Consider the following 121,070-nt stretch of genomic DNA (forward strand, 5'->3'; position numbering starts at 1 on the left):
GATTGAGTTAATTGATTTCAGATATTATCACGCTGCCTTTCCAACCTGTTGAGCTCCAGATAGTAGCATTTTAGTGAGATAGATGGGACTTGTATTTTTTTTCTACTTATTGTTACAGATCACAAAAAGGGTCAAAGCAAATTGGTCCCTTGGTGTCATAAAAGGTGGCTTTGGGAATAAAACACGCAGCCGCCCACTGATTGTATCAAACGACGAAAAGGATTGGTCCCAAAACCAAAGGTGAAGTAGGAGTCATGATGTACGGAAACTGGCCAAAAGAAGAATCTCAAACACACTTGACTCAGATTTTCACTCAAACAAAAAACACATAGAGCCAACTGATGATGTTGACTCCCTGGAGACACACAACTAACTGAGCAGGGCAACAGCAACCCCCTAATATAACCTCACCGTGCACCCAATAATTCCTGATGACCTGTGACCTAGATCTTGGGAAACCTCTGTTCATTACTCTTATTACAAACAAGAAACACTTCATATTCATTGTTTTTTTGTTTTTTTCACTTATTTTTTGAAGTTGTGAAGGTGATCCTGCCTAAAAACGAGACCTGAACCTGGCCCCTGCCGAACCTCACCTGAGACAAAGTGCTATACTTTTGCCATATTCTCTTCAAAGACAATTTTATATGCTTGCTTTGGAAAGGCTTAACAAATAATTAGTCTGACAATCTAAATAAACGATATCGCATGGCGGCCCACTGGTTTCAACATGTAACTTCCTAGCCGATAAGTGGTAGGGTTACAGCGGTATACCACTGTGAAAGTATACCAGGGTATGAAAACATTTTTTTGACTTCAACTCTACCCAATTAGTTTTAGTCCCAATTTGAAAAAACAAAACAAAACAGATTTCAGGTTTCATTAAGTTTCATGTCTGTCAGGACAATACAAGCAACCACTTGTACATTACACATTCGAGCTATTGTGTATATAAAAATATCTGTGAATGCAGCTTTGAATTTGTCATTTAAAAAAAACAAATGGAGTTGAATAGAAATGTGACATCGGCAGCAGTTATTACTGAGTTGCCCCTGGTGTGTAACTGCTCCTGTCTCCTCCTGCCTCCCACACACTTCCTCTCTAAACAGGCGTCTTAAAGACTGACTCCTCCCTGAGGCTAATGGTGATGATGCAGTATTTTTACCCTGCCAATTAAAGACGCCGCGGTCGAGACGAGATGCTTAATATCTGTGTTCGTGTATGTTGTTAATGTTAATTCAGGGTGGAAGAGCGACAGTGGTTGAGAAGGACTGGAGGCCTGAAAACTGCTGGATACGGGATATTAAGTGGGAGGCGGTCATTAACGAGACTTGGTGTTAGTCTGAGGGTGACAGAGAGTGTTAAATCACTTTGGTAAAATCAAGTAATTAGAAAGAAAGAAAAGGCAGAGCAGAGCCAGATATGAGGGGAGCAGGGAGTACGAGGTGGTGGTGTTCTCCTGATGGGAAATGTGACCCTTAGTTATGACATCACTCTCACCTCACCGGGTAATTCATCACATCATCCAAAATAAGTGCAGTGATGTATTGTAAAGTAATAATGACATAAGCAGGGATGTTTTGGAACTTCTCCTTTAATTAAAGTATTTCACACCCATTAACACAGTAATTAACAGATAACAGATGTTAGTGGTTGTAGCATTACAGTAAGAAAGTACCTTCATAGGCCAGACACACAGCAAGAACAGCAACAGCACGTGGACACCAGCTTCCATTTATTTTTTTATCTAAGTGTAGAAACAAATTGTTCAGTGTCAAGTAATGGATGGGCAATTTTCAGTTTCCATTTTCAGAAAGAACCTGTCAAGACAGGAAGACTTGAGAGACACAGAGTACGCTCTATTAAAACGCCTAAGGAAGGAATTAAAAGTGACCACTGATGAAATACAACATCCAAACGACCACCACCACTCTAAGTCTCTCTCACACACACAGGCACTGACGCTGCCCTCAATTCTAATTTTAAATGCTATCAGTCAAGCCTCTCCACCGGCTACCTAATTAAACAGCTATTGAGAGCAGAGATATAAAGACCGATTTCCTCCACAATAACAGGCTGGATAATGGGAACGTTAATTCTGGTAATTCCTCAGTGGGTCAGCTATTCATTTAAAATAGCCAACTTTGTTTTTAACCACACAGTTAATGTGACTCTGGGGATAGCAACATCTGTTTTAGTCTTTATTATGTCGGTGGTCAAAATGTCCACCTGTCTACAATTCTGTCCGGATGTCTGATCACCTGAGTCATTGTCACCAATAGTCTCCATAAAACGACAACATGTCACTTTTACCTTTCGGAAACAAACACAATGCGAAATGTTAGGTGCCGTTGGGCATAGTTTCCTATTTTCATAAACTTTTAAGCGAACCAGGCGAGCTTTCATCTTCACGCTAAGCTAAGCTAATCGCACCTAATAGATGTGAAAGTGGCATCAATTCTCTTGTCCTACTCTTGACAAGAAAGCCAAAAAGTGGATTTCTCAAAATGTCAAACCATTTCATGAAAGCAAATGATTAAATAACCCAGGCTAGCTGTTTCCCTCCTGTTTCATATCCTTACACTAAGCTAAGCTAATCACCTCCTGTCATTAGCTCACATTTAAGCTAATAGATGTGAAAGCAGCAGCAATTTTCTCCTCTTACTCTTGACAAGAAAGCCAAAAGGCAGATTTCCCAAAATGTCAAACCATTTCACGAAAACGAATCGCCAAATTGAGCCAGGCTAGTTTCCCTCCTTTTACTCATATTTACAATAAGCTAGGCCAACCACCTCTTGGCGCGAGCTCGAATTTAAGCTTATAGATTTGAAAGTGGCGTCAATTCTCTCCTCTAACTCTCAGCCAGAACGCCAAAGAGCAGATTTCTCAAAATATGGAACCATTTCATGAAAACGAAATAACTTCGGTAGGCCTACACGTTGAGATTGTGCTAGCAAAACATGCTGACATGCTAATTGCAGCAGGAGTCTGAACCTGAAGTTGTTAAGTCTGATGAAAGTAGAGCTGACGCTGAGAAGAGGATGAACCTTTTTGTTGCATTAATTATTAACAAATACCGGGAACTCCTATTTTAAGCTACACCTAACTCATCTCTCTGTCTTAAATCCATCCATCAATTTTGAGACCATTTGCTAGCAAGGCTAATGACTAGTTAAACAGAGAAGAGCGTCTAATTTAACAAATACTATCACATTTTTGCAAAAATCAGTTTGTATAGAGATTTATTAGAATTGTCTTTTTAGAAAATTAAACAGACCGCAGTGGGCTGCATTTATTTTCAAGTGGGCTTATCAGGATTTAACTCACTCTTCCCTTTGACCAATTTATTTCTGTCAGAGACGTGTGGAAAGCCTCCAGCTCAACTCAGAATCCACTGCACGAGCTTGATGCACAAACCTGATGCAACCTTGTGCTGCTGTGTTGTTGAATGTGAAATGCAAAGCGCTACATTTCTGTCTTTGGCTTTTCTGAAACCGTTTGGAGACAGGGAGTGAAACATGGCTGTCGTGAAAAAATATTTTCTTGGGATTTCGGTAAGCTTGAACCTCGAAGAAAGCAAAAAGTATAACAGGGCTTTTCCCTTCCATCAAATTAAGAGTTAAAACCTCTTACAGCTTCGATAGACATTTCCTCAGATATGTTTGCTGATTAGGTTGTACTTTTCAGACATGTGGCAAAACTTTTCACCGTTTGCAGAATATGAACCGGTGGACAGCACAGCCTGGCCAGGCAGAAGTAGTCAGATAACTCTTTATTGTTTTTCTCCCTGCATTTCAACTGTATTAAATCATAAGCCACATTACAACAGTCAAAGCAATTAGTTATAAAAATAGGACTCAATTGAACAATCTGCACCCATATCAGTGCCCAATTATAAACATTGATGTCGGCAGCAAATCCTCATCTAGAATCAAAGCACACGGCGACTCACCACGAGACAATAAGATCCCACTGAAATTTAGTACTGACGATACTGAAGTGTGTTAGTCATGCTAGAAGAAACCTCAGAGAAGTTCTGGTAACAACATGGTTGACTACAATTTAGGAAGATTGAGTAGAAATTACAATAACTCCACGAGCAGGCACTGTATGTTTGCACACAAGTATGCAACAGGGATTACAACAGATCACCGACTTTCACACCAGAACAACCAGCAGTGTCACTGTATATAAAGAATATAGAGCATATCAATAACAGTGCTACAAGTGAGCTACAAACACCGAGTGAGAGTAATCCTCACAGAATTAAACCGAAGCTTTGGGGCGGTGTGGGAGGAACTTCAGTAATTTGCATCACTCTGATGTCTTTGACTTCTTTTTCTGTCTGCGGCTGCTCTCCTCCGCCGAGCACTCGAGGCTGCGATCACATGCAATTTCTTCTCATTCTCGGACGGCGGAGAAGAAGAAAAAGAGGCTGCTGTTCATGTCAAACACTTGACATATTTTTCTTTTTTTCCTTCTTCTTCCCCTGGGCTTCATTAACAAACATAATTAAAATGCCTCTCATCAACACTTCTCACTCGTTGGTGCATAATTGGCATTTCACCGACATTCGTAGAAACTAGTACATATGTAGTTATATAGAATACAAATTCAACGCACGTTTAGAGTCCAAACCATCCAAAAAGCGTTTTACAAAATATTAAATGTGTACATAGAAATTAACAACTCGTCATGCTAACAAAACACACTCTCTTTCCCTCACACACATGTACATAGTAAGGCTTTAGGGTTTTTCATTAAACTTTGAGCGCGTCATGCAAACACCAGTCTGTCAGTGACAAATTGATGCCATGCAGCTGTGACGCTCTGTTCTTCACAGACATTTAATACATTTACATGCACACAAGTTACTGTATTTGTCAACAGCCCACAGCGTGACTGAGGCAACAGCCTGGTTGCATAAACGGTTAAATTCTGTTTTTTTACATGACTGACGTGTTTAAATTGATTTTTAATAACCTTGTTTGTGGTCCCGCTGCGATCAAAATTCATCACAGTCAATCAAAAAGCAGTTAAATCAGAAGTTAGAGTCACTGCCACTCTGTGAAATGATCTGTAAAATGCCATCCGTCAGGTGCTACTTCAGAAAAAGATGTCGGAGGGACGAATTTGACATGTTTGACTGAAGCATCTTGGTGATCTGACATTTTGTAAAGTGGAAAATGGACTGAAAACAAATGTTAAATGTCCTTTCACGTGACCGCCACCAACTAAAAAACTCCAAGCTTATTTCTCTCTCTCTCGCTGCTCCTGCGTTCTTGGTGTTGAGAATCTGTGCAGAATAACACACCGGTATCGCCAACCAGCATGAATACAGAGTGACGATGTTGGTGAGCCTATTTGGCAAGACCCCGTTGCCTAGTTGCACAAGATTTAATCAAGGTGTCCACACTGGAAGAGGCATGCGTGACAGGCTGCAGGCTGAAGAGTCCCCACCAACCAGACAGAAATAAAGTACATATCAAATATACGAAGGTTTTTTTTCATATATCCTGCAAACATTTCTTCCTTGTAGCTTCACATTCATTAACTCAGTGAGTTGGGTTTCATGCAGTTGAAGACATTAACATCCAGGTACCCTGCACTGCATAAATTAATGTATCTAAATTTATACAGGGAAAAATGTCTAAGAACTGAGTTTTAACACATTTTTTATAATAGTGTCGTAAGAATATTTCAACAGCAGTGAACTTGATTAACAAATTCATTTGCATTGGAAATATTCTTACTGCACAGCTGATTTAAAGGCACCCTGTGGAGTTGTTGACCACTAGGAGCACTATAGAGCGACGCTTATAAGAGTGGATCTCCATTTTGTTTGCGTCATGCCACTGGGGCTGTCACGATTTCAGACGATTATCACGGCCTAAAGAATTCACGATAACAAACATTATCGCAATATCTTTAGAAAATTTGAAAAGTAAAAATATTATCCGTCAAATTCATCTTCAGCTATCACCTTTATTGCGTGTTTTGTCTCTTTTTTGGCAAATGAATAGAGAGTCTCGAAACAAAAAGAGCAATCGCAATTGATGGATTTTTCCATTTTATAGCGGGTGGCACCGAGGGTTAAGGCGCATTAACGCCACCTATAGTGACAAAGTAACAATGAAAAAGAAACAAAAATGATTTATAGATGCAATGTGTAAGAATTGGCCACATGACGAATTTATACTCAAAACAAACAGGGGCAGCATATCGCCAGGGCTGCCATTAGCTAGTTAGCTCAGTTAGCTGTGCATCTGGTGGTGCAGATTGGGAGCTCGGCGCACCAGGGATGGGTTGGTGTTTACACAAGACAGGTTAGCATGCTAACTTCAGTAGATATCTCTGCAACACACCTTATAGACATCCTTATGTCAGAACTGTTATTTTCTCACATTCTGTTGATAAATTTAGTTAATTTTGGGATATTTTCAACTAAAGTTCTTACATATTGCACCTTCAAGAGGCATGCATTCAACACACTTGTTACACAATGCATTTTAGTAAGAAACACTAAAAGTCAACAACTCCTTTTCATTTAAATCTCCACAGGGCACCTTTAACTTTAACTTTACTAAATTACAAACAAAACAAAGATTTTTGCAGCACATATACATTACTGGGGTTTTACTTCCTCCTAGTAAGAACATAATGACACCAACAGAATCTGAATACGCAATCATAGGACTTAATCTCGCTTGCATCACTAATCGCATTATGATTCGATTTTTGATGTGCATGTAAATGTGTCTATTGTGGCTGCTCTGTTTGTCCCTCGCTGTGCCCCGTAGGAGGCAGGCCATGGCAACTGGGATCAAAGGGTCATTTGCACATCAGGATGTAGTGCCACTTCAAAGCTCGCACTGATTTACAAAAGCATCTTTGTGCTGAACGCACGGTGTGGCTAATGTAGGATCACATCCTGCTGTGGATTTATGTCACATTACAATAATAAAACCACACAGGACCGACTCGGTGCAGACGAGGACGCCAGGACAGATTGATGCGCAGGTGTCGTCCAACTGGCTGGGAGTTACGTCCACAAACAAACCCTTTCATCAGCCGTATTCATGTGTTGCTGTTGGTTTAATGAGAAGTCATTATTGGGAGAAGGAACCAGGCAGGTTTCAACCATCATAAATCCTTCATCTGTCCACCTACAACAAGACACTCATATTCTGAGCTTGGTGGTTTTCTTTCCTTCATCATAATGTTCACTGTTTTCATCTATTGGATTAAAAAGAGCGTTCTGTAGAGAGTGCAAACATCAAACTTAAGTTTCAATCAGGCCCTTTTCTTTAAATTCCTGAGAGCAGCTTGGTCAGAAGCACCTCTCGCTCTCCCAGCAGTGTATCCCTCTTGAGGCTGGTGCCTTTGTTTACCACCTTGAACTTGACCGACAGGTTTTTCACCTGGACTGAGCTGATCGAGTCAAAGAAGAAGTCCTCGTTGAAGACCGGGTTGCGGCTGTTCTTGATGATGTTGCTCCTTTGCTTCTGTACCTTGCCTGGGTTCAGGTAGACGGACACGCAGCAGTTGATGCTCTTGATGTCAATGTGCTTGTCGTAAAGACCCTCCGCCGTCAGGACTCGGATGAGCAGGCGGGAGGTGCTGGAGTCGTAGTTGGCGCTGATCCTCACTGACCCGCCCTTGTGCAGGGTGACGGTGTGTTCCCTGTGGTGCCCGTGGTCTGACGCTCCAGCACCACCGTGTAAGGAGGGAACGTGCAGCCGTCGCTGGACATTGGGGCTGGGCTCGGCCGAGCTGCACTCGTCGGTGGAGAGGGAGCTGTGGCGGGCGAACGTCCGCTTGGCTTTCACGACTTTGGCCTGTGTCTCGTGGGTGAAGATCTTGAGCAGGGAGGCAGAGCGGGAGAGCAGAGGAGAGCTGAAGGGAGAGGACTCAGCAGAGGAGCAGGTGTCACTCTCCCCGCCGCTGAAGTATCGATAAGGATTAATGTGAGAGGTGTTGTAGTCACCTGGATTCAGATGGTTTCCCCCATCACTGCTTTTGCCTCTCCGTTGAGTGTTTGGGGAGGTGATGGGGCTGGTATGCTCGCAGTGGAAAAGGGACTCTTTGCGACGAGTGTGGGGGCTTTCCTTCAAGGTTGCAAAGCCATAAGGCGTCTGAGTCTTGGGGACGTAAGGCAGAGACATGGCTGTCTGCGACTGGGGGTCTGCATTGGTGTCTCCAGCCACCACATCATCAGCACTCTCTATCTGTATGATGTGACGGTTGGCTGCTCTCAGAAGGTTCTTGGTGTCTCCGGCGATCTTGGCCACCAGACCCGGACTTCTCGGGCTGCTGATCTTCCTTCCACTGCTGATGGTTTGCTCTGAAGTCGAAGGCTGCAGTGACTCTTTGGGCTTCACGTTAGGAGCCTCAGGCTCTGGAGGGACCAGCTTCGGAGGGATGAAAAAGTCTGGGATCTTGTCCGGGGTGAGGACGTTGCTGTAGGACGGGGTGACGCCTTTCTTGTCCCCATTCTCGCCTTGACGCAGCACACCGGTCTCCACCGACCCACGGATCTTATCCAGAACCCACATGGTCCCACCGGACAGCGGGATGTGTGGGCTTGTGGAGTGGATGCAGTCAGGTGTGTCTGCAATTAATAACACAGGGGGGGTAAACGATCAGAGGATGGTTACACTCCAGAGAGCAGGGCGATAAATACAACAGCAAGGTGTTGAAGCTCAGGAACCACAAGTGTCTAAAGAATTAAGGCTGAATAAAGCAGCATACTGAACTCTGGGTCTGTTGACTACAGTCTCAAAGAGTCTCAGCTTCTTTTTTTTTTGAAGAGCTGCAGCTAATTTTTCCAACATGTCTCAACAGGACAGCAGCAGAGTGAAAGTCTTTGTACAGGCAAATGACACAAAATCAAGTTAAATTCAACTATATTACAATATTATAACAAAGGAAACCGAGACAATGTAGGAAGAGACTTACAACAACAAAAGGGCGACGTCACTATTTCCTTTAAAGGACTCAATTTAAAGTCGCATCCTTTATTTTACGCGTAATGTATAAAAGTGAAATGTGCGCACCTTCTCCTATTATACCATCTCTTGTTTTATTGTCTTTGAAAACTGACGCAGAACAGTTTATATGAATCATGAAGTAAGCTTCAGCTTTACTGAAAAATCAAACGTCAGCTGGTGAAAGAAAAACTATTTCACAGCTCATATTTGCCAAATGAAATGTCCCCAGATGAATTATCCAACGACAGATTATCTTTCTGCTCCTTTAAATCACGTGGATTTATGAGTTTTGGCCATAAAAGTTAAATAAATCTTTGTTTGTTTTTTTGTCAAAGTTACTAACGAGGATTCTGTTCAACAGGTGCTTCCTCCAATTGCGCACTCATTTCCCCAAACCTCCGACATCCAACGTGTTCACTCCGCTGCTCCTGTAGCAGCAAACATACTCATATATAAAATACTCACAGCTCTGTATAAAAGCACACGCTCCTCTTCCTCTTCGTCCACTCGCTCCGTCAGTAACAGGTGTCTCCTCCTCGGTGTGAAGCCTGCGCGCTCCTCGGCACTGCTCTGCGCCCTCACACGGTCTCCGCTCCGGAGCTGCTCTCATGCGTTTTATATAGACGGCACAGGGCTGCAGCTGACCAATAAGATCAAACTGTGTGTTTCCCAGCAGGACCTACTGGGAAACACACTGGCTTCATATCACAGGCAGAGGAATCTTACAGGTGGGGGGTTTTTTTGTTTGTTTTTTATCCAACACAGCTCCACACTGAACAAATCAACATGTTTTTTATGGGAATGTTTGTTGTTTGTTGTTCTTAAGTGTGCTGCAAATATCTTAAAGGCCAGCCCAGGGAGGAGAATAAGGATAAGACAGTCTTGTTTTTTCTCCTCAGGAATAGAAACACTTACTTACACTTATATTGATGCATTTTGATCGTTCAGCCTGACAGTCTCGAAGAGCCTCATCAGAAGAGCCAAACCCCACCAGGACACACAGCATAAAGCCAGTGTGTGTTCTCCTTCACCTCTTTGCCTGTCCTTCTTTGGGTCTAAACCGCCCGATCGGTTTCCCTGGAAACTTTGCTATGGCAACTAATACATTTGTCTGTCTAAAATAAGAACTGCCCCACTGACTTCATTGATTTGCAGAACAAAAAAAGCCCTTTATTTATCCAGATTGCTTGGTTTTTGAGTCAAGTGCCATGTAAAGCTGCAGCCTCTGGGTTATCAGAGACCAGTCGCATTGAGCCAATAACAACGCTGTATTGACCTGACAGAAGGGAAATGTACAGATTTCAGCTGCTGCCAGAGTCAATATCTGGAGATAGCGAGGACTGTGGCCTCCACAGCTTTACAAACAGCTGATTAGCAGACGTTTAATGAGAATAGCCCTGGAAAAGGTGTCCAAAGCCTTGCCCCTCTCTGCCACACTGAGATGGAAAATGAGACGAGCTTGATTTGGAGGTTGCAGAGTAAAACAAACAGAGCTTTACAGTACAATGATCTGTTGGGTTTCACTTCCATTTGAATTTCAACCCCTTTTAAAGCCTTTTAAAGTATTTCTTAGTGTATTATACATTAAATCTTCTTGGCTGTACATGCAACAATAAAAGCCCAAATACAGAAATCTGTCATTGCAATGTAGGACCACATCTCACTTGTATGTGCTCTCTGACACATAAAGCATACAGGATAAACATGCACTGTAACATTCCTCACCAGGCCGTGAAAGTAAACCCGTCCATCACGGTTCAACCTATAGCCACGAGGACAGACATCAGGACAACCTCGCTACTATGGTATGTAAAGCATGGGTGCTATTCAGGGTCTGAGTGGAGATAATTACACATCTGGCCTCCTGAGGTCCTCTCAGAGGTCATTGTCTGATGTAATCAACCTGTGAAAAGAGCCACTTACCATATAGATTGAAGAGGCACATTTGAACAGTCGCCCACTGCTGTCTGTCTTCTGGAGCTGGCAGCACAGAGGCAGACAACGGTCACCCAGAGGCTCGATTCAGACACTCGACCAGTCATGCTTGTCAAGCAAAACACATTTCAAAAGGTGTAAAAGGCAGAAAAAATCTGAATCAGTTGTCGTTATGCAACTCAAGACTGGTCAAGACGGGTCAGTTTACTGGGGACGCAAATGATGATAACTTGGTTATTCTGTGTTTGTAACTGTTGAGTCAGAAAACAGAGCCCAGAGTGACACCTTCATATTCTTTGAATCAGAAATGTGTTAAAAGTAAAGTGGAACAATATTATTATTATTATTATTATTATAAATAGTGTAATTCACTAACCCTTATTACACTATTTTATTGTTTTAGTGTACATTCCCTGCATTACTGCTTTACAATATCCAGTACCACTTTGTAATAACAATCACTGATACATTTGTAGTTAATTAAACTGTAGTTCATAGTTTTCACTTTTCAAAAACAATGAAATGCTTTATGAACCATTTGCAAAGCAATTGTAAAGGGTTGTAAACATCAGTTGCAACTTAATAATAGCCATCCAAATAATGTTTATAGATGAGCTACACAGTATTTATTAACCATTTACAAAGTATTACAAACATCAGTTGCAACTTTACAATAAACAATCGGTTAATAAAAGGTTTATTAAGCATTTTATTGTTTGTTAACAGTTAAATAACTATTAACTAACATTTAATTAACTATAAATTTACAATTTATTAATGATGGTTGTCATAAAGTGTTACTATATATCGTATATGTTATGTCCCTGTGTAAAAAACAAACTTCATGTTAATATTTAGCAAGATGCAATCACCAAAAACATATTGTGCTTATTTTCAGGTTCATAGTTTTCATTTGGGTTACTGCTAGAATAGGTTTACATGCTTTAATGCTCAAAAAACTGTTTTCTCATACTGTCAGGGGCTGCATCACTGTATCCCCCCTCTGTCTGAAACACTCTGTTTTAGCTCCTGTCTCTTAAAGCCCCGCCTATGCAAATGTGTGACATTATGACGTAGTGTGATGTCACAAAGTCACAGAATTAAAGGCGGGACTACTGACAAGGCGTTTAAGGAGCAGTGTTTTCTGTGGGAGAGAGAAGCTTCTGTTGGTGTGGACTTTGACATGCAAAAGAACATATAACACCCTGAAGGGAAGGGAAAAATGAAAAAGCACAATATGTAAGAGAGAAAATGTATAAAACTGGAAAAAAACATCTGCTTAGTAACATTTGAAAGTCATGACGCTCCATGCTCTCACTGTTAACAGCTCCCTTTACAAAATAATGAGATCAGTACACAAGCATCTAAGGATCTTCAGCCCTGAGACGAGGACAGACTACAGCCTGAGAAAAGGTTAATGTGTCTGTTCTGCTCTCATTAAAGGGCTGGACCCTACATCTCTGTCTGTCCAACACTGAAGCTATTACAAAAGTACAGAAGTGCACGCCCTCTGTGAACAATAGAGCTGCTTCAGTGTGTTGCTGTTCCTCTCCAGTGATAGATAGATGTACCAACACATGGGCAGTGACGAGGGCGATTATATGTGTGTGTGTGTGTGTGTGTGTGTGTGTGTGTGTGTGAGCAGCAGAAGGAGTCGATCCATGGAGTGTTTCAGACATCTTCCCTGCTGACATCTAATTGACTTCCTGGAAAGAGGAGTTGCGGAGGAATACGCAGAAATAAGGCTGAGCAGGAGCTGCACAAAAGCTCTGAAGGAGGTGTAGTGCACCTCCAGGTTTGTTCACTTGTTTCATGTGTCGGTCTGCATCGACACATATGGGCACTCATTATGGCCGACACGTCATAGGGTCCATTTTTACCCCTGTCTCTCATCGTTGCCATCCATTTTTCTCCTTCTTGCCAACCAGCTTCCACATAACTTCTGTTGCCTTGGAGACATCTGATATCCTGACATATGAATCAACCCCCAACTCCCTCACTAACCAACTCTCTATTCTCCTCATCTCATCTCACATGTCTTCACCTCTCCGGTCTGTTTCAGCTCATTCCCTGGGACGTCCAGCCATCTGCGGGTCACAGAGGACTCTGACTCAGTCCAGTCATCGGGAGCCTGCAGATGCCCAGCTGCCACACACTCGGTGTGAGTTGTAACACTTGGCTTTGATCCAGGAGTCAGGTTAATACCCTGGAGTTTAAGCAGAGTGTTATCCTTTCAAGACAAAAAACAATGTGTGAAGTATGAAAGAAACCACAGGGAGAGGAGCAATGCTGCAAATGCCAGGACCATTTCAGAGTCTTTGCTTGTTCTGGTCCACTGAACTGGCATTTGGATTGGACACACGCAGGGCAAAAGGTCATACCTGTCGCTGCAGGAAACAAATTTGATGGACTCTGCAGCAAACAGACCGATGGGATGACCTAGGAGCTGCAGAAAGGAAACACACAGATCTGGTCCGAAACTCCCGCAAACAGAATATTGATCTACATTTTTATGAGGTTTCACAGATTTATGATTTTCATTTTCAAGCACCAGACTGCAATGGACCAATTTTATCAAGAAGAAATAAGAAAGTCGAGGCAATAAACCTTATAACTCATGTGCAGGAGCAGCACACAGGGGTACAGTATGTGAGTTATACTGGCAGTCTGCTCATGTGTGATGAGAAAGGTGGAATTGACCAGAGGACATTTCACAAGGGTGAAATACTGCACATGGCTTATATTACTCTCAGTTTCGGTATATTTAAGGGAATAGCAGCACCCCCGACTGGAGAACAAAGGCAGGGAAACCTTGCGGGGCTTCATCTTGTGGTGTTGATTGCAGAATCACTGAAGTTTGAGCTGAAAACAAGACAAACACACTTTAATAGGGAAAATCTCATTCCAAATTATGCTCCAAAGAAAGACTGTTTTGACTTTTTAAATCTACTATCTTTGTGGTCACTCGGGCTTTTGACAGACCTCAAGCAGCTCCAAGTAACAAGAGACAAGCTGTTGCTGCCCCCTAGAGGCATGAAGCAGTCACAAAATTAATTCTTAGAAAAAAGCATGTAGTTGGGTGCAAATGTTCAACATTAGGAAGTCATACTCACTCACTCCTCACACACAAACCCTACAGAGAGCTGTATTCCACACTTAAATAGGGTTTTTTATTTATTAGAGCTGAGGAAAATATTATACAAGAGTACTCAGGCAAAGCAAGAACAAACACCATCTTACCTCTGTTTTGCTGCATCACATTCCTTCCTAAAGCATCTGTAAGAAAAGACAGTGACAGGAACTTTTATTACTTTCTTGAAATGTAGCTGCACTGTCCAGCGATATGCAAGTGAAGCATTACATCCCTTTCTGTCACCAGCAAAGCTGCAGAAAATATTTTAGAGGGCTTGTGCTGTTTTTGCCAGCAGCAATGTCCCCATATGCGACTTGTTTCTAATTAGTTTCTCTGCAGAAAGAAACAAAAAATATTGGCAAGTTTCAAAGGCACAGACAATTACCAGGAGGCTATAAAGGTAAAAGGTCTATAATCTGTATAGTATTATAATTGAAAGCAAGCTTGTATGAGGCAGGAAAGGCGTGAGAAGCCTGGAAAACCTTGTGCAGCGTTAGACATTAGAGGATGAGAAGTTCTGACGTTTCTACACACAGATGATTTGTGATTAAATTTATTTTAATTGCTTAGTTTTTTGCTTATTGCATAGTTGGACTGTTCTTGGCTCATTAGAGCTGCTGTGAGGTAATCTAACTTGAAATCTGCTCTGTAATGTGACCGATCAATAACATGGAAACATAATTATTGAACTCCTTTTAACTCAGGAACAAATCAAACCACTTATATCTCCGATCTTAGCTTATTACACTCCTATTTTACTGGCACGCTTAAACACTGAATAATTCCCTTTCAGTATTTGTCAGTGGGGACCGTTACAGAGAAATGGTTTATATTTACCAAGACAATAATGCATTAAAGGGTGACTCCACCAATTTTACACATTAAAGTGTGGGGAATAATGCTGCATGTAATCTGATAAATTGCCTCCAGTGATGTCGCTCAGTGGCTAAATTGGATTGTGGGTAACTTCAAATCACTGAAGGCAATTTACCAGATTACATGCATCTTACCACGTTAACCATCTTGTAAGTAGACTTCGACCTATACTCGATTTTTGGGGCTAATGCCAATACCGATATTAGGGAGTAATCTATGCTGATATCAATATATCGGCCAATATCTACACATTTTTTGCAATGATCCCTCAAATGCGGTAGTCAAACACTTGTGACTGACAAAGATATGCAATGAAGGCTATTTTACAGTGTGACAATAAACTTAATAGTCTAAAATGACATCAGTGCATCGAAACAGTAAACGTGACTGGAGGTGTGGTAATTATAAATTGCCTCTGCATTATTCCCTCCAAATTTGATATTGGTGCTTTTTGGACAAAATGCCGATACCAGTATATATCTGTGATAGGCCAATATCAGCTGATAATATTGGGCAACCAATATATTGGTCAGGCTCTATGAGTTAGCATACCAACATTGGCACCATCCACAAATTACAGCTGAAGCTAATGGGATTGTGATTAGTTTTGTGGGGATAAAAAGTGTTTTTTGACCTGACGATGGCGCTAGATGAAAGTTAGAGGCTCAGAGTTGTTGAGAGATTTCAACCAGAACAAAAGCTAGTAGTACTGATGATAATTCATCCAATAGCTGTTGATATATACAAAAAGTGGTGGACCAACCAAACGGACTGACATTGCCATATATAAAGCTACATTGCTAGCACGGCAATTTAGGTAATGGTGTGATGAATGTGTAAATCACTGAATGCAAAACATTTACAAGAGAAAACTTCAGGCACATGAAGAGGAACGAGGTGATGTGGAGTCTTGTACTTGAAGATCTGCCAAAACAAAACTGGTTGTTTTTAAAACTGTTTCATGACAAGCCGGGTGACAAAGGCTTCTGTCAAAACTTCACATAACTCTTAATCCTCTTTGCGTGAAGTTTGCCCTTTTGCACGTCAGAGCATTCTTGATCTTTTTCACTACATATCAGAAAAAAGAAGTGGCACAGAGTGATGATTTAATTTCATGCAAAACACAGCTAAATGTATAAGTTGAGCAGTGAGCATTGGACAGACCTCACAGAACACAAAAAGGTCTTACCGTTCCAGACTTAACATTTCCTACAGTGGAGAAGGGAACAGAAAACAAGGAAAAAGAACGATGACCATTAAAAAAAAGTCAGTTCCTATATTCCCACTTGTAGTAGATGAAAGCACGGAAAGCATCAGGAAATCCTTTTAAGTCTCCACCACCCTCTGAGTTTAGCAGGGTGTCTACAGTGTACACATCTCATCACGCACTTTCCTCACATTGCAGTTCCACTAAAAGGTTTAAGAAAACCATTAAGTGAAAATGGAGGAAGAACACAAAGTCTTACCTCTCAGAGCTAGCCCTGAGTTTCATTCACTCACCGTTTTGGTGTCTACAAGAGAACACAGAGAGAAACAAATGAGACGTTTAAAGACTCTTAACCCTTTACTCAAAATTTCAGTAATAAAAAAAAAACAGTCAATATCTAATAAAGATCTTTATTTCAGATTTTAAATAGATTTACAAACCATAAGAAAAAAGAAAATATAAACAAGAAACAAAAAAAAACAAAAAACAAAAAAAACATCAAGTGATCGTCAAATATCCACATGTGCATATCAAGGTAGAGATTGTAAACAGTCCTTTGAAGCCAAAAAGTGAGACTCCCCGGGGTCGGGTTGAAAAAGGATGTTTGTTTGTTTGTTTGTTGGTAGGTGGTTTTATTTTTTTCCTGAGGTTCTTGTAGTTTTCTGTAATTAACTGCTGGGTTTTTCCCCTCAGTGATGCTGCCACCAATCAGAGCTCAGAGAACTGGGGGACAAGTGGGCAAGAAAGACGATTAAAAAATAAAAAATAAAAAAAATAACAGTAGTTTGACAAAAAATAAATCCCATTCACCCTAAATCATCAAAACAGAGGAGGGAGGACCATTCATAGGCTGTGTTGGACATCAGAGAACTCATTTCCGAGCATTCAGGAATTGATAAAAGGCTAATAATTACTGTCTGGTGTGCTGTGTCAATTTGGATCTGCAGAACTTTTCTGCTGTTTGATAATTGTGTATAATAAGTCGCTATATTTATTCGTTCTTCCATGAACAATCCTGGGTTTTTGAAACAATCAGGTCGATATTCGTAACATGTTATACATATAGGATAGAAAACATTGCAGCTCACACCACAATTTGGAAATAAAAGATAACATCAAAAACGTAAAAGAGCCTCCCCTCCCAAAAAAACAACAGACAACCCTCAGCCCATTCACAACGCAACAGTTTTAGATAAAATTGAGTAGAGGACCTTCGTCCCTGGACACAATCCCAACCCTTATATCAGATCTAAAACCACAAACACATCATAACAGCATGCTAGTGAAGAACCACAATCTTCTGTTCATGCTCAAAAGGTCAACCCCGTCTCCCCATGCCTTCCCATTCCTGCGCTTCTTCTCTTCCACACTTCTCAGCACATCTTATAAACGGATCAGCGGATATTCGCACACAACAGAAAGATGGTTGAGAATTTCATCGTAAATACTGCTTGATGGTGGTCATGTGTCTTGAGAGTGCAGCAAAGTGAGCACTCCTGGCAGTGAGAAGAAACCACAGGGCCTCAGACTGAAAACAAACACCCGTCAGTCAGGCCATTTTCATTCTTCTGAATCACTCACACTGCTTTGAGGTAACAGGGTTCATTGATTCAGGTGAGTCAAGATGGCTGCGGCCCATTCGGGCATTTCACAGGGGGAGAAAACAAAAAAAAAAACTGCCTGTAAACACAGCCACCACTAGAGGGCGAGCTCTGCTGAGTGTACAATCTCACTCCTTGTTTCCTCTGCGCTGGAGACTACTCTGAGTTAGAATAACAAACCACCGACAAACGTAGAGACAGATACCTCTGCACGTGTCCATCTCTTACTGCAGTCAGTCCATAGCTGGCTAATAAAACTCAAGCTGGAGTTCAGTTCACACTGTTGAAAGGGCCTTACTGCCACGTTTAAAGCACTGCATATTGAGTAGGTTCAAGCACTGACTGCATAGGTTTTATTTTAAGTACAGTACATTGGATTTCATGAGCAGCAGCAGGCTCAGCTAGCCGTTTCTTTATGCATCCAGGCCACTGGTAGCATGTGATTGTGTGATGAAGGCTGTGTGGCAGTCGATAGAGGACGTTTGTGAGATTCTGATCTACATTCCATTCTTCACTTCAGCTGTTGGGATCTTACCTTTCTCACTCACGGCCTGGACAAATCTGACAGGTGCTGCTATAAATAAACTTATTCCTGGGACCTTGTGAGCCTGAACATCTCCCCTCTGCTACCTTTGTTTGTCTGGCTTTGACCTGCTGTGTATATACACAGTCTGTCTCACAAGTCATTCAGATCTGTGATGTAAGGGAGTGAGGGAAGGCACGAGGGAGTGTGAACAACGGCTTTTTTGAAATGGATAACTTGGAGCAGCAACAAGCCCAGGGGGGCTCGAGAAGGTCAGAGGTGAAGCGTGGCAGGGCTTTAAACAGCCTGCTAACTCAGAAGTCTCACACACACACACGGCTCAGAGATGCACATATTGTGGGCCAATTTTGCTTGTTTTACTCTGATGTGACCTGACCTGTGACGTTACATTCCACCCTGCTGAGAAAAGGCGTGAACGTTGATTCAAACTTGGCCTTTACAGAGGCTTTGTTCACTCACAGCAGGAACATGAAATAGGTGTTGGAGCTTCTGCATCTTGACAATTCGAGGAAATTTAAATCAGTTCTCAGCACTCTAAGTTGTACTGCTGTGTGTAACGTGTGTAACCCCTACTCAGACAAAATAACTGAAAAATAAGAAACAAGAAAATAAACCAACAACTCTGTAGCTTTCTTTTCTTCGATGCATCAGCTTTTAGTGTGCATATTGTGACTGCACATGTGACAGAAGGTAGACAGGGGGGGCCTGTGCTAAGTGACGATGATGAGGGGGTCGGTGGGATTCAGGAAGAAGAAGAGGGGACAGGGAATTAAAGTTCAGTCCATGATAAGAGAGGGAGGTGTGTGTGGTGGGGGTCAGGTCAGGGGGTGACATCACGGGGAGGCGAGGTCAGGAGTCCTCGGTGCCCGAGTCGTCCTCGTCATAGCAACAGCCCTCGTTGTCGTCCTCGTCTTCATCATCGTCTTCCAGCTCCTCATCGTCATAGTAGTCGTCGTATAAGAGGTTAGAGCCGTCGTCTGTGGGTGGGACTTGGGTGCGGACACAGTACTCGTCCAATGTGATGGGAACCTTGACGCCGTCCCGCTCTGCGTCAGCTTTGGTAGCCAGAACTTGTTTCCTGTGAGGTGGAAGGAAAAACACAGTCAAGGTGAGGCGACATTCAGCGCTTCACTAGCTTTCCACTATTATTCTGAATATGACAATACAATATTGTTTGATGGCAGCTCCGTGCATTGTCATGGATGAAGCAGGCCAACTAGCCAACAGTATGCAAGACTGGGGTAGAGATTCATGCCAGAAAGACAAGTCCACATTTCTGGTTGAAAGGAGAAAACTACTTTTGAATATAATGAAAGACTTGGATATCAACAGGTTTTTATGGATTGGCGCAAATATCGTAGCGCCAATTTGCCCAAGAAGGTGGTTGTACCAATAAAATAGGGAGGTTGTGTTTGCACGGTCGAACAAGTACACCACCGGTGGATACAGTTTACCATCCGTCTTGAGTGGACTATTGGACAGCTTTAAACCCGTGAATTCACACCATTAAATGTGTCTTGACATGTGTCTCAACTAACCTGTTGTGATCGGACATCACTTCCCTGCTTTATATGCAAAAGGACAACTACATCACTGAAACAAATGGATATGACATTTTTTTTTACACACAGTTTATAAAGTTTTTTATCCTAATGACAAGGCAAGTCAGAACATTTTTTATGGGGGTCTGGGGACTTCCTCCACAAGTGACGAAGATGTAGCCTTTACTGGTTACTGTTTTTGTTATATTTGACACGTTTAACTCAAACAGCTGTTTGTTGTTCAGACTCGAAAACAGACCCGGCATACTGACACTTTTTAAAAAGAAATAAACAACTGAATGTATTGCATTTAATGCCAAATTTACAAGGAGGCACAAATGATTTAGAATTTTACACATACAGCTGTATAACAAAGTTTTGTCTGGATCACTCAGGATGCATGTTGATACCAAATTTGAATAGGGCCTGAGAATTATACTTATTTTGATCCAAAGAAGCAGGTACAAGTGGCTCCAACTGTTCCACTTTTCCTTGTCTTGATGAGAGGATGCATGGCTGCATGTACATGGGAATATGAGTGGTATATTCATTTCCATTAGCCATGTATAAAGCTTAGTAGGAATATTGTCTTTGTTGGAATAAGAGCAAATACCGGGATATTCTGTGCATGTAAACATAGTCACAAGACAAGTTCCCATTTGAAGTGTGGAGACTGCTATGTGTGCGTGTGTGTGTGTGTGTGTGTGTGTGTGTGTGTGTGTGTGTGTGTGTGTGTGTGGTTCTCCTCTTGGTACCTGATGATCTCGATGTATTCTCTGTCCTTGCCCTTGCTGTCCCTCCACTTGCGGTACATGACGGATGCGTCCACGTTGGCCGGGGAGAAGGTGTTGGGCTCGTTCAGCAGAGAGATCACACTGAGCAGGATGGTCCTGAGAGGAGTGGAGAGAGATTAAAATACGGGAAAGCAATACAGGAGGAGGACGGGGACACAGAGGAACATGGGGGTAGGAAGGGGAAGATGGAGGTAAGACGAGACAAGAGACATTGAGAGTGCAGGACAAAGAGGTGTACAGAGATGGAAAGAAAGAAAGAAAGGACACAAAGAGAGACAGAGAGGGGGAGGGGGAGAGACGCCTGCTAAACCCCCAGAACATCCATTTGTCTCTGCTGTCATCTGTTGAGTTTCATCTCTTTGCTCCAAGAGACGCTCATTAGAGAAACTAATAGACAATGGTGTTATACGTTATTTATACGTCGACTGTCGTGAATCAACTGGTTGAACTGGCTCTAAAAATGTTTTCAAACTGATCTCCTCTTTCCTTGAGACACAATGTGGGACTGATCAGCTCGGGGGATGCTCAGGGCCAATTACTGTGGACGCAGTTACATCCAGCTATGAGAGTTTGTGTGTGTCCATAATGCATAAATGACAAAGTGAAGGCGAGGTGTGTGCATGAGAGACAGAGAATGGTAAAGCAGTGGGGGGTTGAATAAATAAATCTGTGTCATGTAAATATATATGAAAAAGGGGTATGAATTATACATCATGTTTGGATGTTTGCTGCGTTTACACAGCAGGAAGTTGGTTGGCAGTTGAGAGACGATCTCAAACTGTCATGCTTCACAGCTTCAAAAGACGTCCATGAGCAGGAGAGCCAATAACCTATTAGCTAACAATAACAGACAGTCACTTCATTATATTATAATAGCATTGCTACTCCTTGATACTGTTTAAATCTAAGACAATAGGGCAGCAGAAATAATCAAAATATAATAGTAATCACATTATGGCTAAATGTCAATATTCAAAATGCAAGAAGCTGCAATTTTTGATTTTGATGAGATAAAATGTGTGAAAAAACGACATTATAATGAAGTACTGTTGAGCTGCAGAGATGTGCTGGCCTTCAAATCTTGTTCTCCAGATGAAAGAAAACATGTTTCTTTGAAACAGACCCAAACAAATGTCACATCAAGATGGTTCAAGATGGTTCAAGATTTCCACTACTACTACTACTACTAATAATAATAATCATATTGCAATCTTATTATCTGTCAAAATAATAAAATATGTTTTTGACCATATCAGTGCAGACCTATAAGACACATAACAAACAGGGTGAGAAAATGGATTCAACATTTAGTGCGTAACAGGCAGGTTTGTCAGGTTTAAAAAAAAAAAAAAAAAAAGTCTTTAAAAAGGTTCTGCTGGAGGTTTGTATCTCTTCGAAAGCCTCGATTTCACTGTGGATGTCTGGAATCAGTCGAAGTACGCATTTTAAACAAAGACATTTCAAAACAGCCGCCAGACCACAACAAAATTATTCCAGGCAAACCAAGGCTGCCTGGAAGGTGGGAAAATGAACCAATCTAAATCCTGATAGTCCGATCCAAAAATATAGTCACGTTTGACAAATGTAAACTTGCAACAAGCCGTTTGTAAGAGAGAGAACAACAATACCTAATGTTAAATCACAAATGGAGTCTGCTACCAGAAACTAATACCAGCTTCCAAAACAACACAGAAGTTCCAAAGAGACCCTTTAATCCTTTTGCCTGTAGCAATTGGTGTACAATGAGATAATGGGGGAAATGTGGACAGTAGAAGAAGGGTAGTTATGTGACATCCCATCAAGGTGAAACACTACTGGAAATTAGCATCAATGAAGAGTTATTCCAGCAATTCATCTGACCAGACAACATTTTGATCCACATTTGATCTTTGTCAGGTGACAGATGATCTGGACAAAGTTGAGGGACGAACTTTAGGAATACAGTCTGACGTATACTGGAGCCATGGCGATTTGACGTTTGATGAATATGGACATGGCTTCAAAAAATAAGTAATTTAACAAAGTGTAAGTTTATTCTGCCTAAATCTGTATGCTATACTTTGTGTGCTTCGAGCAGTGGACAGGGTGTCAGCTCCCTGTGAAGCGGTTAAAGCATGTTAAAACTAAGAACATAACATACCTGACGTTCTGTGTGGGGTTCCACCTCTCTGAAGGCAACTCCCCGCTCTGTGGGTCATCCACTGGTGGGTGCAGGATGGAGATGCATACGTCTCCATTCTAGGGACACGAGCGAATACACAAACATGTTCAGACAATGTTTTTGCTATTACCACTTCATTACTGTCAGAGTTCTACTGGAACCACATCACAAGAATCTGGTGTTTCTCCTATTGTTTTACAAGCCGGTCTTGCACTCATATACAGTATAATCCACATTTATTACACCAGCTAACAAAGGCTATGAGGGACTACTATATGTGTTGTACTGGTCTAAGTTACCTCATAAATGTTGGGGTGCCACATTTTGGTGAGGAAGCGGAAAGCAGGCGGAGAGTATGGGTAGTCGATGGGGAACTTGATCCGAGCCTGAGGGCGACAGGAGACATATATTAGCATAATGTTTATTGACACGTTTCCTTGCCAGCAGACAAGTCGTGACTGCTTCCCTTGAAACTTTTACTGTTGTGGAAAACAGTTTCTTCCACTAATCACGTCAAAGGAGCCTTGCTGTAAAAGAAAAGGAGAGGTGGATTCCTTTACATATCGTAGTGCACTCGTGGTTTCTTTTGAGTATAGAAAACCTACTCATACATACTTTTGCTCAAAATTACTGTGCAGGTGGACACAGTGTCCCAAGGGTAGATTAAGACAGAATGCAAGTCTGTACAATGCTGCAGAAGCAATGCACGCACACACACACATACACACACACAGACAGCTGCAGGGGAGAGGAAGGGCTTCATTCTGAATGTTTTCTTCACAAAGACCCATGTTTGCGGCACTGGCGTCAACAAGCGGCTGCTGAATGACGCTCTTCACAATCATGCTGATCAGCCTCAATGGTGATTGATAGAAACCTATAAATAGGAGCTGTGGAGTCATGGCAAACCCTACTGAGGTGGCTGAGCATGGAGGAGCTAATGACAGTGTAATGTAATATGATGTGGAGGAAGGGAGGGAGGCATTCAGCTGCCGAGTGTGTGCAGCTTTGAGAAGCACCGGTGGGTGAGGGGTGGTTGGTGGTATAAAGACATTGTGGGGGTTTGTCCTCTACAGCTGTCACTGCAGCCCAAGACAATCCACTACTCACACCCGTGTTCTGCCATTATATGTCCTCACACTGAAACCACACCCATCCACACACACACACACACACACACACATACACATACACATATACACACACACACACACACACACACACACACACACACACTGTATAAATCCTACTGTGTGTCTCTGACCCCTCCTCTCGTTCCATAAGGCGTGCCATGGGAGGGATGGGGAGGGGGACACCGGCTCCACTGATTACACACACGCACGTCACTCACAGCATGAAACCTTCTGCTGATCCCCCCCCCCCCCCCAGCATACACACACACAAAAACTTGCCCACATTTGCTGATTCGGCATGGTCAGCTGGTCCTCGCCACAGTGAACCAACGAGCGGGAGGCAGGGGTAGCTGCATGGGAGCGGGGAGGTGGTGGAGTGGTAGTGGGAGGAGGTAATGGGGGATTTCACTGGGAATAAAGGGAGTTGTGCTCTATATAATACTATTGCTCAACATTAAGGTCTTATCCTGCTTTGCCTGCATTTAAACCAGGCTGTATGACTAATACGCTAAGAGTGTGACCTGTTAAGAGCAACTGTGTTATCTGTTAGAGCTGCATTTCAGTGTCCGTTATCTGCGTCTGATTTGCAACAAACAGAATAAACCTGCTGTCGTCATATAACACCAGACTGGAGAGGAAACACTGACAGTCCTGGGAGAATGACGCTTGTAGCAAAAAAAAACCTAAATCCCAGGGTCTGACTGACCTTGCCAGAAAGCTGGCGGTCCTTCAGAGTGCAGGGTTCAAGCCAACATTGTACACATTACAGGCTGGCAACAGTGCAACACGTAGCAGCCAGCCAGGAGGAGGAGGAGGAGGAGGAGAAGGGGGAGGGCCGGGCAGCAGCGAGAGCTCGGTTTGTCTTCCCAAACAATAAAAGTATCAAGATAATATCTGTCCAGTGGCTGAGAAGTCAGCAAAGAAAATCTTATCTGGGAAAAACTCCACATCATGTCCAACTGTCAACACTTCTGTATTTTAGTTTTTACGTTATTTGCTGACACCAATAAGATGAGCAGACAGCAGAGAGAATGCTTTAAATAAACCACTCTTAATCTGAATCACATTCAGAAAACATTTCATTCTTCAGGCCATTCAGCTGAATGTTAAGGCCATGCCAACACTCGTTCATGTTTGTCTGTTGGTTTGTTTTCCAACAAGACAGTATGTGAATGAAAAGCTCTTCAGCAGCTTGACTTCTGAAAGCCCCAGGCGGATTTTGTTCACGGGCAAACATCACCAAAATCAAAATCCTTTGGCAAAGATCATCACTCTATGTTTTAACGATATCTTAGAAACAAAAAGACAATCAGACGTAGAAGAAAACATACTTATATACTCTGGAAAGCGTTGCTGCTTTCATCACATGTGGTACTTTATGCCTGTACATTTCTAAAAAAAGAAAGAAAAAAAGGAAAAACATAATTCCATCTCTTTGTAGCCTGTTGTCGCATAAACACTTCTCATAAAAAGGCTCCATTCATCTCAATCCTACGAGTCTGAATGAAACCCACAAGTAAAGCAGAAAAGTGCATTAAGGATAAGCATGAGCATTGATCCCTGTAAGAGGGTAAGAGCATGATTTCACAATGCAGCTTACTAGGATGCTTTCAAACCATACTCCTTGCAGCACAATGCCACAAACTGTATGCAAACAGAGTTAATGCATGCGTATGGATACCATTTAGAGCTCTATGACACCATGTCAAAATACAACTGACAGTAAGGAGGCAAGTTGAGAAGAGAAAGACGCGTGTTGCTTGAGAATGCAGGGAGCAGTTTGTCCTGCAGGTCTATCCAAGCAACTGAAGATATTAAAACCACAAGTGATGTGGTGCTAAAACTCACTGACCAGGTCACCCTGGCAGCAGAGGGGAGGACTGATACCCCTGACCTGCCCACACAGGTGACACCAAACCCTGGATTGATGGAGAGAGGGAGGAGAGGATGGATGAATGGATGGGAAGCTGTGGTCTGAACACAGACAGGTTGCTTGGTTGTCTGATTTGCTCTGCAGCAGCAAGCAGCTTGTCTCCTTTCTAACCAGCACCAAGCAGACGAAAAGAAGAAAGGGTCTTAGAGTATCAGCTTTCCCTTTTGGGTTTCCAGAGATCATTCTCATGTTAAAAGCCACACACTGGAATAGATCTATATCTGTGTTCTGTGCCTTTCCTGTACCCCGCTGTCCAGGAAGATTTTTTTGCTTCAGACTTCTCAAACGAGATCTGACCATCACAAAGTGCGAGTTCCCGGGACATGCTAACCGCTGACTTGCATGTCATGCCTCATAATTGGATTGAGCACAGAATTAACAGCATCTGCGGTCAAAAGGTGATCCACTCTGACCAGCTCATTCAAGCACCGGACATGAAGTGAAGCCAATTTCCTGCTAAGCACGCAAAAACAGGTTTGTTACAGAGAATACAGAACACAAGGTCAATTTACTCTTTCTATGAACAACTTTCAGTGAAAAAGCTGCCTTGAAGAGAGAGAAGGAACGAGAGTTAACACTCCCACACCCCTGTGGCAAAATGACAGCAAGGCAAAGTAAACCAGGTCAATGCAAAGACCCTGAACAGATCATTCTGTTCTCTCTGTGCACCTCTTTACCTTCGCTAAGTTTTTTTTAATATGCATTTTCTTCCCTTATTTAACTAACCTTTTGTGTGCGCTTTTTTCTCTTGCTCGTTGGTTTGTTGCCTGAGGCGGGCCAGGGAGGTGTGGGTGAGCATTGTATTTTTTTTTCCTTTTTGTGAATGTGCAGCTTCCAGTGTTAATGCTCAATAAAAATATATTGAAAAAAAGAAAGTACAGAAGATATGTATATAAAAAAAGAGCTACAATCAGATTTTAAACCCAGTGCTGCAGAGATATTGGCATTATCATGTTGTTAAACTGTGCAGAGGGCATTTTTTTCTTTACTGCCAGAGTATCAAAAGAGGTATCGAGTATTGTTTTTGAAACTAGTACTAGTTTTAAGTTTTGGTTTATAATTCTGGTATCGTGATTAGAGGAACAAGGTCCTTGAGTAGAGCCACACACACACACACACACACACACACACACACACACACACACACACACACACACACACACACACACACACACACACACACACACACACACACACACACACACACACACACACACACACACACACACACGGAGGGCGTTGAGGAAAAGGAAATGGATCAAAAGTTGAATGTTACAAACTGACTCTTAGATGATCAGCCGTGTTTCAGAGGTATGATCACCACACTGGTGGCCCATACAGGAAGAGAAAAAGACCACATGGCCTGGGCCTTCAGGGGACAGTTATAACTGTCTACTGGGGCCTCACACTCACCTCTATTAACAGCAGGCTCTCCTTTCAAAAGAGGCACCACTGCAAGCAAGAGTTTTGCCTGCTCTTGAACTGCCTGATTCTGTAGTCCCTCTTCTTTCCTCTCTCCCTGCTCTCATTTCTCTGTGACACAGCCAGAGGGGGAAACATGAGCCAGGCTCGGCCCAGCCGAGCCCTCTGTGGCTGGGTTGGGTCCTCTCGCCTGTACCCTCCCCTCCGCTGCAACTGCGAGGCTAACATGGTGCGGTTACAAATAATGTAGCAAGCACCCTGAGGAGGAAGGAAGGAAGGCACAAACACAGTCAGCTGCTCAACAGAACTGGGTGCCTGCCCATTGATTGTCAGGAGCTAAAAAAGACAGGCACGCCCAGGCCAAAACTTAAGGCAGCACCCGTCTTCTTCATGTCTGCTGTGAAGAAGTGGTCAGTCAGTGTTTAAAAACCACTTGACAGAGACATAAAAGACGTTCTGCTTCACAGTATATTTTGAGTTGCACAGAACCCATTCACATCATAATTACACACAATACAAAAATGTAAATTAAAGCTGCCAGGTGCTGACACAGCAGCACATCAAACATCCTCTTTCATAGATCCCAGGCTCTTCCACAGCAGTGCAGCTCTGTCACTACACACACAGAATAGTTTCTGTTGTACATCACTGTGACAAACTTTGCTGTGAAACACAACCAGATGTGCTCAGTCGTGGATATAGAGCATGCCATATCTTTTTCTGCTGCTCTGGTGCTTGACACAAAATGGAGCAGGAAGTCAATGACTGTCAATCTGACAGTCTCTGGTGTCACAGAAAAACAAAGTCATAGCCCTCAAGTGGAGTTCATGGATCTGCACAAGTCTTTATGGCCATCCTTCTTGTATAGTTCAGATAAGCTGGTCAACATGGGGAGCACAGATTTATTCTGATTTTATTCCACTGTACAAATAGTAATAGCAATATGATATATATTTATAAAAACAATTCAAATAAAATATTCAGGCAGAGTTCAACAATAATCAAAAGCTGAATTATCTGCTAGGTCCAGTGTGTGGTATTTGTGCCAAATACAGATAAAATGGCTCCATACAGCTCATCTGGCGTAATCCAAGTATCCAGAGGCCCAGAGAACACATATTGATTTAAAACTATGTTATTTACAGCCTTGATGGATGGTCGAGCTAGTGCACCCACTTCAGATTGGATGCATGCTCACATTTTTAGCTTAGTTCTTCTTTAAAAAGGGTGAGAACAACATTGTTTCAAATCAACTTGGGTTTTCTGGGCTTCCACAGACTTGGATTGCGTAGGACGAGCTGTATGAAGTCACTTTGTTTTGTTTTTTTTACTTTCAGCTGTTTTTAAATGTTTACTTTAGTCCCTATCTACAGTTCGTCAGTTGTTTAGGGGCATGCTGCAACATGGTTTGCTGTGAGGCTCCAGAAATGTTTTGTGGACTACGAAACTTCACCTGACTTTCCATTGGCTTGAGGGTGACTAGATAATGATTGAATGTTTATTTTCTGGACAATTTATCCTTTAATCACATCTTCATATGTTCTGCACTTCAATGTAAAGGTAAAAAATCTATTGCTGAGCCAGTTTGGGGCTCCTTGGAAAGAATATTAATTACTTTTGGCGTATTGAGGAGGTAAAATAATAAAATAAAATAAAAACAAACAATAATTGTAGCAACGGACTGTACTTTGCATTGTTTTCTCTGAATGAATGTTGAGTACTGGCAAATGGTTGTGGAATGACGTTAATAGAAGTGTGGCTGTACTATTTCTTATAAACACTGAAGTCTCACTACTTGATTTTTCTAAGACTTCCCCAGGGGTCAAGAAAGTAGGAGGAGAAATAACAGATGTTAAAGAGAAAGGGTCAAGTCAAAAAGCAGAGATTTACTAGATAAAATAACGAGAGTAAATGACGAGAACAGATTTGATGTTTTATATCGCACAATCAAGATACCATAGACAAGCAGACCATAAACTTGAGTCTTTCTATGTATATCAAATAGAATATCTAAACATGTCCCCCTTCAAGGTTTTAACATTCAAGCCTCAGATTTAAAAAAAAAGGGTATTTTAATAAATAAAGCAGACAGTTCAAACCTCACAATCACAGGACATTATCAGGCTGAATGTGTGCAATAACAACACACACAGTGGGTCACTGTCCAAACACTCCTTTAAGTTTGTACTCTGAGGGAAAGCCAACCAGTTGCTCTGCTCCATACACGTCCCAGGACCACTGCTGGCTGTGGGACTGACTGGCCCTCTGCCAGTAATCATCAGACACTCAGAGCCCAGAGGGAAACTTCACATGACAAAGCAGAGGGTATTTGCACAACGGTTTTTAAGCTTGGAAATGTCTCAGAACAGATGAGTATCAGCATCTGGGACTATTGTTAGACCTACTGGTCAATTATTAAAGATAAGGCTCTGACATTTTAATATGTCTCGGTCCAGTGTGTGCCCGCAGTCATATGATGTAGTCATCATAGTGTGACTCTTTGAGAGCAACACCCATGTGAAATAAATACCTGACTCAGCCAGGTTTCATGTGACGTCATTACCCACCCTGTTTCAGACGACCAGCCAGCTGCAGCGTGTCATAACAGCTTGTTTGTTTGGGTTACTTCGTCAGAACAACGTGGGCGTTTTTTTTGGGGGATCTTTTTTGTTGGAGTATGGCAAACAGGTTGGATGGAAACCCAGCACAGAACAATGAGTCACAACCATGCCGTGGATTTCACAGTCAGGCTGTGCATTCCTGGCCCGACAAAGGAATCCTGTACACAGCACCCACACAGATACGCTGAACACCGTCTACGGTAGCCCGACCGGGGCCCTCTGCTTGTGTTCACGGGCTCGAAAAAGACCAAAGGCTAAAAGGACACGTTTCTCAAGAACTGGAATCACCAAAGCACTGTACAGCTGAAGTGATAGAGCCGTTAATAAATGCTGGACAATCTGAACCCAATGAGAGCCTTCACTGATACATTACAGTTTAGCTGTAATATGCAAACAGCTATGACTAATGTGGGGGTTAGCATTATGAGCCCATGACAAAAAGCTCTTGTAAAGAGACCATATACAATTTGAGTATGCCGTTTTTTGTTTGCTACTCTAAAACAAATCTTCTTTCAGGGCCCTGACCTATATTATTCTCCCCCTTCTCTCAGACAGGACTATGATACCACCTTCATAAAAGCTTATTATTTTTTGTTTGATGTCCAACAAAATGACTATCTAGGGCAAGTTTGAAGCAGCACTAACAGGGGTTTCTTTGCCAGACAGTAGAGTAAATTGGGTGAGCAACAATCCTCTCAGTGTTTCGCAATATCCTACGTTTATTTTCGCACACAAATCATCGGCAGGCTCTCAGCTATGGCAATGCTATCCTGTATTTGAAATGTAGGTGTGAGTCTAAAATCAGGTACTGTAGCTCCAACTTTTATGACAAAGTAACACAACCAGAAGTTCACAGGTCAAGGGTCAAAGCAAGGAAGCCATGAAAATACATGTAAAAGCTGACGAACATGTCACTCTTAAAGAAAATTACAATTGAGCTGGAAGTGCAAAATAATATATATTTTAAACTAAGTAGTCAATAACTTAGTGGAGACTTTGGTTCTGCCGACCCACTGTGTCACAGAAATACTCAAAAAACAGGAACAAGGCATCAGTGAAAGCAACACATCTCCACTCTCAAGGGAGGAAGTATGCTGAGAAAAACAAATTATAGTTAAAACAAATGAAGTTATAAAGATTGGGGATGTCTACATTTCGAAAGCAAGGATTGGTTCCTTTGAGTAAATTTGACTAAACAAACAAAAAGCCTGTTCAACCTAGGGCTGCTGACTTGTAAAGATAAACACAAAAGGGGAATGATTGAATTAGTTGGATGACCAGCTTGGTCAACCATAGTTATGTTAAAGCTAAAGGCGGTTATGCTAACAACCTTTTGTTTCACACAAAAGTAACTGTCAGACGTGATCATGTGCTGACTGTCACTACAAAGCGACCTTAATTAATCCACATTTTGAGGGGGAAATGAAAAACTTTCGGTGTATAATAGCAGGCAACACTTCAATATAATAATCCCGATTGAGTGGAGTTTGTTAAAAGTTGAACAAAGACGAGGAGATTGTTTTTTTTAATCACAAGTGAACGAGCGAACAACTACCATTAGCTAAGTTGACGCTATTAACTGTATCCTGCTGTTGTTGAGGACGGTAACTAAGGTTAACCGAGGCTAACGTTAACAGTTGTGCTGTCCTCTGTGAGTAAATTACATAAATGTAGGCTAAATCTACCAGCTACAGAACAATAGATCGACTGCTAGCTAACATTAGCTACTCACCTTAAAATAACCACCCTCGTAGTGTGTATTTGGGGGTCCGAATATCGCTACTTCCCAGTTGTACATGTCCGACTCGTCCACCAAAGTTATTTTGAAGCCTTCGACGGGCTCATCTTGGAGACTTTTCATCTCCAGCATTAGTGCTTTTTGGGAACTGGCTACATGATGTCCATGCTGAGCCATATTCCTCAACGAGTTGATATAAATATATCAGCAACCCACCACAGCTGTGAATGCGAGTAAGGACAAAGCTAGCTCGGCACAAACAATAGCTATCAGTAGAAGGACGGAGCCTGCTCGCACAGGAACACGTTCACGCTGGTTTCTGTAAATATGGTCCCAAAACAGGGTCTGAAAATCGCGACTGGGCTTTATTTGGTCAGAGCTGGTGCGGCTTCCTCTGTTGTTGTGAACAAACCCGGGGAGCCCCAGGTATTAACGACCATCTCAGCCCACTTCTATCAAGTCGGACACCGTCTCCACTCCATTTCCGGTTACACCTTTAAAAATAATTCCCCATTTATATTTTCAACAAGCATTATTGCTACATATTGCGACATCGCTGCGTGTTTATTTATATTTTTTGTTTGTATGTGAAGTAAAGATAAAGAATTTGCGAGGTATGTTGTCCCTTACGTCAGTTTTGTTGCGATTTCCCGTCCGTCCTCATGCTATTTAGCGTTAGCTGTAGCTAAATGTAAAACCTTGGCCCAATTAATCCGCGACACCTCAATAAAAGCCTCTTGTCAAGACGTATGACAAAGCTAAACGTTTGCTCTATTTTTGACGGCTCGGCAGGGCACAAGTTTAACGGAAATTTCGCATAATCTTTGAAAAATATACAGTTAACGCTGCGAAAGGGTGTTTTATTTTGAAGGTCAACACGGTGTTCTTGTGCCGGCGAGTTAGCTTGACAGCGATGCTAACTAAAGCTAGCCTGTCTCCTCTGTCGGATGTGTGGCTATCATACGGAAAAGAAGCCTGCCTGAGTGACTTTTGTGTTTAAAGACAACTAATAATCCATGAAGCAATAAGACTAAACCCATTAGCTTTGTCGGTTAAACTTTACTCAACTCAGCTGCTCACTGTCAGTCGGTGTAGGTGTCGATGACTTCGCTGTCATGCAAGGCTGTCTGGAAAATGAAGTTCTGGCAAAAAATCATGTATTCAACAAACAAGAGTTTCTCTGTGTAAAAATACTAAATGAAGTATTTATAACACCAAACACAGTCTGTTACCCATCTGTTGTGTCCTCTCACACACAGAAAAGATAAAACATTTTGGCATATGTGGGCGTTTATTGGTTCACTGTAACACACACACACACACACACAAAAAAGACTACAGCAGCTTCTTACAGCCTTTATTTTTAATTTTGGGTGGACTGTCTTTAAAGGGAATGTAGATAATTTATGTTGTCCCCTTTAAAACATTTACATTGTACATCTTGATATTTTGATTATGGACAAATAAAAAGACAGGACCTTCAGAAATCAGAGTCATATGAGAGTATAGTTCAATGTCACAAGCCAAACTTGGTAAAATAACTCACTACAACTGAACCAATAGAGAATTAAGACAGAGTGGATCGCCTCTCAGTACACTGCTTCACGTGGCCTGTTCGACTCAACTTATCATTTGGAGCACCATGCCCTCAGTGTCGTGACACCAAGTAGAACCCCCTTCCTTCCCCATGTGTTTAATAATTTAAAACATTCAATGGTATCACTGTTTTTTTTTTTTTTAATTGTCTGAACTTAGAATAGATAAAAACACAATACCATCAAAAATAGAGAATGGTCAAGTAAACTTCATTAAAAAAAACTAAAGAAAAAAAGGACAAAATGGAATGACAAGTTTTTGTTTGTGTAAGCATGTCGATGCAACAGAAAATAAAAGGGGAAATAAAAAGTGTACATTCCTAATCATGCAATATACAAATTTTAATCAAATATTATGCACAGGAAAAATGATCAGAATTAGGACGACGTATGATTAGAGGGGTTGTTTTTTCAGTTTCACTTAATACCAGTCATTTTCAGGAACAGGGAACACATACATACTTATTTCTATTGACATTCCTGAAATACAGCTGATCACATGTGTATTCAGACTCTACTACTGGACAGAAGATGTCATGGAATGGCTGACCTGATCTTCAGGTCACAGACATCATTATCATAGTTATCTACAATAGCAGACAGATGTGAAGAGGGCCTTACCAGTAACTATGATCAGAGACGCTACCGAGTCAGTTTTTATCTTGCTACTACTGGATTAAGTCGTGCTGGACCGCGTAGTGACCTCAGACATGAATGACACAAACTAAAAACATCAAGTACCTCTGAGAGTCTTCTAAGAGGAGGCCATTTCTTGTTTGTTTTTTAAAAAAAAACAGCCATTCATGTTCATCATTATTACATGTCAATGAAGAAAAAATTGGCAAGGCAGTTTCTGAAGGGAGAAAGGAACATCAGGGTTTATCTGGTTACACGCCAGCTGGGTGTCAGCCAGCCCGGGTGCAGCTACTGTGATGCAAACATCCAAGTGGCACAGGCGTAAAGGTTTCACATGGTTTCACATGAAGACCGACAAAACTTTCTTTCTGCTTTCTGCTGTTGACAGAGTGGAAGCTTCTTTACAGTGGAGGCCACGTCGCCTAATACTGATTGAAAGGGAACCTAAAACCATTCAACAGTCTCTGCTTACAGAGAACTTCAGCAACCTGATATTCAGCTGGTTTTAAGAATAAAGACAGGTTGATATTGTAACTTTGTCGTCCCTTCGCCAGTCAAAGGAGGCAGGACAGTGATGTAACATGGATGGCTCTCTTTAGGCCAGATTATTCTGTCACTACCTTTACCATTTGGTAACAAACATGAGTGCCCTCAGCACCATAGCAGTTTCATAGAAATAACAGTATCCTTCTTTGTATTACAATAATATAACATCTTCTATACAACCGACTAAACCATCTGTGAGTTTAAGAGGACGCTGATCAGGCGGCACTGGCCCGACAGCAAACTGTCTAAGCATTTTCAGACTCCCATGTCTTCAATTCGTGAAAGGATTGATATGTTGGGAGTGCTTGGGGGGTCAAACTGCAGCTTAGCACAGTTGAACACGGAGCGGATATACTGGGGGAGGGAGGTTGGGCTCTACAAGACTCATGATTCGCTGGAGTAGGTCAGACTGCAGGGCTAAGGCACAGAGCATCTACAAATCACCCGTAGCGCCACACAAGGATTCTGTTGAACTAACACTAGCAGATCTGCTCTGAGCCTCGCCAAAAGGCAAGTAGGGCAGCGGCTCGGAAAGAAGTGTAAAACCCATGCCTTATATGTAGCTTTGGTTTCATCTCTGCTCTGTTCTCACTGCAGTTGCTCAGTGTCTGGTCTAGTCCAGGCACCAGGTCAGTGGTGGGCGAGCAGGTTTAGAGTCCCCATTTACCCCCCCAGCTAGGACCATACAGAAAGAGTCAATCACATGGTTTTTCCAGGCCTACAACAGACGAGCAGCACGCACACAGATGTTTAGTGAGCGGAAAGAAAAGGGGTGAGACAAAGGCGCAGACAGGCTTCAGACAAAAATAAAGAGACAAAACAAACAAAAACAAACCAAAAGACAAAAAAACCTTTAACACAGTAAAAACACAATTCAACAGCAAAAGTCCAGTTGCCAACATTACATTACATGACTGTCACAGACTGAATTGCCGACAGAGTGGATGGCGAAGGGGTACACGGCAAAGAGCATCCAGAAACAGGAGCTAAGTATAGAGTCGGAGCAGGGAGGAACAGGGTGAGCTGCTGAGGTTTGAAAAATTAAATTGCATTGCAGAGAAGACGGCGCATGTGCACAGTGAGTCTGTAAAACAACATCAAGTGTCGGGGAGTGACCACAGAGCTCAGAGTGCAGAGGAACAACAGAGTGTGGGACACTGAAGAGGAAGAAGAAGAAGAAGAAGGTAAGGGGAAAGAAATCTTGCGAATCTGAGGACTAATAAATAGGGCGATACTGGAAAGTGCCAGCCGCAGTGTTTTCGTAACATGATTATGTTGTGTTTCAGCGAGGGAGGAGGGGGCGGCATGGAGGGGTCGGGGGGGCACCCTGGGGCTGTCGGACACAATCAGCACTGAGAGAAGGTCTGCTTGATCTCATCCAGCACATTCCCAAGCAGCGTCGGCTCGTCACATTTAGCGTCAATGGACACTGTCTGACCAGACTGGGAGGAATGATAAAGGAGAGAGAGACAGAGAGAATATCGAGGTCACATTCTAAAATACCATTTTTTTTTATACACAGGGTTCCCACACTGTCTTCAACATCAAATTTATGGTCTTACATGGATCAAGGTTAATAACAATACAACACTGAGAGTTATCATAATGAGAACTAGCTGAAGCTCACAGACAACAATTAAAAATAGAGAGGAATGTCTGAACACAATGTCTGAACACATCTCTATTGTGCAGGAGAAACACAAGCAGAGAGCAGAACGTAGCCTGTTGACTAACAGTTATGTGAAAAAAAAAAAAGAAAAAAAGAAGGCAAAAGAACTTCAATTTCTATTATCGCTCAAAATATATTAATTCAAGAACTTCCAATGACCCACGTCTATTTCTTTCTATTTTCAACAACTTTCAAGGCCTTAATTTTCTCCTTCAAATTCATAAACTTTCAGCAATTTCAAGGACCCATGGGCACCCTTTTTTCAAAAAATAATTGGTTATGGTTATGAATAACTTTGAGGAAAAGTTCACCCAAAAATGAACATTCAGACATTTTTTACTCACTGTATCTTCACTGTAGCTGCTCAGCTAAACGCATTAGCCCGCACCTCATTTAAAGTAGGTACACAAGTCGCATGTGCATCAAGGGTGTAAATATGTGTCAAATGTGTTTTGATAATGACTACATTTCCATTTTTGGGTGAACTTTTTCCTTTAATCACAGAGGATACGGGAGGTGTTTCATTGGTTCACTCACAGTTTTGACCAGCAGACAGACATGGTGACCCTGGATAGACCTGCTGTACATTGAGGCACAGGAGTCGATTCTCTCCACAACTAATCCAGAGAGACAAAAAAGAACAGAAGTGTCAGCAGCACATCATCATTAATCAGACTGTTCTCAACTTTCCTTGTAAATTACATGGTTTACTACATGGGTGGGGCTTACTGAGCCTGCACAATTTAATGCTGCAAGCTGACTTCAAACATACTAAATGGACTTCCAATACTTTCCTATGATGGTCATAAGTTTCTGACAAACGCTGTATTGTTAAATTCTGTATATGGAACGCCCAACCCATCTGCTACCCTGACGTTTCTGGACAAAAGTCTCTCACTTGAGACCAATAGGAAATGGCCTTGTGTGTTTATGTACCAGAGAAATGGTGGTGGAAGCAGATCCTGGCCAGTAGGTGGTGGAAGGGCATGTTGACTCCCTCCAGTCTGACGGAGCTGCACTTCAGGTCGCCCGACTCCAGCAGCTTCGCAAACGCATCACTGAAAAAACAAAGCAACAGAAACTCAGTTTTCAATTACTCCTCAGCCAAAACATGACAAAGATCGAAGACAACTCAGAAACTAATGGCCAATGTTTGCCTAATGTACTGCAGATATTCATGGTCCCCAGATGAGACACTTTAATGTGTCTGGTGACTTTCCCCTAGTGCCACCGTCAATCATACATTTCCAATTTTACATAGAAAATGGAAAACTTTAATGGGTGAACTGACATGAAAGTTACTAAACCTATCCCTGGTGCCCAGTGGAGAACCCATTTACATTTTGGACACCACTCTTAAGCCATACTGCAAATACTACAACTCCTTTACTGAAAAGAATTCTATAAAGGCACACAGTCATAAAACCAAAGGGGAAAAACTGTTCGGATATACATGACTGTCCTGGAGAGAATTAAATTGCTAGTATGCATTTTCCTTTTTTTTATGTAGTGTGGAAGGTTTTTCACACAGAAACTTAAATCACCAACCTGTAGCAAGGAGTAGTGATTAGGTAGGAGGTGCAGGTAAAGTGCAGTTTAAAATCCAGTTTCTCATGAGTAGAGGAGTCCTCGTTCTGTAGGAAAACAACAACAAATGCAGGTGATCGATGAAGTAACGTGGCACTTGATTGATTCTTCCTCGGCCTGCAGACCTGCACAGAGATCTGGGTGAAGGGTCAATGCTGAAGTACACAGTTTCTATACCACTGCACCACCCTGCTGACCTTGAGATGTTTAAACACATCAGTGGAATCAGCAAAATGGAAACAAGATCCACAAGATCCAACCAGTCTGATTTATGTTTGACATTCTCCCCTTTTTCAATATTGTTTAATTAGTTGCTACCCGTCCTCACAATGTCAGAGCATAAAAAAAAATTAAGAAATCATAATTAGATAATAATATTTGAAACCAGTCATAGCTTCCAAATAGGATAGCAAAATATGAAAAAAGAAACCAAGTTTGTTTTTGTGAGTGTATATCTGTGTTTTCCTACTGACCTTTACTATAAAGGTGAGGGTTCCCTTCAGCTTCTGTGGCATAACGATGCTCTGCACAGTGAAGACAAATCGCGCCTCATTGGAGACCCCTGAAGCACAAAGTTCACAATTAAGTGAGGTCTTAAAGAGATCTGACATCTCAGTGTACTTAACACAAAGAACTTCCCACTGATGTCTGCTTCCAACTGTAAAATTAGTGAAAACTTGACATTTGATAACTCAAAAATTAGAACACAATGACAAAATGCACAATATATTTGTTCATGTGTCTTGTTGGGAAATCAAACCTTCTATTAAAGATCTGCATTTTACAGATAATCACTGACCAGGTGGAAGTTGGAAGGGGACGGTTAGGCCATCATGTGGACCCGACCCCTCTGGCCTCTGCAGCTTGGAGTTGAGGGAGTCCAGGACGTTGAACTCCATGGATTTGAGGAAGCTGTCACACTTGTTTTCAAATATAACAGACACCACCACCTGACTGCCATCCTGAAGATTTCCCTGGATGTCGTACACCTTAGGAAGAGGAAGAAAACAGAAAATTATTTTCATTTTTAAATACATTTATTTACACCTGGAATTACTGATGAAACTGATGTCTAAACCTCGCTCATGGTGTTTTATAAACTGAACTATTTAGAGAAGGCATACACAGCAAATCTGATTCATACAACCAACATCAAAGCACACATCACTGTTTCCAAGAAACCAGTCTGAGAAGCACAAGAAGAAAATCACAAGAACAGAATCATTCTTAGAAACTTTCACATAGTCTGCCAGAGGCAAGTCTGAAGAGCAACAGCAACAGAGAGAAACGCAGCTAGAAAAGAGATTAATTAATATTCTGTCACCGACAGAACTTTAAGAAGTACCTCATCAGCATCCTCCATCATCTTTAAGAAAGAGAGAAAAGGAGAGATCTGCATACATTGTTTTTTTTTTTTTTAATGCTGCTGTTACCTTAGATAACTTTTGCATTAATCAACAGCCTAAACATGAAATTAGCATGCCCGATTCAACATTTGTGTACACAGAGGTGTAAAGGTTAGAATTGGCTAAATGTTACGGGAAAGTTCATTTTATTATTGGTTATAACATTTGACTTATTATTGCAGAGATGGGTACACAGTGGCAACCCAAAAACCGAGTCAATTAAGGGCAGATGTCACATGTGGTCAATCAGATGATCAAATATGTTTATCCCTCAAAAGCGTGTGTTGTAATCTAGCAAGCAAAGATATTTATAGTTTAAACCTTGTTATCATCCCTGTTATACAGTCAAATCAAATTCTATTTTTATATAGTCCAACATCACAATCACATTGCTACAGTGGGCTTTGTCAAGTCAATGAAAGAATGTTAATATGATTAAATCAGGTAGATGATGAATTCTTGACGCAATCTGATGTCTGACACTTTCATTCAAATTCATGTGCTGCTTTGACATTCCTGCTGGAGAAGTTTGAACACAGCTTTAGAATAAAATGTTATCATAACCAAATAAAATTAAAAAATGAATTTTCAGAACCCACTGGTGAAGGTAGCAGCGTTTCAATCGCCATCACTCACCATCTTGATGTAGGAGTTCTCAGCCAGCAGGCAGTAATTGGACATGGGCTGAAAGGAGAGACGAGCTCAGGTCAGATCAGGCATTCTCTGTCACTCAGTATGCTAACTAGGAAACAGGAGCTGGTTCTACCTAGTTGATGCATAACAAGCAAGTTGTGTGTGTGTGTGTGAGTGTGAGAGAGAGAGAGTCTGCAGCAGCCAGGGGTTTTAAACAGTGGTGCTTGGAGGGTAGAGATCAGAATGATGAGAAAGGATACTGCCTTCGCTCAGAATTAACTTAATTGCAGCTTCATAACAATATGAAATCAAGAGGAAAGTACAGAATGACGCAAGGATGCTACTTTATCAATACATAAATTAAAAGCAGGTTGAGCAGGTAAGGCTGATTATTCAACGCTGATGACAAACACTGACCGGCAGAGGCTCTTCCTCCTCCACAGTGCCATTCTGCACCGACTCCTCTCCACCTCCATCACTGTGGTGATGATGGTGATGATGCTTCTTCTTCTTCTTCTTCTCCTTCTCTTCCTTCTCCTTTTTCTGCTTCTTCTTCTTGTGTTTGGAGGACTTCTTAACATTGGAAACCCACAAGGAAAATGGAGACAAATGATTAGAAATTCAAGGAGATTAAAAACTGAAACACAGCTGCCAGTAGAATTCCTCCAGAGACCACAGAAGAACTGGCAGGTCTCTGATACATCATTTACACAAACTTGCGAGAATAAGAGCTGCCAATAATCTGCATCCTGTCAGGTCACTGTGAACTGGAGTCTCTAGCACTGCAGCCTGACTTTCTACTTGATAATTATTGCATCATCGGTGGTGACTCACAGTCTCCTCCATCTCGGTGTCTTTGGGCTCATCGGGCTCAGAGTCTGGCGCCGTGCCAGAGGTGGCCTCGGGCATGGGGGATGCTTCTGCTGCTGCTACTGTTGCTGTTTCCTGTTCACACACACACCACCACCACCACAGAAACACATTACGGCATTAGCAGTGAACAACCATAGCATGGAACACATACAGTAGTGTTTGCCAATTCTGTGTCAATAGAGGTAAGTGAAGTTAGTGAGTCCACTCAGCCATTCATAAAAACGTCATTCATGATCAGCTGCAACCTACTGAGCTCTGTGATACCGCAAACATAACTACATAGCTACTACACTGAGAACATTACATGCAAGACTAAAAACCAACCAAAAGAGCTGAACCGCAAATGAGCCAACAAGTATGGTATATGTCTGTAGGTGTCTGTACATGGGCAGTGGCTTTGGGACTGCTGGATCGACTCTACAAACCAGCCACACTAGCTGCTGCTAACAGATTAAAAAAGCCTGATTTACAGGATTCTACTAACTGCCGACGTACAGTATATACTAATGTAGCTCCCTATGAAGCAATTCTGATCTTTTCTGCTCTTCTGACAGCAAAACAAGTCTTCCACATTGACATGTTGAGGAATGTCTTCTCCTGTTTCTAGGTCAGAAGTGCTCTAACTTTGGGGCTGACAGCTCACACGTTTCAAAACCAAATTCCTCAAAACCGAAGTTAATATGGCCGACAGGCCTGGTTTTACTGAAAACACCCAAAAGTGCAACGTCAGTGCTAACAACAGTTGTAAATTTCAAAAGCCATCTTTTATGGTTCAAGGGAAAGCAGGGCTCGAGGGTGCCACTGTTTAAGTCGCACATGCACCAAAAAATCTGTCAGGTGTGCCTACACTATTTACTTTTGCTTTTTGTTTCTAAGGTCTTTTAAATTTTCTTAATGTGTTATTATCTTATTTTAATGCATTTCTATGTCTCTGTAAAGCACTTTCAATTGCCTTCTGTCTGAATATAAATACACTTGCCTTGCAATTAAAGTGAATGTAATTTGTTGTTGCATGTGCTGTGATTTAAAAAAGCATGTGTTTTCACCTTTATTCCTGTTTATAATTATTTACATGATGTGTTAAGGAATTAAATTAAAATGTATTGTTGGGTGCACCGAAATTTTGTCGTGTACCTGAATGAAAAAAGTTTGGCGCACCAGTGCAACCAGTGTGAATCAATACCACCGAATACCATGGTGCTAGCAATGCATTAGCTTAGCTTAGCTTCGCATAAAGACTGGAAACACCTGACCTGGCTGTGTTCAAAGGTAACATTTCCTTGATCTCAAACAATAAAGGAAGTGCCTTTCTAAAAAAAAAAAAAAAAAGGGGCAGTATTTTAATTTGTTTTATTATAACTTAAGAGCAAGTTAGAGTTATCTTGTAAACAAGGAAAAGTTCTGTTTACAGTCAGTTATGCATCCTTGAGGTTTAACAAACATTGAATGCATATCCTAAAATATCTGCAAAAATTCAGAATTGTTTACATTGCTGCTTAATAACTAGCGGCTTTCTTCTTCACTGCCTTTGTCAGGGTGTGGCTACATTACCACATCAAATGTCGATCAGCAAAAAAGCTGAAATTTGGGTATTGCACTGCCAATGTGTGCATCCGTGCGTGTGCAAACAAATCAGAGACTTACTCACAAGGACAATGCTCCACAGTGCCACAAGTGTCCAAAAATTCCACAAGCTACCTTTAACACTTCTACTTCAAGGAATTTTTGTGTTTCACTGTGTACAGTTCTGACACTGAAAAGGTCAAACAGAAACAAAGACGAGCAACATGTGATCATGGAGGAAGCAGTCAGAAGACACATGTGGTGACGACAGGAATAACAAGAAACTGACTCCAGACCAGTTTCCAGGGAACCTCAGACAACCTCCGCTCACTCGTCGCCACCACTGACACAACGATAACAACAACAACATTTACTTTGACCTCAAGACCGACACGACACCCAGCGAGCAAAACAAAAGCTGAGGAAGAGAACCACTGGCATTGTGAGACAAACACACACATACTGTGCACACATGCTAGAAAATATAGGAAGGCTGAAGAATGAGAGAGGAAAGTGTTTGTGACCTGTGAAAGAGAGGAAGTTGTGTCAAAAAGGTGAGGAAGATGTGAAAAAAAAAAACAAGTGATTCAAACAAAGAGGCAATAGAGGGAGAACGTAAGGCAAAAACCAACGTATGAGGTAGATATATAAAACATGGGAGTTATGAAAGAGGGACGTAGAGATGAGGGTAGAAGAGAGAGATGGAGAGAGAGAGGGGGGCGACTCAACCTGGGTGTTAGAGGGCACTGGAGCGTTTGAGAGCCAGAAATCCAGATCCGAAACCTAGAAAAGGGAGGGAGGGAGAGGAGTGCGAGGAGGTGAGAGGGGTGAGGGCCAAACAGGTTCTATATCTTTCTACTATTCATGAAAATGGACACAGAGATTACACTGTTCTATTTCATGAATAAATCAAGTATTTGGCAAGAGGCCGCACAGTCAGCTACCAGGACACTGATACTTGATCACTAAAGCTGATTGAAAGACGGGCTGGGAAGAAGCAATGGGAGCGTTGAGTCAATGACAATGATCAAAGATATCTGTTGGCATGTAAACCTTTCAGCAGAAATTGTAGAATAATGATATTCTTAAACCATTTTTAAATCAGGAATTTTACATTAGATTATTTAATTTGATCAGAATTCTGGGTCAAATCAGATCTAAAAAACATAATCTCTGTTGCTAGGTAGGAAACAGCCTTGCTCCACCCTTTTGTAAGGACGTACCTCAGCACTAGTAGAGGTGGGTGGTGCTGCCACCTCATTGGTTTCTTCTGATTGGACCACAGGCTCCTCTGCCTCACCCCCAAGAAGATCCTCCCCCTTTTCTTCATGTTTGTGTTTCTTCTTCTTCTTCTCTTCTTTGCTCTTCTGCCAAAACAACAAGAGGATAAATTCAGCTGCATGTCACAATAAGGTTGGGAACCTCAACCGCTGACTCATCATGTCATCATGGTTGACAGCTCTCCTTATTGTTTTTCCCCTTACTGAGACAGCTTCATAAAAATGATTTACTGGTTTTTAGAAGCGGTTTCATCAGTTCGACAGAATGAGGTGAGCGTGGTTTCCAAGAAGACAGAAGAATAATCCTGTTGATATCCTCACCTTCCTGTCCCTGTCTTTATCCTTCTTCTTCTCTCTCTTTTCTTTGCTGCTCTTCTTCTTGGGCTCCTGTGAAGCGGCATCTCCATCTTCGGTTGGGCTTTTTGGAGCCTCTGCTGCACGGTGTGACCTGACTGGTAGCTTCTCACTGTCTGCAAGTGGCCTGGATAAACAAACATGCACAGTTTCACAATTTGACTTTGTTTTGATGAAGATGTACGAGGTAATGATGCTCCACTCGGAGTTAGTGCCATCATCTGGAAAACATTTTTTGAACTTCCTGTTTTTTTTTTTTCTCATCTGTTAGAAAAGGGGAACAAGGGTTGTAGGGGGCAGCAATCCTCTGTATTCAGGCGCATATTCTTCACTGTGCAGCAGCCAGGTCTCATTCAAAGCACTGAGTTAAGCCATTCTTCCAACAGAGCTAGAAGCATTGGGAATTCCCAGACAGCTAGAAACTACACCAATACATTCCTCCATATTGAACTGATGAGCTGTCAAGTTTATTTCCCCATGCCTGACCCTTTATAGAGGTAATGACATGCACTGCAGCCCTCTGCTGGTTATTCTCTATAAAGACACAAAGATATATGTCACTAACCCCAGCCTGGATAATAATGCTTGTACAGTTTTATCGGTCTTTATTACCTCCCCAGGGAGGTACTGTTTTTACCCGTGTCTGTTTGTTGGTTGGTTGATGGGTCTCGGCCCAGAATAGGCCGCATTGTGCTTTATGTGTTTTTCACTTTCTTTAACATTACTAGACAGTGTGTTTCTTCACGTTTTCTCCACATATACTCCAATATCATAACATGTACTCTGGGTTCAAACACACCAATGATGCTACAAACACTGATAAAACGTGGGTGCCTGCTCCAATGTTTCCACAGATCTCCGTTTCTGCCCGTCCAACACTGAAAACGCTGTTTCTGAATATTGTCACCTCAGAAGAGTTTTCCAAAAGCTCCGTTTTCAGTAACCTACAATGCTGTTTACATGTGTATGAATGGACAAAACACATAGAAAAACTTAAGAAATGTCTTAAGAAATACCTGTGTAAGTGATGACACTTATTTGATTTAACTGGCATGAGCCAACACTTATATATGCACTTGTGTGTACAAACCTTGTATTCATTTACTATAGGAAACAGAAACAGGAGCTTTCATAGAATGTGTGTGTCTGTATACATGACAATAATGTCTAATATATGCAGTAGTTTCTAGGATTGTTCTACAAAAGAGACATCAGACAAACCCTGAAACTGACCTGAGACTGACGAAGGACGCAGGCTTTAATACCACCAAATTAGTCAGTCATCTGACTAATAATGTTTAAACTATTAGAGAGCCATTTCTATTGAGGACAGCTGTCAGTGAATGAAAGCTATGGCATATAAATGTATGACTACTACATTTTCCTCTAGATGTTTACAAAAACTCCTGCACAATCTCTACTCTTCATTTCTTAATCTAAAGCCAAGCCTTGTACAATTCAAATGATCTAAACCAATGAAGGGCACATGTGCATGTTATTTCCAACAAGGTCAGGCAGGGAGCATCCACTTAAAAAACAGCTGGTGAGAATTTGGAGGCATGGCAAGTCTATCAAACTCTACTGAGTAGGACCTTGGAAATGAGAGCAAAACAATTGTACTACCTAACCCCTAGGATGAGTTTCCTTAAAGCACAGTGATGCTGATGATCTTTTCAGAAACAAGAGTCAGAATGCTTTTAGGAACCTATTCCAGGAGGGCAAGTAGTGAAAGAATAAGTCCTGAGAACATCAGCAGCAGTCAAAATGATTTCTATGACACTAAGAAACTCTTATGAAAGAGATATCTTCTTTTATGAGAATTCTTCTTCCTTAAAAGTACAGGAACAGAGTGATATGCTGCTGATATTGTCAAGCTTATAGAAGCAGGGTAAGAGCAAAGGCATACTGGATATTATTTTAGGCTATAATGAGCAATAGACATTGATAATACAGGGAAAGAAGAGCAAAAAGAGGAAGCAGGTATTGCAAACTCCAAACAAGGAAAGAAAGGACAGCTACGTTAGTGGGAGGAGCAAGACAGCTATTTAGAGAGATAGAAAGAGAGGCAATCCATGTGAAGTCGGAGCCCAGGTCCTCTGGCTGAGGTGCTACTCACCTGCGTGCAGCCGCTTCCACCAAGCTGCCCACACAAAGAGGCAGTAAATGGGTGTGTGTAGGCATAGAGAGGAGGAAGCAGAAAGCAGAACGCCATGAGAAAGAGTGAGAGGAGGGAAAGGGCCAAGTCTCATCGACTGTGACATTATGGCTAGGAACTAGGTCAGGAATAAATGCAGAAAATATCCAGATTATAAAGAAATCTTAGAGGATTCGACTTCAGTGTTGCTTAGCTCTAAATCTGGATGGTTAGCTCAGTCAGCAAATGACAGGTTACATTATGTGCTTAAATCAAGAGTTAATTTACACAAATGTCTTGATTATGTGTAGAATTAGGATCTACATGGTGTGGACTCACTTGTCCAGGTCGATGTCCAGGGCTTTATGAGGGTCATTAGGGTCTTTGTCATCATCATCACTGGGTAAGGCATTCTGAAGTAATGAGAAGGTGAAATCAATGAACAGAGTTAATAACTTTCTAAATAAATCTTTAACTACAACACACAAAATGTGAAGACATCTGTTGAGATATTGACTTCGAGTCTCAGAGCTGAGAACCCAACAAACTAAACAAGCAATAGGTATAATAAGGTATTTAATTCTGACTGAGACACATTCAATCTCAATTGCTATGCTTTGGTCAATAAAGAGGTCAGAGTAATGTGTAAACAGCAATATAATTCAGAGAGGTGAACGGATGTCTCTTCCATCTTTTCACAGTAAATTACAGTTTTATGTAGAGTTCAAGTGTAGTGTAGTGTACAGAATCAAACTGAAATCAAATATACTTTTAATACTATGAGTGAGGGTGCCTGTCAAATCAAGTTAAATTAAGTGTCAAGTGTACCTCTGGCATCTCCTCGGTAACAATGTCGACCTGGTGCGCAGGTGTGATGTCCTCCTCACTCTCTGGGCCCGAATCATGTTTCTTCCCTCGTCCGCTGCGCTTTTCTTTCCTCTTTTTCTTCTCCTTCTTTTTCTTCTCTGCCCTCTCTTTCTGCCGACGCTCCTCCTCCAGTTTCACGTACTGGTCAGACATGGGCAGACCTGTGGGGCGAATGAAAGCAAAGTGTGCAGTTTTATTTTAATAATTAGACAAATAAAAAAGAAAATCAGCAGAGTAAGAACCGATGACGATAAAAGGGGAAAATAGCATTTATTTTGCACCTGAAGCCATTTTGATTTCACTATAAATTAAGTGAAGTAACGGTTTTGTCGTAGTCTTAAAACAGTGTCTCACCTGGGACTTTGAGAGGCACACTGAGGTCAATCTGTACGACTGGGATGTGCTCTACTCCCGGTGCTTCCTGGTACACCTACACAGAAGAAACATCCATATAAAGCATTAATTGCTCTTAATACCACTGTTTGTTATCGCATACATTTCATCGTCAAGTCCAGCAGACTGGATTCAACATAGACGTGTTCTCTGGGTAAGCACACCTTCTGAGAGGATGGGGAGGCCTTGATGTAGAACGGGTTGTTGGCTTGCTCCTGCTTCCTGGCTTCTCTCCTCTGGGAGGTGGGGGGGAAAAAACAGCTGCATGAATAAATCAATGAAGGCAAATCCTTCCTCATTTATAGCATGAAAGGGGAACCACATAGGAAGACAGATTTACAGTAGAACTCAGAGAAAGTCAATAAATAGATATGGACCGCATGATTGTGTGTTTAGATTTTATGTCCAATTTTTGCATCTTATATGAATGTCTTGACTATTTCCAGTTAGATGTGGTGAAAATAAAATTACACTACAACATACAAATCCACACAAAAAAATGTATTCATAAGACAGTAACAAAACTAAAACAATTAAAAGGGTTCATATAGAAACAGTTAAGACAAAAATAATTCGAACAATAAAAAACAGTGGTAAGTGTTTAACACACTACTACAAAGTGTGTAGTCTTAAAACCCGGACATGATTTAGCATTTTTGCACTTTCAGTTCCCTCATCTCACAGTCAATGGGATATTTTTTTTAGGTTTTTGGTTAGAAACCTGGAATAAGATCTGCTTCAGTGAATTTTATGTTCTGTTTTACGGCATAATAAATCAGTACATAGCACAATCGTGACTTTACAAAGCTTTGCTTAAAAAAGGCAGTTGCTAAGACTACAGATATTGTCAGGGACATCAAACATCATCGCACCCAACACAGAAACTCATGCCATTCATAAAACTAAATTTCTTTTTCAATTTGGAAATGCCACAATCATCAACCAGCTTACCCTCGCCAGTTCCTTCTCATCCACCTCTTCTCGACGGGGGCGGGAGTGTTTAGGCTCCTCCTTTGCAAAAATAGCCTTGGGCTGCTCATCCTCAGACTCGCTCTCAGATGGAGGCTCGTTGATCCAGGCGTCCAAGTCCAGACTGCACAAAGAAAGTCAGTTACACTTCAAAGTTATGAACAAGTGCTAGTGGGTTTACCATCATGACAAATCATTTTAAAATGTAGTGTTTTTTTAATGAGCCAACTCACCCTTCAGGAACAGGCACTTTCTTCTGTGCCTTGGGGGCTACAGGGTTGAGTTCTCCAGCAAACAGAGCACTGACCTCCTCCGCTACCTCTACGTCCTTCTGCTGCAGTTTCTGGATGTACTTGACCAGTTGCAGGATGCAAGACGCCTAAGGACAGGGGATGAGACAGATGTGAAGATTAGCAGATTTATTTACCAGTTTTCTAGTTAGTAGGTAAACTTGTCAACAAAGCCAAAAAAAAAAATAAGCATCTATACTTTGTAGATCTCCATCTTACCCTCTCCTGCACCTCCAGGTTGGCACTCTGGACAAACAGCGGCAGCCTGTCTATCATCAGTTGGCTCGTTTCCTGTGCTGCTGTGCCGTCTGTGTTCCCCTCCTGGCTCTTCAGCACAGTGGCAAACAGCTTGGCTGCGTTCTGCACATACACCGCCTGGATGTGGCCTGGTAACGTGGCCACCTTAGGCCGCAGCATGGCCTCTAGAGTCTGCATCGGGTTCTCCAGGTGTCTAAGAAGACAGTGTAGATTAAGAGAAAGCCTGACTAAAAACTACATTGAATCACAATACCGATGCAATTTCCAGAATGAAGGTTAATAAAAAAGGAGCAAGTGTGTCAAAGAGCTTTGAAAATGGCCATTTAATTTAGAGACAGATTTGCATTGCTGTGCGTAAAGAAAACTAAAGCGTCAACTGTCAATCAGGTTAGACTGCCATGACTGGGCTAGTTTTTACTTGGATGACAAAAGAGGAAGAAAATACAGATGTGCAGAGTGCTGTATCTTAACCAAGCGGTCAGTCATTTCCCTCTGGCTTCATTGTTAAAGCAACTGGGGTCATGGGATAGCTTGTCAATATACTGTCGTGAATTTTTTATGTAGGATCACTGAATTACTTAACATTCACCTTCCCTTTCACTGCCTTATATGCTCATGCCTTCTTTCATCTTACACCAGTATGTAAAAGGACATCCCAATGAGATAAATCGACGTACTCTGAGAATTCACCACAGATCCAGGCTGCCGCATACAACACTTCACAGATGCCCATACGCTGCATGTTGCCTGTCAACAGGTGGGCGTTGTCCAGTAGAGTGGCCATCTGGGCAACAGCAAAGCCTCGGATGGCTTTGACCCGAATAGCCACATCCAGCATCTGAGAGGCGATGAGGTGGCCATGCCGTGTGCCCTCTAATCGGGTCAGCTCCACGAGGATACTGATGTACCTGTCAGGCAGATGAGAAGAGGCACAGGTGGAAAACATGTCACAGAGGGGAAAATAACATCAAAGTCGGAATTAAATATAAGACGATGCTGGTGTCGAGTAACTGCTGGGAGACTGACCATTCAAAGTTAGTGATGTACTGGTAGTTGCTCTGGCTGCAGATGTCGATGATCTTGGTGAGCAGCTCGTCTCTGTAGGTGGTTCCTTCTGCTTTGTCCACATGCAGCATCAGTTTCTTTACAATCTCCATCAAGTTCTTTTTGGATACCTTGGAGAGCACACACCAGTTCAACAAAAGTCAGATCATAGGCAAGAATTTAAAAGAGATTATTAATTTTTCTTTGGCAGAGAGAACATTTTCAAAACAGCTTTAAAACTAAGAGGGCACAGTCGACCACATAAAATCTTATACAATGAATAAATCACAGAATTTGTCTTGTTTCTATGCCATGGAGTAGCTGGCCAGCAACTGTGCAATTCCCCCGACAAAGCTATAGTAACCAATCAAGTAAATTAACAATTAATGTCTCATAAAACAGTGCAAATGACAGGTGAACTGTGCAGTCAACCATTCTAACAATTGAGGTAATTTTCTGAAATAAAATCTGACAGTGGAACCAAGATTATATGGTACTAAAAATCCAAGTATGCAACATTACATAAACTGAATTAAGTGAAAAATGCTGATATAAACAAACTGATGTGTATGAACATATGTCTGCTACATACCATGCCATAGAGCAGGTCTAGAGCTCTCAGGCGGATGGACTCATCCTTGTCATCCAGACACTGGAGGATGAGGTCCTTATGAGACTGTACTGACTTGGGGTGGGTCTTCAGGATCTTTGACATGGCCAGCAGGCCCAGGTACTTCACTAAAGAAAAATATCAATACACATGGCCTCAGCGTATTTAAATACAGATATACATCCGGCCTTAGCTCTCCGAACCCTATCAAGCAAAAGTATATTTATTTCTATCTGAACATTATTCTCTTCATTAACAACAAGTTTGTCTTTATAAGATTTTCTTAATCAAGTTCCTCTGATATATAAACATGACTTGATGTGATACAATATTTAGTTGTATATAAAGTATATTCAGTTTACACTACATTACATCTAGTCACTCTATAAAGCCTCACTGGTTGCATATACAATCTATTAAATCGTATGGAAGTGACAAACTAAATATCGCAAAGGAAAGGAACACAAAACATACAGGACAATGTAAAGGACACACAAACACATACACACGGTACAACACACACACAGACACACACTGGACACAGTAGTTTTGTTTTGCTTCATCCTCCGCTCTATCCCCGGAAGATTTTCCTACATCCCAAACAGGTTTTTAAAGATTCCGAAATCTGCTGAGTCATGACCTTCTGTCGATCATCTAATCTGGCAGAGACAAACGCCTCTCAGGTTCTTGGATCAATAAGTGTGTGATGGTAGTGACCTTGGGGCGAGGCTGGTCACTGCAGTGAATACGTATGCAGAAATGACCGGACGCTGAGAGGCAGCCTCTGAATCTACCTCTGCTATGACAGGAGCAGTTTAACTGCAACTTTCTCTCAGTGAGAAAGTGGAATTGAGCGATGAAATGTGATATGGACAAAGCCGACATTTCAAAGATTGTTTACTACACTCTTGTCTTCACTTGATGCCTTTTCAGGATTATTTCTGTTCATTGAGAACATTTTGAAAATTAATTTAAAGTGACACAAGAGAGGAATAAATCTATTGCATTTAGTTACACTAAAATCATTGACTTAATGGTCATTGACATACATTGCAAAACATCTAAAGCGTTAAGAATGACACTGCTGGTTTCATTCATTTCGTCTTAATTAAACTTAAATGTCTTCAAATTTTGCCTGCAAAGTGATGGAAGGACTTCCATTATGGCCTTTACAGCCTCATGTGTGTAACTTTACCTTAATTATTTCATCAGCAAAGTATCTTCACGGTCCAGAGAGGGTGTAATCTTTCACCTACTTTACTTATCTGCATTGGAAAGTGTAAACCAAGCAGCTATGAGAGCCAATAACAAACGTAGTGTAAGGATTAACAAAATCTAAAACCACAGGTACACAGTCTGCTCTATTAACATCATAGGTCTATGGTCTACACACACAACTATCTATGTATGGGTGTCCAGATAACTCGAATGGCTGGATTCAGCATGCTCCGCTTCAACTGGGAGTGTATTTATAGAGCCAAGCCCTATGTTTGTGAAGCACAAACTGGAAACCCCTTTCAGACTGAAGCAACAAACCAGGAAAACGCTGCTGTATGTTGTTTACTCCATGTGTCATACACAGGATTAATGTGTGAAAGGGGTAGATGTGACTCAAGTGAAATGGTATTCTAAGCTGGCCACTTAATTGAGAGTGGGAAGGTGATAAGGTTCGAGTTATCCAGAGTCAGGGGGTCTACGTTGTTGTCGTCTAAAAGGGTGAACTGTTCCAGAAACACGCAGACAATGAGAAAATGACACACTGCAGGCATTGACAGAGGGCTCACAGTTCTGGTCCGAGTCTTCTATCAGGATTCGCAGTTTCTGCACACAGAGCTGAGGAGGGAGAGACAGATACAGACAGAGAGAGACGGAGAGAGAAGGAAGGGGTGTGGTGTTAACATCACTGTAAACCTTTTCAACACCAGTTTCATTCTTGTCATGCAGGCAGACAAACAAAAGTGGGAGAAATGGGGCCTACACTATGGTGCAAAATTACTTTTTCATGCTTTAGTGACAGTCACAAGAACAGCTTTATGAGTCTTGCTGGCCTGTATGATAGTTGCTGTGTCTCTGGTGAAAGCATGCATTCTGGTTCAACTGGAGTGGAAAGGTTTATTATCAGCTAAATCACATGAAAGTGCAGATGAAGTGGATCTCACAGGCTTACCTGGATACTAGCACTGTGGTTAGGCATCCCAGAGGACAAGGAAATCAACACTGTAATGTGGAACAAAGAAGATATTAGACCTGATTCTGAACTTTTAAAAAAACCTTTAAAAGATGTGAAATTAGTCTACATTTGTTTATAAGAGGCAACAACTTGATGCTAAAGATTTTGATATTGTTGTTAAAGCAACATTATGTAACTATTTAACCTTAATATGACAGCTTCAAAATCATTTTGATGAAAAAGACAGAATGCCCGAACAAGAGGCCAGACAACAGTAAATCTCGGACTGGCTTTTAGTTTTTAGCAAAGGTTTTGCAGAAAAAAGGTGTCAGACAGACGCCAAGCTGGTCTTCCTGCTGTTGGGACTAGAAAGTAATATTAGCTAGCTTGTTTAGTTGGCTCGCTAGTTTTTGATCAGAAGTAATCCAAATATTACATGTATACAGCTTATTCATATCCATATTTACGACAGATGTGTATAAGTGCATTGCACTAAGCGCAGGGGAGCAAGGTCGCAAAAAATACCAATTCTCGCATAATGTTGCTTTAACTACTAAACCAAACACACATTCAGGATGAAGGAGATCACTACATTGCACACAGAATACCAGTACTGACCTGCAATCACAGTGTTGACACATTCATACAGCAGAGACATGGCGGATGTACTGTGAGAGAGGAGGACAGGGCAAGAAACGGAGAAAGTGCAGATTATTAGTGATCTAACCGTCAGATCAAACTGCTGTGATAAAGTTAATAATTTAAGGATTTCATCTCACCTGTGGATAAGGTTCGTAAGAGGTTCAATCAGCTTCTTCCCCAACCGTGGCTCCAGTGGTGTGAGTGCACCAAACTGTAAAACACACATAGAAAATGCCGTGACACACAGTTGTATATCTCTTACATCAGACTTAACACTTTTCTAAAATTAAAACTCCTCTTGAATACTTTCCTGTCTGATCATAATCACTAATGGATTCAAGGAGTTATATTGTGAAAATGTGCTTTAATTTGTATTTGACACTTTCTCTGGTCACATGAATACAACTTGCTATGCAATGCAACCAGTCATGTGACTTCATTTCTTTTTGGTTGACTAAGGCAAACATCGATAGAGGAACTAGTATCAATTCCTCTTTTATGATGGATTTATCCCTGCATGGTTGGTGCAATACAGGGAGTGTCAAACAAGAATCGTGGCTTGGTGGTGCACAGTATAGAGTATGTTGCTGTGTATCTCTTTGCTATAGTAGACAGAGAAATATAAGACCATGTGTATAATTTCTACACAGATCCAGGAACTTTAAAAAGGCAGTTTTCTTGTATCCTGTTGACATACCAGCTTGATGATCTTAATGAGAACCCAGTTATTAGTAGAGGAGGTCATGAGTTTGAAGAAGAGAGGGGCCAGGGACAGGTAGTTCTTGGGATTTCTCCGAGCCAGCTCACAGATAACGTTTACCGCTGCAGACTGGACACCTACAGAGGAGAAAATACATTAGATATGAACAAATAAATAAATAAATAAATTTTAAAAAACGATTAAAAAAGGTAGCAGAACAAATGGAGAAAATACCAGTTTATTAGACATAGCTTGAAGCTTAAAACTATGGTTTGTGTTGACTGAGTTAGAGTGAATTAAGTACAGTGGCTACAAAACAGCGCTGCTCCAATATCGCAGTATAAAATCTCTACAGTAGCCATTAATGAAGCCCTTCAGAAACTCAGACCAGTAAATATTGCCTCTCTGACACAGTAAACAAGTGTGACACCACCACTGCCAGATAAATGTCCTGTGAAATGCTTTTATCTGTGCAACAAAAATAGTCCTGTGAGTTCCCAGACAAGCCCTGGCAGTTTTACAAATGAGCCTTCCTTAATCTCATATTCTTAGTTGCTGAATAATTCATGGGGTTCAGGTGACAGAGAACGCCGGCCCACCGGCGTTTCCAGCCGAGTCTACCATGCAGTGTCTTTCCTAATACCTGGGTCTGGGTCCTCCAGTTTCTCCTTGAGCCTGGGGAAAGCAGGGCGCAGGGACTCGGGGTACTTCAGAAACACTTTGTACATGATCAACACCGCTTTCTTTCTGATGTAGGGTTTAGTGTGGGACATCTAGAGTAGGGAAAAAGCAAAGCGAGTACAGACAGTTCAGTTCAAACTCTTGAATGCAAATATAAAGATGCAGGAGAACTTAAGTGGAGAAATCGTGTCAGGAAAAAAGCAACAGAGCAGTCCTTGTTCGTAAAACTCTTCTCCATGACTCACCAGTGTCATGATGTCATTGGCCAGGTCCCGAGCCAGGTCAGGCGTCACAAAACAAGACAGGCCGGTGAGGGCAACACCTGTGTCGTACTGGTTGGGACTGCTGAGATCCTGCGAAACAAAAAGATAAAAATAGGAACAGTTCGTTAGACTGAAAATGTTGGCCGAGGGATGAAAAACAGTCACTGAGGGTGCAGAATGGAAATAAAAAAAAAATCACTGACCTTTCGGATCTGATTGGTTGTCAGCATGATGACATCAGTGCTCTCATGAAAGCACTGTGAGGCCGCCAGGTAGCCAATCCTCTGTAGGAAGAGAAGCAGGCAGAAGGCATTATATACTGGTGCTATTATCAAAGATATTATTACAAACATTCGTCAACCTGCAGCAGTTCCATGGAGATTTACCAACACGGTATGTAGGATCTGCTGATACTATTCTTTGTGCTATTTTTGGGTCAGTATATATGTGGAGAAATGTACTTTAATTCTACAGAAAGGGACCGTTTTTGAGACTTATTGTAACTCAACAACAATTTCTTTACCATTTTCTGGTATTTTATAAGAAAACATAATTACTTTATTACGGACACACAGATGAAGGTCCAGAGCCCAATACAAACAGATACAATACATACATTACAAATATACTAAAATAGAAATTAAAAGAAAAAATAAATACATAGCAATACATAGGCCATTGCAAATTCATAAAGGAGAAAAAAAGTCAGCAAACATACACCGACATACAAACAGGACCGCCGGGGGCTCCAGAGTCAGGATGAAAACTTGACAGAGCTCAACATTGGGTTGGCTAAGGCCTGAATAATACCATGTTTATAGAGCAAAAGATTAATCTTGAAAATAATGGGGGAGATTATTCAATAATGAAAATAATTGGTCATAATGTCATACTATGGCAACAGACAACCTTCCCCCCAAAGCATTTCGAAGTGGTATTATTGTTCTGCTTTCCTCCGAGTAGCAACTACCAGCGACACAGGATAAAATGTGATTTTTACTCATTCATTGAGTCTGTAATGGAGACGTGACAGCAGACAGAAATGGTGCCAGACAGCCAGCCTGACTGGATTGAGAGTCTGCCTTCATTATCCCGAGAGATTTCGTGCCCAGTGGCAGACAAAATAGCACAAAGAGAGGTTTATATGGAACCTATCTAAATGACGGTGGTGTCATTATTCTACAGCCATTACATTGTGCAATCAACATTTAGTTCATAACGATCCATTAAAGCAAAAAAAAAAAAAAGAAAGTCTATTGCCAGTTTCATCCAGAAAGTGATCAGGCTGAACGTTCTGAGATCTGCATTTCAGAGACTTATATTCCAATTGTACCTTGTATGTGAACTTGGAGGAACTCATGACTTCAACGATGTTGAAAGCGGCCCAGCTGACATCATAGCCCAGCATCTGAAGCTGTAACACAGAAAAGAAAGGACAGATAGAGAGAGATGTGGGTGAATAAACAGAGAAGAGAGGAGAGGGGCTCTATGATGTCCCTATGGTGCACAGAGAGACTAAATGATTTGAACTGAAAGGTCTCAAAGTGAGCACAGATCCATGCCAATTGCATCAAGTCATCTAAAACTAAATGTGGGCCTAGGCTATAAATAGAATGAGTGCTTTTCATTTTAACAGAAATTGTACACTGTTCTCAATAAGTGCCGGCCGCTGGCTATCAGGCTGTGCAGTGACTAATCCTGAGCTATAAAATTAAACATGCAGGTGCAGCTTTGTACCTGTTTTATATATTAGTCACTTCTATCTGCCCCTGATGAGGCCTTGAGCGTAAACAATGGGCTTTGATTCAGAAAGATGCCGTTTGAATAGAAAAGAAAACATACAGGTGCATCTCAAAAAAATTGAATTTCATGGAAAAGTTCATTTTTTTCTCCATAATTTAATTCAATAAGTGAAAATTTCATATATTCTAGATTCATTACTCATAAAGTGAAATATTTCAAGCCTTTTTTAGTTTCAATTTGGATGATTACGGCTTACAGCTCATGAAAATCAAAAATCCAGTATCTCAAAACATTAGAATATTACATAAGACCAATCAAAAAAAAGGATTTATAAAACAGATGTGTCGACCTTCTGAAAAGTATGTTCATTTATGCACTCAATACTTGGTCTTGGCTCCTTTTGCACGAATTACTGCATCAATGTGGCGTGGCATGGAGGCAATCAGTCCATACAGTATGGAGATGCTCATTTCCTTACAACCCTGCTTGTGCTACAGGAATAAAGACACAGGCTCAGAGGTGGGCTTACACTGAGAGTCATTCACTGGCTGGTGTCTATGTGTATCAGTGCCTTTGTAATCAAGTAGAAGTGACAGACAGCGAGAGTAAGTGTTGAGAGATCTTACGTAGGTGAGCTTGCACACAGCATTGGCTTTGACAGCGATGTTGTCCTGCTTGAGCTCCTGTTTGATCTCATCGATGCACGTGGAGATGTACTTGGCCTGAGGGTAGACAAAGGAGAAAAAGGACAAACAACACACGAGATCAGATTAGGAGGTGGAGTGATATCCGGAGTGGGAGCCTGCTACCAAGCACCAGAGCAGGAACATGCTGGAAAATCCTGGTCTGTGTGTTGTTGCTATCAAAGATACCAGCTAGCAGAGGTCGAGCTGTACACTTTATAAAGCCGTAATGCAGGTTTCATCTCTTAGTATGCTTCTGGTGTTGGCCTTTCACTTTGGGCTTTAAGTTAAAAATTAAACCCAAGTCACGAGTCATTGACATTGGATCAAAGTTAATCCAAGTTTAATATGAATATGGTAGTATACTAAACTAAGAGATCGAACAATACTTGATTTTCGGGGCAGATACTAAAAAATTCCGATTTCAATACATCTGCTGATAGACACACATTTTTTGCAGTGATCCCTCAAATGTGGTTATCAAACATTTGTAATGAAGACAGGATGTATTTCTGTGATAAGCCAATATCGGCCGATAATAATGGCTAACAAAACATATCGGTTAGGCTCTAGATAAAATACGTAATATGGATCCCCTTTTCCAAGTTGCAGTTGAAATATGTTATGTGGCTTTGGCTTGTTGACCAAGAAAGTTTCCCTCCCCGATGGCCATCACCGATACGCATTAAATGGTACTGCTTGTCTATGAGATAATCACCATAGAACAGATTGAAAAAGTGTTAACCTGCCTACGCTTTCAGAGCAAAAAATATTAAAACATGAGAAAAAGATTGAACAGTATCATTCTAATTACACATTTGCTAAAAACAGGCTGTTTTATTTGAGTCATAAGGTAACGGGTGACTCATCAGCTCGACCATCCTTTAAAGCATTTTAACAAATGAGTGTTGTTCCAGGAGCCCCCACGCCTGAATGAATGATAGAAACATAGCTGCTCTTCTGAAGGTACATTTCATTCAAACATTTAAACCTGTAGCTATCGGTCAGCCTCGTAAAACAAACACATACACATATAGCTTTGTGGAGCGTGAGTGTGTGTGCCGGTCATGTGTGCGCAGTCATGAGACAGCACAGTGACAGGAGGAGGTCGAGGAGGGGGAGGACTGAGCTCTGCTGCTGCTCCTGTGGCTAGCGGGGCTGGATTCAACCAGTCACCAGACACACACAGAGTGCTTCTCCATCACACTTGTTTTCAATGACCAATTCAGAACCCATCGAAATAACTGAAATATTTGTCAAAGGGCCAACAAAGACAATCTTTCAGCCACTAACGCAGACTGACCGAGCTGGACATACACTTGAAGGTCTAATAATCTCCCAACTAGAAACGAGTGAAGTGAAGGTGAATAATGCTACACCCACAAGATGCCCGTTACGTATAAGCCTAAAATTCTTCCTCAGAATTACCCTTAGGACATATTCACACCTTTCTTCGATATGGCTGCTGTTTTCCGAAAGGCGTGGGAGGCAGAGTGAATGAATGAACCGAGCAAAGACTTAGCACACACATGAAAAATAAACAGTGTATGTGAAGCTGTGGGCAGGCCAGGAAAAAGGTCAACACACACTCGGGCGTGCGCACACACACAGCGTATTAATATTTCAGCAAACTGTCCACTGTTGACTGGGCAACCACCACCTTATCTAGGCTAACCCAGGTAGGGTTACCACTGGCGAACAGCTTAGCCCATACATTGAATCAAGAGATCAAGGATTGATAGCCTCGAACAACACAGCTGATCCTCATCTCTAGAGACACTGAGACTAAAAAATCCAAGCAAAACATGAATACAGCTGATTAGATCTGCTGGTTTTGTCTGGAAATTGGTTTTCTGATGAGAACAAGACGTCGAGACAGAAACCCAAAAGCTGCCCTCAGAGTCGGACACGCTACCTCGACATTTCACACCTGACCTACAGCTAGAGACAGGTGAGCACAACCCAGGGATCCTGCCTTACATGGGGTTAGACATAGCCGACACACACAGCTTGTGAGAGGAGCAGGCTGCTGTGGGAGATGGAAACGTGGCTGCCCCAAACAGTGCCCTCTAATGGCCCATCCCACCCTCCTCCAGCTTCAGTCTGGTGCTGTGATCATCCTGTCATCACCACCATCAGACCTGTGGCAGGGATGACATCAGCTTCAACCACCAACAGGGTGTTAAAAATGAAGGCACTGGCTGACTCATTTCACATGAAGTTTATATAGGATGCAATGTTCATATAAAACACCCAGACAGATCACATCTGCTGTTTTTTCCCCCCTTCTTTTCAATTAAAGTGAACAAGATGGACAAGCAATGCGTCTTTCACACACACAGAGCACCACAACATCCATTTAGCAGTTGAGTGATTCATGACAACATCGCTGTAAACCCCTCTATACTTCTCCCAAATTAATCTGTACCTAAAGGCCGACAACAGATACAGTTGTCAAGTAGTTGCCTGATGGTTACGGGTGGTCACATTAGCAGTGGTTATCCTCTGGTATGATCTCTGCTAGAAGAGTATCTAATCTCCTGCTGAATTGTGATAATCTATCCAGCTGCTTCCTCTAACTGGTCAGTTAGCCAGGTTAGCTAGCTGTCAGCACAACAAGTCCCCTTGCTTAAAACCCTGACAGGTAAGGTTACCACAAAGTAGGCAGCGGTTTGCGACTCCTAACATGTTGTTTAACAAACGTTAAATTAGCATTGTGTGTTTGCACTAGCCGCTAAAAACGACTGTTTTGAGCATCCGTTAGCTAGCGGGTTAGCTGGCCAGCCTACCTAACGTTAATTTACCCAGCGTTAGCTATTAACGTTAGCTAGCTAGTCAGCGACAACGGCGTCGGCAATATGTGTTGACGTGAAAGACATCAATGAATGCGAGCTTCAAAATGTTCCGGGTGGCAGTGTTAGCTCGTCGGTCGTTTTACCTCATCTTCCTTGTGGTTCCTAATGCCACGTACTAAATCCTGAAGGTTTTTATCGAACATCCGATCGATGCTCCCTTTGACAATCTTCAAAGCCATGTCTGTCTGTGACTGGTACCGCTTCTGTCCTGCGGGGCCAAGCGCCTTCCAGAGGTCTAGTGGGTGCCGACCGACCCGCTAGACTGTCTCTCATCCACCCGGGACCGTGCGTGCAGGATCCGCTGCTGTTTACCAAACCCGGGCAGATGAAGCTGAGGCCAGACGGGGCGTCCTGTGCTGTGCAGAGACGCTGGCAATGGATCAGTGTAGGAAATGGCTGACAAAATGGCGTCTGAAGTCAGCTGACTTGAGTATTATGCGAGATTCTCATATGGGAATCAGGGGAATTAAAGGTCTAGTGCCCCCAGTTCAGAGTAGTAGACCATTTGGAAATAGTGAGAAACTCTTTTAAATAAAAAATAAGAAATACACTTTTCGTTTAAAAGTGTGTGCTACAATCTATCATAATAACAGCAGGAAGTCCCATTAATGATCCTCATGACATTTCAACATAGTAATTCACAAGCCTACACTAAATGAAGAAAGAGCAGCAAGGTTGACTATTAACTTGATAATTAAAAAAACCCAATATATTAACTATAAAGTATATTGTGATGCAGTTATTGGTGCAGCAAATGCATTCAAATTTTTAAATACCAAGAAATGAGAAAGAAACCATGCTGAGATTTTTATTCAAGTCTCAACTTAGTGATAGAAATGCTTTACCAATTTACATAGCACTAAAAACACCGGTTGTATTCATGACAGAAGAATGGCAACAAAGGCTGCAGCTACATGAGATCTCAATAGCTTTTAAGGGCAGTTTTCAATCTGTACAGTTATCCCATTTATTATGCAAGTTACTGAAAGCGGACACTATGGGGAGACGAGAGTGCAAGGTGTTAAACTCCGCTGCGACTATTATTTTAGACAAAACTGTAGATGCAAATATTTGCAAACAAGGCTATAAAAAAGTCAGTGGACCTCAGTTGGAAAACAGTTTTAAGTGACTGAATTAATGGCTTTACATTTCAGACTGGATAATTAAAAAAACATACTCAACGTAAAAGACTCACAAATAGTACTTTACCACTCTCACAATGCCATACACACAGACAAGAGGCCTTGGTGATGTTTTGTTGGCTTTGTAAAAAATTAAGCCGACAGATGCAGGGAAGGGGTTGCACAAAACTGGCAAAAATCTAACGTCATGGCTCCATTTCCCCACGAGAATCATCACAGTTACATCTCAAACTAACCCAGCCTAAACTCTGGTTAGAGGTGCTAAAAATCATTCAATATATATAAGGTACGAAAGACCAAAGTGAGAGTTCATGTGGTAGAAAGAACAAAGTAGCCATGAGCAGGGGTACGGGGTGAGGATCCAGGACGGGCCGAGTGTCGTATAAAAGGAAAAGTACATTTCAGAAAACAAAAGGGGGGGCCGCGCGGCGCCACAAGCTATCACACTAATAAGCTTTCCGTTTTGCTGTGATAAATAATGGACCAAACAGTTTGGGCGACAGGGCCTTCTGGTTCGATTTCATGTCATAGTACAAAATGTCCAAAACATCAACATTGACGTAACAGATAACTGTAGGAAGTGCTGGGTGTGTTCTGCAACGTTGTTGTGCCAGGAGCACTGTATGACGTCAAACAAAGAGGCCACCATCTTTAGCACTTGGTCCACTACAGTGGTAGTTAAAGGTCTTTCAGCTTTCTACAGCAGGTGGTTCCGTCTCTGCAGAGATGGAGTTGTCTGCTTCTTCATGTGAGTGAGTGTGTTGCTCAGCCGGGCTGTCAGGATCCGGTCTAAAGAGAAAGTACACCATCAGTCACAACCACCGGTGTGGTTAGAATGGGAGAAATTGCACACATAAGCTTGGTAATGGTTGGCAAATGGTTGACAATGCTTCTGCTTCCAAGGAGGTCCATGTGTTTTTTATTGCACAAGACCTGCTTTCATTTCCTGTCAGTTGCTAAGATACTGTATATTGCATCACGTGGGATGTTCACCTGTTTGGGCTCGAAGCAGCATCGTCATTATTCTCCTCCTGGGAAGGTGATTTTGGTTTTTCTTCAACCTCCATGTCATCTGTCTTCTGTTCCGAGTCCCCATTCACTGGAGTGGAGTCTAGAAAATGCAAATTTAGATCAATATTTATGAAAATACACGCAAAATGGAGGTAATGTTGAAGCCAGGTGAAGGCAAGATCAGTGTCGTGGCATTTTACCTGCGTTTTGTGTCTCCTCATTATTATCTTCTGCGTCCTTGTTCTCCATTTTAGGTTTAGCTGCCGGCTCCGCCTTGCCCACAAAGCGAAGTTTTAACTTGTTGTAGACCTCACTAGCTTTTTCCATGACTGCAGCGCTGGCTTTATACCGCCGAATCTATATTGTCCAAAACATGGGAAAAACCCACATGAAGTAAGTAGAGTTGTGCATCATGTCATGTATATATATTTTTTCCATTATTTTACCTTTGTGTTAATCCTGTCTGAATGCAAGGTGAGTTTCCAGTCATAAAAAATCAAGGTAGCTTTAACAACAGACAAGAAAATGCACCTTTTTCAGTGTGGCAATGACTTCAGCATTCTTATGTAGGATCTGGCTGGTGACAGGCACGGCCTCAAGTTCTGCCAGGGCTTGTAGACACCGCTCTATATCCTAAAAACACACAAATAAATATAAAAAATAGAGTTTTCATGCTGAAACAAAAAACAGAAAGAACCAAGTTCATAGATGTCACTTACTGGGTTGTCCACTTTGAGTGCAAACTTTATATCTGTGTGGAGTTTCTGTAGCTTTTCTTCTGGCGATGGCTCTGCATACGGACACACAAAGTAACAGTAAATATGCTGTAATGAATTTCTCTCTGACGGAAACCATGTACATAACTGATATTTGTGTGAATCTGTCTACCTGCTGCACAGTTTTAGTCTATGCAAATCAGTTTCCAACAGGCAATGATTACTAATCAGCTGCAGTTCTTGTGAAACTGTGAGTATATGAGAGACTGACCCTTTTTCTTTTCCACTTTCTTCTCTGGTGGCCTCTCTGGTTTGCGTCTGGGCTTTTCAGGCTTAGACCTGAGAGAGAGAGAGATGAAGAGGACTCTGTGATCTGTGTACATTAAATATTTATGAAGTTCTTCTAATGAGGTTTGCATACAGAAGTCTGTTCCCTGTTGTGCACTCACCTCGCTCTGGACTTCTCTTCTGATCGTCTGGCTTTCTTCTCTTTGAGCTCTTTCTCCTTTCTTTCTTTTCTCTCCTTCTCTTTCTTTATTCTTGCTTTCTTCTGGTTGTCGGGCTTCTTGGATGATTTCTTCACCTTTTGTTGGGTAAAGCACAAGTAGTTGTATGTATCAACAACACCTTGATTCACCTGTAGTCATTTTACTTTGGATGAAGCGTAATGTAACAGAAGATTTTCTATATAGACAATTAACATATTTTTTTGAGTAAGACACGGTACCTCAGATGGCGGTGGAGAATCTGAGTCCGAGGGTGCAGGGATCGGGGGTGGAGGAGGTTTCTTGGACTTCTTCAATGGATGTTCATCTACACCTTCATCGGAGCTACTGCTGCTGTCACTGTCACTCCCTTTTTTACCCTTATCTTTGTCTTTGTCTTTGTCTTTTTTCTTTTTCTCCTCCTCCTCCTTCTCTCTCTCACGTAACCTGCGGAGTTCCTCTGCCTCCTCTTTTTTCCGACGATCCTCCAGCTCTTTTCTACGTTCCTCATCTCGTTTCTTCCATTCACTGATGGTGTCGGGTTCACTGTCACTGTGAAACAAAAAAGACAAAACAGAGGTCCTGTTAGCAACAATCTTGTGTGCACCCTCACATTACAGTATTTGACAATTGGTATGGTCTTTAGAGCAGCCTTACCTGTCGCTGTCAGAGGATGACGAAGCTGCTCGTTTTGCCGGGGCGGGTTTGGGTTTCCGTGCACGAGGCTTTGGTGCGGGCTTCTCTGTGAATTAAAGAAATAAGCACTGAGCACATTTACATCAGCAAAAGCAGGAGAATGAAATCTCTACTTCAGTATCAAACAAAATTCATCTCCAGGACTTTGGATAAAGCTGAAACTGATTCATCCGATCTTAAACCAGCCTGAACACACACCTTTCTTGCGTGGCTGTGGGCCCTTCCGAGGAGGCGGATCTGAGTCCGAATCAGACTTTGAGCCGGACTGGGATTCAGAGCCTGACAGAGCTGGTCGAGGCTTCTCGTCCTCTGAGTCGCTGACCACTACTTTCTTCTCTGACCCCGATGCCGAGTCTGAGTCCGAGTCAGATGACGCCTTCTGCAACATCACAGAGAAAAAGGGATTTGGACTCGGACATAAAGGAGGAAATCACAAACAGCCATGACAAAATATACTCAAACACTTTAATGTGTGACAAGGCTGATGGGTCACCTTTTTCTTCCCTCTGCCTCCTGCTTTCTTTCCACCTCGGCCACCAGCTTTCTTTTCTGGAGTGAAATCCTGTGGAAGAAAAAAAAAAAGTGTCGCATTCATAGGCTGTTTGGTTTCAGATCACACGCCAATCATGTGTGTGTGTTTGTGATTACCTGGTCACTGTTCTTGCCAGAGTCAGACTCTGATGGTGTGGGTTCTGATTCAGAGGGGGATCCGCTCTCCTCTCCTCCATCTCGGTCGCTGGATGAGCCTCGAGCCTTCTTTGGAGGCGGAGGCCGCTAAAATAGAAAACAAGCATGCAAATAAAAGACTTGAACTTTAACAAGGACATATTTGCAGCTCTTTATCATACACAGACTAGTTGTTTTCCAGCTTAAAAATCTGACCTGACAACTTGAATTAGTCATGGCTCATTATTGCTTTTGTCATTGCTATGACAACTCCTAATAAAAAACAGGAAGCTACCAATAATTAGTGGCCCGTTTTCTCCATCTCCTGTTTTCACTCCTATAAGCAGACAGATTCTCAGTAAATATCTGAGCATTACTAATGCTCAGATATTTATTTGGTTCTGCTGATGGCACCTGGTTGTGTATTGTGCCATCAGCAGCCCTTTTGTACACATAAATGGGACCGTGGATGTCATTTTTTGTTAAGCTCAATAACACAGTTAAATTGTAACCTAATGAGTTAATGTTTTTTTAGCCAAATCACTGAATAGGCTGTTTAGTTTACTTCCAATAACAGTGAAATAAAACAGCAGCTACCTTAGCAGGTGGTGGCTTTCGCTTCACTCCTCCTCCCCTTCCTTGGTCGTCACTCCCAGAATCTGAGTCAACCTCACTTCCCGAGTCTGCTTTCTGAGGCACTGGGGCTTCTTCCTCATCATCATCCTCTTCACTTCCTCCTCCTCCTCCTCCTCCTCCTCCTCCACCACCTCCTCCTCCTCCGGCATTGTTGCCCTCGCTGTCAGATGAGCTGGCTGGCTGCAGACAAACCGTGATAAAAACATTGATACTTGACAGTGGAATCAAACATGGGGCCAGAGATACAGCAAAGGTTCCAGGTCAGAACTGAACAGTACATGTTGTAGTAGGTGAAATATCTTAAACTGCTGGATGCCATAATCGGAAATGCAGTATTTCAATCAAAAGACATGACAAGGCAAGTTCATTTGTATAGCACCTTTCAACAACCAGACAATTCAAATTGCAAGTTCTCAAACAATGGACATACAAATCACATAAAAGTTAACTTTCAAGTCTACATTTAAAGTATCTTTTAAAGTTAGAGGTAATGTTGAATTGCGAATAATTCATGATCTAGGAATTCTGATATCAGGAAAACTTACTACAGGTGGAGCACTGTAGGAGGCATGTGGATTGTTCTGGATCTCCCATAAACCTTCATTGAATCCCTTCCTTTTGTTGGGCTTTCCATAGCGTTCACTGTATTTTTCATAGGCAAAAAGGTCCTTTGCGGCAAGGAATGCACTGTGAAACAAACAAACAGAGAAAAAGTGAACGATTAAACTTAACAAACAAGTTGTTTGCACCACTGACTTGAGACATTAGCACGGCAGACCATGCCACCTAGTGATGGATTAATATACTGCAGGTGCCATCTTGTCAAACAGATGGCGTCTGATGCCAGATCAGACATATCAACACATCTCTCAAAAACATACTGCACAATCAAAGTGATAATCAATGTGAACCTTTCCAAAACAATAAAGGATACTAACAAGCAACAGCATGAGATAAAAGTAGGGATTTGTGTTTCTGTGTTACACCATTCTTCTCAACCATGATCCCATGCTACTGTGGCAAACCGATGACTCAAGGGTTGACATTTGAAGTTAGCACAGTCGATTCAACCATGTATGAGTATTGTGATTAAATTCCCTCCTTTCTCATGGTTAAACAAAAAATGCATAATGCAAATACATTCATTTCGGTTTACACAGGTCTAGTGTCTACTCTAACAACTGATAATACAATACTGTACTCACGTTTCATGTGTCCCAAAGAAGAAAATTGGGATTTTATTAGGAGGTGGTTTCACTGCCCCATCAGCCACATCTTCGATCTGTAAACAAGCAAGATTTTTGAGCAAAAACCACGAACCAAATGACAGACTTCACACAAGTTTTCTTGGACGTGATGGAGCCATGTTTTGGTGTTGGTTACCTCTGGAAAAACAACGTATTGCAGATGTATTTTTAACTGACTGAAATTGTATGGATGTGTGGTGCATGCTATACAGTTTTATAGTGAAAGAGAGGGGGGATTATTTCCTAAAAGATTATTGAGTTATCTCAAACGTCATTTCAAAAATAACAACGTTAGCTTCGCTGCTGTAACGTCTCCATGCAGATTAACGTTAGGCCAGCAGCATCTCGTGCAAATTACGCTGCTCCTACACTGACTGTGGGCCTGAAGCACAGCCTGTCAGCCCAATGATAAATTAAGATATGTATGTGTGTGATAGGTATCCATGTTTGCCAGTGCCGAGGATACACAGAGAAGCTTCTACAGCGTCCCATGCAGAGCAGCTCATCCCCTCCGCCCCTCCGGCTGCTGCTAACGTTAACGTTACTTGCTTACCCTGGCTGGCCAGTGGGGGTACCCCTTCATTTTAGCGAAGACCAGATCTCCAGGCTGGAAGTTGTGTGGCATTGTCCCGCTCCTCTTTGCAGCCTGGATTTAAAAAAGTATTCAGCGTCGTATTCTTTCAGTGTCTCTCTTCGTTTGCTTTTTTTTTTTCAGGTCGACACGAAACCTGGAAACGATGGGGTTAGCTAGCAAGCTAACAGTATACTAACGTTACCGCGAGAAGAGACCGCCGAGCGAAGTTAGCTACGAGACAGAACGCACTTCCGGTGACAGATCTGTGTGCGTCTTCAAAATAAAGCGCTTTCTACTTGATGTGAGGGAAATCGAAATCAAATAATGCCACGATTTCTTTATGGTATAAAAGTTCAGATCACAATAAGTATAAAAGTACAAACTTCAGTAGACTATACATTATTAGGATTAGTTATCTATCTGAAAACAAATTATAAATAACAAATAAATAAATAATTAAATGACTTAATGAATAATTGAATAATTGGATGAATGAATACATAAACAAATAAATCTCAGCTTTCATAAATATAAATTGTGTCTTAATTGTTAAACACTGCATGTGAAATGGACAAACTTTCCCCTGGTAGGTCCCTGACCAGAAGAGGGGTCAAATTATCCATATATGACTTTTTAATCAGCTGCCAGTCTCATCATTGTCAAGGCACATCAACTTCCATATGTCCAAGTGTCATTACAGACATTAACACAAACATTGTGCACTGTCCATTAGATTCAGACAAAAGAGATGCTTTCAGGTGTTACTAACTTATATTCATTCAACTTTATTTGGTTTGTATTAGAGACACTTGTTTTCGAGGCATATCAAATGACCATAAGTGTTTCTGAGCCAATATCACAAAATCCATGTGTAATAAATATAATCTGTATTTCTTAAAAAGTTGTTCTGATGATAAATTACAAGGATATATTTATAAATTACAATTATGTAAAGTTACTGACTTTTATTCTATTAAATAAATTCGCCGTCGTTGTCATACCGGAAATGGAATCGTGCAGCATTGTGAGAACCTTCACTGATCCGGATGAAGCAGCCTGATCGCTTCCACCCGATACGACCATCACAGCGGAAGTCCCGCCTCTCCTGGCTCGCCATTGGCTGGCGTGCCATCAATTTCCTTTTCACCCAATGACAGTATACAATGTGGAAGGCTGCATTGACCTCCCCCCGGATTCACCTCTAACGCACAGCCATGTTTCGCTCTCTGAGAAGTGTTCGGCAGTTTAACTGCAACCTCCTGACTTTACAAAGACTCAGCGTCAACTCTAAACTCCTCATCTGCACGTCCAGAATGGCCAGCTCGGAGTACAGGCTGGAGCGGGACACATTTGGGGAGCTCAAGGTCCCGGCGGACAAGTACTACGGTGCTCAGACCGTCAGATCCACCATGAACTTCAAGATTGGGGGACCAAGTGAGAGAATGCCGATCCAAGTGATCAAGGCCTTTGGTATCCTGAAGAGAGCGGCTGCGGAGGTAAACAAGGACTACGGCCTCGACCCAAAGATAGCAGACGCGATCGTCCAGGCTGCAGATGAGGTTTCAGCTGGTAAACTGGACGATCATTTCCCTCTGGTGGTGTGGCAGACTGGCTCTGGTACTCAGAGCAACATGAACGTCAATGAGGTGATCAGCAACAGAGCTATTGAGATCCTAGGAGGGAAACTAGGCTCCAAGGATCCTGTCCACCCTAACGACCATGTCAATAAGAGTCAGAGCTCCAATGACACCTTCCCCACTGCCATGCACATTGCTGCAGCCACAGAGGTCCACCACGTCCTGCTGCCAGGCCTGCAGACTCTACATGATGCTCTGGCTGCCAAGTGTGAAGAGTTCAAAGATATCATCAAGATTGGCCGCACACACACCCAGGATGCTGTCCCCCTCTCTCTGGGACAGGAGTTCAGCGCCTATGTGCAGCAGGTGAAGTACAGCATTGAGAGAGTGAAGGCTGCCATGCCCAGGGTGTATGAGCTGGCAGCAGGAGGCACAGCGGTGGGCACAGGACTCAACACCCGCATTGGCTTTGCTGAGAAGGTAGCCTCCACTGTGGCCTCCCTCACAGGTCTGCCATTTGTGACAGCTCCCAACAAGTTTGAAGCTCTGGCAGCCCACGATGCTCTGGTGGAGCTGAGCGGGGCACTGAACACGGTGGCTGTCAGCATGATGAAGATCGCCAACGACATCCGCTTCTTGGGGTCAGGACCTCGCTCCGGCCTGGGAGAGCTCATCCTCCCAGAGAACGAACCAGGAAGCAGCATCATGCCAGGCAAGGTGAACCCCACCCAGTGTGAGGCCATGACCATGGTGGCAGCCCAAGTGATGGGGAACCACGTCGCAGTCACCATCGGAGGCAGCAATGGACACTTTGAGCTCAACGTGTTCAAACCAATGATGGTCAAGAACGTGCTGAACTCGGCTCGGCTGCTGGGCGACGCCTCAGTCTCCTTCACCAATAACTGTGTGGTGGGCATCCAGGCCAACAGGGAGAGGATCGACAAGCTCATGAATGAGTCTCTCATGTTGGTCACTGCGCTCAACCCACACATCGGTTATGACAAAGCGGCCACCATCGCCAAGACGGCTCACAAGAAAGGCACCACGCTGAAGGCCATGGCTGTGGAGCTGGGCTACCTGACCGAGGAGCAGTTTGACCAGTGGGTGAAGCCAAGTGAGATGCTGGGGCCAAAGTAAACTCTGACAGCAGAAGAAACACTACAGAACAAAGAAAGAATGCCTTTTCCAGTGTGAGAAAAGACTATTTACATTTAAATCGAAGCGGTTGAACTGTGTGGACAAAACATTCTCTCAGTCCTGAACATCTCGTCTCTTAATAAACAATTTGAGAATCCTTTGCTGTTGTTTGATGCAGCTTCTTACTCTCACTGTGTCTGAAACTCAACAGTACTCCGCCCATTTTGTTGAAACAAACAATTTCAGGACGCCTGACCTATTTCTGTCACATGCACACCTGTAGTATGTAGTTACACCTGTTGCTCGACAATACAAGAATGTTTACCATCAATACAACTTTGTCCTGCAAGCACAAAATGTGTGTATTTGTATACCAACTTGTTGCTTTCGGTGTTAAAGTCTTAAATACTTCTTGACTATAAGTTGGTACCTTCAGGGTAGTCCAGATTCACAATGTGCCATCCCAAATGATTCAGCATGCTGCTGTACCTTGTGTGTTCTGGTTTACAGTTTATGTATACTATGTGCAGAGTTCCCGTTAAATTAAATCTGTATTCATTAAAAAAAGAGTATATTCTGGTTCCTGACATGTTTTTCTTTACAATTTATATCTTGCATACACACTCAGGTTTTAAAATGTGCATTATTGACTGATGTGCTCTGTGGTCAAATCACAAGGATGAAAGCGGCGTCAAAATCAAATTAAAATCCTTTATTGTACACATCAGGAATTACATCGAACAAATAACTGAATTCCAATTAAACAAATTTTAATTGGAAATGTATAAAACTAGCAAATAAAATGTGATGTGCCAAAGTTCTGTACAGGCGGTAAAGAAAACAAGAAAATGAACATTTGCTCCTCTTCTATTTGGTCCAACTGACTTTGGGAATATCATAATGTTCTGTCAGGTTGTCCAGGTGGCGATTGAAATCCTGCAAACAAACAAACCAAACAAGATAAATGAACTATAGCTGGTATTTTTCTGTTCATAAATTATTTCAATGGTCACATTTATTCTACAGGAATTAATGCATGTTTCATTTCAAAAAACAAAATTTAATTTATTTGAAAAAATGTGCTGTTTTACAAGTCTGATCTAACAAAGTTAGACTGTATGGTGCTCTGCCAGGACTGACATGACTTACCTCCACTCTGTGTTTGTGTGTCTTTGAAGCTTTGTTCAAAATCCGCTCCATTTGCTTCAGGGACAGAACGAGACAGAAAAAGAATTAATGTAAAAGAAAAATCACAAAATTCCTGGTAACACCTCATTACCAGTATACTATTAAACACACCCTAAGCTCATTAAAATTCATTCATTGAATGTCAGTGACAACAACATCTGTTGGCAATAAATCACTTGATAAAAATGCCATCAAACTGTTGCAACTGCCTGCTGTAGCTTTAAATATTCAAACACACAATGGCTGTGCGTTATTTTTCAACATTATCCCGTGTTTTTGAGCAGTAGACATGTTGATCAGCTTACTCATGAGGAGAGAACACCATGTCCATGTAATGAACATGGTGTCCTCTATGAACTATGTGTCCGCTGAACTATGTGTATTTTCCACAGTGCATTATGTTGCAATATTCACTGTTTCAGGTAATGACCTTCGTCCTTTGAGTAGAAAAGGGCTGATAAATGACATAATATGATGTTAAGACTAATAAACTGGGACTATGAAACATCTTTACTACACTACAAGGTTAATGAAGTTTTTTTATATAATATATATATATATATATATATATATATTTGAAAAAAGTTGCCTATCTCTCTCATTGTTATTTTGAATATTATAAGCTTTTTGGTTGAACATTAAAGTTGAAACAGCACATCTGTTAATAATCTACAACCCACCCACATACGGATAATTTGGTGTTTTAGCTATGAAGCTAAATGACTAGAATCTTAATTTGTCATGTTTTATATCTAGAAAGTTTCCGATCCAAAAGGTCTATTGAACTTGTTCTGTGTTTAGTTGGGGATGTTTGTTTTTACAACAACACCTCTGTGTGCTTCCGGTGACTGGTGCCAAAAGGTTCGCTGATTGCTGAACTGTGTCAGAGTATGGACCCTTAAACAAGCACGGCAATATGGCTGATAGTTCAATAAGTCATTTCTGCTAATTCAATTTCTACAGCCTATTACATGCTTTGGCCTCAAACTCTTGCAGCTCTTTGGTGCTGGAGAACTATAACTTACCCTCTTCTCTTGCATCTTGTCAAAAGCAACTTGTGCCGGTGTCCTTTTGTCAACATATGCTTTCTGAGTGTTCACCTCCTCATCGTTTTGACTGGTCACGACCTGCTCCAAGCGATGCTTACTGTCTTTGTCCTTCTTCTTCTTCCTGAAAATAAAAATAAAGATATGTAACGCCCAGTTAATTTAGCAGTGGCTTTCCAGGTCAACCACAACCATCAACAGGCAAGGAAACAGAAAGAGGATGCTTGCAATTGCACACGATCAGATGCAGGCAATTAAAAACTGTTCTGGGAATTTCTTGGAATGCCAAACTGATTGGCACTGATTACCAATCATGCGTGTTAGTCCTATTGAACAAGTGCCCTAGTGTCTATAGTTATGAATTTATGTTATCAAGACGTCTATGTTGTGGACTTGTGGAAAAACATGTATTTTCCATTGTTATATCATACAATTTAAAATGAGATTTACATGCTGAGATTGTGTCTACATCCTGTGTGTATATAATTTAAATAATTCAAAATGAGATTTACATGCTGAGATTGTGTCTATGTCCTGTGTATATATAATTTAAATAATTTAAAATGAGATTTAAATGGGAGATCGTGACTATATCTCATGTAAGCTGTAGTTGCTTTAATGTAGCTAGCTCAGACTAAGCTGCCTTAACTAGCTAATGTTTTTAGCCACATGTAGCACTCCATAATACCACCGTATTGACAGCAGTGTCTAAGTCACATATGAGACCAGTACAGTTTAACTGTACAATGCTATTTTCACAGTGAATGTGCACGAATATTACTTGGTTATATTTACTGAATCTTCGTACCCGCGATCGTAAGATTGTTTTTCTATTAGCAAACACGCTAACAATAGCCTCGCCTAAAATAGCAGGCGCTTTTTTTTTTTATCAGTTGCGACTGTGTCTTAAAACATTTGCGTCGTGTCTGCCAAAACATATTACTCAAAGCCACAAAACTTACTTTTTCCCAGCAGAAATGCTCCCTAAACCTTTTATTTTCAGGGCTCCCTTCTGGGCCTTGTCGTACTCAGCCATGTTTTCGAGAAGCTCTCCCCTCGTCTTCTTCTGGTTTGTTATTATACCACCTGACACGAGTGCGACAGTGCTGCCACCTGCCGGACGAAAGTGAGACGACACGATCCCGCTAGCTACCCATGCTAGCTCCTTGTCCGAGTCGTGTTGCAGTGTGTCCTCCCGTCCAGAGAGGGGCAGTAGATTATTTTCACCGAGGCAAAGACGAAGCAGAAAACGGAAGTGGAAGGAACTATGAAAGTCAAACTGTAGCATGGTGTGCTGCTAACATAACGTTACAGTAAAAATGTCAGGATACAGTTTATTTAGGATCGTCACGTTAACCAGAAGCATCACAAACAACGCTGCCACGTCGCTGTGCAGGACGAACACGTTAAACAGAACACAGACATGCGGATATGCGAAGAAAGTTGGTGAGTAAAGAGGACATCTACCATCTCTGCTCATTTAAATATGGCTCTGTTGTAAATATGTTGAGCTAACACGTTTATTTATCCACACTGTATGTAATTAAGAGTGGGAAATAAACGGTGGATAATTGTTTGATTGACACAAATAGGATTGTTTTTCTATTATTTGTATAACCATTCATAGTTTTGCCATCAAGTCATTACTATTAACACAATGTCAGTGGCTTCTTTTCTATTTCCATTCAACTCATGCCCCTGGTCACAATCAACGCGTCACTATAGTGATGTAAACATTGCAAATATCTCTTTCCGTGCTTCGCAGTGGCCAAAGGGAAAAGCAAAGGCATGATGAAAGAAGAGGTGAAAGGTCCAGAAGTGTGTAAAGACCCTGTCAGACTTACTTCTTATGCAGTGGGGGCCAACATCTTGAAGCAAGGAGAAGACCCTCAGCTGAAGCCTCCTGACCAATATCCAGAGTGGTGAGTATTTATTTATTATTTATTTATTACTTTCTGTCATCTTGATTTAGAATAAACTCCTTCTGTATTTTGTCAAATTTCTTTTCCTCCTTCTCAATTTATTTTCTGAAGTAAATGTACCTACTGTAGCAGAAAACTATGCACATCTTTTCCCAAATCAGAGTTGTTTCTGTACGTCAGTAAAGCTAAAACTGTTCAGGCATTACATGCTGTCTGTCGCTATTACTTTTTTTTTTTATGGGTGAAAAAGGCTTTTCATGTGTATAAGAATCAACTTATTTAATTACAAACTCTGTATGTCTAAACATACTTGGCCAGAAATGCTGATTCTTTTCACTCATCTAATTTTATCATTCACTCAGGTTGTTCCAGTTGGATTTGGGAGGGCCCAAAAAGCTGCAGGAGCTGGACCCGGACAGCTGGAAATATTGGAAACGTCTGAGGAAGGACAGCATTTGGCGTTTCAACAAAATTCATAAAGGGAAGAAGATGTAGGCCTTCACTGGACTGACAGAGGGCTTCTTCCTGTAAACTGGGTCGCTTCAGACACCGTGTTCGGAATTACCTGATGTGGTTTATGTCAGAGCTAGAGTTCAGCTTCCTGATTGAAATGTCAATTGACCAACTCTTTGCCTCTTCCAGCGTGTTGTTTGGAATCATGCATCACATTCAGTGGGCATCTGGTGATGATACTTGAAAACTGTAAGAGAGTTCATCATTGGTTATGTTAAAAATGGATAATGGTAAGACCCAACACTCGAAGTGTAATGGATTCCAACACGCAACCAGAGTAAGGCATCAAAAGTGAAACAGTCAGCAAAAAATTAACATATAAGCTCAAGACAGACAGACAGACTCTTGACCTTAGGAACAGTGCTTGTTCTGAGCTATCAATTGTATCACACAGTCTCCTTCAGCAGATGGCATCATAAAATGTTAGACATTTGAATTTCAGTGATATAAAGTTCTATAGTGTTGTTTTAGGGATACTGCATTGCATTGAGTTAATTTATACATGTATGTGTGAAATGGCCTGTTGACACAAATCACTTTTTCACTGTTTGTTTGTTTTTTGCAGACTCATAAATAAATACAGTACATGAATATCCTGCTGATGTTTTGCCTTTTATTCTGGTATAATGCCTCATAGTAAGGCTGCACATTAAATCTAAATATTATCATAATCACAATATGGCCAAGTGCAATATCCAATTTAAATAGTAATGAAGTACTGTGGTGCTGCAGAGGCGCCCTGGCCAACAAATCTTGTTTTCCCGATATAAGAAAAAACATGTTTGTTTGGTACAGACCCCAAGAAATGTCACATCATGATTTTAAGTCTTTGCCAGTGAAAATGAAAATTGCAATGCATAAATGAGCTTTCCCACTAATCGTGAATTATATCACAATCTTAAAATATGTCAAAAATAATCGGTAAAAGTCAAGACTTGAGACTTGACTTCAGTTTAGTTTTTTGATGTCTGGCTGTCAGTATTTTACTCTTTAAAAGTGATGGAGAGGGAATATTTTTGCTTGAGTTGAAATTAAAGTTTTTCTAAAATTGTTTTCTTTGTTTGATTTTACTCTTTATCTTATTGCATCTCAGTAAACAAATTCTATTCTTTGTCATACTTTTTGAACAGGTTGATAAATTGGTCAATAATATTATTTGACAAGCAGACCTACTAATGCTTTTCTCTTTATAACAACCGGGTGCTGGGGATTAGACTGACTTCTTGGGTAGAAATAAAGTGACTTGACAAAGGACTTGACTTAAAGGTGCAATATGTAAAAATTTCAGTTTGAAAAAAGAAACATTTACTAAACTTGCCAACAGAATGTGAAGAAGTGTAAATGAACTTTGTAAACTGTTTTTGTTATTTTCTGTGTGAGAGGGACCCCTCCTCTGTGGCTCTTCCTGTCCGTTTCATCGTTTTTCCCCTTTAAAGTGTTTTTTTTTCAATATGGCAAGTTTTTCCTCACTTGAATCGAGGGTCTAAGGACAGAGGATGTCGTTCACCGTACAGATTGTAAAGCCCACTGAGGCAATGTGATTGTAATTTTGGGCTATATAATTGAAATTGTTTTGATTTGATTTGATTTGATTTGATTTGATTTGATTTGATTTGAGTCGGCTCTATGGGCCGCACAATGTGGAAGCTATGCGGAAGAACGCCGGCCGGAGCATGGCCGGAAGTCGATCGTTTTTGGCGTCATGCGCCACTGAACATGGTCTATTGTCGTTTTCTCTTCTGTTACAACTATTTCTGGCGCACTCCTGATGTGAAACGTGACGCTTCAGATAAATATCACAGACGGGCTGCCTTGCCTGCGGGAAGTGGGAATGGGGTCAATAGACGATTGTTTAAAAAAACCTGTGCAGACTCGCTAATTTTGGTGGAAAAGCAGTTCAATTCTTACATATTGCGCCTTTAACTGACTGGAGTTGACTTGACTTGAAGAAAAAGTGGACTCGCTTGAGACTTGGACTAATTGACTTGAGTTTTTATAAAACTAATTAGTGATTCATTAATAATTTACTTATACTTTACATGTCTCATAATCTACTAATAAGACACACTGGGGTTTTACCAGGCGGGCTGTACATCTGATAGTATTTGTTCATTGAAACAAAGTTGTAATGGAGTTGCTATGACAACGCTTCATGCAAATGATCGAGGCTGGCCGGGGACTGCAGAAATGAGGAACCGAAAAGAGAAGCACATCATCGGGGGAACAATATCACGTAAGATTGGAAAATTGACGATGTATAAAAAGCACGAGCCGTGCCTTTTCATGTAAAAGGCCCTCGTTCCTCTTTCTCTACACATGGATCCGGACACCGGTCTCGAACTTTACCTCTAGTAAAGTCGGTAAGTCCAAACTTTTTCTTCTTCTTTGATACATTTCTTTGATACGCGTCAATAGCGGAAGACGGAAGCGGTGTCGCATTTTTTTTTTTTTTTTATCGAAACGTCGTTTCATTTTCTAGTGCTACTCAAGGTTAATATCCTCTGCACTTTGTGTGCGTGTGTGTGTGTGTGTGTGTGTGTGCGCGCGCGTGTGTAGCTATACAGTTACAGGTGGGTTTTCCTCCTCGCCACACACTCTCATTTGAGTTGACGACGGGAAAACCCGAGCTAATGTTTACAACCAGTAGTTTTGTGGCGCACCAGCCGGACAGGTGGGAGATTCATTCAACAACCAACCTCTAGCAGGTCATCACAGTCAGTCACACCCTGAGGGGTTACATCATGGAGTCACTGCTGCGTGCTGGAGCGGATCATTAAAGGCGGTGGAGACTGTCAGGGGCAGATTTCAGCAGCACAAAGTTTCGGTTTAGTACCATCCCATCTTGTTTTTTTGTCAGAGGTGACACATACGAAGATGGAGGAGGGGAGAATGAGTATTGGTACTCTGAGTGAAGATGTCCTGAACAAGCTGTCGCAGATGTTGGACAACTCCGCCTGCGGGTGGAGGCAGCTGGCCAATGCGGTGTCCGAGCAACCGAAATTCCGCTGCAGGTGAGACCCTGAATGCATCACACTAAGAGGCTAGCAGCACCCATAACAATATTCAAGTGATGGCCAGAATGACTAATTTGAACATTTACACTTCATCCTTTATCTTTATATGATCATATTCTTTGATATATGACACATATAATAAAAAAGGTTTGTACAATGCTGCAAGCAGGGCCGTAGCCAGGATTTTAGAAATACAGAGGTCATGCCCCCACGACAACCCTGTAAGTCAAAGTCAAAGTCAAAGTCAGCTTTATTGTCAAAACCATATGTACAGTACACAGGAGTTGAAATTGCAGTGCTCTCTAAGGCCCACGGTGTAACATTAATATAATTATAAAAAATAAAAAAAGTGTATATATTATAGTATAAATTGTATAGTATAAATATAAATATATAGTATATATAAATATAAATAAATATAATATATAAATATATAGTGTAAATTGAATTATTTCTTTGCTAAAAAGAACTTACTGACATGAGTAACACTTTATAATAACCATCATTAATAAATGGTAAACTTATAGTTTATTAGTTAAGTAATTTCACTGTTAAGAAACAATTAAATTGGTAATAACACATTTATATAGCAGTTGTAAAGGTTAAAAACATAAGTTGCAACTGTAATGGCCATCCAAATAATGTTTATAAATGAACTACACAGTATTTACTAAGCATTTACAAAGTTTTATGAACATCATTTGCAACTTTCAAATAAAGGATTGCTAACAAAAAGTTTATAAAGCATTTAATTGCTTCTTAACAGTGAAATAACTATTAACTAAAGTTTGATTAACTATAAATTTGCCATTTTTTGTGATATATAATTGTTTATTTTAATGTTATGACCGATATTAAGATTAAGACATCAAAGACCCAGAAAAAATACTGAGGACATGACCTCAGTGTCCTCAACAGTAGCTACGGCCCTGCCTGTAAGTGTCCCTGACTGTCTGCACCCCTACCATTTTACTCTCTTCTTATATATAGTGAGAGGGAGCTGACCAGCTGCTCACTCCAGGTGCTTAGCGCTGCAGGCAGCCCAGGACGCGCCCTCCTGGCTTGGCTAGCTGATCGTTCCTGCTCCCTGGACTTCCTGCTTCACTGCCTGAGGAAGATGGACCACAAGGAAGCTGTGCAGTACCTCACCACAACAGGTAAAGCAGAAGTGACATATGCAAATATATAGAAATGTTTTTCAGGAACTACCCCTTCAACGATAAAAATCCACCTGAGATAAACTTTGGTTGGTAACAGTAGGAGTTCATTATACAGGTTCACAAATATGATGGAAGGGGGCATTAATTTCTTTGAATTTACCCCCAAATACACAGTATTTGCCTTAATATTTAAATCCTCTTAATGAAATGTGCATAAATGAATGAAGTAATACATACAAGTAGCACAATGAAGATGTAATGTAATGGAGTAAAAGTAATGATTTTTTCCTCCAAAAATCTACTCAAGTAAGAGTGTTAAGTATACCACATCAAAACTACTCTCAGAAGTTTAAGTTACTCAAAAAGGTTACTCAAGTACCAGTAACAGAGTTAATGTAAGTCATTACTACCCACCTCTGTAAATAGCTGCTAATTTCCTTCCTGCTTAACTTCTGCTGATTATGCCAGCCTACCTTCCGACTAGTTTTCTGACTTACTTCTGCTAAACATGCCTGTTTAACTTCCAACTACTATTACTTGGTAAGTACAGCCTACTGACCATGAAATTTGCAGACCTGTAAAAATAAGTGTGTGTGTATGCGTCCTTGGTGTTCACATACATTAGATCCAAAGTTTTGTTATCTCTGGTGTGGCATTTCACATACTGGGTTAATGCAAAACTATCCGCTGATGTTCCACATCCAGATAAAAAATACCTGTTGCTTTTTGTCTGTTGCATTTCATTGTATGCCTTGTGTGTTCATTAGTTTTTGTTTTTTGTGTGTGTGTGTTTGTGTGTATGTGTGTGCATGTGTGTGTGTGTGATAGTGGCAGAGCTGATCCAGATCACCGTGCAGCCACAGTCCCAGCAGGCCACAGTGGGTAGCAGGGTGGTGTTGACCTGCAGAGCCTCTGGTCCCCCTGGACTCTGCTACCAGTGGTTCAGAGGCAAAGAGGAGGTCAGTCCAACATTGTATGTTTATGTGACTATAAAGAAAAAATAGTATTTGTTACTTTTTATACTGATGGACACAAATAATTTTCTTTTTTGATGGTTATTATCAAATGTTATTTCTAAGTTGTAGTTTTTTTGTTTTGTTATGTCTATTAGATTATTGATGCGACTGGGAGTACACCAGAGCTGGTCCTATGTCCTTTAGCCCCGATCCACCAAGGTCACTATATCTGTAGGGTGAATCATGGAGAAAACTGCATCTTCTCTCAGTGGGCTCAAGTTTGTGTCGTCCACTCTGCAGGTTCCTCCTCTTTCCTTACTTCTTTTGGCTCAGCTTGTTTTGTTTCATCTCCTGGCGTGTGATTTAATGCCATTGAAAATGTTTTCATCTCAGGCTGCAGCAGCAGTCTGTTTCCAGGCTCACTGAGTGGCCTGCTTATTACCCATCAGCCTCAGTCTCAAGCAGCGTCTGAGGGAGACACGTTGCTCCTGGAGAGCAATGCGGAGGCAAACCCTCCTGCGCAGTACGAGTGGTACCACAACATGGTGCCCATGAAAGAACACAAGACACGTTCACTCAAGGTAAGTGTATTCTTTTATCGGCTTTTATTTATTTGTTTTATTCTATTTTAACTACATAGAGAGAAGCCATGCGAAAGGTCCTGAGTATATTGAGAAGAAAGCGCATTCATTCATTCATCCATAGAGTCTGCTGTGAATTGCTTACCTACCTAGGTAGGTAGGTAGGTAGGTAGGTAGGCTACCTAAAAAGCTTAACAACCAAGGCAATAAATATAAAACCAATGTGTTATCATCTTAAAATGGATATCATAAACAAAAATAAAAGTTTATCACATAAAAGTAAGTCTGTCTTACATTTAAAAGGGGATTTGGTTAGCTTGAGCTCTTCTGGAAATGTCAAAGTCCCATTTGTCACTTGTTTGTACTATGTATTTTCCAAATAACATTACATAATTTATAATGTGAGAGTCATCTTAGACAGATGAAATAATAAAAAAAGGTTGAAATTGAGTCAGTGTAAAGATGATCTAAATTAGTGTGATGTAATAGATCAGGTCCAAAAGCACAATTTGGTTTCATCAGAAGAAGAGTTTAATAAAGCTTATATTAAAATGCTCCAACCATTATAATTAAATCCTTGTTCATTGTCATATAAAAGGAGACATTTTAAAGCCAAACCAATGCAGTTGTTAACACTTTTTAAGCAAAATACAGTTGACCAATAATTCTAAAACTATTTGCTCTGTGTACCTGATGTTGTGTATTCTTATGTTCCCTGTAGATCACATGTGTGACCACAGCACACAGAGGACAGTACAGATGCAAGGTGTTCAATCTGTATCACGAGGCATGGACAGACGCAGCAACAGTCACCATCGGTGAGACCTATGAACACTTGTTTCTTTATATTTAGAATTTTAAATTATAAATGAGTAAAGGGTAAATAGGTCTTTAAAAGTTTTAATGCTTATGATAATCAGTGTTGGGGAAGTTACTTTTGAAATGCAATATATTACTAGTTACCTTCATTTTAAAGTAATATATTATTTTACAATATTACTGTCTGCATAGAGATTATTATTATTACACTACTTATTAGGTACTTTAAACAAAATGCCCAAATAACCTATATAGAACACTTAAATGGCCTAGGACACTGGACACAGGGATGAGCAGGCAGACAAAGCATCAAAGTCTGATATATTATGAGATAGGAATAAATATTTTTAATTGTAGGCTTAGTCATATGAAACACAATATACCTTATATACCTTTAATATACCTTAATATACCTTCTATAACGTAGCCTATAATGTCATGGTAAGACAAAAATCTCTTTTTTTATGCCTTTTTATTATAGTCCACAGAACAAGGAATGCACGGGCATGTGTGATTCACGATTGTACATTAAAGTGTGCTCAGAGGATTAGGCTTCATCATCAGGCCTACGAAATACAGCTCATTTCAGTCACAGAGACTTAAAGAACTTACAGGCTCGATTATATTATACACGTGCAAAGCCTGTATTAATATTGTCATGCGGGGTGTGGATGGGTTCTTAAAAAAAACAGCAACAAACGCTTCACTTCGGTCGGTAACGCGGATTTGAATGCGTTACATGACATAACTGTAGTAATATATTACTGAAATATTATATTAATGTAATAATGTTATATAATATATATGTTATATTACTCCATTACAGTAATATATTACTGTAACATGTTACTTTTGTAATGCGTTATCCCCCAACACTAATAATCATATTATCATTACGTTGGAGAAATTTGTAAACACAGACGGATCAGCATTTAGTCTGACATTACACATCTATGGCTCAAAGTCACATTAAAGTGCAGTTCTGTGCAGTGAATAACTTCCTGTTTTACACTTTCATGCAGGTCCCAGTTCCATCACTGAAGCCTCGTGGGTAGAAGTTGATCGTGGTCTAGGTATTTTTTACATTTTGATTGAATATTCATGAGGGAATAGAGGAACTATGGTAGAATTTCCTATGTCCTTTTACGCATCATTGCGTCACACCTTAATTCCTCTTTTTCTATGTGCATCACTGAAAAAATAAAGATTATCATGTAGGCTTATTTAAATTGTGTTTTTCAAAGCAACTAATTTGACTGCTGGTATTGGTAGGTTGTCCATGTATTGAAATCTTCAAACTGTGGACACATTAATAGAAAGCAGTGTTGATGGTGTGTGTAGTTACCAAGCACTGTATAAATGAAAATGAGACATTAAACAAACAAACAGTCTGAGCTCGGGATTTTTTTACTATAATTAAATCTTTTAATACTTGTGTTGACAGACTCACAGGAAGTACACAGGTCAACCTGCGGACCAGGAGTAAATCCGCTACAACAGATGGTCAATCCGCCCCCATCAGACAAGAATTTCCATGGTGTCTTTTGGCCAAACAAATACTGTGGTTATGACTAACAAATACAGTAAACACTGTAACTTTACGTCAGTACTTCTTTCCTGATGCCCTACCTTTTCCTCCACAGCAACAGACAAAGTAGCTCTCCTGATTGGCAACATGAACTACCGCTACCACACTCAGCTGTGTGCACCCATTGCTGACGTCCACGAGTTGACCAACCTACTCAGACAGATGGACTTCAAGGTGGTTTCCCTACTCGATCTCAACTGGCAGGAGATGCACAGCGCTGTTACAGAGTTCCTTTTGCTGCTTGACAAAGGAGTCTATGGTCTGTCTCTTGTCCATCTGGACATTATGTTCAATATGTTCATGTTGTTTCATATCTGCGCTTGTAGTTTTGAAGATTGTGACACACACTACGCACTGATCTACTCCTACATTATCATGACATTAAAGGTCCAGTGTTTAGGATTAAGGAGGATTCACAGTTTCTCTACAAAAAGCTTTGATATCAAATAAAATATCTATAAAACCAACTACATGTTTACTTAAAACAGACAAGAAGCTAACGGGAAGAAGCTACAAAGAATAGGAATCTGAATTAAGCATCCGTGGCAACTTTTCAGCACTTGACAGTGTTCTACATGCTTTTGATAATATATTCGATTTGATAACAGTCCTTTGCCCTTCCTTCCACAGGCTTGCTGTACTTTGCTGGTCATGGTTATGAGAATTATGGCAACAGCTTCATGGTTCCCATCGATGCACCGTTCTCCTACACATCAGAACACTGTTTGTGTGTACAGAATATACTGACCAGGATGCAGGAGAAAAAGACTGGACTAAACGTATTTCTGCTGGACATGTGTCGCAAAAGGTGTGAATGTTTACTTTAAATTGATGGATTGATGTACCACTTTTATGTCATGTTAAGTTTAGATCATCTGCTGTACATATTCTTTTTTCAGAAACCCACATGATGATATCATTGTACAACCAGGACTGATCAAAGTGACAGCAAACATAGTTTTTGGCTATGCCACGTAAGTCTCTAACTATGTTGGTGTCACCTGCTCTGCTTTTTAGCTTTGAATGAATCCAGTGTTGGAGACAATAGACTAAATGTACATGCCTAAATTAATCTCCCTGCTTTAGGCGAAAAGGTGTCACTCACATGTGGCTTGTTTTGTTTAGATGCGTTGATGCGGAGGCGTACGAAGTGAAGAGGGAAGACGTGTCAAATGGCATTTTCATAAGCTTCCTCAAACGGCGTGTGTGTGAAGATGAGAAGGTCACAGTCATGCTTGACAGAGTGGCTGAAGGTATGTAGAGCACATGTGAAATCTGAGATGTCTAATTTAGGCATACAATAGATTTGCACCCACAGGATTTACAATAAGCTATCTATGTTGCCTGACGTTTTAATGTTTGAGATGATCCTATGCAACCAAAGCAGCTCCTGTGTGTGAATTTTCCTCCCACCTATATGTTGCGTGTGTGATTCCTTGATTGAATTCAGATTATTAAATGTTCGCCTGGTCAAATAACTGATGTTACTGTTTATGTTGTGTTTATGTGTGTTTCTCTCACCAGACATGGGTCGCTGTGCGATCACACGAGGGAGGCAGGCCCTGGAGCTGCGCAGTAATCTGTCTGAAAGACGTTCCCTTACTGACGCCATACAGACTTCTGACCACTGCTCTGAGTCCTATTCGGCCAGAAACCTGCAGTGGGCTGTTGCTCATGGTACTGTTTTCACAAACATTAGCTGAAAGGAATATTCACCCCAAAGTATTTTCCCTCTTACCTGTAGTAAGATTTATCCATCTAGATTGTTTGGGTTGGTGGGATTGTCTGATGTCTGCCTTCTCTTGGATATAAGTCAACTGGCACTCAGCTTGTGATGCTTAAAGCACCAAAAAAAACCAAACATGTTAAACAGAGCAGCTATGTCTCTCTCAAGAAATCATGACCCGGTTACTCAAGATAATCCACAGACCTTGTTGTGAGCAGTTTAATCTTCTTTGAACTGTCCCTCTAAGTTATTGTAGATTACTAAATTTAATGTTGGCATGAAATCAAAACATATTTGTCTCAGTGTAAACTTAATACTTAATGCAATTGTCTTTCCTCACAGTTCTACCGCAGAGTCTTTGCCTGCAGTTTGACTGTGGTGTAAAGGTTCAGCTTGGGTTTGCGGCCGAGTTCTCCAACGTCATGGTCATATATACTCGCATACTTGAGAAGCCCAAAGAAATTGTCTCCTGTTGTGCTCAGCTTACTGACTTCCCTGAGGTTTGTTAGCTGATATTACATATGAAGATTTGAGATTTTAAAGACACACAGAGATTTTTGTTCCTGCCCGTAATGTCTCATCATGGTTATGATCTGGAATCCATCAGTGTCCCTATAAGCAGGAATTTATTTGTTATCACTGATACTTGTACACTGTATTCTGTGCTATTTTGCCAGGATGTGGACATTGATTTGAAGAAGAGTAACCAGGAGACTCTGCTTGAAGCGGGCAGTTTGTTATTGATCAAGGAAAATCTTCCTTCACCTGAGGTTCCTAGTCTCTACACACGCATCCGGAGCCTGCAGAGACTCAAGGTCAGATTCACATCATTGTTTTCATAATTATTTCTCTTACTTCTATCCCACAAGAAACCTGATAAATGTCGATGTGCCCTCTGGAGACAAACTAGTAGTTATATGTCTAACGCTAAAAAAGCATTTTGCTCTTCACTGTCTTTACAGACGGAGCTGACATTCACCGCCTGCCTTCATTATACCTATTCCAACATGGATGAAGAAGTGCAGGAAAGGCAAACGGTGACAGTTGGTAAACCACTGGTCTCTAAACTCAATCTGCATGAACCACGAGTGCCGCGTGCCTGCTCTGGCTCCTCATCCTTCAGCCTTGACTCCTTCAGCGTTGCCGAGGGCTCTTCCTTTGCCTCTGTTGGTTCAACCTCAAGTGCTTGGTCATATTATGCACAAACTGCCAGAGAATCTTCCAGCACTGATTCTCCAACTACACCCAGAACTGCCAATATACCAGAGGAGACTGACAGTCCTGAATTACTTGATGCCCCTAAATCCCTTGTTGCCAGCAAAAGCTTGCCCCACAGCCAAGTAAATGACACAAACTACAAATTTAGTGACATGTACAATTTTCATTCTTGCTAAGCGTCCTGAAACCTGAGATTTGATCATTACACACTGATAAATAAGAAGTACGCATTGACAAAAAATGGAATAAGAATTTGATACAAAATAATGCATAGAATAAGTAATTACACTGTGGATCAAGTTTGATGTGTGTTCTGAGTGTAGGAAGGAAGAAATAAAACAACCTGCTTAACTGATGTTTGCAACTTTTATTACATGTCATGCATGTCTACAGTTTCTTGCCATCACTGCATTTGCATGTTTCTTGTTTATTCATATTTTAACACTGAATGTGTGTTTACAATATATCTATGTTGTTTGATCACATTGACAAAATCCGTCCAAAGACATAAAGACACCCGTCAAAGTACTCAAAACAAGGTGTCTCCTGGAGCACACTTAGTCATGATGACACAGGTAGGAATGAAACTATCAAACATTAAAATCCATAAAGTACACTGCAATCATACTGTATGTATACTGTGTTGAGATCACTTTGGAGGAAAATTGGGCTACTGTGTAAAAATGAAGTTCCTGTCACCCTGTGTCTCGTTTGGCTTTTTCCCTGAGGGAGGAGACAGCCAAAACTTTTAGTGTAATAGTAGTGGTCATCAAACTGCTGCTGGATGAGAGGAGCTGCTGTGATTGATCAATGTTTACAAATGAGTGCAGCTATCTCTCTCCTGTGCTTGTCTCTGCACTGTAACTGTACTGCGCATGCGCATTCACGTCAAGTGGCTTGCCGCGGCCTCCATTTTGCATTAGTTTAGCTTGCGAGCTGCATTCATCCGTGGTGCTGCACTAATAAATAAAGTGCATACAAGGAGTACTTCAAGCTGAAGAGACATTTTCACGGACTAAACGATGGCTGACCCATCAGCAGACATGGAGGTCCTGGAAGGCGCAGAGGTCCGCAAGCTGTCGGAGCTGAGAGTTATCGATCTGAAGGCCGAGCTGAAGAAACGAAACCTGGACACCACGGGTGTCAAAAGTGTGCTTTCGGAGCGTCTGAAAAAGGTCCGAGACTACTCACTTGTTGCACAATATAGACGCTGCATTTTAATAATACAATTACTACAGACGCCTGCGATTTGTGGGTTAACGAAGGCCCCCCTGTCAAACAATATCAACTTGATGCTAATGCTAGCTCACGAGGCCCATTGACCTGAACTGCGCGCTAATGCTAACTGTTAGCCAACGTTTGCGCCAAACATCTCGCGAACATCAGCGTTAAGTTCTTACACCTAAGTGGCGTTTTACATGAACTACTGAAGTTTATGGTGTGTGTATATTAATCGTCGTTCGTGGTTTTGGTTTATTCTCCATTAGGCAATCGAGGAAGAAGGCGGAAATCCTGATGAGATTATCCTCACTCCGGAGTCGGCCCCAAAGAAAGCTACACCTAAACGGACTGCCAAAGGTACAGTGTGTGTTAGATGGACATCACGCAACCTTCGCTGTAAATCACTTTACAGTCTGACACGCGGTTTACTGGAGAGTCCTCATGGTACTGAGTGGCTGTGGACACTTAAACAGGCTGTCTTGGGTTAATACATCGCAAAAACTCACTGACTTGCCGAATAAATTGCAACTTAAAGATGCACTGTGTAGTTTTGGGGAAGAAAGTTTTATCAGAAGAGAAGGGTTAAACAGACGAAATCACCGTTTTTTTCCTTTTGTTTTGTCATGACTGAATAATTAAACTGTCCTTAAAGAACAACACAATTTCATACTGTTTTACTTTGTTTATATGTGGCGGACCCTGCCACCTTTTATAGTTTCAAACAGTGTTCTTGGGACCTTATTTTCCTCTGAGGACAGCTTGTTTATTCAGTTAGGGAAATGCTAAATATTTCTGAGTTTGTATTATTACCTAATATTTTAGTAGTAGTATTACAGTTCTGGGTTTAAAGTTCTTCTCAAACTACATACCTTGTAATGTTTTAGTTGATATTGATATGGTGTTAGATGTACCTAATGTGCAGACTGTAGGGTTGACTCAGTACTTTTGTGACACAGTTGCAGAACTTTTTAAAGTGTTTGAATTGTAGAACCTGCCACATGTCTCTAATGGGTTGGATTGCAAAATACTGTTTGATACTTATAAGATACCCAGATGAGGACTTTGTCTGAACATATTGATTTTTCTTTTCTGTAGACACAAAGCAAGAGAATGACGAACCAGAGGACACTACTATTGAGGAGGATTCTCGTGATGGCCATGTGAGTTTGCTGAACAATTTTCACATTGCTCTAACATGATACGACTGCATAGTTGTTAGACACTGGATATTGATGTTGACAAATGTCCCCTGTCTTTTTCAGGAGGAGCTTCAGGATGAGCACGAGAACATGCAGGAAATGGACATCCTCGACATGAACGTTCTGGATGAGACGGAGAATGATAATGGAATACCAGCCGAAGATGTCGATGAGGGTGACATGGAGAATTATCACTCTGACGATGAGGCAGCATTGAACGATGAGCATGACGACAGAGCCCTGGAGTCAGAAGATGAAGCAGGAGGTCCAGAGGTGAGAAACTAGACTATAAACATGTCAACTGATGTCTATCCTTTATTTGTCTTAATGGAATGTATTAATGTGTCTGCATTTGTATCTATTTTAGCAGATGGAGGACTCTGAGATGTTAGATAAGGATGAATACATGACATGCTCATCTATCAATATGGTATGTTCCCTATCAAATACTGAAGTTGCAGTAAAACGAAATGTAACAACTGGTCACGTTCACTGAAACGTCACTCTTTTCTTTTTGTCTCAGGATCCAGATGCAGATGACGTGAAAGAAGAAACAGGTACTGGTGAAAAATGGTTTATAAAAAGATGGAAGCATCTTTTTACAGTGTTGAGCTTGGAATGCAAACACTTTAGGTTAGTTTCAACCAAGAAGAGAGACTGGAAGCCCAAAGGGAATTGCTGGCTTTTTGGACAAATTTGGTTAACCACAATTAATAATATCACTGGTAAATATTGATTTAAGTTGCCAGTTATGTTCTTGTAGTAGTAAAACAGCAGTGGTTAACAATTTGATGCACACTGTCAGCAATTAAATTCCAAAGGTCAGGGAGGTGTTGCAGGTGATTGCAGTGTTTCCAGGTTGCCACATGAAGATCAAGACAAAGAAGATCCATCAAGACTCATCAACTGTTACGGCTTTTTTAAGACACTGACTCAGAAATCAGCTGGATATGAAATTGCTGGACTTGAGCTGAAGTTCTGGCCATCACCAATGGACACTGGGAAAGTTCAAAGGCTGAAAGAAGATGGGACTGCAGCGAGAATCTACTGCTGTACTGCTGATCTTGTGGCTCTCTTCAGCACTGAACTCTTTGTCTGCTTTGGATCAGGTGAACAGAGTGAAGTGGTTCAGCTTGTGAAATGAGCCAAAGTGTTAGTTGCACTAGTTGTTTGGTTGTCCTCCAGCCTTTGGGTTCTTTTCCAGTCTCTCGTTAGGGTCTACTTCATCGTTTTAATACATAGTTCTAAGAGCACAGGCCAGTGGTCATGACGTTCCTAATCCAGGCCTTGCCAGTTCCTCGTTAACCATTGCTGTGTTTCAGAAGTGATTAAACTCTGTGCCATTCTATTCCTGTTAAATCCGTAGAAAATGACAAAGTAGCCGGGTCTTGTTTATCTGAGCCGCTTAACGAAGATCACCACCAGAGCCACGAGACGAGCCCTGAAGAAGAGCAAGCTGTCACCGCCGGAGGGGAAGAAAATGTGCCCGACACTGGTGCCAAGTCCGACAAGGCCGCTTCCGGAGATGTGGTGAGCGACCGGGATGTTGTGGAGACTGACACCAAAGAGGTTGGGGACACACAGAATGTCCCAGAAGAGACAATGGACGCTGAAAATGAAAGCTCTCAGGCTGTTAGTGTAAGCAAACAGGGCGCTGTGGGTGAAACTGTTGATTCAGAATTGGGTTCTAAGAAGGGTGAGGAGGATGAGAAGACAGAAGAGAACGCTGCTGCGGATTCAGCCTCGACAGTGAAAGAGTCCTCTTCTGTAGAGGGCGATGATCAGAAAAAAAGGTTTGTTGCTTTCTGTCTACTAGAAACCAAAATGGCTATCTCTGTTGCATTGGCTCCTTTGTGCTAGCAAAATTTGGATGCTCTTTTGGAGGTAAAAACGTTCTGTGCATTTGTCTGTTTTCATTTGTCATTCCTTACACCCACGTACCCCACTTGATTACCCATTAATCAGTATTGTATTGGGATTGCCATAGGGTATAGCTCCATTTATTCACTGTTAAATCACTGCACTTTGGTACATGATGGGCTGATCACTGTCAGTTATGTATTATAGCATAGAACACATAAATATATACATCTTTATGAGGAGAAATCCCAGGTATCCTCACTGCTGTACGTTTATGGCTTTTTTTTCTTTGTCCCTAGCTCTGAGGAAAACGATGGCAAGACTGAGTCAAAAGATGAAAAGGGTGAGTGAAGTGTTTTTTCTATGTTCGGATCCTTCAAATTAAATGGATGGATGCATGCTCATTAATTAATGTGTATTTTGTGTGTAGCTGCTGGAAGCGGCGCTGCAGCAAGCAGTAGCAGGAATCTGTGGGTCAGTGGTCTCTCCTCCACTACCAGAGCGACCGATCTGAAGACTCTCTTCAGCAAGTATGGCAAGGTGAGTCCATACACGCTATCCCTCACGATGCCTATAATTAAAAATCTTTTATATTTGATCTGAAAAAATCATCTCCGTCTCCATTTCCTGCAGGTTGTTGGAGCTAAGGTGGTGACCAACGCCAAGAGCCCTGGGGCCCGTTGCTATGGCTTTGTCACTATGTCTTCCACAGAGGAGGCCACCAAGTGTATCAGCCACCTTCACAGGACGGAGCTGCATGGCAGGATGATCTCTGTGGAGCGGGTCAGTGTTGGAGAAAGATTATTCCTTCATTGTAGTGTGTTCCCTGGTTTTTCAATTATCAAATTACCATCCAGATGAGATGCTGTGGACCTGAGTGAATCTTAGCATTTGTAATGTTTTTAAGAACCTTTTTATGTTATTTAACTTGGAGCTTGAGTGTCTGGTGAAGAATTGCAAGTTTTGTTACCCTGATGGATTGTAATTACACTTGACATTCAGTCCTAATTTGAAATGCATACACAAAGGTGTCCAGAGGGATAAGGCAAGCCAGATGAGTGAATAAACATGTCCCTGTTTAAATATTGTAGGCTAAAAATGAGCCTGCCGGGAAGAAGCCAGCTGACAAGAATGACACCAAGAAGTCTGGTGACAGGAGACACTCCTCTGACTCCAAGTAAGACTGCCTACAAGCTGCTGCATGCTCGAGTAAAGTCTCTTACTAAAAATGGCCCCACCGGCTCGGTAATTTTAGCCTAGGATGCTTTTAAATATCATGGCTGCATCCATTTTTAGCATGGCTTGCCCCAGTGGTAACCTTTAACCATAGCGGTTAGAGGCCAAGACTGAGTGAGCTATCAGTGACAGAAAAGTAAACCAGTCATTGAATTGTTGTGAAAAAAAATTGCTGATAGTCTTGTTAATATTTTCAATAGATCTGATGGAAAGGACGAGAAGTCTGAGGGAGAAGGAAAAGATGGCAAAGGTGAGAAATGTGGGATAATTTCCAGCTTGTGTGCATCAAGTAATTTACCACATTTTCTTATATTTTGAATATCAATTGTATTTGTTTTGACAGGGCGAAATGAGAGGACCGTAGTCATGGACAAGTCCAAAGGAGAGCCTGTCATCAGCGTCAAAACCAAAAGCAAGGAACGAGTACGTTAACATTCACCCTATAAATCCCCCTGTTACCCCTATGAAGAGCACTTGTCATTCACATCTGCAGGCCAGATGTTATTTTGACCTCCAGATACTCTTCCCTAACTTATATTTATATTTTGTTTCTGGCCCTCAGAGCACAAAGAGTCGGGACCGCAAGTCACCCAGTAAGGAGAAGAAAGACATCCTGTCCTTTGACCAGATCAAGGAGCAGAGAGAGAGGGAGAGGCAGAGACAACGAGAGAGGGAGATCAGAGAGGTGGAGAGGCGCAGATTCACGTAAGGATCGTGCAAGAAAGAACAGTCTGAACCTACCATGAAGCAAAACAGATGACATTTGAAGCTGGGGGATTGATTTTGGCCATCTTATTTCAGCGACCGGGACCGTGATCGTGACAACCGTCCGGATCGTGAGCGCGAGCGAATCCGTCTGTTCCGGGAGAAAGAGGAGAGGAAACACTTGATGCGGAAGAGACACTGGCTGGAGGTCAGATTTCTTTTTTTTAACAAGGGATTTCTCTCTCACTGCATTGTTATCAGTGTTTCTGCCCACTTTTCCTACATTGTTTTCTCTGGTGCAAATCTTAGCCTGTGGAATTCATTTACTGTTTCCAATTCAAGCAATAAAGTAATCGAAATATCTGTTCATCAATAACTTTGCTTCCAAGTGTCCTCCCTTTCTCACAAGTTTGATAATGTTACAACAGTGGAATTGAATGTAACTGAATGGTTTGATTCCCAGGCTGAGAAGCAGCGCCTCGATGCAGACCGCATGGAGCGTCAGTTCTTGGAGCGGGAAAGACTGCGTATTGAGTACGAGAGGCGGCGTGAGCAGGAGAGGATCCTCAGGGAGCGCGACGAGCTGCGACGGCAGCAGGAGCAGTTGCGTTACGAACAGGAGCGACGCTCCGTTAAGAGGCCGTATGACATGGATGGCAGGTAAATAAAAACAAACCTAGTGTAGAGATTTTAAAAAGAATGATTGTTAAGTGGATTTATAGCTTAGCAGTGGTTCATTTCTGCTGGCTTCTATCAGTATTAGAATATTGCCAACAAGAAGATGAGTTTAAGTACTTCTGTATGTGCTGCATATGCAGAGAATGAACCTCATTCTGGATGTTGTGGCCTGCTCCTGTTTTAGGAAAGATGACTGGCCTGATAAGCGCATGACCATGGATGACCGTTACAGCCGTTCAGACTTTACTCGACAGGATCGTTATCAGGACTTCGACCACAGGGACCGGGGCCGTTACCAAGAAGACGCGATGATGGACAGGCGTGACAACACTCGTGGCATCGGTGCAGACAGAGATGGTCAGGTAAGAGGAACAGTTTAGACTCTTTAAAACAAAATAGAAACACCAATGTGTTTTACTGTTTCTAGGCAATGTGATGCCTAATATTTGTATCATGAACATGGTGTGAGAGTCAAACTTTCTTGTGTCTCTCCTTACAGCACTTCTCAGACAGGTCAGACAGACATGGCAGAGATGGCAGAGACTCTTGGAGTGGAGGCTACGACAAACGCGTTAACCCCAGGTGAGTGCCAAACTGAGCTCACACTGGCTTCACCTCCGGCCGTTTGAAAGCCTAAACAGTCAAGTGCTGACAGTTTTCCTGAAGGAGGAAAAAAACGGTACAAATGATTTTTGTTTGTCTTATAGGGAAGGAGGTCGAGACTGGGACTCCAGTCGGAAGATGGATGGAGACAGACCATGGCAAGGTACACATCTTGAAACTGTAGTTTGTACCCTACGTGATGGCAATATACTATATACTGGCAATATAGTGCTATAAGTGCTATAGTCTTGGTGCATGTGTCTGACGTTTTGCATTTTTTGTTCCAGCTAGAGACGGTGCCATCCCAGGCCAGAGCCACATGACTCGTGGAGGAATGGCAGGGTGAGTATCGGCTGGTTTAAAGCCTAATTTTTTTCTTTTAAGCCAGAACCAGCTTCAACTGCAGCATCATTTATTCATTACTGATTGTTGTGTCTCTGCGTGGCATTTATTAGCAGCCGCGGTGGCTACATGAACACAGGAACGTCTCAGTCCCTCTCCGGAGCTCTCAACAGACAGAACCAGCTGATGCAGGGCAGCGGACTGCAGGGTGGAGCTTTTGGTCGACGCTACTGATGCACGTCTGTCTGAAGACGATAGTGGGACCGTATGAGTAGGTCACCTCATCAGATGGGACCTACTCGGTTTTGTACATGTTTTTAAATTCAGAATTCTTTTTTGACACAGTTCCAGTTCATGTTTGACGGATATCTTTTATTTTTCTGGCCGCTTCCTTTTTTTTCCCCTGTGTGTATGATGTAGTGATCTCCCTTGTGTTTATCATTCAGTCACACCTTCCTTGTTTGCATAACAATACTGTCTGGTTGTTCTGCACTAGTGTTCTCTCTGTACCCCAGTTTGTCTGAAGCATTTTGGAACTTATTCATTCTCATTAAATGAGCCTTATCCACGTTATTCTTTTTTTTAATAAGCCAAGATGGTTGAAGTTGTGCTGCTGAAGAAAAGGTTTTTAAACCACGTCACATTCTGATCATCCATTCTTGGCAACGTTTTTTTTCCCCCTAATATTTCAATTAGTGCTTTTTTTGTAAATAGTATTTGATTTGTGTGATTGTTGGATTATGGTAATAAAAGCCCCTCAAGCGTGTATGTGTTCACAATCTATTGATTAAAGTTTCCTGTATGCTGTTTGAACTTAAGTTTTCTGTAACTCAAATGTGTTTTTACTTTTTTGCTTAAAAGTGTTATTTTATTTTGATTTCTTGTTTAGTTGCCATGCTCAGTGCAGTTGCACAGAGTATCAGCTACTGGTGTCTCGTGGGGCTCAGTTGTAAAAATTTACAGGGTGAAATTGCCTCCCACAATAAAATATTTTTCATTTTTATGCAGCGGTGTTACTCAAATGCTCACAACAAATGTTTTTAAATTCACACAGCACAGAAACTTTGAGGTTTCTGTGCTGTCATGATGAAACATTAAAGCAACTATTTAAATTTCAATAATTTCATCAGAGGATTCAGGTAGGATTGAAACATTTTTATTACATTTCTGTGGCATGGACTGAGTGTACAATAGTTAAATATGAAAATGATGCTGCATCATAGAAAACTTCTGATTGAGGAAAATACCCCGTTAGGAAGTGGATAGAGTGTGCAGCATGATTACCAGAGGTGGGAGCAGTACTCAGAGCTTGTCCTTAAGTAAATTGCAATACTACTGTGTAGTGAAAGTCATGCCTTTAAATTTTTACATCAGTAAAAATACAGAAGACTTACCATCAATATATTTAAAGTACCAAAAGTAAAAGATTTAATGTGGAATAGCATTTCAGAATAATATATTATTGGTTATTGATGCGAGAATGTGTTCATCACTTTAATGATGAAGCTGATAAAGGTGGTTTAACTATTTTATGTTGCTAATCTGCTGGGAAGCTTGTAGTGTTGTAAGAAGTACCCAAAACTCTTTGAGTAAAAACCACGATATATAAAAAAAATATGACTTTGGTGAAAGTTAAAGTCACTCATACGAAAAGAAAGAATAGAAAAAGTAACTGATATTGAATATATTTAGTTATCAGAAGTAATTTTCTCGGGGTAATTAATGTACTTAAGTATCAAAAGTACAAGTAAAAGTAAATTATACATATATTTACATGTACAGTATGTATATCCTGCATTCTGTGGGTCGACTGATTATACAATCTGCAAAGTAACTAGTAACCAAAGTTGTCAAATAAATGTTGTGAGTAAAGTCTTTTGCCTCCAAAATGTTTAGAGTGAAAGTATTAAGTAGCAGAAAATGGAAGAGGAGGAGTACAGGGTCCTCAAAATTGTATTTAAGTACAGTACTTGAGTAAATACACTTATATTCCATCACTGGTTGCTTGTGGATTTTTCCTCAGAGATCATACGTTTTTTGTTGATCAATAATATTAACAATACTGGACACATTCAGCAGGTCGCCATCAAGTTAGGATGGTTCTGATACCTTGTCTTATAACACATACAGTACAGTGGGTATTTGCTGTTCTGGTGCCATGAAACATTTCCAAATAGCAGAAGTGTTAGACAACTTGAAGTCGAGTGATGAAGGAAGATGTATTTCACATGACTTGTAGACCTCCAGTGAAGACTGATGAAATGGGGTGAGAAGCTGTCGGCTGCAATAGTAAACCCAGTGCGAGGCCTGGGAGAACTGGTCCGAGTCCAACAACATCACCTCCTGACAGTGACCTCAGTAGGAGTCAGTGTTGCATTTATCATTCTGTCAGCAGAATAACACATTGTCCAACATATTTTGTATCGCAACAGGAAATGACCTTGACTGTAGGATCTTGACCTCTGCGCTCATAAGTCATGACTAGCTGATATAGCTCCTTCTTCACTCATACTTCCTTGGTTCTTATCTATTAGTGTCCCCAAGTTCCTCTTCAACAAATGGAGTTCCTCTCTATCAACAGATACTTTCCTCCTCCAACACCCTGCAGCTCATTCGTCATGAAGCACAAATGATGACTCATAGTGTGTGTTGATCACTGGGGAAGTGCTCAACATCAGGCTCGGGTTGTAATTTGAGTTTTATTGAAGTTTTAACTAGTGTATCCAAGAAAAAGTGTCCACAATCCCTTAAAAACTTTGTAACTGAATTGCTGTGGTCAAACTTCAAGGTTTGGTTTGGACATGATCACGAGTCAGTTATGTGTTTTGTGAGCTTTGAGGAAAAACTTGATCATATTGTTTTAAAAAAGTCTGAAGAGACAACATTTAACAACTAACACACAAACGATGGAGGGACAGGTTTTGTCTGTCATGACTAGTGATTGGAGTTATGGCTCTTTGTAGTGAGCCAGATCATTTGGCTCAACTCAGCATAAGAACCGTCTATTTGGACCTACTGTATGTGTACACATATATCACCTCAATTATTCAATGTCATTATAATAAACCTTTTAATTTCCAGAATACCATAATTCTACATCATGTTTGGTAACCACAACATGTAATAATGTTTAATAATGTGTCATGTCATTTATGTTGGTGAAGAACCTTTTACACATCTCAATAAAGTTTCTTTCCAAAAACTTCCCCAACCTTCCTCTGTTGTTTTCCTTTTGTCCACTAGAGAGTGGTATATAACCATAAATAGGAGATTAAACTGGTCTTATTTATTTACAGAATATTTTAGATGTTATTACGCAGATTAATCAACAGTTACTTAAACTGTAGAATCAGCAGATATACAACATTTACATTGCAAACAGCTGTGTGTGACAAGAACTCTTGCATTCAGTTGGAAACGACTGACAGCAGTGCTGCAGCAGTGAGTAAAACTGACATGGAAGATGGGGCCCTCGAGGACACGACTGTTGGGGATGAAATCAGGACATGTAGCAGTGACCCCTTGACTGGTTCATATCTTTTCTCCTCTCACTGAGACAGACTGGTCCAGCACCACTAATAGTCCACCAGATGTGGCACGACGAACAGCCTAAAACAGCATGTCCACGACCTCCGGGCAGAGGGGCACACAGGCTCCGAGCTCACCTGGATACACACTCAAACAAAGAAAGATGTTGATGCAAGCACACACACGGTGAGGTCAGCATAGAAGGAATGAACACACACACACACACACACACACACACACACGCACACACGCACACACACACACACACACACACACACACACACACACACACACACACACACCACTGATCCCCAGGGACACCTCCCCAGGGCCACCTCCATGCTGTGTAACATTATAACCCAAATTCCTGCCTTTGGAAAGTAACTGTGCTTATTTTCTCTGATGTCTGTCCAACTGAAGTGTCCGCCATGTTTTCTACGTTTGCTGTGCCTTTCTTCCTCTCTGGGTTTATGTTGGATAGCCACTTGGGTTTGTGACCTTTTGAGTGACTGTCAATCATAGAATGGATTTGGCTACTCTGACTCTAGATTTTACAAACTGTGATGCATTTTGCTTCACTCTGCATTTTCTTATGTCACAAACAAGCTTTCTCTCTTCCTTCGTGATGGTGTGTGGAACTATAGCAGGTAATATGGTGACTCCAGCAGGTGCCAGAGCCTCACCTGCGTCCTGTACGTGAGAAACAGACAATTCACATCATATCACACAGCAGGTTATCGGTAAGGTCGCCTTTATCTCTGAATCAGTGGCAGTGCATTTTAACGTTAGAGCAGCAGCAGGGGAGCTGAGATACAGCTGAATGTGTGTTGTACACTCGTGGGCATTAGCTCCTTTGTATGTTGCTCAGCAAGGCACCAGACCTGAGACCACCACAGGTGGATCCACCGGGAGCTCCCTTGATCAGCTGTCGGAAAACAAAGCTGAGACAACATCCTTATTATGTTTCCAGGGAACTGAAGCTCAGAGAAACAGCTTGACCTGCAGGGAGGAGAACAAGGTCTGCAGGGCTTCATTGTTGTGGACCATAGATAGATGCAGAAAGAGAAGAAGACAGTGGAATCCAAGTGACATCACTTGACCCTTTATGCAGCTCCCTCTTTAGCCAAAACAGGCTTCATACTACTTTTTTTCCCATATGCAGTAGTACTCCCAAAGCGCTGTAAACAGATTTGATGTGTAAAATAAAAAGAGTTCCCCTTCAGTTCTACATCTACTTCTCTATTAAAACAGCTATACAGCTACGAAGAAGAGCAGAGATTTTTCAGGTTTTTTAGTATGTTTTTGTTTTCTTTAAAAGAAATGTTCGTTTTTAAGAATTTAGGTAAAACCACAACAAGAGCACAGGACAACATGTACAATTGGTTAAATCCTTCATCTGGTGGAAGTCTGCAGCTAGAATGATAATCCTTACTCTTTACCCAGACTTCATGTCGGACTGCTGGGCAGTGGCATGATGGGAGTGATGCAAACTCTGTTTTCTGGCTGCCAAAGACATCAGGTTCAGACAGCAGCCATACTGATGAAAAGAGAGCGAAGGCCAAATCTGAGCCAAGCTGGGTCATCGCAGTCCAAGACCTCATCAAGGAGAGGTACAACTGGAGAGTCAGACATCAGGGGGATGCTACACAATATGAGCAAACTCTATCCCAAAGTGTTCATGCCTGACCTGAAAATAGTCTTCGATGTTCTTCTCAGGGTTCATTTGTTATTTTCAAATGTCTGGTTGCACAAGAAACAAAACACATGACTTAACGACTTCATAAATCCATTGATCAATCCTAGGCAACATCACAATTAGCCTCCAGAACATCACTCACTACCCAGTATTTCATGTAAAATAATACGTCTTTATTTGCAATTTATTCTCAGGTAAGATTAAGTTGGGAAATAATTCAAATAATTTTGGAAAGTTAACTTGACTGAACATTGCGCTGCCTCAGCCCACATTTGCAACCCCCTTCTCTCTGCTGTCGGGACAGACAGATGCTGGCACCGTCTGGATCAGCTGAAATCAAACAGTTATGAAATGTCTTCTCCCTCCTGACTTGGGACATCACTTGAGAGTTGAGAAAGTCGGCTCACACCAGACTGCTGCCGACTGCTACATGCACAGTCTTTCTTTAAACCGACTGAACACTGCAGCATGACCAGCTGCCGTCATGAACCGAACATAGGACTCATTCATGCTTCTGCTCTGCTGCATTCCTCTCATAACACAGACATATAACCATCAACACACATGTGTAATAGCACTTATGTAATGAACAGGCATGAAACTGTGACGGAAAAAAACTGGAGAGACCCAACTGAGCACAAAGAGTTACTGGAGTGTGTGTGTGTGTGTGTGTGTGTGTCTGTTATGTGTGTGCATCTCAGCCTTCACACAACCATATGTGTGTACATACTGTATGTGTGCATATCACAGTCAGGACTCTGTGAGCATCCATGACAAATGTGTGGAGGCATTCATGTACTCGACAGAGTGTGTAAAGGACAGTTTAGAGTGAGCACGCAGCAACAGATGTTTGGCCTCCAGTTCATATGTTCCTCTGTGTGTTTGTGCAATATACGTACAGTACATTCACATCTGTACATACACTTAGGTTTCATATATATATATATTTTACATATGTCAGACATTATATAAGGGGGAGGGCTAATGTTTCTGGCTTCCTTCCAATCTTGTGTGGTAACACTACCATACACCCAGCTCTCATATATTATTGGCAGAGTCAGACCCTCACTGAGATCACTTTTCTGGGTTTGATAGAGGTTAAAAGGCTCTGCACAGGCAAAACGGCACATATTTTTAGGCACAACGTCAATTGATTTTCTTAAAAAAGTATTCGTGATGCATTCCTCTTGTCAAAACATAGCGCCTACATTACCCTCATGCCTTATCTTACTGCCTGAAAGAAAAGTCCTCAGTGCTGCCATGGGGTTTGGAATCTGTGCATGCACTTAGGTTTCATGTATATCTAAATATATGTCTATATATGTCAAAGATGATGCCGTAAAAGGTCATGAACAAAGACGAAATGGCTCACAGCGAGACCACAAAGGTGATTTTATCTGCTTTTTCACTTGCAAAACCAAGACTCATGCAGTTCAAATAAAACAAAAATAATGTTTAGTTTCAACCCAATCGCCAGAATAAATGTCGGCTGAATAAGTTTCTGCAAAATCACTGTTAAGTTAACGTTTCTTTATGTTGCAACTTTCTGTTTGTCTGGGTAGAATTTTCTGCTTAACTTGTGTCACCACATTGTGCTTGTGCTCCGCTTAGGTTTAGACACAAAAACACTTGGGATGGCTAAAAATAATGGTTTGGCTTAAAATACGTGGTTTGGTGTCCACAATCACGGATGGAGATGGAAACGTTAGCTGCTAACATTATATCCTGGTGACTCAGCTGGTTCGTCTGGACATTTCTGTACATGTTGCATTCTACGTACATCAGATAATCTATAAGTATTATATAAATTGTACATTTTGACACAGCTGGAGGACCTTTGTAGATGATTTCTTCCTGTGAAACTCTGTTTTTGTTGTCTTGCTGGTTCACTTACTGGAAAGTGACGGCTGAAAGGTTCATAAAAGAGGCACACACAGTTTACAGTGAACAGTGGATACAAACAAGAGACACGCTCAGTGTATGTTAGATATAAACACCCAAACGTCCTGTGCACACACACGCGACTCAATTAGCTTCCTCGTTAAACTGCCAGCACAAGTGCATAACACAACCTCTCCATGTCACCCTTGAATAGAGGGAATAAAATACTGCTTCTCTCACTCACTCACACACGTCTCCTCCTTCTCTCTTCTTTCTGCACTATTTTACGACCTGACTGTTTCTTTAGTAGGAGACTCGTAAAAGACTGAACTCCCACTGAGGAGCCTTTCTTTCTCTCTCCTGCCCAGCAATTCTGTTTCCTCCTCTAATGGATTCTGAATGGACAATTAAAGCTAAAATACACTCTGATGTCGGCTAATTAGAGCTTTCTCTTTAACTTGCATACCACTGAGTAAAATGTGAAACCATCACTTGTAATTGGCGAAACCATGATTCATGGTGTTTTTTGTTCTTTGACATTATTTATTCTCTCACTGGCATTCAAGGTCTCAGCAGAATTTCCTGAAGGTCTTTTCATGTCCTGATGTGTCTGGCAGCTGATGGCCATCAAACAGAGTTGAAACATTCAGATAAAAGGGAACACAGTGTGTCAGTGCTGTGAAGAAAAACAATGAATGGATGGCCTTGCGCAGACCACAATGTGCAAAATAGAAGTTAAAGAACTGAGAAGAGGATGGAAGTGTCGCCCTGGATCAAAATCAAGCCGTGTTAGCATTAAAGGAGACACATTATGCTCAGTTTCAGGTTCATCATTTATTTTGGGTTACTGCTAGAATATGTTTACATGCTTTAATGCTCAAAAAACACATCAGTTTTCTCATCCAGTGCTGCAGCTCTGTATTCCCCCCCTGTCTGAAACACTCTGTTTTAGCTCCTGTCTCTCTAAGGCCCCCCGTGTCTCCTCTGATTGGTCGGCTCACACACGCCTGACCCAGCACCGCTAACAACAGCAGAGCAGCTGTGCTAAATCAATTCTTACATGACAAACTAGCAGCTACGTGTGAATTATGCAATTGTGTGACATGGTGACATAGTGTGAGAATTAAAAGCCGGACGAATGACGAGGCGTTTCAGGTTCAATGTTTTCTGTGGAAGAGAGGGGCTTCTGTTGGTGTGGACTTTGACCTTTTTAACTTTCAAGATATTTTTCATGCACAAGAACTGACATAGCACACTGAAGGAAAGGGAAAAAAAACAGGTCTCCTTTAAAAATCACCAGAAAACATGAAAGTCAGCAGCTACACCTCCTCTCACATACTGTACACACACTCTGAAACACAGTGAGGCCCTGCAAGCTACGCCGACAAGAATATTTATGCTGCGACGTTCTGTGAAACCCAATCCATGTTTTCCTTTTCCCGAGAATCAGCCTTCTCAGTGAGTCATCAGAATGAGCGTTTATGTTGAGTATTTCACCCTGTGAGAGTGTGTTTGCACGGCCGCTTGAACACATGTTTAGAGGTTTACCTCTCACTTTAGGAGATTTCGTTTGAGCTCGACTGACTGTATGCTGTTATTATTGTGGGACAGAAGTAACACCTGTGACTACACCTGCGTAGACGACACACGTAAATACTGGAAAGAAGAAGAGACATATAAGGAAACAGACTCAGTGTATTTGTGACTAATTTAAATATTTGCAATCAGCAGATGCGTGAGGCAGTTTGCGTGGCTCAACACTGATCTGCTCTACTTTTGCAGGCTGCAGCCGACATCATCTCACAGCGGTGCAAACAGAGTAATGTGAAACAAATGTGCAGCCTTTCAGGTTCGCAGGAGAAAAAGCAGCAACAGGAAAGTGAACAAATTCCTCCTCAGCAGGAAATCACTGTTCTCTCTGCAGTGATCTTTTAATTTCCTCAGCAGGTCTTGGGGTCAAAACAAAACCCTAATTGGAGATCAAATGGACTGAATGACATTAAACCAGATCCGTTTACAGGCCCAAACACCACAAGCTGTCCCTCCGTCTGTCTGAGTAACCTCCTCACAAACTCCTCCTCCATGCTGCCAAACATAATTTTGATGAGTGTGCCAGGGTGTGTCTCATCTCATACAGGATATGACATGTTTGCCCTGTAGTTTATCACTGCGAGGCTCCCATGGGGTCAAGTGCATTGAATACAGAGATCGGGACGAAGATCACAGGCCAGAGGATAGGCGTTGCTCTTTTCTTTAATCACTGGGTTGGGTCTGTTGGTCTGGCCATAAGCAGCACCTTCCCGACAATCATACATGCAAACGCACCTAAACATATATATATACTTGAACATGTGAGATGAAAGCAACAGCAGACTATATTTAGAAAAGGCAAGTGCTGAGCAGCAGATGATTACGGACGGAAAATGCAGAAAATGTTGTTTCGTGAAGGAGAATGAATCTGTTTCTTAGCATTTAGCCTAATGGACTCTGGAAACATATTCTAGCAGTGACCCAAAACAACATTTTGAACCTGAAATGAGCATAATATGTCTCCTTTAAGTTTCTATTTCTGCACAGTTGAAGCTCTTCCATCTGTGTGCGTAGTGAACTTATAGAGGAGACCGTAAAGGAAACAACACAGCCTTCCTCCTCAGTCACGCTCCACATGTGATATCTTAATCCAAATTTTATTTAGTTTAGTTTCTCTGCAGGTTTTAAAAGAATAATATTTTTGTACGTTAAACAAACTAGCGGGGTGGCATCTCACAGAGCACTGATTCTCCGAAAAATGAATGTATATCACGTTTAAAAACATGGAAAGGTTATCCTTTAATATCAAACATTATATGGTATTCAGGTTCTGACCTGAGGTAGCACACTGAACAACAATATTGTGATGGAAAGATATCTAGGCTATAGGTCAGTCTTGTTTTATAGCCTCAGTTTGGAGAGGCGTGAAACGTTCTCCTGCAGGTGTTTTGGACTGAAAATCATCATAAAACTCAGACACATTTCCCTCGTGCCTGTTCTCATCCGACATGTGTCTTTGATTTCTCTGCCGTTTCTGAGCTTCCTTGGTGCCCCCAAGTGCCGCAAAATGGCTCTTACTGCCAACATAAAGTATGCACAGAGTGTCTGAACATCTTGTTTTCATTACACACGACATGATAGGAGACCGGAATGTGCTTTTTTCAAAATTTATTTTTATTTTAAACTTCTCAAGCTTCCTATTTGCGTGCAATCCAAGGGCATGGGTGAGTACATTGTGGTATCATTTGTTATCCAGCTGTGCTTTGTCTTTTTTTTCTTTTTTTTGAGTCGCCCCTCTCCCACCAATAGCAGAGGGGGCTGTTTAGCACACCCACACTGAAATAGATCTGTCTGAAATGATCACACTCTGACTCTGCTCTTGAAAGCATCAACAGGTCGGAGCCGCTGACAAAGGCTTTTCAGGCCACACCAAGCCATCCAAACAATTAAATAATTCATCATGAGATTTAAATATGATATTAAAACATCAGTGACGTGTGAGCAATTATATTAATCAACATGTCGGCTTTTTTAATGATTTAGCCACGACAATAAAGGCTTTTTAATATCTTCTTCCTTGTTTCTTGATATTTTCTTCTTTGCAGTGCCTGGATTGTCTTTGGAGTCACCCTTTTCTCCGTTTTCTCTGTTGCACAGACACAATTTTTGGCTACATTGTGCTGAATAGAGCAACCAGTCAACCTTTCCACATTTGTATATAATTGTGTGCAGGCTTGATAGCTAAAACACCACACCACACTGTACTGTTGTGACTGTGTTTTAATTGTTTTATTGTTTTTTTTCATATATGAGGGACTCTCTGGACAGCAGTAATTACACTGAGTGGATAATTCTGGTAAAACAAGGTAAATTTTACATTGAATTACAAGTAACAGAGCGATAAATTCACTGGATTGAATAGTATATGTTATCAGAGGAGGAATGTAGTTATTAACTGTACTTTACAACTTTGAGATACTTTACTTGAGTATCTCAGTTTAATCCCACTTTATACTTCTTCACAGTTCTGAGGGTAATACTTGACTTTTCATTACATTTATTTGCCAGATAAAGTTACTTATTACTCTACAAATTAAGGGTTTACTTAAAAAACACGATAAGCTATTAAATATGGTCTTTTTTAATAGATAAAACTACAGAACAATGTATATAAAATGCTAAAATGCTTCTTAAATATGAGCACAACTAATGTATAACCTGTATTAGTAGATCATGGCCCATGGAGCAACCTTTGGGTATGGTAAGGTGCAACATGAATAAACTTGCCTTGCCTTCTTTTGTCTTTCCCAACACCTGAATATGAGTCATAAAATTTGTCCTAAATCCTGAGGTAACTGTCCTGTCATGTCTTAATAATCTGACAACCTCACTGGTGGCTAATTACTGCCTCTGATAATACAGTTTGGTCTTCATGCAGAGCCCTGCGCGCTCCAGTGGCTCAGCTCTTGAGGCTGTGAGGAAAATTGTGAATGACTCAGAGCAGGGACCGAGTTTAAGCCCCGCCCCTCGAACCTCCAGCCAATCATGTTTGAATATTCAAATGAGCCACCCATAAAGATAACTTGGAGCGGCATCTGTGACAGACCATAAGAAACTTTACTCCCAAACCGCAAGTCCACACCACCTTCTGACTGAAAACACACGATTGGATACACACCCGACATCCAGAGAGCTTTTTCTTTTTTGATTCAGGATACTTTAAGAAAAAAAAACTCCTCAATAATATGGGAAAGGAAAATATCAGTTTTTTGACAGTTTGGATAATTTTGGGAAAAATCTTTGCAACTTTTTCTTCTGACCCTGAACCCACCACGACCAGCAGCAGCAGCAGCAGCAGCAGCACCGTGTTCGGTAAGACGGACCAATCAGAGATTGTGTCTTATCATGAGGTTTTGTTTATTTTCATGATTCACCCGCAGCTCTAATGAAGAAAAACACATCCTGGAAGTAGGTGCATTAAATCGTGCTGTCCCGTGCTGACCGGGAGTAACCCCGCGAAACGCTTTCACATTTCAGGTCTGCAGGTCTGCATCACATTTCATAGGCGAACCATTCGTGTCCATGTGTGCATGAAGGAAAGCTGCAGGCCTTTTGTCTGGAGAGAGACAGAAAAAGAGCATTTTAAATTCGGTTGAACTCACATTTATTAAGAGGCTGAATCTGAAAACACACTCTAGTATTTATTGTTTGATTAAAACTACACTACAGCTGCTTTTTAATGATATTTCTCCGCTTTAAACCTGCAGCCTAATCAGATTTTTAAAGACACTTTAGGTTGCTGGGCTCACTGAAAGAATTAGTTTGAGGGCAGTTTGTTTTATCCAGTTTGAATTCACGAAACTAAAGTGAAACTCTTCAGGAATTCTTAATTAACAATATTTTGTGGTTTAATTCAATTTATGCTGGTAGAAAGGCAGTGGAGACAAAAGGGGGCGACACTGCCCTGCTCTATACCCCTACTGGTTGAGTCAGTAGAGAGTAGTTGTCACCTAATATAACTGAAAAGAGCAGCAGGATTTTCAAAATGTGCACGAGAAAATAGTTTTTTGTTAGTTTCAGAGTGTTTAATTTGACTTTTACAAGAAAATGTTTTTAATAGAATTGCTGCCTGTTTCTTGTATGGGCGCAAAAAACTAGAAAAGTGTAATAATAATGTTGTGAATGTACTTTTTTCATGATTGTGCATGCAGCTCATCTAATTTTCTACTGCATACTGTTTGTGTGTGTTGTTACAGTAAACACCACCATCACTGCTACTCCCCTGCCCACCACTACTGAATGGATCACAGACTACACTGACATTGTGTCCAAGTTCTCCTTGCGCACAGCCGACATCCCAGATGATGACATGTGCTACATTGTCGCCGGCAGTCCGGACACCATCGAAGACTGTGAATTCAACCCAGAAACACAAACTTTCATCGTGATACATGGCTGGACGGTGAGTCAGAGGCACCACTATAGAGAATCATTTTAAAACCACAGCAGTCTTTATTGGGCTTTATTTTGTGTGTTAGTATCTAAGTCATCTTCAAATGCCCCTCTGGTTCTGAGATATCGATGTGGTGAAATTGTTAACCACAAATACCAGTTGAAATAAGCTATAAAATGTGATCTTGCATCATTATGTGATGAAAATAACAATAAACACACATTTCAGAACAGAGAGGCTGAGAGCAGTGATTCAGCTCTGCACACAGCTCATCTCCTCATAATGTGATTTAGAGCCAGTCATGCAACAAGATTTAGACCTTGGATTCTCTCCAGGGCTCAGAACGAGGGCTATGGCCAGAGTAGATCACGCCATGCTGCAGCTGACCTCAGAAATATGTTTGAGAAAACCCCTAAAAACAAGAATTGAAGTGTAAAGTGTGTGTGTGTGTGTTATTGTAGGTAACAGGGATGTTCGAGAGCTGGGTGCCCAAGCTGGTGTCGGCCCTCTACGAGCGAGAGCCGAGTGCCAACGTGATTGTGGTGGACTGGCTGACCCGCGCCAACCAGCACTACCCCACATCTGCAGCCTACACCAAACTAGTGGGCCGGGATGTTGCTAAGTTTGTGACCTGGATCCAAGTGAGTGCTTTCATTGAACAGTATCCAACCAGCTGGGTCATATTTTCCACATCCTCTTTGTTAATAAGTGGCATACTTTACTTGGATAGCCGATTATCGCTGCGATCTACATTAACCTGCAGCAAAGACAGAGAGCAGCTGGTGAATGTGTCGCACATGTGTAGCGAACGACGTAATACATTTGTGCTCAGTGTTGCTGCTGTGGATATGTTGTCCTACCGGTTATGATTTTAAACACCCTATAAACTCGTTTTATGGTCGTGTTTGTGGCTCACAACAGCCACTTGTTACAAGGCTCAGTGTTTAGTGGATCACTGACTTTGTTTGAGCGACCTCGAGTTAAAAAAAAAAAAAAGGATGTTGGCATGATTTCCAAGTTTAAAGCTTGCAAAGTTCTGGCAAAGCATAAAATTACACAAATTAATCCTCATCCTGGATTATGTCCCAGACTCTGTTGAGACTGGAGCTATCGGGTGCAGTGCTTTGCCAGGTGCAGCCTGCTGCTATTAGCTCTAATCCCTCCAGCAAAGTCTGCAGGATTCACTTTAAATTGTTTTAAGGCATGTCAACATGTTCGTCTGGCACATCTCATCCATCACCTCCCTTTCAGAAAGAGCTGCATTTGCCCTGGGACAGGATTCATCTGCTGGGTTACAGTTTGGGAGCACATGTGGCCGGGATCGCTGGAGACCTCACTGAGCATAAAATCAGCAGGATCACAGGTGAGAACATGGAGCATCACCTGCTCACATTATATGCAGATAAACAGTGCGAGCATAGATGTATTTAATTGGAAAGTGGGTCACTGTCATTCGTATTTAGCATTTAAAGTGACAATAAACCTGCACCTTTGAGCATATTAATAATAATACATTATTTAAAGGTGCAATATGTAGGAATTTTGAAGAAATAACTGAAATAACGGTTTTGATGTTGTTTCAAAGACATCTCTGATTCTCTGCCCAGCCAGAAGCTCCTGTGCTAGCAGTGCAAGCTTGCAGTCCATGCAGCGTATTTACAGTATCTGTGACGGCACCACTAGCTGCAAGGTTAACTAAGTCATGATTAATCTGTTGTGATTGATTCAAATACAAGTTCTCTTTACAAATCTATAAACCCAATAACGAGCATGTATAATGTGTTTTAGCTATAAGAATTTGGGCTTACTTGGCTCATATTATTTGGTCTCTGAGCCAATAAATTCATGCATGCAAACATACCATACTGTAACGTAACATATGGGCACTATTCTCTCCAGCCCTGCACATAAAAACAACACGGCACAGCAATGAAATATGATCTGCTGGCCATTACATTCCAGGCCCTTATTGTATGTGTGCAGTCTTTGCCAGTTAGAGAGGGTCCAATCCCCTTTATTTGTCACTATGAAGTTTATCCAGCTTTGAAATCTCTCTCTGACCTGCTTAGAATAATAGTATGTTTACTGTGATCCGAGGCAGGAGCCCATTAAGAACCCACAATCACTGGTTTGTATTGTTCTGCAGAGCTGCACGTGGAGAAAAGAGGCCACACGCTCACATGTTTTGATGTACAGTTTTATGGGTGGAGAGATCCATAGAGACAGTCTTTATCGACACACTCAATGCAAGAAATTCTCTCTCCTTTCTTCTAGGTCTGGATCCTGCTGGTCCCACCTTCGAGAACGCAGACAACCAGAACACCCTGTCCCCAGACGACGCCCAGTTTGTGGACGTGCTGCACACCAACACCAGAGGCTCCCCGGACCGCAGCATTGGCATCCAGAGACCCGTGGGCCACATTGACATCTACCCCAACGGAGGCACTTTCCAGCCAGGCTGCGACATCCAGAACACACTGCTCGGGATCGCGTTAGAAGGCATCAAGGGCCTCCAAAGTACGTATTTACAGTTTTTAATCCACATTTTAATTCACTCCCATTGACAGTAAGGTAATAAATACAGTGTGGAGTTTATACTTCTGCCCTTATTATTAGACTCCAATTGCCAGTAAGGGACTTTAGTCGCTCAGACCTGCTGGTAGCAATCTTCTCCACCCCTGCCGTGTGACATGCTGCACCATAAATACACATCCCTGCCCACATTGTGTGAAACATTTTCAACAACAGTGTTGTAAATCGCCCAGATAGGCTCATGTAAGTTTACATGGTGTCACCAGACTCTATAAAACTTTGCGGGCTACAACTAAACATGCAGTGTCATGTTCTGTTTTGTGGAGATGAAAGTCTTACTTGGTGTTTAGCCAACACCAACATGTCAAGAATCATAAAAGCGACACACGAGGAAGACATATTCGCTGTTGAAGACGCAGATTTTTTTTTACAACTTATTTTCTTTGCTGCAGATATGGACCAGCTCGTCAAATGTTCCCACGAGCGCTCCATCCACCTGTTCATCGACTCTCTGCTGAACACCGAGCAGCAAAGCATGGCTTACCGCTGCAACTCGAAAGAGGCCTTCAACAAGGGCCTGTGCCTCAGCTGCAGGAAGAACCGCTGCAACAAGCTAGGCTACAACATCAACAAGGTCCGCAGGACCCGCAGTACCAAGATGTACCTCAAGACCCGCGAGATGATGCCTTACAAAGGTAAATGTCAGTAGAGGAGGCTTAGAGAGGAGAAGACGTAGGTTGGACTACTGTAGAAAAGTCTGACTGGGTTTATGTACTTTACTGAGGATTACCGAGAGTTGAGTTAATTAATGCACATACCCTAACTGGAGTAATCCCCAGTTTGTGAGCTGCTGTTGTGGCTGCTCTGAGCTGAATATTAGTACAGTTAGTGTTGATACAAATACACTACACACACTTTTAATGGGAAACCATTCAGACATAATGAAGCAGACAGACAAGTTACAAGTGTTCAGGAGGTCACATGAAGAAGAGGTCGTGGGTATTTTAGTTGCTCGCTAAGGTAACGCGACACGGCGGCGTGTGATGCTCCAGCAATGGAAACGTTTATTTAAAGCAACGCTATGCAACTTTCTGCAGCGAGATTGTTGATTGTTGAGTCTTCATCAATCCATCCATCCATCACTGTAACCACTTATCCTTTGCAGAGATGCGGGTTTGCTGGAGTCGATCCAAGCTAACACTGGGCGAGTGGCGGGGTACGCCAGTCTCATGCCCAGATCGTCAAATACCAAATATTAACCCAAAGCATTGTTATTTGACGATCTGGGAATTAAACTCAACATCAACGATCTTTCTCCAGAATCACTTTAAAAGTTACATAGTGTTGCTTTAAGAGGATAATATGGCAGCAAATCAGCAGTATTTAGTCACATGAAGACAGAGAGAGATCAAGCTTACATAAGGGATTTTCTGGTATTAAACTTACTTTAAGTAGTGGTATGAGAGACGTGGGAGAGTCTAAAGTGTACAGCTTTCTGTTTCTTCTCTCCTAGTTTTCCACTATCAAGTGAAGGTGCATTTCTTCAGCAAGGACCCACTGAGCTTCACGGATCAACCAATGAAGATTTCTCTGTATGGAACCCACGGAGAGAAGGAGGACATTCCCCACGTCCTGTAAGTCCATTAAACAGTACAATTTTTTAACAACCCTCACGTGAAAACAGAAAATACATACACGTGGAAATGTTAAAAAAAGTAAACACATAGTCAGCAGCAGTGTTACCCTGACCCTGATTCTTGTGTTGCATACGTCACTCACGTGCATCCACGCACATACCTCGGATACCGTTACTGCTTCCACGTCGAGGACAGTCCAGCTGACCTTTAAACGCTTGCTCCTCTTTTCACCCCACAGGCCAGTCATGAAAGGTAACACCACTCTGTCCTTCCTCATCACCACCGACGTGGACATCGGAGACCTGATGATCGTGAAGCTGCGCTGGGAGAAGGACACGATCATCAGCTGGTCAGACTGGTGGGGCAGCAGCAAGTTCCACATCCGCAAACTGCGCATCAAGTCTGGGGAGACCCAGTCCAAGTAAGTTGTCGTTAGATATGATTATCAAGACATTCATACGTGAGACAGGTGATTTTTAATTTTCCTAATTTCCCCGTGTGATTTCAGGGTGATCTTCAGCGCAAAGGAAGGAGAGTTTGTCTACCTTGTCAGGGGAGGAGAAGATGGAGTCTTTGTCAAGTCAAAGGAAGACAACCTGAGCCGTAAAGAGAAATTGTAAGTCGAGAAGAAGCTCTGAGGTTTAGAAAATATAATCGTTATTTATTGATGTATTTTGGAATAGAACTGCAACTAATGATTATTTTCATAGTCAAGAAAATGACAAAAAATTGTGAAAAATGTTGATCGCAATTTCCCAAAGTTCAAATTCTTTTGTCCACAATTTACATTTGAATTATATGATTTTAAGTGATTAATAAAAATAAAATAAGGTTAGAAAATTGCCACACTACAGACTCCACACATGTGATCCACCCTGTGAGCTGTGTTATGTTTCATCAGAAGCAGAAGCTCTCCTCTTCACTGTTGTCTTCTCTTCTCTCCAGGATGCACAAGCTGAAGAAGCAGGGCAGTCTTTTTGGTCAGAGCGACGCTTGAAGTTGCACTTGGACGCGCCCCTCCCACCCCACACCCCCACCCATCATGCACATCATCCATCTCTACATACATAGCCAAAGATCGACAGCACACAGCAACACAACACTGGGAAAGCCTTTGCAAGCACCTGGACTTATACTGAATGCTGCGTTTTTCTCATCTTTTTCTTCCTGTTGTGCCTCCTGACTTTTAACTCCCAGTGCAAACCAACACAACCTCAACCACTGTGCTGGAAATCAGTCTGCTCACGAACTTTCTCCTGTCTCTGCTGCAAATTCTGCAGCTGAGAAATGTTACAGATTTCTTTGTGATGATGTGCTCACTTTTGACAAATTTACACTTTCAGTAGCTTTCGCTGCATATCTTTGTAATCATTTGTTTATGCTTTTGTAGCCTATATGTATTGTTTATACTGGTTTGGATTTGTTTTTTGAGCTGGTGTGTTTTCTTTGCCTATGTGAACTTGGGATTATTGTAAATGTATAAATAATTCAGAGTGAAAGGCACAATTTAGGCACATGGTTTTGTTTTTTTTAATGTTTTAAATGTGCTAAATGATCATTTTGTCTCCAATATTTGTCTTTGCCTAACCACTAATTGCCAACAATCAACAGGGACCAAAGAAGTATTTACTATCTACTGAACAGAGAATCACCGTGGTCTTTGTAAATACCTTTTTTTAATCAGTATTATATATATATTTTTTGAATATGAGTCATGTGTTAATATCTGATCTCTTGAAGCCCTGCTTGTCCTTTGATTGTGTTTTGGTTATTGTGTCACTGGTCACTTTAAAAGGCTCTCAGTCCCCTGCAGCCATTTTGATATTTTTGGTCACTGAGTGTGCGGCCCAACAGGGATATGCATTTTTTATTAGATTTTCCAGTTTGTCCAAGAATTTGAACTGAGGTCACTTTTTAGATGTTCCAGTAATAGCTAGGTGCTTCTTAATTACGTCATGAATGGGTCAACAGCGTCTCAACCGCAACAGTTTACCTCATTGACTAAGCTCAGTCTCAATGTGCCCTTATTTTGAAAGGTCAAACAATGCAAAATTGCTGAAAACAAACATGCAAGCCTTTGTGATTTGTGACTGACTGGCTTACATGATAGCCATAATACATCTCAAGAATACGTCATACTGTATTTATTGAATGTACATTTATATATTTGTATATTAAGCTGTAATATATTTTGGCAGGCTTCCATTTTCATCTGTATTTTTATAAATGAAGCATTTTGTGATTTTATGCACGCGGCTTTGGAAAGATTGATTAAATTGGTCTCCACGCCAGCTGTTCAGTACATTTACTTTTATAAACTGAAATGCAGTGCACTGTATTTGAGCCCGGGATGGTTTAATAAAGAGATAAATCACATATTTCAATATTCCTGACTGCACACGTTGATTTTAAATAATAATTAAACCAATAAATCATCATACGATTGTAGACCTGCATCGGATATAAGAAACGCTACACGCCTATAAACATGGCCAAGAACTTGAGGTGTGAGATGTCAGCACAGTCAGACATAAAACATCCGTCTGGTTACAGCTCATTGATTTGAGCAGGTAAAAAATATATTTAAAGCAATATTATGCAGGAATTTATGTATTTTTTTTTCTAAATTTGGCACCTCTACATTTTATGGTTGTTGTACTTTAGCAAGCTAGCATACCATAGTTACACGTCTAACAGCAAGAAGGACCGCTGCCAAGGTGATTGGACGAACTATCTGTCTATCATAGGCTAACTTCAACCAATCGCATCAACAGTACAAGGCCGTTCTCTGTCTTTCTTTCAATAAAACATAATCTCCAGATCTGAGATAACAGATGCTGTAGCAGCATCTTCGCTAACGTCTTGAGAAGCCGCCACTGTTGTTTTCCATCAAACAGTTGCTTCTCTCGCTGGCCAACACATTTAAACCCCGCCCGTAGCTGACAGTCGTTCCTCAAATGACGCTGATTGGTTCAACTACTGTCTGTTCAGCCACAAGCGCATAGCTTGAAGCCTGTCACGAGATATTGCATACCCAGCTGCCTCACAAGGTCAGCTAGCTCCCAGCTAACTGAGCTAACTAGCTAATGGGCAGCAACAGTTAGCAACAGTTAGCGGTTACTAACTATCTGTCCATCGGGGAACCCTGTTAATCACAGAGAGTTGAAGCAGAGCAACTGGAGGACATCAGAGGAAAAAACAGAAAACATTTACATAAAATATGATCCAGTTATACTGACATACTGCACAGTAGTTTGAGGTGAATGCCAAAGTGCAGTAAAGGATTGCGCTGTTTGGTGGATCGTATCCACTCGCTAAAAGTTAGTGCAGGACAAGGTATTCAGGGTGTGGGACAAAGGCACAAGTCACAGTGCCATCCAGATGTTAAATAGTTAGATAATGTTGCTTTTCTGAGTGATAACAGCTGATCCCTCTGAGGGGATGAAGCCAACAAAGCTTGTGGAGACAGATCCTTGATTCAGGCTGACAAACAGGTCAATCTTCCACTTACTGGAAGGGAGATATGAAGGAATGAAAAAACATGAACATGGAAAATGTAAACTGTATGCTGTACAGTAGCAGTTTTAGTAATCAGAAACATGATTGTATGTTTATTGATGCACAATTCTCTCTACTTTAATCACTGTCTCCATTCAAACTGCATCGTTGACCCTCAGTCTCGACCTTATCACAGTATAAATACATACGACATACTGTAGACTTATCTAGTACTTTGCTGATGGCAGTATTAATGGCTTCTTGACATTTCATTTCCACCATTATAATTCTTCACGAGTTCAACTTTCTTCTTTCTTCTTTTCCCTTTGAGAGAAAAGACAGGCATGCTTCCAGCTCCCGTAAAGAGACTTTTATAAATTCCTGTTCTGAAATGGGATATGGAGCATTTCAAACAAACACACCAAATATAAGACCATATATAACAAAAACCACACGGAGCAGCTTGACACTAACAACCAGACTTTAAGGTACCCTGTGGACTTTTTATTGTTAACAGTCACATTTTCATTAGCATGTCTCTCACCAGAACACAATGTACAAAACAGTATGTACAGAATGTATGTATGGGTCTGAGAAACATGTTGAATGCATTTCTTGATTTACTTTTTCTAAGCTTGTTAGATGAATGCGTTGTTCACACATTCTGTACTCACATTGGTTTACTGGCTTTTCTGCATTTTTATATAAAATACGATAATTTGATTTCTTGCCCAACTGGTGTCATTGTTTGAGGGGTGGCAATGCCAGCTGTTTCCAGTAAGAAATGTTTTGAACACTAATGGATGGACCGCTATTAAATTTATTACATACAGTCCAACCCCTTAGGGATTCAGTGTCGCTGGCAGGTTCGTGTAAGCCTCCATGATACTTTGAGATCATGCAACCATAGTATGCTAAAATGCTAACATCTTGGGCTTGGGCTGTCTCTCTCTCGGCTGTCTATACAAGCCTGTGGACGATTTCTTTATGTCATTTAATGCTGGGCCGGGTGTCGGGTTTTCTGTGACTGGTCCAAAGGATGTGACTTTAAGTGCCTCTCTCCGCTCTGCTACCACGTTGATTTAGAAATGGACCGGCTTCCAGCACAACACAGAAGTTTTACAGAGACACCTCAGGCATTATACCGTAATTAAGCACAAGAAGACATAGTAAACTGTGGTACAAGCACTAAACTTGACTGCTCATCTACACATGAAGCTATACAGCCAAGTTTGTTAGTCGACCATGTCAAACACACCTGATGGAGTATTTAACTTTTATTTTGATCAGTACAGCTGTTTATACAGGCTGCGTAACAGCTCTTGTTTTATTTGCACTTTACTTTTGCACTTTGTTAAATGACAGTAGTTGTGTATTAGGCTCTGAGGCCAAATACTGATGACCTACACACTCTACTGTAGCTAATCACAGCCTGTTTGGACACTAAATCAGGGCTGTGTTTAACTTTTAGACCCTGCTGCCTTGCCTTTGCTGATGTCATTATATAGGGAAGCTGCTTATTTTTATATGACTTTGTATTGGTGGTAAAACATCCCACAGTGTCTCTTAAAGTAGATTGCTGATGACATTGAGTGGCTGAACTTCCTCTACCTCATGACTTACAAATGTGTTAACAGTTATTCTCGTCAAAGGTCGCTGTAGATCAGCCAACATCTGAAGCCACTTAATAGCCCGAGATTATAGCTTGTTGTTATCACTAAGCCAGCTTTGCTTAAAATGTAAAAAAAAACGCATTACGTAACACAGAATCAGTGCACAGAATGAGGAGGGAAAAAAAGTTGTATCTCTGATTCCAGAGTCTGTGGATTAGCTCCCCTGAAAGAGATTCCCACTCAGCTGAGAGGCCGAGCCACAGCTGAGAAACTGACAAAGTTAATGAAGTGACAATTGTAGAAAGAGCAAATAAAGCTGCTCTAGTTGGTTGATCCGCCCCTCAGCTGACAGCTGTTTCAAGTTTCAGAATGAATCGGAAAGAAACCTGCTCGCTTGACCTTAAAAAACTTTTCCAAAATTGGAGAACTAATGATGCGTAAGTGCAGATTTCCTCATCAAAGTTGGCAATGACGAACATTCAGTGGAAATTCACAGCAATTACAGCTCAACAAATACGTTTATGAAGCTCAACTGATATTATTATAAGTACAGAAGCAGTAAAAGGTTTTCAAATATAAATATATCCTGAGACTGTAACACTGGAAAATAGTTACATTTCTCTAACAACATCCAGTAACAGTATCATATTTCCTTGAGAACAGTTACTGTGTGAAAGGTGAGTTTTAAATAAAAGCTTAGCAAATTGATGACAGCTTCCAAAACATTACAGGACAGATAGATACATTTGTGGACATCCACCTTTTCTCTCTCGCTGTGGTCACTGTGGAAACATTCCCTCATGACTCTGTGTTGTTAGTGGACGGACAAGTTTTGTTGAAGCCACAAAGATGACTTTTAAAACCTGTTTATTAGCCGTCCTCTGACCTGCAGCCTGACTCTGTACCGATTCACGAAAAGCTTGTTAGGTCATCAGTGACTAAAACAAGAAGAACATTGAAAGACAGTAGAAATTCTGCATTGTTTCTTTTCTTGTAAATGTATTCCATCGATTTGATATGCAGCCTTTAAATAAGAAACAGCTGTAAAATACATGAAAAAAAACCAATATCTTGTACACAGGTTTATATTACACTATAGAGAATTCTGTAATTGTGAATCTGGACATGTGCAACATGTGATCTTGTGCCATTCCTAGAAATAAGCTTAAGAAACAAGTCTTGGAATGACATTAAATTGAAGACATTTTGTTGTCTCCAAACTATGTGGAGGAGTCCGCTCTCCCTCTCTGCTGGCACCAACAACTCTCTGCTGTGGAGGTCTGATTCACTCTGCTTTTCATCACCTCCTCTCCACCACCACTGAGTCTTTCCCCCTTGCAAAAACGAGGACACCAGGGTCTGAACTGCAGCGGCAACAGTTGGAAAACAAATGCAGTCACTGCTTTTCGAGGAAAATTTTGTAATGCTCATAGAAGAGCAACATCTCGCGGAGCCAGCTGCTCTGCAGAGGGAGCAAAGTCGTGTGTGTTTGTACATGTGTTTGCTTTAGGAGCTTCTCTTACACTGTACAGCAGAGCAACACTGAATTAAAAACCCTATATTGTGCAGTTTATGATTTTACGTCATAAAAAGTGCATCTGTAAGCATCGTAACTGTATACTGTATAAGCTTATGTACGGAAGCAGATGAAATCTTTTTAGTGTTATACTTGAAAAGTCTGTATTCTTTATGTAACAGGACGGAGAGTCTACAGTCATACACGCTCTATGAGGCTGCACAGCAATGATTTGCACTAAATTTTAATGTAGCGTATTAGCATGCTAACTTTTGCACACTTGCATAGATGGAAACAGATTTTTATTTAAGTTAAAGAAACATTTAATTTGGAATAATCCTCTTAATCAGGGTTGCCCAAACTTTTTGCCTGGAAACGGCCAAAACTGTGACTCATTGCTGGGCCGAAGGCCAAAAGCAAACGCCTGTTGTATTGTGTGGTATTATTAAGAATGGTACCAGGATTCCAAGTGACCTGAATAGACTGACACGACTCTGCTGCTGTGCGTCTTTCATCTTATGAGAAATAATAATTATAAATATAATTACTGCTGTGAAAACTGAGACCTTCCCTGTCTCTCTCGGTCGCCTATACAAGCCTGTAGACGATTTGTTTAATGCTGCTGGACTGTTGATTTCTTTTTGAAGGACCTGGATTTTTTCCGCGACAGGTTGTGACTTTATTCACGTTCTCGAGTGCCTCGTCTCAGTGCACACAGAGAGCAAAAGTAGTTAATGTAGAAATGGAGTCTGCTAAAATAAACTAAGGACCGGCTTCCAGCACATCACAGAAGCTCCACATGATGTAAACACACCTTTAATGACACGAGCTGGGTTTGATAACTTCTAGTTGTGTTTCCTGGTGAGTCCATCAATGAAAAGATTAATATCCAAATTAAATAAATGCTTGATTTGAAGGCAGGTTCAGATGGTGATAGTATGTGTACAGAGTTTTGGCGAACCCGTTGTTTACATCTGGACCTTTAAAGAATCAAGTTCATTAAACTGGTATCGCTGTAAACTGATAATTGGTTTCAGTCTTAGTTGTTTGTTGAGTGTTACCAGGCCTGTGAACTTTATTGTTTAATTGACCTTCACATCAACAAGCTTGTAACTTTTCCACCATCACCTCCTCGGCCTCCTGCCCAATTTAATTTGGCATCTCATGCTGGAGTTTTGGCCAAAAAGTCACTCACTGTGAAGCCAACTACTCTTGCCTGACTGTTAGGACATAATCCCCAGCTGGCATGTAGCACCATCTTTACCCAGTCAGTGAGTGAAATGCTTCATGCAGTGGGTCAGTTTGGACGTAATGGAGACTATAGAAGGTGCTATAATGGCAGTCTGTGAGTGCAGGCTCCAATGAAAGCTAAGAGCATTGTGATGTTATTGATGCTTAACATGACGCCCGTTGGTTGAGTGTGCCAAGATGATAGGAATCTGATAACTGAACCTGATCTGAGTAGGTGTGTATGTGGTAAGAAGTAACATTTACCAACAATAGATCATCATTATTATATTTATTAAGATGTTCAGCATCAAATAGTTGACATGCCACCAGTATATGTGTTCCTTTATATATTAACAAAACATTCAATGCAATGCTGGTTAAAACTGTAATATATGAGCAAATTATCTTTAACACTTTTTAGTGTACTCAAGTTTACTCATTGTTAAAATTCAGAAAAATAAATGTGTAAACTTAATAAGTGTCAAGTATCATTAATACAATTTCTTAAAAGAGTTCTTAAAGGGGGAGTGCAATGATTTTATCCTTTTAAGCCCGAGCGGAGCACAATTGGGCTATTTTTTGAGCACCACATATAAGTGAAATATTTAGTTTGGTACCTGAGAAACAGATGGTGCCAAAATGTGCCGAGTGCTCTGTAATTAAAACCTCTCTAATTTTGTTCTGATTCACGTTATTAGCATAACAGTTGGCAGAGGTAATGTTCAGATGTTTTGCTATGGTTTGCTAGCGAGGGGGATGCATTGAGAGGGATACTCATTCTAAAATTGTAATTTAAAAAAAAAAATCTTTCATTTATGCTGTGTGCCACCTTCAGGACCCAGTGACATATATATTTATACTTACACATCTGAACAAATATTTCCAGTGTTTTTTCCCTTTTATTATGATACCTTGATTATTCAAATAGACATTGTAGTTGCAGAGATACACTCACACAAAATAGAGGCTAGTTCAACATCAAAGTATTTTTTTACAGGTCTAATGCATGTGTAAAATCTGTGGCTCCAGAAGAAGCTGCATTTAGCCTGATAAACTGACTCAAGTGATGTCACATGAGTCAGCAGTGGTTGGGGCTGAAGTCCAAAGTTTTTGTTTGTTTGTTTTCTCTTACCTGTAGCCCCCACCTCTTATCTGCTTGAGGATAGATTAGCCACTACTAGTGTAACACACCTGAATCTCCGACTGTACTGTTGGTGATTGAGTTGCACTGTGGGTAATGTAGGCAACAGGTTTTGACAAGAAAGAAGAAGGTGTGGAATAAAAACAAGATAGTATTTCTAGTTCAGCTGCATCAACTTTGAGCCTTTATTTTACTAGTAACTTCACTTAAAGTAACTTAATTTTATTGGTTGAATACTTTTTAATGACCTTTAATGCATTTGCACTACAAATGATATTGCTTGATGCAAATTTCAGTTTCCTCTATAATTTCTCTCTCCTCTCTGCTGTCTGATGCCATAACAGCAGGTCAGTGAAAAGAGGCCCCAAAATGTCCTCGTGAGAGGAGTTTATCCTCTCCTGAAACACTCATGACCTCATGACTGCCTTCTTTAGCCTGCACCGCCATCCTGACTGTAAATACTGACAACAGATTCAGACAGGGCCGCAGATAGCTTTGCTCGCGTCCAGGACAGGCCGACATAAGCTGAACTTAAAAGTGCACTATGAAGTTTTTTAATCGGAAGAAAAAGATCTTTTTAAACAAACTCACCTTAAATGACAACACACTTTCATACTGTGTTACTTTGTTTATATTTGGCGGACCCTGCCACCTTTCTAGCTACAAACTGTGTTCTGGGGACCTTATTTTCCTCCGAGAACAGCTTGTTTAGTCAGTTATGGAAAAAAAATAATATTTCTGAGTATGAGCTTGTATAATTACCTCATTTATAGTGTAAATATTACATATTTGGTTTGAATTTCTTCTCCAAAACTACATAGTGCCCCCTTTTTACGGTAAAAAGCAATAAAAAGCAATATTTGTTTCTAATTTTTCACATTTTTGCATCCATATTTTTCATTTTTGTGCAGTGCATTGTATGTTTTTGGACATATACACTCCTCAAAATGAGTTATGGGTATTACTGTGACATATCTGAATTTATATTTTGTGTTTTGTTTTTGTGAATGTGACACATTTCATTTGACTTTTATTGCACATCCATGCATAAATGCACCCATATATGTGTCCCTAACTAATCTGGAGTAGTGTAAGTTAAGTTTTATTGTTGTTATCACGGTTTTCTTTTGAAATAATATAAGGTTATTGAAGATGACATGCAGACATGTTTGCAATGTGTTTATGGTTTTGATTTACATTAAAAACTACCTTAATCTTACTAAGCTTACAAATACTTTTGAATTAAACCAATTAATCAGTGACTACAGCAATCAGCTAAC

At 41.3% G+C, this 121,070-nt stretch overlaps 10 protein-coding genes across 19 annotated transcripts; 5 read left to right on the forward strand and 5 right to left on the reverse strand.

The window, feature by feature from the left end:
- Positions 1-7,307: 7,307 nt before the first annotated feature.
- LOC141004267 (C2 calcium-dependent domain-containing protein 4C) lies at positions 7,308-8,555 on the reverse strand. The gene has a single exon (XM_073475690.1). The coding sequence runs from the start codon at positions 8,553-8,555 to the stop codon at positions 7,308-7,310; it is 1,248 nt and encodes a 415-aa protein (XP_073331791.1).
- Positions 8,556-16,537: 7,982 nt separating this feature from the next.
- On the reverse strand, positions 16,538-32,062 carry cdc34a (cell division cycle 34 homolog (S. cerevisiae) a). The gene is made up of 5 exons (XM_073476429.1): positions 31,624-32,062; positions 23,082-23,168; positions 22,762-22,859; positions 20,583-20,717; positions 16,538-19,364 (listed from the first exon to the last, which is right to left on the reverse strand). Exons 1-5 carry the CDS (start codon positions 31,804-31,806, stop codon positions 19,136-19,138), a joined length of 732 nt encoding a protein of 243 aa, XP_073332530.1. The 5' UTR covers positions 31,807-32,062; the 3' UTR covers positions 16,538-19,135.
- A 1,286-nt stretch (positions 32,063-33,348) lies between these two features.
- ap3d1 (adaptor related protein complex 3 subunit delta 1) lies at positions 33,349-60,468 on the reverse strand. Of its 6 annotated transcripts, none has more exons than XM_073475912.1 (35): positions 60,157-60,468; positions 57,162-57,257; positions 56,126-56,206; positions 54,996-55,076; positions 54,775-54,882; positions 54,492-54,621; positions 53,846-53,985; positions 53,286-53,359; positions 53,125-53,174; positions 52,504-52,553; positions 52,121-52,169; positions 50,319-50,464; positions 49,709-49,857; positions 49,360-49,590; positions 48,644-48,875; positions 48,368-48,513; positions 48,117-48,258; positions 47,330-47,401; positions 47,127-47,202; positions 46,734-46,933; positions 46,245-46,318; positions 45,888-45,911; positions 43,739-43,898; positions 43,361-43,501; positions 42,867-42,920; positions 40,536-40,646; positions 40,119-40,274; positions 39,705-39,752; positions 39,008-39,028; positions 38,462-38,651; positions 38,136-38,224; positions 37,624-37,709; positions 37,012-37,133; positions 36,613-36,692; positions 35,656-35,848 (listed from the first exon to the last, which is right to left on the reverse strand). In XM_073475912.1, exons 1-35 carry the CDS (start codon positions 60,250-60,252, stop codon positions 35,753-35,755), a joined length of 3,801 nt encoding a protein of 1,266 aa, XP_073332013.1. In that variant the 5' UTR covers positions 60,253-60,468; the 3' UTR covers positions 35,656-35,752. The 6 variants fall into 6 exon arrangements, with proteins under 6 accessions (XP_073332015.1, XP_073332017.1, XP_073332013.1 ...); XM_073475911.1 differs by having other exon boundaries at positions 43,361-43,504; XM_073475914.1 differs by lacking the exon at positions 39,008-39,028 and having other exon boundaries at positions 33,349-35,848; positions 43,361-43,504.
- A 399-nt stretch (positions 60,469-60,867) lies between these two features.
- On the reverse strand, positions 60,868-67,448 carry hdgfl2 (HDGF like 2). Its single transcript, XM_073477262.1, has 16 exons — positions 67,226-67,448; positions 66,631-66,707; positions 65,971-66,112; positions 65,387-65,605; positions 64,772-64,897; positions 64,617-64,685; positions 64,322-64,502; positions 64,085-64,169; positions 63,670-63,979; positions 63,392-63,525; positions 63,214-63,281; positions 62,946-63,016; positions 62,758-62,859; positions 62,427-62,583; positions 62,209-62,326; positions 60,868-62,004 (listed from the first exon to the last, which is right to left on the reverse strand). Exons 1-16 carry the CDS (start codon positions 67,295-67,297, stop codon positions 61,905-61,907), a joined length of 2,031 nt encoding a protein of 676 aa, XP_073333363.1. The 5' UTR covers positions 67,298-67,448; the 3' UTR covers positions 60,868-61,904.
- A 1,000-nt stretch (positions 67,449-68,448) lies between these two features.
- On the forward strand, positions 68,449-70,120 carry fh (fumarate hydratase). The gene has a single exon (XM_073476127.1). The coding sequence runs from the start codon at positions 68,461-68,463 to the stop codon at positions 69,958-69,960; it is 1,500 nt and encodes a 499-aa protein (XP_073332228.1). The 5' UTR covers positions 68,449-68,460; the 3' UTR covers positions 69,961-70,120.
- Positions 70,121-70,657: 537 nt separating this feature from the next.
- fam32a (family with sequence similarity 32 member A) lies at positions 70,658-73,270 on the reverse strand. Its single transcript, XM_073476128.1, has 4 exons — positions 73,157-73,270; positions 72,174-72,318; positions 71,110-71,163; positions 70,658-70,896 (listed from the first exon to the last, which is right to left on the reverse strand). Exons 1-4 carry the CDS (start codon positions 73,228-73,230, stop codon positions 70,828-70,830), a joined length of 342 nt encoding a protein of 113 aa, XP_073332229.1. The 5' UTR covers positions 73,231-73,270; the 3' UTR covers positions 70,658-70,827.
- A 181-nt stretch (positions 73,271-73,451) lies between these two features.
- mrpl54 (mitochondrial ribosomal protein L54) lies at positions 73,452-75,220 on the forward strand. The gene is made up of 3 exons (XM_073476661.1): positions 73,452-73,640; positions 73,960-74,116; positions 74,479-75,220. Exons 1-3 carry the CDS (start codon positions 73,514-73,516, stop codon positions 74,609-74,611), a joined length of 417 nt encoding a protein of 138 aa, XP_073332762.1. The 5' UTR covers positions 73,452-73,513; the 3' UTR covers positions 74,612-75,220.
- A 1,616-nt stretch (positions 75,221-76,836) lies between these two features.
- Positions 76,837-86,046, forward strand: malt2 (MALT paracaspase 2). Of its 2 annotated transcripts, none has more exons than XM_073476480.1 (17): positions 76,837-76,989; positions 77,487-77,640; positions 78,634-78,800; positions 79,632-79,762; positions 79,915-80,059; positions 80,153-80,340; positions 81,062-81,158; positions 82,182-82,232; positions 82,604-82,696; positions 82,803-83,006; positions 83,378-83,555; positions 83,647-83,721; positions 83,873-84,000; positions 84,272-84,424; positions 84,816-84,973; positions 85,151-85,288; positions 85,436-86,046. In XM_073476480.1, exons 2-17 carry the CDS (start codon positions 77,504-77,506, stop codon positions 85,865-85,867), a joined length of 2,475 nt encoding a protein of 824 aa, XP_073332581.1. In that variant the 5' UTR covers positions 76,837-76,989; positions 77,487-77,503; the 3' UTR covers positions 85,868-86,046. The 2 variants fall into 2 exon arrangements, with proteins under 2 accessions (XP_073332581.1, XP_073332580.1); XM_073476479.1 differs by having other exon boundaries at positions 76,913-76,989; positions 77,186-77,640.
- Positions 86,047-86,602: 556 nt separating this feature from the next.
- Positions 86,603-94,301, forward strand: safb (scaffold attachment factor B). 4 transcript variants are annotated; one of them, XM_073476080.1, is made up of 21 exons: positions 86,603-86,866; positions 87,179-87,269; positions 88,008-88,072; positions 88,175-88,384; positions 88,479-88,541; positions 88,635-88,668; positions 89,478-89,904; positions 90,271-90,314; positions 90,402-90,511; positions 90,605-90,754; positions 91,063-91,148; positions 91,408-91,457; positions 91,551-91,630; positions 91,770-91,912; positions 92,009-92,120; positions 92,376-92,572; positions 92,775-92,952; positions 93,090-93,172; positions 93,298-93,356; positions 93,481-93,535; positions 93,649-94,301. In XM_073476080.1, exons 1-21 carry the CDS (start codon positions 86,714-86,716, stop codon positions 93,767-93,769), a joined length of 2,511 nt encoding a protein of 836 aa, XP_073332181.1. In that variant the 5' UTR covers positions 86,603-86,713; the 3' UTR covers positions 93,770-94,301. The 4 variants fall into 4 exon arrangements, with proteins under 4 accessions (XP_073332181.1, XP_073332182.1, XP_073332183.1 ...); XM_073476081.1 differs by having other exon boundaries at positions 86,626-86,866; positions 88,482-88,541; XM_073476082.1 differs by having other exon boundaries at positions 86,626-86,866; positions 93,652-93,853.
- Positions 94,302-105,272: 10,971 nt separating this feature from the next.
- lpla (lipoprotein lipase a) lies at positions 105,273-113,176 on the forward strand. Its single transcript, XM_073477198.1, has 10 exons — positions 105,273-105,542; positions 106,427-106,632; positions 107,085-107,264; positions 107,875-107,986; positions 108,898-109,140; positions 109,608-109,850; positions 110,669-110,789; positions 111,031-111,213; positions 111,301-111,408; positions 111,738-113,176. The coding sequence occupies exons 1-10, from the start codon at positions 105,416-105,418 to the stop codon at positions 111,787-111,789; spliced, it is 1,575 nt and encodes a 524-aa protein (XP_073333299.1). The 5' UTR covers positions 105,273-105,415; the 3' UTR covers positions 111,790-113,176.
- Positions 113,177-121,070: the final 7,894 nt, after the last annotated feature.

This window comes from Pagrus major, chromosome 11 (genome assembly GCF_040436345.1).
Source record: "Pagrus major chromosome 11, Pma_NU_1.0".
In the NCBI taxonomy this organism is placed as follows: domain Eukaryota; kingdom Metazoa; phylum Chordata; class Actinopteri; order Spariformes; family Sparidae; genus Pagrus; species Pagrus major.

Excerpts from the sequence above, each read along its gene's own strand:
- safb (XM_073476080.1), top strand. The coding sequence starts at position 86,714 with ATGGCTGACCCATCAGCAGACATGGAGGTCCTGGAAGGCGCAGAGGTC. Across the intron at positions 88,385-88,478 it reads ATGAAGCAGGAGGTCCAGAG|CAGATGGAGGACTCTGAGAT; the intron begins GTGAGAAACTAG and ends TATCTATTTTAG. Across the intron at positions 88,542-88,634 it reads CATGCTCATCTATCAATATG|GATCCAGATGCAGATGACGT; the intron begins GTATGTTCCCTA and ends TTTTTGTCTCAG.
- fam32a (XM_073476128.1), bottom strand. The coding sequence starts at position 73,230 with ATGGCTGAGTACGACAAGGCCCAGAAGGGAGCCCTGAAAATAAAAGGT. Across the intron at positions 72,319-73,156 it reads AGCATTTCTGCTGGGAAAAA|GAAGAAGAAGAAGGACAAAG; the intron begins GTAAGTTTTGTG and ends TTTTATTTTCAG. Across the intron at positions 70,897-71,109 it reads CACACAAACACAGAGTGGAG|GATTTCAATCGCCACCTGGA; the intron begins GTAAGTCATGTC and ends GTTTGTTTGCAG.
- cdc34a (XM_073476429.1), bottom strand. The coding sequence starts at position 31,806 with ATGGCTCAGCATGGACATCATGTAGCCAGTTCCCAAAAAGCACTAATG. Across the intron at positions 23,169-31,623 it reads ACGAGGGTGGTTATTTTAAG|GCTCGGATCAAGTTCCCCAT; the intron begins GTGAGTAGCTAA and ends TGTCGCCCTCAG. Across the intron at positions 20,718-22,761 it reads AACCCCACACAGAACGTCAG|GACCATCCTGCTCAGTGTGA; the intron begins GTATGTTATGTT and ends CACTCCTCTCAG.
- LOC141004267 (XM_073475690.1), bottom strand. The coding sequence starts at position 8,555 with ATGTGGGTTCTGGATAAGATCCGTGGGTCGGTGGAGACCGGTGTGCTG.
- fh (XM_073476127.1), top strand. The coding sequence starts at position 68,461 with ATGTTTCGCTCTCTGAGAAGTGTTCGGCAGTTTAACTGCAACCTCCTG.
- malt2 (XM_073476480.1), top strand. The coding sequence starts at position 77,504 with ATGGAGGAGGGGAGAATGAGTATTGGTACTCTGAGTGAAGATGTCCTG. Across the intron at positions 80,060-80,152 it reads TTGTGTCGTCCACTCTGCAG|GCTGCAGCAGCAGTCTGTTT; the intron begins GTTCCTCCTCTT and ends TTTTCATCTCAG. Across the intron at positions 82,697-82,802 it reads ATCAGACAAGAATTTCCATG|CAACAGACAAAGTAGCTCTC; the intron begins GTGTCTTTTGGC and ends TTTCCTCCACAG.
- mrpl54 (XM_073476661.1), top strand. The coding sequence starts at position 73,514 with ATGTCAGGATACAGTTTATTTAGGATCGTCACGTTAACCAGAAGCATC. Across the intron at positions 73,641-73,959 it reads CGGATATGCGAAGAAAGTTG|TGGCCAAAGGGAAAAGCAAA; the intron begins GTGAGTAAAGAG and ends CGTGCTTCGCAG. Across the intron at positions 74,117-74,478 it reads CCTGACCAATATCCAGAGTG|GTTGTTCCAGTTGGATTTGG; the intron begins GTGAGTATTTAT and ends TCATTCACTCAG.
- lpla (XM_073477198.1), top strand. The coding sequence starts at position 105,416 with ATGGGAAAGGAAAATATCAGTTTTTTGACAGTTTGGATAATTTTGGGA. Across the intron at positions 105,543-106,426 it reads CAGCAGCAGCACCGTGTTCG|TAAACACCACCATCACTGCT; the intron begins GTAAGACGGACC and ends GTGTTGTTACAG. Across the intron at positions 111,409-111,737 it reads CTGAGCCGTAAAGAGAAATT|GATGCACAAGCTGAAGAAGC; the intron begins GTAAGTCGAGAA and ends TCTTCTCTCCAG.
- hdgfl2 (XM_073477262.1), bottom strand. The coding sequence starts at position 67,297 with ATGCCACACAACTTCCAGCCTGGAGATCTGGTCTTCGCTAAAATGAAG. Across the intron at positions 66,113-66,630 it reads TTCTTTGGGACACATGAAAC|TGCATTCCTTGCCGCAAAGG; the intron begins GTGAGTACAGTA and ends TTTGTTTCACAG. Across the intron at positions 62,860-62,945 it reads CACTCAAAGTGGACAACCCA|GATATAGAGCGGTGTCTACA; the intron begins GTAAGTGACATC and ends GTGTGTTTTTAG.
- ap3d1 (XM_073475911.1), bottom strand. The coding sequence starts at position 60,252 with ATGGCTTTGAAGATTGTCAAAGGGAGCATCGATCGGATGTTCGATAAA. Across the intron at positions 57,258-60,156 it reads GGAACCACAAGGAAGATGAG|GCCAAGTACATCTCCACGTG; the intron begins GTAAAACGACCG and ends GTCTACCCTCAG. Across the intron at positions 37,134-37,623 it reads ATCACTACTCCTTGCTACAG|TGATGCGTTTGCGAAGCTGC; the intron begins GTTGGTGATTTA and ends TTGTTTTTTCAG.